Raw genomic sequence first — 129,170 nt, 5'->3', positions numbered from 1 at the left:
CTTTCGAGTCAATTCTAAACATACAGTTTACTGTTATTTTATGTTATGCTGTTCCAACTATTCTTCATCAAATTTGAACCATTAAAGAACCAGAATCATTGAGGAATCGGGCTCAGAACGTCTCTATAGTAACTGTATTTACCACAGTAAACACCAAAGCATATAGTAATTACCTCTTTGACTCATTAGCTGCAAAACTAACATAAAGTAGTGTCTGCACATGTTTTACCAAACTCTTTGCTTTGGATGAGTCTAAACTTAATTGTTACGTTTGAAAGAGACCCAAAAGCGTCGTCTGAATGCTGGAGCTCAACATGCCAACTATGTTGCACACAAGCCAATATTCACCTAAAACCAGCAATTAGTACAGGGATCCACATTCCGCAGGTGTGGGGTAACCGCTTGATTAATGCTGGGAGGAATCAAGACAGATAGTAAATGCTGCAGACAGATGAGGTCTAGTCTGCACTTGTTTTACTCATGTTTGAAACAATGTTTGTTATTTCAAGAATACCAACACCATAGTGATGAAGATTTCTCAAGGCTGAGGTGAGAAATTTGTGAGATCTCAGGGACTAGACGTCGGACAATGCATGTTTTTGTTCTGTTTTCAGAGATGCAATTGTAGTTGCACTGGGAAACAATCACAAATAGATGGAAAACTAAGGATGCCCCAATGTGAACATTTTGGCTGATACCGATAATTCTTTATATGTGAAAGCTGATAACCGATATATTGGCAGATAAATCTAAATTTTTATATAATTTTTGAGAGCCTGATTATAAAAACAAAAGTCTCACCATTAAAAGCCATGTCCCAAGCACACAATTATAATGTTCTCGTTATGATTTTATGCAGCTTATATGACAGACTTGTGCTGCATATGTGACTGTATTTTCCTTTTTTTCCAATCATATTTCAAACAATTCAAAACCATCATGGCGAACAGTGTGAATCTGAAGTGTCTCTGCTGAAGGAAATAATCCATTATTTATTGGCTTTAATATATCGGCCAAATGTTCTTATCAGGCATAACAATAACATTAAAAATGAATATATCGGCCGATATCGTGCATCCCTAGAAACTATCATTCAAAAGTTGTAAAATATTGCAAATTATATCTTATTTTCAATGGTGAAAACAGTTGTGCTGCTTAATTTTTTTGTAGAAAACTACAGTTATCAGGATTTTTTGATGCATAGAAAGTTAAAAGGAAACAATATTTATTAAAAGTCTCTTTTGGTCAAATGCATATGATTTAAGATTTATATATATATATCTTATGGTTATAATAAAATCTAAATTGTAACAATTGAGATCAACCATATTTTTTCCCATTTTAATTACATTAGATAATGCAAATCTATCAGAGGTAATTGTGATGTAATCATTGTTCCATTTTTCAAGTTTTGTGTTTTTAACACATTCAGATATGAAAATCAATTAATATTAGCTATACATCTAACTAGTCTGACAGATACAAAAGATTAGATCCATGACTAGATTAGCATAGAAGAAGAAGATTCTGAAATATATCTGATATCTCCAAAACATTTTTGTCACTTGCGAAGAAATCCTTGTTGAGAATTACAGCATCCAGGCTTTAGCATTGTCTTTGAGGTGTAGTGGTAAAAGTTTGAACCTTGCAAAGGACGACTATCACTTCTGCAAGGTACGTAAACCCAGATGAATTACTTAATCTTTGATTCCTGACATTAAGGGAACTGTAACACCCCAACATTGGAAAAATTCCTTGTTGTTTATAGGAAAATCAAGGATGGACACACATTTCAACAGAAGAGCACAAACACACGCAACAGGACGGGCCTCTCTCCATCAGTTTACCCCCACCCTGAGTGTCAGAGGGTCTAGCCGGTCTGGAGAACAGATGTCAAGTCTCCTTCCATCTCCTTTGCTACCAACACAGCAATGTGCTGCTCCAAGAAAACATCTGTCTAAGCATTGACCATCAGCAAAGGGGCCCCGCGAGCTGGCTCATCGGCCCTTTGAAACCGCAAGACTGTGTGCCACTAACTGCAAAGGTATTCTGAGAACCAACAGTGTGTCCATGACTGTAGATTCCTCTTAGTCCTCTCTAAATGAGCGCATATGTGATCTTGACTAATGAAATTGTTACTGAGATGTGAAGTATAAAATAAAACCACGCAGAGTTCTATGCTTAATCAGAAGGTAGACAGTCCAAACAAACATCTTTCAAGGTTCAACTGAAAACCTGACGCCGCGAACCCCTTTGAACCAACCAATACACAAGAGCTAAAGCATTTGTCGCACTTTTTGATGTGTGCTCTCAGACGACCCATGAAGAACAAACAAATGCAAATCATGGCACACCTCGTCCTCGCATTCCTCAACGTGTGAAATTTGGAGGAGGGAAAGAGACCCTCGTATTGTTACATCGCCTCTCAGCTTAGAATCTATGATAAGATCATTAGCACTATAATCACTCAAACAAAGGAAAGGTCTACATGATTGTACAAACTACAACCCATTAATCACTTTTATAGTGTTTGAAATTAAATCAATCACTCTTAAGGAAGACTTTGAGTCTTGAAGTTTTTATTGATTTTGATTCCAAATAGCTTGCTCAAAATTGTCTTAATTGATTTATTCACAAAAAAAATAAAAATAATTGAATTTTGTATATAGTTTGCATTTTTGTAGGCTATGTATTTAAATATAAAACTTATCAGTTACATAAATTGTCAAAATGATGATAGTTTTGTAGTATTTAATCAAGAAGGTCAAGATCACCACTTTAAAAGAAGATAGACTTTTTTCATTTATGATATGGTTTCACACAAAAAAAATCAGATAGGGTCTCAGAGCAAAAAACAAAGAATTTATCATGTTATATATACGTCTTTTTAGTTCTATATAGTAAGCTATATATGTTACAGAATTCTACTGCAAATATTTCAAATCGATCTATTTTTCCATTACCACTGTATTCACAACAGATCAACACAGGACAGATAAAGGCATGGTGTAAGTGTTCTGCTGATGAGTGCACTGGTGTGATGGGACATGAAGGGTTAATTCGGTGGGGAGGGGAGGTGACAGCAAACCAAAAGAAGAGGGGGATATAAAAACACCAAAGGCTTCGTGGGCACGAGTCTGACTGTGTTTGTGCTGGACTAAAGACTCGAAACGACAGAAGGGAACACACACACACACACACACTATAGTCTTGAGCTGTGGTGTCGTGTTATTTGACAGCGCGCCTTTACGCAGAAGGTGTGTGTGGATACTCTTGCGCAAGAGCGGCTCATACACCCTCTGGAGGACAGAGCTCAGATGAGTTAGTCAGAGGAGGAACTTTGGATCTTGATCACACTGAAGATGGGCTTATAGTGAACTGCGCTTCATCCCCGAGGACACACTGGCGTTTGGAGAGGATGACAGCACGTTGCGCAACGCACCGGAGCGCAACAATGTACCCAAACCACAAGTTTTATATTAGACGTGAAGGACAGACCACGAGAATTTAAATTTGTTTGAGCTGGAGACTTTTGCTATGTTTTATTATTATTATTTCCAAAGATAAGAATGTTGCAGGGTCTCAGACTTGTTCTTGTGCCAATGCTACCTGATTTACCTGCGCACAAGTAAAACTCCAGTTTTTCCTCAATGAAGAAGTAAAACGTCTTCTCTCCACATTTAATTTTTTTCCTTTTGCATTTAATACTAATGTTTAAAAAAAAGTAAATACCTCAATGGAATGGTACACAGCTTTGGAGTTTGTGGGGCTTACTTCTCTGTTTCCTAAAAGTAATTCACGTTCTTTTTGGACATCAGGATTATACCAGTAAGGCGAGGAACTACTCATTGATCTGATCAGTTTTTTCAAACGTGGAGTGGTTGGGATCATTTCTAGCTGGTTACTCTGTTTCCCGTGAGTATTGCTGCTCTGGACCCCGAGGTGGCTCCGCGGTGGTGTTGCGGCTCCTCGTCCGCGGCGGATCCGGAGCTCGGAGTGTCTGCAGCGGCAGGAGGCGGCAGCGGAAGCCCGGCAGCGGTGGCAGCGCAGGGTCTTAAGAGCGCTCGAGTGAAGAGGATGGTGCGGCTGGCGGCGGAGCTGCTGTTGCTGTTGGGACTCCTTCTTCTGACGTTACACATCACGGTGTTGCGGAGCAGCCCGCTGCAGCACGGGAATGACACTGTGAGCTCGGAGCAGGACGCGCGGGTGGCGGAGGTTAGTTTATTATTGTGTAACGCGTGACATGCCCAGGTCACATTTAACTCTAAAATCAAAAGCATTTAGAAAAGTCAGTCTATTTGTGGGACCATTAAGCACTGTTTTGCATTGTTTTTTTTTTTTGTTTTTTTTATTTATCATTCATAATTTCATTATTATTTTCAATCATTATAATTTTGTGTTTGTGTTTATATATATATATATATATATATATATATATATATATATATATATATATATATATATATATATATATATTATTATTATTATTATTATTTTTTTTTTTAAATTTTTACATTTCCAATGAGGATTTGTGGTGGAAATTTAATTAAAGCCACAATGCATAACAATTAAATAAATCAGTAGATAGATCGATAGGTTGATCGATCGATGGATGGATGGATGGATGGATGGATGGATGGATGGATGGATGGATAGATAGATAGATAGATAGATAGATAGATAGATAGATAGATAGATAGATAGATAGATAGATAGATAGATAGATAGATAGATAGATAGATAGATAGATAGATAGATATAATAATATTATTAGTTTGTGATGTTGCACAGATTCATGCATTATTTTGTATATTTCCAGGTAGCTTTCACATAGCATATTCAAATTGAGCCGGGATTGTGCCAGGGTCAGAGATGGTCTCTTTCCCTCCAGTTAACAAACTGCTGGCTATCATTTATCACCACTGGTCCATCAGTGTCACCCAAGCATCCTGTTAATATGTTCTTGCTTCAAACTGTGCATTTGCCAAGATTAAAACAAAACAAAAGTATAGTACAATCTGACCAGGAAAGCCAAATATATTCAACACATTGGTGCACAGGGCCATTAAAAGAGAGCAGGGTGACTTTCAGGGCTACGGAAAACATTCTCAGTTTAGACTGTCCTTTAGTGATGTTAGCCGAGATTAAACCTGGCTTTAATGAGTCTGTGCAGATTTCAGCTAAAAGTGTTCTGCCATCTGTTTACGGAGCAAGTGCAGCGCTCCCAGAGACCAGACCCTGGGGGTCAAGAAGCGTTTGAGATCAACAGGGCTTTGTTGGGTGCATTAAAAACCCTGCGGCTGGCTTTTTGATGTATTTTTAGCATGACACCAAGATGCCTTTGTCAGTCTGCAAACGTTGGCATAACGCCATGATGAATGTGTGTTCATCCACTACGGTGGCTCTCTTGTAGAGGAACAGCAGCAGCAATGTGATTCAGGTGAACCGTTAAATGATGAAACAGAAGCTGAGAGCTAACAGTTTGTATTTCAACAGTCTGTTCAGTCAGTGGCTAAAGGAAGTGAATGAATCCCGGGTGAGTCTTTACAGTTTAGCCCTGGAGGTCAAGTCTGTGGTTTTTGTGCGGAGAGTCTTGGGACAGAACTCACTTTTCTCGGAACACGTTTATGACATGCACGGCTGTTGGAAATATGTCTGGAATGTACATAGAATGTGTCAAACGTAACCAGCAGAGTTGGGGGCAGTAGTGAGGGATGGAGGGAGTAGAGTTTGGTGATGACAAAAACACTTTAATGGCAATAGTCAATGTTATAGTCAGAAATGTAAGAATTTGATAAAGAATGAAGAACATAATTACCAGGAATTAATAAAATGAATAAACATCATACTTTTCCAATTATAAAACGATATACATTTTATAATAAATACTTGAATATTTCTCTCGACTCGGTGAGATCCAGTAAGAGTGACCCATAACTTCCTTAAATCAAGTTAAATCCATTTGTTAAGCAAAATTGTCTAAATATTAGATTTTTTTTAAAGAATCTTAAATATAAATATATTTGCCTTATTTCCATTGTTTATCACTTGTTTATGCTCAAGCAAAAAAAAAAAAAAAAAGACACAAGACTAATTACTGTCGAAAATATGAAAAGAATTCTTTGCTAACCACACAAATTTATCTTGTTGAGTTAAAAAAAAGATATCAAGGATCTGATTTTTTGTAGTGTATTTGAGGGAAACATGTCCCAATTAGTGGTCCTAATATTCACCGGTCACTGCTGGTTTTAAAATGCACAATTTTACATTCTGCTCCCTGCCAAACTTGAATATTTGGTTACGTAATTGTCCAGACTTCAAGAAGTAGTGTATGTTCCTCATAAAGTCAGAAAAGCTCAATATTTTATATAGGTGTTGCATTGAGAAGCCTTTTGCACTTTGTGTTTAGCCTTCATTTCCTGTCCAGTCTCCTGGGAAGACCCCCTGAGAGGTTCCCAATTGAAATGGTGTCATGCTCCTTAAGCAAAGGGAATGAAGAGGAAGCGGGAGGTGGAAGTAGTCCGAAATGTAATGGGGGCGTCTGTATGTCACCCTTGTGTCTGTTTTCATAGTCAGAGGCCCATTCGGTTTGAAGAATGGTGTGTAATGTCTTTGTAGGAACTGTAATAATGTTATGTCACGGGCTACAGTTTTTCACAATATTCAAGGCCTCGATTATTAAGGCATTAAAACATTTCAAGTAATCTAGTATATCCAGGATTTTATTGGAGTCTCTTAAATAATAAAAATTCTGCCAAAACATGATGATGTTACATCAGTAATGCTGACTTTGTCCTTCAAACCACCATGCTATTAGAGCCGCATATTCTTCATTATTTAGCACTCGCATACCAATGTTGTTTTGGGAAGTTCGACTCATTTTAATGAATCGGTTCATCTGAGTGGGCCAGTTAAACGAACCAGTTTGGAAAAGCTGTTCACTGATTATCATTATTGAAGTGTTAGTAGTCTGTAGCTACTTTTTCAAAAGGGTGGCACTTGATTATTTAAGGCGAGACACGGCAGGCAAAAACGTCGTTTTTTTTTCACTGGTCAATTTTGAGATTTTGGGCTATTTGTCTTCAATAACATGTTTTCTTTCAGACTTGTGCTGAAAAAAAGTCCAAAATACACATTTAGGTCTTTATTTTACTACACTTTGTCTATTTGCGTCAGTAGATTTCTCTGAAATTCAACAAAAGTTGCCGTTCTAAATCAACGCGCTGCTCCGCGATCTCTGTGTTCTTCCTTTAATCACGCACACGTCTGAAAAGCTCTCTCTCTTCTGTACAATGCTGTCGGATCCAAATATGGTCATTTCCTTTTAATCAGTAACCAATCGTGAAAGTAAAATGGGCATTTAACCCTAAAAGCGAAATCTCATTGGCTGATGTCAATTTCTGACAACCTGATTGGTTCAGATGCATCACGTGACGCGCTCTGACACTCAGATGTGTGTTTTTGACTGTTTTTCTGCTCAGTTAAAGGCCATAAATGCTGTGTTTATAAGTTTTGATGTGATTTAGGTCGTTTGTATTGTTGTTGCTAATGATTTGATAAGATATTGTGTCAGTAAATAGTTGTTTCCACTAAAAAAGTATGATTTTTTACATTACAAATCTTTAAATGCCTTTTTCTCAAAATGACTTTTCTCTCATACTCCAAGTCCGAAATCTCCTCTTCAGTAGCACCTATACACACCAAACTTTCCAGTCTTGTACCTAGTTATATTATGAAGACAATTACAGAGGGATTTGTAAATATATTATTCCTAGCCTGATTTATATAACATTTTATTCCAAAAAACATGGCGAAAATACATTTTTTAAGGCTATTGACAGTATATTCTGTTTTACAGGATAACAAAAGTAGATATCCATAAATCCCTCTGTAATTTTTTCCCCATCTAATATGTGAACACAATGAAAAAAGAATTTTGAACCTGGCTTTATGCAATTCTGAGATTTCGTTTTTTTAAATATAGACAAATTAGCACATATTTAATTAGATAATGCCTAATTTGCATATTTAAACAATAAATTACAGAAAACTTGTAATACATTTTTTTCTCATCTTAATGTAGGTAATCAACTGGGAAAGTTTCATGGTGATATCTGCTAGTTACAAATATTTCCCTATTCACCTGTAGTGTCTCGCCTTAAAGTAGCTTGGAAAACAACTTTCAGAGTAGCTTCCCTAAAAACGGTTGGACTTTTTTCCCCCCCTTTTACCTGAAGCGAAATTCATTCTACACTGCACTGCTCTCTGCACTTAGGCAGTCTAACAAAATGGCTTGAGTGAAAGAGAGGGAGGAGAGAAAGAGACAAAAGAGTGATGGTGCCCTTTGATCTTATTGTCCAGCTCAGTATGCATGATTACAAGCTACTTATAGCTGTCCAACTGTGGAGTAATTGCCCCCTCTGTGTGTATGTGACAGCGAACACATGCCTTGGCAGTCTTACGGGAAAACAATTACAACCCTCTTTGACAGGGAAAAGAATATTTTTTTTCTGTCAGCCAGCACAACAGTTTTGCAATATGGGCTTGGTTCTATATCTATTTCAGCTGCTCAAGAGTAGAACAGTGCAGCGGGACTCTAGCCAGAAACCCTCTCTTTATCCAAGGAAAGACAGGAGCCAGGCCATCCGCCTTTACGTTTCCAACTCCTTAAAAATGACTAAAGAATATCTTTTTTTACATTTCATAAAAACAGATGGCAGATGGCTGAAACATAATAGCAGTTATTAGGTCAATATTATCTATCTGTGCTTACTAGAATATTGTAATATTTTAAAGAAAGATTAACAGAAAAAAAATAAGATTCTGTCATGGTTTGCTTGTTGTTTTATACACGTATGCTGTTAATTTTAAGGAAAACAAAACAGATTTTTTTTTAAGAATCTTCACATACGTTTGAAAGTTTGGGGTTAGTACGAATCCATAAGATTTTTTTGTTTGTTTGTTTTTTAATTAATACTTTTATTCAGCAAGGACACATTCAAATGGTTTAAAAGTGACGATAAAGACGTTTAACAAATAAAGTATGTTCTTTTGAACTTCATGTTTGTCAAATAATCCTGAAAAATGCATCAGGGGTTTCAAAAAAATATTAAGCAGCACAACTGACCTCAACACTAATAATAATACTAAGAAATGTTTCTTGAACAGCAAATCCAAATATTAGAATAAATTCTGAAGGATCCTGTGACACTGAGGACTGGAGTAATGATGCTGAAAATTCAGCTTTGCCATCACAGGAATAAATTACATTCTAAAATATTTAAATATTGTTTTTATAATACTAATGTTTTTAATATATTTAGTAAAAATGGTAATATTTTACTATATATTTGATCAAATAAATGAAACTCACCAAGGTTGCATGTAAAACATATCATTATAAAATCTTTCTAACCCCAAACAATATATAATTTTTGTGTTTGTGTGTTCCACAGAAAGAAAGAAAAACAACCACCACAAAAATATTGGGAACAGCATTAAAGACAGCAAATAATAATATAAATAATGAAATAATAGATTGTTTTTCCAGTCCCTTTAAGTGATCAGATTAACCCAATTATGTTCAGTAGGCTAATCTTTATTTATGATGCTTTTTGTGAACTGTCCCTCCTGTTGCTTTATGTGATGGGCTATTGTTATAGTACTCTCATAAGATTCACAGAAAGTCTCGAGTGTGTGTGTGTTTATATTATGGGGTGATAAGGAGCAATGTAGCACCTGTGGGTAATTAGGCCATTTGAGGTGAGATTGAGTGAATGGAGCAGCCAATGTCTCTAATCTCCGTCAGTGTAAACAAACAGTGCTGGGCTGAGCTGGATGAAACCAGTATTGTTTCCCTTGATCTCAGTCTTCAAGGTCTCTTTCGTGAACATATGGCTGGCTAAAAGGGTGTTAAAAGACGTCTAGGTTGCAATCGCACATTTCAGGTGGGAAGAAAAAGATGCCCGTGTTCAGGTTGCCATTTTTTAAGCATTTCTGATCATTTATAACAGTTTATGTCATAAAGTCCTCAATTCGCCTGCTTATTAAGTTCCCGCTTAACAGATTCAATGAAAAAAACATGCTGGAGAAACAATTCTAGCTGGTTTGTGACTAGTCCAAGGTGGTCTACCACCAGGTTGACCAGGTCAAAAACCAGCTGATAGTCGATCTTACCAAACATCTAGAGCTGCGAATGACCAAAGATGACCAGCTTGAACTAGCTAGGGAACACTAATCCATATCTCAACCACTGTCAACATAATCTTATGGTGATTTGTAACTATTTTAAGTTTTGGCGAATTGGTGGCTAATTCATATGATCTTGCCCCAATGATGTTTAGGGGAAGGACCATCATGCTTACATTTGTCTAAAAATGTTATATTTTTGTACCATTCACATCATAAGAAATCGCCACTTTGTAAATAGTTCTGTTTTCCCATGAGATTGGGTTGCCACTGTGCACTCCTGCTGACGGTGACCTCTGATTGAGACGTGAATTGACCCCTGCCATTTTAACCAGTGAATTATGAATCTAATGATGTTGAGCACTTTAAACCACTCTCATCTGTATTTATACCAGGGCGCTGCTTTTTTTCCTTGTTGAGAAGTTACACAATGTAAATATACTTCTACGCTGTGTCTAACATCCATTGTAGAACGTCTCCCGAGGTCAGGGTGAAAACAAGCCGATAATTGAGATGAATTTTTGAATGTGTGACAACAAAGAGTCAAGAATTATTTACAGAGGGATGAGTCACGCCGAATGGCTTCCTTTAACATTTGTCTTTTTTTTTTTTCAAAATGATTTAAGTCCTTTAGTGTCTGTGGGCCAACTGGTGGGTCATAAAAAATTGGGTCACAGCCACAGGTTTGTTCTGATAGTGGACAGCAGGAAAAAAACTATACTAAATGCAAACAATAAAATGCAACTAACCATATGTAGTTAGCACAATAAAATAAATAGACTTATTAACTTTTAAAAGGGAGGTGAAAATGATCAACTCTTGGTCCTGAGAAAAAAAACTCATTGAGACCTACTCATCACATATTTCAATGTTTATCTTATCGTTTCATGCAGAATAATGTCAATGCAGATAGCGGCTCCTCCGTTCAGAAGGGGCCGGGTGACAGACAGTCCCGAGTGGCTCATATTCCAGCGTCTCAGCCTTGGGCTCGGAGTCATGGGACAGGGGGCAGCCTACAGAGAGATGGCCCAGGAGCTTTTCTGCTGGACCTGCAGAACTTCCCTGATCTCTCCAAAGCTGAAATAAATGGGCAGAACCCCAACATACAGGTAGGAAGATGCTGAAATTCAATGCGTTTTCCTTAGATTTACCAAATCGCTTGCAGTGACTCATTAGTGTAATTTATATATATATATATATACTGTACATATATGACTTGTGTGAATTTAAAATAAATAAAAATTAAGAAAATAAAATCTATTCTCTTATTTTACACATTTGTGCATCTCAAATAAATGCAACATTTTAAGCAAGTTTATTTGTATTAGACAAAATAACGATTAATACAATGTTTTTGCCGTGCACAAACACAAAGACTTTTAAAGGAGACATGGCCGACCAAGCACATAAAGTGAAATCTTGGCAAAGGGAAAGTGCCAGAAAGCCCTGATGCACATCAGCACTTCTTTTCAAAAATAGAGCCCTTTGGTCCCCCCTGCTTTCTCTCTCTCTTTCTCTCTTTCTCTCTCTCTCTCTCTCTCACTCACACAAACACACAATCTCTAACATTCACCTAGCCGATTCTCAGTAACCACATACACCTGCACAGCACCAGCCGCCAAGTAATCCACCATGGTCCCGATCCACGTCAGAAGCAAAAACATGTGAGTCTTGACCAAGAATGGCAGAAAGGATAAAGTGTATCGATGTCTTAAGATGGCAGTGAATGTGTGTGTGTGAGTCTCAAGGGGGGGTGTGTGGGCATGGGTATCTTTGATCCAAAGCATCATCTGGCTTTCATGGTCTTAAGGAGGCTGAGAGGCCCTTTGAACTTGATGTTTAGGTGGAGAGAGCGAGAGAAAGAGAGGCTAGAGAGGGGAAGCCCACCCCCTTGCCCCAATCTGGGAGGCACATGTGTTACTTGTGGGGTGTTTGGGTGGGATGGGGGGGGGGGGGGGGGGGGGGGGTCACTGCAGAATGGCAGCCTCTCAGAGCGAGTCATGGAGCATGACCATGACCTAAGTCAACGTCCATCTGGACCTCAACATCACACCACCCCTCACTGTTTGATGTTCCACAAAACCTCTCTCCCTACAACAAACACCCTTGATCTGTATGATTATTCTCAACATGTGCAAGTAAACATTAGATTCGCAATAAAAGGGACCGATACAGACTGCAGCGTTTGATTTAGTTTAACAGCACAGCATGAAATTACTGTTTTGAAATGTTTCTTACAAAAGGAAACTGTTGGACTTATGATGGTACTACCATAGTTCTTTGATATGACAATATTTTTTGTTTTAAATCTTTTTAGGTTACCATAGAAGTGGTGGACAGCCTGGAAGGTTCTGAGCAAGACAAGGGAATACGCAAAGAAAACAAGCCTGGCTGGGTGGCTCCTAACTGGAGGAACTGGTGGCAGCGTTCATCTTCCACGTCCTCAGCTTCCACCCCAAAAGGTCCCGATGAACAGGATTACGAGAGCAACACGGAGGACAGCAACTTCCTCAAACCGCTGGGAGACTGGGAGCGAAGAGGGTCTGCCGGCACGGGAAGCAGGACACAGACAGAATACGGTACGTTACAGGCGAGTGTTATGAGTTATTGTCTTAATGAAAGGCTCTGCTAAGCTTAAATATGGCTCTGCCGTGAGGTGATGGAATCTGTAATTTGCACGTCAGATGATTTACGCCGTCGCTATAACAAGGACAGCACTTCTTATGGAGATTGTGATTGTAGATCGCTTCCTGTAACAGACAGAATCCTGCAACAGTCTGTCTCTGTGACAGAACACACTCCTGAACATCAAAGGAGGAAAGAGAGAATCCAGAGCATCTGTTCCTTCAGTCCAATAGCTCTCTTTCTTTCTTTTTTGGTAAAGTGAAGCTAAATGAGTGAAAGTGTGTTACTGTCAGAGACTGCACTTCCTGTCAAATACATTCTTACCCTGTCACCACTGATCAATGGGTTAGGGTAATATCAATCTGAAGCTAAAAATTCTCCATATAAATTTTCCTCATGACACACACGGTCTGTTGAGGCCGTGACTCATTCCTGAGGGTTTGCCATAACTACTGTTGATTGGCTTATTCGTTTCCATTAGCGGTGTGTGTAGGGAACTGTGGCTCATGTGGGTTTCAGACATGTTGTTGCCTGTGAGTTGGCCCGCACTCAACTGTGACCATGCGGTTTGACGGCGCTGAGAGTTATGTTGTCTTTTTAAGACCAAAGCTCTTTGTTTTTCTCTCATCAGGGGGAGTGGATATAGATTGTGGTTGCTTGGTTGGTTTGTGCATGTGTGTGTGACTGTATATATATATATACACACACTACCAGAAAAGTTAGAATTATGTAATGACCAAAAGAAAATGTTAAACAAATCAAAACGTTCTTATAATTTAGCCCTTTTCAAAGCCACTCTTGGCTTGGCTGTTTTTCCTTCAGTTTAGAGTATAAACTTTGATCATTGTTAAATGGTTTTGCATGTAAATACAATGCATTTCTATACAAAACTAACATTAATATTATTATTATTAATTAAATAATGATCAATGTTTATGCTCTAAAATAGCTTTGCATAAATTGTGGCTACACATGAATTTCTTTACAAACCTATAATAATAAACTTAAACACAAATTATTATTAAAATTCCAACTTTGTTTTGGCCTCCTTTTGGGATATGTTAAGGCTCTGTTTAGACTGTCAGTCCAAATCTGATTTTGTGCACATCCAATTGAAATCCGATCAGATTTATCAAGTGTAGACGTCAGCACAGAAAGCTACGCATACAAGCCTCCTACGGTTCAACCGCTGCCTCAAGACGCATTAGTCCAGTGTGGCGGCAACACAGTCATTGTCATGTTGTAAATAACAACATCTGAATTGTAAACCCCTCCATGTTGTAGCTGTTGTATTTGACGTATCCCTTCCAACGCAACGTCATTGCCATAGAAACCAATGCAGATATTCCGGAAAAAGAAAGAGCACCACTGGACACACACATCAGATATGAACAGTTGAGATGCACAATGTGGACAGTCATTAGATCCACAAATCCACAAATAATCGGATTTGTACTGACAGTGTGCACATAGCCATAGTGTCTGACAGACGAACTGCAAACGCCCATTGTGAGGATATAAAAACGGTATTAAAGGCCATAAAATTGCAATGTCCGAAAAAGACATTAGAAAACTCCACCTCGATACTTCAGTAACTGTTTTGGCCGGCCCTCATCACTGAATCAGAAATTTAAGAGTAGTTCTTGTACATTGTTTAAAAAGGAGTTGGAAGTTGGCATAAGTATGCAGACTTGGCTCATTCATTCACCCACTCCCATGTGTATCAGCCAATTAGAGAGGTATGCTAATGGTATAGGCCAGCAGACCGACTTTAAGCGCCTCGGGTATTTGTAACATAAGGTCTGAATCAGATCTACTCAGTGGGACAGGAGTACAGCACAACCTGTGCTTTAAGACATGTCATAACACTCAAGTGCCAGTGAATTTGTGAAATTTGACTGTTTTCTTGCCTCTATTACAGACTACATAGATGGGGAAGGTGACTGGAGCGGTTGGTCTCCATGCAGTGTGTCTTGTGGAAATGGTAACCAGAAGCGAACCAGGTCGTGTGGCTATGCCTGCACGGCCACAGAGTCACGGACATGTGACATGCCCAGTTGCCCCGGTAAGACAGCCCTTCCTTGGACTATCCTTTATTCAAGCAAACTCCTGTACCTAGATTACAAAGTGGCATATGCAGCCAAAGGACAATCTTAAACATTAATGGCACTTTCTTATGTACAGGGATTGAAGATGCTTTCAAGACAGCAGCGACAGAAGTCAGTCTGCTTGCTGGCACTGAAGAGTTTAATGCAACCGAGCTCTTCGGAGTTGGTGAGTTATTTTGTCATTTAACATCACCTGGGTAACCGATCGCTAATAAAACCAATACCCCAAGTGAGCAAAACAAGTCCTAGCTCTTTAATTTTACCTTTCTTTTTTACTTTTACTTTTTATTCAAACAGAGAGATGGCATTTTTATAAATCATTTAAACCTACTAGCTTAACCTACTCCCATAAGTAGGAAAATATGGAAGCTTGTTTCCGCCACAGAACAAAACATTTTAGAAGATAGTTGCGACTTTTTATCTAAGAATTGTGAGTTATAAAGTCAGAATTGCATGATATAAAGTTGCAATTGCATGTAATAAAGTTAGAATTGTGAAATCTAAACTCGCAATTACGTGTTATAAAGTCGGAATTGCGAGAAATAAACGTTCATTTTTTACTTTTTCTCGCAATTGTGTTTATATCAGCAATTCTGACATTTTTTCACATTGTGAGATAGTCTCAATTGCGAGTTCTAGGCTAAAGTCCGATTCTGAGGAAAAAAAAGACTGACTTTCGCAATTCTGACTTTATATTTCCAGATTGCATGTTATAAAGTCAGAAGTCTTCAATTGAGAAAATGTCAGAATTGCACGTTTATTTGTCGCAATTGCGAGTTTTTATATCACAAATCTGACCTTATAACACAAATGCCACTTTATATCATGTAAACAATTGTTATTTTTTATTCTGTGGTGGAATACACTACAAAAAAACCTACAATTAGACTAGCAATAATATTTTTTGAATTAGTAAATGTTGCTTACATACAACATACCCACTACTGAATCCACTGCATGACTAGTGTATTTAATCTGATTCCTGAAACTCTTATGAGTTTGTTATTTTTCGTTAATCAAAACTATACAGTGCAACTAGTGTGATTTGTTCATAGTAGTTCATAATAGTAGTAGTTGCACACTATGGGTTTGATTCACTAAAAATAACCAACTCTTAAAATTGATTCATTCATGAATCAGACCAGTCTTATGAAATTTTGTCTTTTTAGTTAATCAAAACTATACAGTGCAACTGTTGGAGTAAGTTGAAACCCAATACTTACATTTTAAAGTGAAATCCGGCAATTTCTCTCAAAAAAATCTGGGCGTTACCGGCATGCAATGAATTCTGGGATAGGGTAGGCTGTGAAAGATCCATCTGTTTTGTCCTTCATTGCCGGGAAACGAAGGCCGCATTTCGAGGCCACATTTGAAAGAGCCTTTGAAATGGGACAGCCTTTATCGTGCCGCTGTGAGGCAATCGGCCTTCGAATGTGGCCTTCTAAGGATGCATCCATCATTTTCAGCCATCAATAGTAGATATTAGAGATATGAAAAGTGTTAGTCGCCCATTTAAACATTACTTTAACTGTGTGATCCTGATTGTGATGTTGGCCCTCAGATACAGACAGTTGCGAGCGTTGGACGAACTGCAAGAGTGAGTTTCTCAAGAAATACATGAGCAAAGTGGCCAACGACCTACCCAGCTGCCCCTGCTTTTACCCAACCGAAGTGGCCTACAGCACCGCAGACGTCCACGATGCCGCAACGAGGCGCAACTTCCGCTGGAAGGACGCCAGCGGGCCGAAGGAGAAGCTGGAGATCTACAAACCCACTGCTCGCTACTGCATCCGCTCCATGCTCACGCTGGAATCCACCACGCTGGCGGCCCAACACTGCTGCTACGACGACATCATGAAGCTCATCACACGGGGCAAAGGGGCAGGTACGCCCAACCTCATCAGCACGGAGTTCTCCGCTGACCTGCATTACAAAGTGGACATCCTACCATGGATCATCTGCAAGGGCGACTGGAGCCGCTACAACCAGGCTCGTCCTCCCAATAACGGACAGAAATGCGCAGAGAACCCCCAGGATGAGGACTACTACAAACAGTTTGAGGAGGCCAGGGAGTTTTGAGCTGAGAAGCTGCTATGCTCCTTCTAAAACAGAAGCAGAACTCGTGTTGTGTGTTTGAACAGGACTTGCTGTGAGAAACAAACGGCACCGTCTACAACAAGCACAGAAGATCTATATATGTTTGCCCTCTGAACCGCTTTTCTTGTGTTTCCATGGGAAGAATATTACCAAGTAACATTGTTTATCTATATTACTTGGGGTTTCTCAACATATTTGCCATTCTGTCTGAATTTTTATTAGGAGTAAAAGGGAAAAACTAAAGGGAAGTCATATCAGGAATCACCCCACCAATGATCGGTTTTGCATGCTTATTTTATGCCCTACATGCAGTTGGAAAGACTCTCCTCAGGATTCTTGGACAGATTCAAGGATATCGGATACAATATTCAGGTTTCTGTGTAAACATGCATATATTTGTCTAGTTGGATGAACGGAATTCCTATAATGTCCTGTTGCATCACTTTTCATTTTTTGCTAAAAACAAAACAGTCAAAAACCTGCATAATCCTTGCAAAGTATTTATTGAGTCATAGTTATGTGTCAATGGTATGGGTTTGTGCATATAGATGTATGTATACATTTTGAGTGCTAAATAAATAGGCCATGTCACATTAAACATCAGCACCACAAAATGACTCTCAATGTGTTCAATTTGCAGAAGATGAGTCCATAGGAACTGCTGAGGTCGAAGGGTCTTCCAACTTCTGTTACAGTCAAATGAGATCCGTCCTCGGATATTAAACACTTTAAGCCATTCCACAAGACTCCTATTAGCTCCATCCTGAAACAGGCCTAAGCTCCGCTTTTGATGTCTGATGCAAAATACTCTTCCCCCTTTAAAAGGGGCTCAAAGTCTTTTTTTGCAAGCTTGCTCTTATTCTCGAATTCCTCAGTAATTTCTCTGACTATGATCATCCAATCACATGAATAGAAGGCCGCATTCTTCGGGCCAATGCTGAAACCTCAGAGCATCCTTTCAGTTTGTTTTTTGCTAGACCAGTCCAAGGGCAACATTTGACCTCCGCAGTGACATAATGCCAAACAAGTGGATACTTTGCTTTAATTAAAATGGTTTCTTGTAACTTGTAACAGTCTACATGAGTTTCTATGAACAGGACTCAAGATTTTTCACTGGCCAATTTATTTATATATATATATATATATATATAAAGCAAGACATTTTTATATTTGCTAGAAACATTTATATTTTTTCATGAAATGTTACAGGTTTTTTTTGTTACATTAAAAAAAATAAAATGCAATATATATTTTTAAAAACACCGCTTTATAGGTTGGGGTCGGCAAGATTTCATGTTTTTGAAAGAAGTCTCTACGGCTGCTTTTATTTGATCAAAAATACAGTAATTTTGGGTAACACTGTACAATAAGGTTCATTATAGGTAACATTAAATAATGTATGAACTAACATGAACTAACAATGAGCAATACATTTGTTACAGTATTTATTAATCTTTGTTAATGTTAGTTAATACAAATTTATACCATGGTCTGGGTGAATACTCGATTCTGATTGGCTGATTCAGGGTGTCCATTAAAAAGTGATGTAGGACACCTAGAAAAGGAGTTCTAAAACCGTTAGATTTCGATTGTAAAAGGAATTAAAATATAAACTAATGTTTTAAAAATGTGTTATTTGGCAAGTGAACATGGTACAAGCGGGTTAATGCCCTTCGAGGTGTCCATTTTCAGGTATTAATGGACTTCGGCGGAGGCAAACGTCCCGTCCATTAATACCGGACAATGGACACCTGTTCATTGTTTGTTCATGTTAGTTCACATACCAGTAACTAATGTTAACAAATACAACCTTTGATTTTGATAATGTATTAGTAAATGTTGAAATTAATATTTACTAAGATTAATTAATGCTATTGAAGTATTGTTCATTCTTAGTTAACTAATTAACTTTTAATTAACAATTAAGAATTGTTCTAAGGTAGTTAACTAATGTTAACTAATAACCTTATTGTAAAGGGAAGTCACCTTCATTTATATAGCGCTTTTTACAATACAGATTGTATCAAAGCAGCTTCACAGTGATAACAGGAAAATAATACAACAACGTTCGTTTCTAGAAGAAAATTGTGTCATCGTCAACCTTAAGTAAGGTAGATCAATAATATTGTTGAATATTAAATGTCCCCAAGCCAAAAGCCAAGGCTTTACCGTAATATCTAAAGTGTTACCGTAATATATATATGTGTGTGTGTGTGTGTGTGTAATACTGTATGTATACAGTAATATTTTGATATATATTGTTGGAAACATGTTGGAAATCATATGGATATAATGAAACTAAATTCATAAACACTTGGAAAATGATGCAATGTGTCACCACACCTCCCTGCATTTGGTGCCTAGCAGGTGTTGTTGAATGTTGATGCATATTCGCAGTGAGTCAAATGATTGTACATAACATCCCTAACAGGTTAAACTTCACGACAGCAGCCCACATAGCAGGTGACATGGAGCACATGAGGTCCTGAGCTCCACAAGACGAGATCAGCAGGATGTAGATCAAGAACGTCTGCTGTCAGTATCAAGTGAATTCTCCTGGTCTTCTCCCATCTCACCTTCAGAAAAGCACTTCAGAGTGAAGGCTAAGCTTACAGCATGGCGCTGGATAAGCAGCAGTGATCTTTATTGAATCAGACCGTCTGCTTCAGAGGCCCCTCGACATCAAAGCAAACAGCCTGCTTTATTTTAAAACATCAGGCCTGTGTTAGAGCGGTGGCAAATCCTGCCCCATACCAACTCTATCTCTCACACACAATCCACATGTCTTCTGAGAACTCACACCATTTCCATTTACAGCTCCACTGTGCTTCTGACTTACAAACAGCTGTGGATAGTGACAGACTACTGCCTTCACAGAAGGTGTTTACTGGATGCCGTTTCAATATTGAGCCATCTCTTTAATACTATAGCTAACAAATTATAATCATAATTTTAAACACTTAACAACCAAAGACGAAATAATGCACCAGTCATTATTGCTGTATATTAGTCTTTAGTCCCAAACAGTGATGGTTAGATCACTTTACAATTGCAAAGAAAAATGCTTAAAATTCAGGCCTTGTGACCCTCTTGTTTTGGAATTGTCTTTGTAGTTTACCTGAAGCAGAATCCATGTAACAATATTCTGAGAAATGACAAATGATTTTTTTCTTTATATTGACCATGATAATACTGAATAAACATATTTGTAAAAATTCAGACCTAAAATTGGAAACGCACTACAGTAAATTATATTAATCTACTACATTATGTACAAATTAAAGCTCTATTATGATCATATTTACAATGATTTGCAATTGATATATTTACAATGAGTCCGAAAGTTTCCTAAAGGTCATAAAGTTTTAAAAAAGTTAAATAAAATAAAGAAAAAGTATTGTATTCTACACTACAAAATCAAATACAATCTATTACACATTCCGATAATATTTTCCCAGCATACACAGAGCCATGAATAATTGATGAAGTTGCATAAATAAAATGATAATGTTTTATCATATCTGGAGTTTTCTACTCCAAATAAAAAATATCTGATCCGGGTTCAGATCATTCTTTTGTTTTTGGATCTTTTCAATGAATCAACTCGTTCACAAATCAAACTGATTTAGTCTCAACGATCTGGTCACAGTAAACAGTTCACCAAAGGGGAACATTTTGAATATAGACTATAGAGAAACAGAGTCTGTTCATCACACAAAGTTATGCCTTCACTTTTACATTTCATACTTCATACTTTACTTTTAAATTGTTTTTATATTTTTTATTTATTTTTGAAGCTAAAAAGCCAAAAGTAGTTCTATGATTGCAGAGAAATAAAATAAAAAACACAATAAAAAGCTCAGGCCCAAAATTTTGCAATGATGCAGAACCACTATTTGGCTTTAAGAATTCCCACAGTGAAGCTGGCCAACCTTCTTCTCATGTTATTCGCCCTCCTCCGATGAGAGGTGTAGAGTTGTGGTTTCAAGCGAGGCTGTTTTTAGACCAAATCCAATTCGCTTTTGCACTCTTTCTCTCAGCGCTGGCACTTTATGGGTGGTGTAGCACATTTCAGGAAGTGTCTGGCCCGCAATGCCGCAAGGGCTGCGGCTGCTTGGCTGGCTTAATTAGAAGGAAGCCTGTGCTGCGTGGAACCTGGAATAGATGACCTATACTGCCAGGTCACTGTTTGGCGAGCACTAGCTCCAATGCATGGGCTGCAGTGAATGGCGTATTACCTGGCCCGATGCCTGACCTAGAGAGGGCTTGTTGGCACAGGGTGCACAAAAACTGGGGGAGGGGTTGGGAATGAGGGGCACGCAGCTGAACAAACAAGTCAAGTAGCTGACAAACACCATAAAGGGCTCTGGGGCTCAGATTAACCCTTGCAAGGGTTTGTCCATATAAGAACGAATAAAGGTGGCTGAAAATGCACACATGACCTTATGACCTTAGCCGTGAACTTTGCCTTTCACCTCACAACACTCCACGAGTGTGCGACCTTACAGATAACAGGATAGGAATATGGAAAAACAAGTATATTTTTCAGCTTTTGATTTGCTTTTAAAATGACTTTTGGAAGTGTTTTGTCAATGAATCGATTTTTTTTTTTCAATTAATCAATCACTGTAAACAAGTAATTACATACATCAATATTTGTTAAAGTGCCTCAATTATGTTATATTTTTTTAAATATTCCCTTTCATGCATTGTGTAACATCGCTGTTTGTGAATGTAAAAGTTCTGCAAATCAAAGCCAATCAGAGCATAGCAGGCTCTCGGAAAGGAGGGATTTAGAAACACTAAATCATCCGACGAGTCGTTTGAGAATCATTGAAAAATGTAGTGATGTGCAATGTATATTGTGAGAAAATAAAAGTGTTTCCATGAAAGTGTTTTTTGACCTTTGATGCATGTCAGCCTGTTGTAGGAGACCTCCAAAACAAAATGAAGAGCCTTTAAAATAGCATAATAGGGGCACTTTAAGAATAAATACCCAAATAGACCTGAAGATCTGAATAGACAAAAGAGCAGTTCCCTTTCGAACACTGGGTCTTGGATTAACGCTATGGGGAATGGCCTCAAGCATGACTGGTGTTCTGAAGCACGTGTGAAAACAAACCAAATATTATTGGCCGACGACAGTCCATGATGTCATTAGCGGAGCGCCCATGAGTAAGCGGGGGCCTGTTATACACGTCATCAGCCATTTGTAAATAGCGTGTGTGAAGGCGATCTAATGGAGAATCCAGTCAAGTGTTTCAGGAAGAGTGTGCCTGTCCCAGGTTTTTGACACCGGAGGACACACACGACTTGCTTCCACGAATGCTTCCAATGCAAGTTTACAATGCGGATGCTCCGTTGGTGTTTGGTCTTATTCTCGAGGGATATAGGCCAAGCATCTGTGCTTCGCGGCTTGGGTACTGCTGTAACCTTGGCACAACCGAGGCCGTATTCCTCAGTCACAGGCTCGAGCGATCTGTTGGCTCATCTGTTGGCTCGGATCTATCGCTTGCGTCATCTGATCCAGCAGATAGCATGTTGCTGGCACCATCCAGCCAGGAAGAGACGGATGTGGTTAAAGGGGACGAGGATAGTACTGAGCCCTCTCAGCCTGCCAGCCTCGCATACGGGAAGTTATTTGATGGTATGGCCCACTCCACAGCCAGATTGGATCTGGCATGGGGGGTGAGAAACTGGAAATCACTCGCGGCAGACCTGACGAGCGATTCCTGTCAGGCCATAATCGCCCCTCTCACCACGAGCCTTCTGTTTCTTCCAGAACTCCAACGCAGAGGTGGAAGACACCCTATTCAGACGTATTCATCCACTCCATCATGCGAATTATGCAACTGTGGAGGGTTTGAAAGAGCAAGGGTCTGTGAGGACGCTCCCCGTTGAAGAGACGTGAGTTATACTCTTTAGAGGCCATTATAGACCTCCGGCAGGGCATATGTGGCAGCAGGTCAGGCCGGTAGAGTATTGCATACTATGGCCGTTAAGCATGCCTACAAGATGGATCTGCTGAGAGATCTGGATCAGGGGCAAGGATTGTCTCCTGATGATTTCGCCGAACTGCGCCGCACCACATATATTTGACTCAACTTATGCTCTGCCCTTTATGTTGAGCATATTCACTCATAGTAAGGCAGGCAATCCCTCAGCTTGGTGGAGTGGGTATTTGTCCCCCATAGCGTCAATCCAAGACACAGTGTTGAGATCCACTTCGAAAGGGTAAGTCTCAGGTTACGACTGTATCCATGGTTTCCTGAGTATCGGAACGAAACGTTGCGTCTCGTTGCCATGCTTGGGCTTGCCTGCATGTCTCCTTCAGGCAAATAAAGTTGATGACATGTATCATAGGCGCCGTCTTATATCCATGTGCGCTCCGATAATGATGTCATGGACTGTCATCAGCCATATTTGGCGTTTTCACACGTGCTTCAGACACCGGTCACGCTGAGGGTGTTCCCCATAGCGTCAATACAAGACACAGTGTCTCATTCCCCTTCTCAGAAAACCATGGCTACAGTCGTAACCTGACACGGTTCAGAAGTCAATATATCATTAGTTTTCACTGTTTTTAGGTATACAATGTTATATAAAACAGGAAAATGTCATATTAACAGATTCCTCTGTAAAATCCTTCAGAATATAGATAAGAATACAACCAGAAAGTTTGGTTTATGTAAGTGCTACTGACGTGGAGGAGAAAAAAAAACAAATTTTGAGGAAACAGCCTTTAAAGATACAAATTGAAATCTACAGATGCAAATAGATAAAGTGTAATTATGCAATCAACTGGTTATTGTTATAGAAAAGAAATGGCCTAAAATCAAAAAAATTAATATATGTGTGTATCATTTTAATGTGTGTGTGTGTCAGAGGGCTTCATTTAGTGTGATTTAAAAAAATTAAGTTAACACATTGAACTGACAACACTAATTTTGACTTGAAATATACTTTTCACATGTCCACTCTGAAATGAAGTAGACACTGTTCTACCATCATCAACAAAAAAAGTAAACTAGTAAACCATGTTCCTTTACTTCTGTTCTGCACTGAAAGGGCGTCTGTCTGCTATTTCCAGCACAGAATGACCTTGTGTGACATGAGCAGTGGAAGACGACCTGTGAGGCTCTGTGTACGTGACTGTGTCTCTGTACACACATCAGTTCATATACTGTGCAATAAAACAGTTTTTGGTGGTGGTAGAAGTAGCTACCTGTTGTGTGAGCTGGTTTGAGTAGAAAGACAGGCCACATGGCAGAGATTCACTCTGACAGGAGAGCTCAGCATGTGTGGACAGCAGGCCGAGCGGGGCAACGGTTGCAGGCTTTGATCTTCACTCGCATTGCCGTCTGTTCTGCGTTTTAGGGCTGCTGAGCGCGAGGCATCCGATACACCTTGAATGTCCTGTGCCCCTGCCACCTCTTAAAGACCAAGTATCTCTTTTCAAAGCTGAGGGGGCCCTCTGAAACCCCACTGCCACGACCTCACAAATAACATTACGGTGCACGGCATAAAAGTGCCACTGAATTGGAGGACTGAAATGGAAAGTGACACAGGGAATGTGCTTGTGTTAAGGGTCCAAGGTGAGCTGTATTATTTTGTAACGTGTTTGATCATGCTGTGAAGAGCGACAGGTGGAGGACATCTTCTCAAGAGCAAAACACGTCTCCTTTAAGTGTGAGTGACATTTATGTTTGATGATTTATATGCAATGAACAATACAATCAACACCAACTATCAAACACTCCTTAAAGAAAATCGAATTGCCTTTCAGTTCATTTTAAGAAATCAATAATTTTTCAATTTGTGTACATTTGACAGTACATGTCCCACTTTGATGTTTTTCACCCACAATGTCAATTGTTTTTCATGTAATGTTGTCTTTAATTCTATTAATCATAATCCTGAATAATATGCAATTTGAGTTATGAACAAAAAGGAACTGGTTTGGTGAACGGAGCCTTAATGAATACTAAGACAATAAAGTTTTACCTGTTGATTTATATATATATAAACATTTTTTTGCAAACCCTTGTTTGTACATTTTATACATAAAATAAATTTAATTATCATAGATATCTATCTATCTATCTATCTATCTATCTATCTATCTATACACATACATTAAATATATATATATATATATATATATATATATATATATATATATACATTAAATATATAAGTGTGTGTGTGTGTGTGTGTGTGTGTATATATATATATACACACACTTTTTTTAACAACAAATACCCAATTCATCAGAGAGCAAGCGCGGTATATAAAATACCTACAATATTGTTGTAAAAAGTCAATATTGTACCAAACACTCCATTAAGGACAAATGTAATTATTGTCCTTAATGAAAATCGCATGAAGGACTAAATGAGTCTGTTCCAAAAAATTAAAGGAGATGGTGAAAGATGAAAAAGAAAAAGGTGGTGAAAGAAAGCAAACGTCAATGTGGCTCTGACCAAGAACACACATAAATCCACTGACACCATGTAGGACAAATTTCAGGACAACATATAGGATAGCCACAGAATATAGATCTTAAAGGAAAACACTATTAACTTAAACCTTCAAAACACTGTCTACAAAACACCATCATTCTGTAATCTGACATCAAACAAAGACAAAATATTCTCCAGCTTCTCTGGAGAGCTTCTATTTTCACCTCTGGGTTATTGTCAAGTGTGTAATTTATTTCTAGACTATAAATCTTTGGCAGGCCACAGTTAAGATTATAAGATATGTGGGAGTAGAAAAGGCAGGGGGAAGACAAGGATAGAACTTGTGCTGTCTGTTAGAGCCTCAAAAACAAATATGATTCTACAAATAGAGCAGTGTTTTTGTCTGGAACTCCACAAGCGCTCATGGAGACTAAACAAAGGAGTGAGAACAGTAGGCCTCCAGATAAAGATAAAACAACAGACTGTAGACAATACATTTCAATACGACCAAAACAAATAAATCAAATAATGTCCCTTTAACATGAGGGGCATTTAAATGGTTGAGCATCCAATCAATACAGTGACTTGAAAGAGGAACAAAAAGAGATCTCAGTCCACTTCTAATGCAAGAGACAGTGTAAATTCAGCTGATTTTCCACGATCCCTTTTGGTGCATTAACCACAGTTCCGTACCCGTGTTGATGCATTTCCTATTGAAACAGGAAGCTTGGGCGGGACTTACAGAGGTGCTAACCAATAGGCTTGAGTTACGTTACAGTCCTGAACCATGATTTGAAACTCGCTACTCTGCAGCAGGTGGTGTTAGAGACATTTCGTTGGATGATAATTTAGTGGAGGATAAATCATTTATATTGTTGACTGCTTTCTCAGAAGAGAAATGCGTATCTCTGCTAAAATATATTGGCTGCATCTGAAAACACATGCTACAAGTAGGTGAAAAACAGTATGTGACACAATTCATACTTGTGTAGGCAAAAAAATACCTGGAGGACCTACTACTTCCGCCGAGATTCTGAAGTGTGCATACAGTAAGATGGACACTTTTATCCCTTGAGGCCACGGGAGAGGATTTGTGAATGGCAGTAAAGGGAAGCAACTGGTAGGTCACATGACAGTGACAACATGGTGAATGTAGGACGTAGGCTACAGATTATAGTCATACTACCACACACACTCATACTATCTAGAACATACTTTTTTTAGAAGGCTACTCAAAGTGTTTATTTAAAATAAGTAGCGATTTTGGACGCAGCCCTTGAGAGTTATATGTACACTTAATTGATTTGTCTTTCTGGCAAGCGGACTCTCAAAAACTAGGAATTTTTGCCATTTTTCTCTCAAAAACATTTGTAAGTGTTCCTGAAGTTTGTTTGATTTTTTTACTCAAAATGGTAAGAAAAGGCTGGATATGCGATCTCAACATGTCAGCCACAATAATAGGGCAGCCCATGTAGAATAAAAAATGTTTTTTTGATACATTGATACAAACTGTCTATATTGATGCATTAATTATTTTACTTGTTCCTTTTAGTACATATAAAAGGAAACAGTCAATGAATGAATGAATCGACACTTAGAACTGCACGTCATATCTCAGTTTTATTGAGCATTACAATAGCAAGAGGTTAGTACAATCTGCTGTTGAACACGTTCACAGACATTTCATTAAAAAATGCAGGGTCAAGTAGAACTAAAATAAGCATATATATCATACATTTTTATAGTAATGCAAGAATGTTAAGTAAAGAAAAGTTCTCAACTGCAGAACTTGAAATAATAGCCCTGCCAAAAAACCCTCATCAATGTAATAACCGTCAACATATTTGATTCAGTGTCATTTATAAATACATTTTAGAGATCCTCTCATTTTTCCCATTATAAAATACAGACCTAAAATATACTTTGCATTTTCAAAGATGGACTAACAGTCATTTTTTAGCTTGCTTATTTTTTTGGGGGGGGGGGTCTCATCTCCTGAGCACTACACATGGCATTAGAAAACACACAAAGCTGTTGACATGTTAATACAGCTTAATCACAGAAGTGCACTATGCAGCTTTCAAATAAGGTCAAGTGAACTCAAAGTATGCAAAAGAAATGCATACTTGGATTGCGATACATGCACCATGTTCTTAGTACACACGAGCAGTGCAGTTAGTCATAGTGCACTTATTTAGTAAGACGCTGAGCAAAAGTGCGTGTGCATCTAGTCTCATCAGAAGATCTTTCTGTGATCCTACTGCCATCAACTTTGTGGTGAAAGTGTAACGACCACGATTCAACATTTTCAACAGTGCATATCATTAGATTTGAGAATAGTCCCACTCTTTAAAGGAATAGTTCACTTGAAAATAGATTTCTCACATTTACTCGCCCTCATGTCATTCAGATCGACAGTTGGATTTCAGAAGAATACAGATAGCTATTTTCTTTGCTTTTTCAATAAATGGACATAAAAAATATCACGTGACTCGTGCATGAGTTCAGACATTTTTATGATACTTTGAATCTTTTTCTATATTTCGAAGCTTACTAAAAGGAAAACAATGACAAGGATTGTGTTCTGCAGAAGAAAGTAAGCTGTACAGGTTTAGAATGATATGAGAGTGAGTAAACGACAAATTTGATTCTGACCTGCTCTTCCTAGCTTTAAAAAAGTCAAATGAAAAGGCAATTTTTGCAAATTTCAAAAAGGATTTTATCCTGTATTCCACGCTGCGTACGCATTTGCGACTCAACCAGACTCACATCAAGCACACGTGTCAAATATCTCCACTCAGACCAGAAACGTTCAGACCTATAATATGAATTACTAAACTGAACTTTTGCACAAAACAAGCATCTTACCTATATATAAAACATAATAGTAAAAGTAATATTAAACATCAAGTAAGCCGTTTACATTAATGGCCACCCTGTTTCCAACCCTTAGCTTATTTACAACGAAAAGGACGGTGCATATTGTTTAAGAGAGGAATAGAAATGGAGCATCAAGTCTTGTCCAGCACATACTAGAAGCTGAGTTTCTTGGAAGCCCACTAAAACCAGAGCAGTGCACTAGTCCTGAAGTGCACTTGGCATGTCCTTTTCTTAGCAGACGCCTTAGGCAAATTACCCTGCTAACCCTGTGCCCGTCCCCCGCTCTCAAGTGACAGTAAAACAGATGACACTGTCTATGCTATGCCCATGAATGGAACGCAAAAGTAGCATGGTATGTTTGAGAAAAGGAAATTGTGAATAAATGAATAAATGTTTTTATATCTGTGCAACAAAGAAAAGACATATTGCAACCTTTTTGTCCCTTTATAATTGTGTCCTACGATGACACAACATCAAGCTCTTGCTATAAAGATCCCGCTGGCATATTGCTGCAGAAATGGAGGATGATTTCACACCGCTTCAGTCACTCGCGGTCCCAAGTCGACAGACTCCACCTTCGATTGCCAGCGACTGTCCGGCCACCGCCCCAGGAGGAAGTCTGGATATGTGAGTCTGGCAAACAGAGAGAGAGAAAGTTTACAGAGTCAAGTATGAGTGTGGCAGAGAAGCACACAGCTGTTGAATGGTGGGAGTGAGGTGTCCTCATTGCATTCAAAGGCAGCTGCCGCCCACCCGCCCCGGGCACATATCCTGGTCCCGCTCTCTGTCGGGCAGCGCTAAGCGGCCCTCGGGGAGCCACAACCATGTGTGAGGAGAATAGAAGTGAAGGTATCATCCCAGAGCGGCTCGGGCCACCTGTTGGAAGCACTGGTTCATGGCGGGACAACACGCATAGGGTGACAAGTCAGTGGAAAACTGTGACCCCTTTCAGCACATCCATGCGTGTCAGTTATGCTATGATAGTGATCCATATCTCACTCACACAGTGCATGTGACCTCCAGCACAAGCTCAGGCAGATTAGGAGACAGACTAGAAGACAATACCTCAAAACTAACTAAAATAACTCCAACTAAACAATAGAACATCACACAAACACAAGCAAGGATGTCTCAAATTTAGAACATTTTGGATGAATAAATCCAAATAAATCCAGAAAAATTTAAATGGGAAAATAAAATGGAATCCATATTTTTTTTTAAATAAATAAATAAAAACAAGGACCCTAAAATATACATACAATAAATGACCGAAATGGTACTGGACTGTTGATTTATTGTATCATCGGTAAAAAAAAGAAAAAAGTTCTTCAAAGTTAACTTTTTTCCAACAATCTAGTGTACATTGGAGTCCACACGACAACCCCAACTGATTGTGTTTTACAAAAGACATAGCTTGTCGGAGCAATAATACCACAGAACTTTGGGTGATGCGAATTTGAGTCCCAGCTCGTGATTACCCAATAACTTTCCTGTCCAATCAAATAAAGTTAAACAAGCCCCAAAATATCTTAAAAAAAGCTTAGCTTTAAATCTCGATGAGTAACAGGCATAGAACACTAACTTTCTAATATGTTTCTGCTAATCGCTAACACACCCATGTAACAATAAACACATTCTTCAGACATTACTGCAAAGGATTAGGGGAACTAGAATACAAGAATCATAACTTTTCACATTTATCTTGCTACCCCATGGAACGATATTCCAATGTTGTTTCAATATAGAGATAAAGCCTTCCTTTATACATGCCCATTACATTCATTTGTGCAATAACACGGCCTAAATATTCTGGCCATTTGAGTTCTGCAAGAGTTTTTTGTGAGATGCAAGGGGGGGTTGCAACAGGGAGATGCCAATGTCTTCAGAGTGGTTTTTAGCACTATGCTATGTGGTGACCAGGGTGTTCTGGGTGGTTGCTTATTGGCCCAAGTCTCCATGATATTGTGGTCCTTAACTAAATGGCTCAGATCCCCCTTTCTATAGAAGGCTATGTATTTTTTCCCTTGTTTTATCATCGAAAATAATTCACTGTAACTTAGAAAAGTAATTGCACACACATCTTCGCAAAAGCCTGTAGCATAATCGTCTAGAGTGAGATACACTTAACAAGCAACTAATTATGTTATTTTTTTTAGAAAAAGCTCCACCACAGAATAAAATAATTTAAAAGATCATTTAGACTTTTTGTCTAGCAATTCTGACTTTTTTTTCCTGACTCACAATTGTTTATATCTTTTTTTCCGAGATATAAACATGCAATTGCGAGATAAACAATTGCAAAAAATAAAGTCAGAATTGCAAGATATAAACTCACAATTCGAGAGGTGAATTACATAGTTTCTTTCAACTTATGTCCAACTTTTATGTAGCATAATTTTAGTAGGATTTCTAGTCTTTTTTAATAATTTGTTTATTTTTTTGTTATTGTGTTTATTTTAAACATAAATTGTAGTTCATTTTAAGTTTTATCATTAATTTAAAATTATGAGTAATAATTACATTTACTTTGATTTTTAATTGATCTGATTTTTCTTGTGTTCTGCTATCTACCGGTAGTTATTTAATGGAAGTTTGTTTCCACCACTGAATAAAAAATAAAAAGGTAATTGCGACTTTTTCATCGTACAATTCTGACTTTTTTCTCTCACAATTGTGAGTTTATAACTCGCAATTCTGACTTGGAAATGTAATTCCCCTCCTCTGATCTTCAAGTGTAAATTGGACTTATTCTTATAAATGACAATAGTGTTTTGAAGTTGAACACATTTCAATCTATTTGATGGTGTTTTATCTGGAATGGTCCACATGTGGTTGGGATTACCACTGCTGGAAATAATCATGAAGTTTTAAAGCAACCTGAAGATTAGACTCAATTCTGTGTGGCAAACCAGAGATTCACTGACTGAGATGGACATCTAGACTCAAGCCAAACATTGAAGCAGTTGGATATAATCAGAAAACTGCTTTGTTTGAGAGACCAAAAGTATGCCATTAAAATTCTTTCTTAATTGCCATGTAAAAAAGTGTGTATGATGTGTTAAAGAGCTGAAAACCAGAATGTCCAAACCAGAAGTGGGGCCGCAGTGTAAAAACAGATATATGACAATGGCCATGCTTCAGCTGTGGTCTCCACATATTTTGTTCTCAGCCACAATGTGCCATCCCTTGTTTCGAGGGGCTAAATGGAAAAATAGAAGAGTGAGCAGTGTAACCAATTAATCAGCAACCAAGGATGCGTTTCCCGAAAGCATTGTTAGCCAACTATGGTCGCAAGTTCCGACGTTAACATTTTCACCGAAAATTTAGCTGTTTCCTGAAACCATAGTTCGGACAAACATTCACAAACAGCATCGCAAACTTGCCTGGTTTATAAACAGTTTATTGTTCAATGACATGTAGACTTAAATAGATCATGCTCTTGGGCATAACAAGCAAGCTAACATTCAGTAAATTCTATATGTTTCATTCTATTTAAATATTGTGGCGGAAGGAGCAACGAGATGCACAGTGGGTGTCTAGGCCGCCGTTTCCACCGCAGGAACTTTCCACAGGACCTAGGGACTTTGGGGTGGTACTCGGCGTGCTAAATAAAGTTCCAGGTAAGTATTTCCCCCTCCGAAAGTCCCTACTTGCGAGGTAGTACTTTTTCAAAGTTCAGGAACTTTCAGGGGTGGGACTTGGGTGCTGAACATGCTGATTGGTTGAGTCCATGCCACATGTTTTGATTAGTTGACTCCACGCAGCATTTTACAGTTGAAACTCGAAAAATTTGAATATCGTGCAAAAGTTCATTTATTTTGCCGCATTGAGGCAGTAATTCATGCAAAAGGGGCCCAAACCAAGTACTGAGCACATATGCATGATTATACTTTTCAGAGGGCCGACATTTTTGTTTAAAATCCTTTTTTTTTTTAATTGATTCATGTAATATTCTAATTGTCTGAGATTTTCATAAGCTGTAAGCCATAATCATCAAAAGTATAACAGAAAAGGGTTGTAATATCTCACTTTGCAAAATGAATAAAGCAAAATGACATGCAACAAAAACAGTGAAATAGTTATCATTGCCACCATTTGTTACAGCAGCATTTTGGAGATCTCAAATAGATAAATTAGCAGAAAAGTATTAATCCACCTGCATGTGACGTCAATTACGACAGTCCTATATTGTTGAACCAATGTAGTTTAAATGACAGCGGTGCAAAAGAGTTACTACGGCTTTGGAAAACCATCATGACTAGTTGGTAAGTTTCCTCCACAATGCACTGTACTATGGTAGTTAATCAGCAAGGTACATCGCTGTACAGGAAACTCATCCCAGAGCAAGGAGAGGACATGAGAAAACCAGCTCTTCTCCAACAGCAATGATGCGTGTGGATTTGGGAATTGAGCTGGAAGGTTTGAAATCTTGCCAGAAAAAAAGAAAACATGCAATCTACATTCCAGACTATATATCGGACAACATGGATGTCAGTGCACCAAACACAGAGGCTCATCCATATCCTATGTGTACAGTTTCATGACCACAAATATCCTGTATACATAGGTATAATTTTATGCTGTGCAAAGTATACATCATGCAATTCTTTTAAATGTATGGATTTTATAAAAAATTTTTTTTTTTAAATTAAAGCTAAATTAAATATGAGCTAACATTGCAACTGTGCTAACAGATATACAAACTGAACAGGTTCTGGAGCTAAAGAGGCTTGTTAAATGTAAGAGATTCATCAGTGCCAGGCATGAAAGCCAAAGGGCTTGAAGCAACAGAGAGGGTCCGCTTCCAGCCAATCTGCACTGACAATAGACCGGATAAAGAGTGCACTGGCTTCTGCAAGAACTGACTAGAGCCCCTGTTCAGAGCACAAACCCAACAAAGGACTATTCTAAAATGGGTCAATGCACACTTCCAGACACGCTCTGAGCTACTAGCGTGAATAGAAACGGTTAAAACGGCACACACTCCTAGAGCTCTGGACTGTGTTCTATCTTGCTGAGCTGCCAATCAGCTCTGGGCTTTCATCTCATCAAACACACACACATACACAGCAGCACAATGCATGAAGGAATGGGAGGAATGTTTCTGGAATGGTACAGGAATGAGTTGGTGTCTTATGCTGCTGCAGTCGTCGGAGGAAAGACCCGTCACAATTCAGCAGGATTGTTCATTTTGAACAGCTTCATTTTATGAGTACCTGCTGCCAATTACATACCAGAAACTTATGGACTGATGCTAAAAATATAAGAAGTTTATTTGAGCATGTTGCCATGCTTTTATCACTTTTCGGGCATTAGGACATGACTGCCAAGAGCCAAAGCTAAATCAAAAGGAGTTTTGGCAATACTTTATTAATTTTGAATAACACTAACGAACCTTAATTGTGATGACTGCAAAGACAAGTATCGCTATTACTATTGCTCACACTTGAACAAACCCCACAGTTTAATGGTCAACAGTGTAACGATGTATGAAGCACAGCTCGCAGTCAAGTCACTTTCAAACCAAGCATCTTTCTGTGAGTCAAATCTGTGAATTTACTTGACCAACTTGAACATGATATGAGGTAAAATCTTTCGCTACATCACACGGTTCCAAACTGACTTACAATTCACCGATGGAAATGCGGATTTCACTCATGAAAATTTGAGAAAGGTGTGCTATTACTATTATAACTGATTCTAAAAATGTTTTTGCCATGCTAATGACTAAATTGAAGCAGGGACTCAAGCCATATCTAGGAACCAGAAAATCATAGAGACTAACATAGATTGAAGAGGCTCTGATGAGGGTGTTCTGATGTAGGAACTTCTTACCCTGGGTTTACTGTCCTGGGCGGACATGTATCCCACACACATGCTCTCTGTAGTATGGCTCCATAGAAACTCCACTGTGAATAAAAGAAAGACACAATAACTACAATATAGCTACTAAAAAGTCCTTAGAAGATTACACATTCTATAAACCTGGAAGAGAATTAGCATCTTGAGGAGTTTCAAATGGATTATTAGAATAGCTTTATTTTATTAATGAGGATCGTGAGGTGCCTAAAGATTCCCACCCCTAATATTTTACTCATAAATGGAAAACCGCTATTCTAAAAACCCATTACAACTTCCAAAATGAACCCATGGAGAATTAGCCTTCTGAGTTAGCCTTAAATTGCCTTAAGATTGAACGGTTAATGAACACAACAGACAAATATATTGAAAAGGTGAGTTTCATATCAGTCTCAAATGTGTTCTTCCATTGAGTGTTGTCAGCCCTAATCATAACAATGCCTCTATTCTCCCGACCACACTCCTAGACCACACTTTGAGACCTGTTTATTCTGCTATTTGTGAATTCAGGGAGCTGCCATGTTTATCCCTGAATGTTTAAACAAAGACGCCTGGAAAAATAGTCTGCATCTTTAGACAAGAATGTGAGGGAGGCATCAGAAAGGAAGAATGGGGGGGTTCGGACAACATTACGAATGACATTCAGGGAATCTTCAGTGACCCAGATGTTCTTCAAAAATCCTCCATAACAGCATCTTTTTATGTAACACTTTCAGCAGTTCAAAAAAGTGACAGTAGATATCTATAGTAGATTTATGATGTTACAAAAGATCTCTATATTAAATAAAATCTGTTCTTTTCATCAAAGAATCCTGAAAAAAAAATTGTTACGTTTTGAACATCGATAATAAGAAATGTTTCTTAATTTGAATGGTAGTAAATAAAATGTGCTTAATAGCAGGGGTCCAAAAACAGGTCCTGGAGGGCCAGTGATCCTGAAGACCTTGATTAGCTTGCTCGGGTGTGTTTGATCAGGGTTTGAGCTAAACTCTGCAGGGCAAGAGTTGAGGAACCATGCTTTATGGTATATGTCTCAAGATCCCTGCACTCTGTTCCAAACCATTCCGTTTTGATGTTTTTGAATGCACAATCATCACAGTTTTGGACCTCATGTGTAATGAGTTTAAGCTGAAGCAGGACAGAGGAGCACGTACCCAGCAGAGCCTGGATGTCTTCAGAGCGTTGGGCTTCTCCACATGTGCAGCACCTCAGAACAATCACCCCACCCAGAACACAGTCCTCGCCAGCCAGGAACGGCGAACCTTAAACACAAACAAGCCAACTGCATTTCAACCGTGACCTTCTTTCCACTACAATCAGTCTATTTAGATGTAAAATCAAAATGAAAGCACGTTGGAGACATCTAAGAAAAGCCAGCGATTCGGTCAATGATTTATTAGTTATGCTCTGTTCTGAGAAGTTAATGAAATGAGCGGAAAAGCCGTACATTTCCGTACTTTCCCCTGCCAACCTAAACGACTGAAAACAATTATTCTTTCCAAAGCTTTTGTTTTATTAACCAAATGAGAAAAATTGGGAGCAGAGCCACTTTTCGCTCTTTAATAGGTTAATGATGGAATGAGTTATTTCTGTAACCCCTCACGGAGCTCTGATAAAGGGACTGTTGAAAAAGCAGGCAAATACAAAAAAACTGAAAGAGTTTGCGCTGCAAAACGGGCTTCAAGCCCACTCAAATGATTACATCTCAAAACCAAAGGAGTGCTGGACACAGACTAGGTTTGAAGCACTCAAGCATAACATCAGTCCACAGGAGGGAAGAGTTTTAAGTTTCACCTCAGATAGGTGCTCGCTTTCATTAATGCCATATTGATTTTGCACATCATGTTGTGTTCAGCTTGTTTACACTGAACACGGCTCTTTTTATAACACCTCTCAATTAAACTCTTAATTAAAACCTGGACAGCCTTCAAAAACACAGCATATGTCTTAACACCACAATTCAAAAGACATATTAAAACAGATCTTAATCCAACATTCCATTAAAAACGGCTTTTATTCGCCTCATTCTGTTTCATCAAAGCATCTTCATGGTTTAATCAAATTACACAGCTTTGAGAAACACTTGATTCTTATTGGTCAATCACAGCATTCTGCAGTCAAATATTTTAGTAGAAATAGTGGCACTCCAGAGTCTCTCTTCTCACATTAAATTAGAGATCAATATTTCATGTATACCGGTTTAATTATTTGGTAAATAATTGTAATCAAAGTGCTAACATGCCGTCATCTGATCATTTTCACAAAATAAAGCCCTTAAAGTAAGGGTAGGCAGTTTTCAGAGAGGCTAGCAATAGCAAGCTAGCTTTAAAAGCATGATCCCACCCTCCCTTCAGAGCTTCTCCAAATCCACGCCTGTCATTTTTGTTTTGTTTATTTTAATATTATTGAGGAAAACACGCAGCACACCTCGGCGTCAGGATGTTCGTTAACAGTACCGGTATATCGCTGCAAATGTATTTCCAACTTTTTTACTTCTAAGCAAAGAACAAAAAGAACCTTGCTGTGAGTATATCGGAGCATTGAATCACATTCAGACTCTTGTACATTACGTGTGCGAGCTGCAGTACAGTTAATGGCCACCGGTGTCGCTAATAACAAGGGTTTCTCAATTATACCTATAGGCCCTTTAACACAAGATAAAAGGTCATTTCCATGTTAATTAGAGACAACAATATGCATCAATGATTATCTCATGTGCTTGTGAGTTTTGCACAATATTTTAGTTTGATTTGAGTTTGGATATCATATATACCAACTTAAATATAGCCACGAAAAATGTGACAATGGATAATTTGTCTCAGATCTTGAAAACAAATGAAAGGTATTAGTCACTAAATATTTTAAATAATGTTAAAATGGTTTAACTTTCATTAATTTGATTAAATACTGATCCATTTTGTTGCAAGTGTGAGACAGCTGTGCACTGCACTTGCAGAGAGAGCCTATCCACACGCTCTTCTGATTGGCTGTGATTTGTGATTTATTTGGTCGCATCACGTTGCGTTTTGGGTGTTTATGTTGATTTATGAGGGTCAATATAATGTTGACTAACCAAGCTTTGCAGGAACACATAAAACTAACATTAAATAAATAAATAATAATAATCAAGAAAGAAGATTTCCGTGCAACAAAACTATAAAGGTCACAGGCCAAAACCAGCAAATATTCCCACATGTACTTTGTGTTACATTCAACATAAAATCCAAGCAGTTTCACAAACCCAATTTCACAAGCCCAGAATGGGAACCAAACGAGCAAAGCTTCTGAACATGAAAGGCGGCGACATCTTCAAATGCACTGTCAACAGAGTATTTATGGCATCTGAAAATAACTGTGGCCACACAAATATGATTTAACCAAAAACTTGTGGAGCCCATTCTAAAGAATGTTATTGATCCACAAATCCAAAGATACAGAAAAAAAAAAAAAACACGTTGCGGCTGCCGAATTTTTGTAGCGCTCATTTCCAGTCAAGCAAGTTGTTAATGATTTTGTTGTTCAGTTTTAGCTCAGAGCTGCTCTTACTCACATATACTGTGGTGAAGAGATGCTAGCCTACTGAAAGAGAGAGAAACATGAAAACAGGATAACAGGGAGGGAAAGAGTCTCTCTGAGAGTCACTCACTGATGAATTTATTTTGCATAGCCTCCAGTAGGGCCTGGTGTGCGTTTTCAGTCTGCATGGAGGTAGAGCACTCTCTGGCCAACATGGTGCGAATCAGGTGCTCTCCAGAGCCTGCAACAGTACAGACAAGACCCACATTCAATCATTTAATATAATAAAATCAGATAAAAACTTATTTATTATGTATATTGTACAACAGCGTGTAAATGTTTGGAACTGTCAGTTCCAGTTCTGGTTTTCTGTGTTCATGGAGTTCATGTTATTTTCATACTGAATTGCAATTTGTCTGTGCATTTGCATTTTGAATTTAGGGCTGCCCCCTAATAGTCAAATGAACATTAGTGAACGTGAAGAGGCTTAGTGAACCAAATTTTAATTAGTCGGTTATAAAAAATAAATAAATAAAAACTCCACATGACGAACAGATTGTTAACACGCTGGTCTATGTGGTAATTATGTCAAGCAAGACATCCAAAAGTTCACCTACTATCATTCATCGACCTCAAACATGGCTCATCATTTGAAACATGCAAGTAGTAATGTTAGCCACTTAACATGGTCACCCGCTCGAACGTTAAAGCTTTATCCAAGCACTTGAGCGATTAATTCGTATTTTAAATGCTCATTATTACGGTTTAGTTTTCTCCATAATATAGAAAAATGTTACATATATTATTCTTTCTCAGCCATGAAACTTAAACCATTTTCCGATGCCACTTCCCAACCCCAAGTATATATTTAAGTTTACGTCATTATGCGTCAGAAATCTCACGCTCCAGACGGCCAAGAACGCACTCCGAACTGTTTGCTGACGCTGTGGATTACAGGTAATAATGTCGTAAATAATGTTCAGTTTCTTGCACAGGCCGATCGTTTTGCTTCATAAGACCTCAATGAATCGTCAGGAGCCATGGGTTTTAATTTCGTTTTGTCTATGTTTTTTTTTTACTCTCAAAGTGACCATTGACTTGCATTATATGAATCACCAAGGACTTTACATTTACAATTTTCATTTTTTGGTGAACGGTCCCTTTAATGCATTCTTGCTGAATAAAACTGTACTGACCTCAGGATTGTGAATGGTAGTAGATACATTTGTATAGCGTTTATAGTTCATTAGTAAACGGATTTGACAAGACTAATAAAAATACGGTTCAGTTTGTAACAACCTTAAACAACTTGTGAATCGGACACTGGTAAGAACAAACCAATACCTATAAGACTGGCTTTGAAAAGATAAATTAAACAATGAAACATTCTGAAATGAAAGAGGTTTTTATTTTTATATAAACTATGATATTTACATTAAATTAAATTATATATATATATATATATAGTACATAAACATCTAAAACATTATTCTAAATAAAATATATACGTGTGTGTGTTTTAATATATTTTTAAATATAAATGTTTAAATGTAAACCATCTGTTTGGCAAGTCAGGTGTCCCCACAGGAACTAAGTTAAAAGAACATGTAAAATATAAAAATAGTAAATCTCACTGTTCTGACACTAAAGACAGTCAAAGTCATTTGCCTCTCAAAGGCAAACGTGTACAGCAGCCAGTTTTCAAAAGGGAGGGAGTGTAAAGCAATGCGTAAACACAAAATGTCTGGCAGCCTCTCAAGCCTAAGAAACCATAAAGCCTTAAGAAAATAGCCGTGTTGTTTCTGTAAACACAAACGTGGGCCCCGTAAAATATCAGGTAACTACAACAAATCTCTGTGCGGGTTTGTTGCCATGACAATTAGATGCTAATTTCTTTTCTTTTCTTCTTTTTTGTTGTTTTAACAAAAGAATGAACAAACGACTGGCTCCACCGTTGGCTCACTATTTTCAAGTTACCGTAAACCCTCTCATTCTCTCTTGAGAAATGGATGTTACTGGCAACAATATCACAAGTTAACAGTTAATTTAACAAGCAAACAGTGCCATGATAGTGCAAACTCAATTTCCAGTGGAAAGTAAATAAAACACAACAAACCAGAGATGGCATAAAACGGGCAAACGTGGCAAAAGGAATCAACACTGACTTGCCTTTCGCCCTCAGCGAAACCACAGCGAGCGCTGCTGAGACTAACAGGGTTGACCTGGGAGAAAACGAGCTCTTTGTGTCAGTATGAAGCCAGAATGATTGTTTTTCTCCTCCTTTTGATAGGAACGCCTTTTAAGTTGGGAAATGAAAAGCAGGTGCACCGCTGGAGCGCACACTCGAACGGCCTGTCCTCACCGCCATGAGTTTTCAATTTTGAGGAGGATGAAAGAGAAATGCATGCTGAAACAGCCATGGGGGGAGAAGGTGATAAAATGTGTGATTCTGCTTTTGTTTTCAGAATGGCGGACGATCAAAAACAAAGAGGCACAAAACACAATGTAGGTTCCGTGCCTGTTGCACATGCGTTTGTGTGATTATGAAGTAAAAATGTCAATAGGGAGCGCACGTGTAAAACAGTGCTCGTAATATTTCAGACCTGTTGAATCAAGCAATAGGGCATATCTCACAAAATCTATCAAGAACATGTCTGAGTAATATTTCCCATCTAAATCAAGAAACAAAATATAGAAATTGCATATTGCATAATGAAAAAAGCCTGTTTTAATACCATTAAGATTTATTGCATAAAGGTTTCTATTTTATCCCACCATATTCTCATTACATCAATTAAAAAATAAACATTATTTAAAAAATGTATTTACCACAGTAAATTTAAAATTGTCATCAAGAGTAATACATGCCCTACGCCCAAAATGGTTTTGTTCTTTCTATTTCTATTATTTTATTTTTTTCGCTTTCTTTCTTATATATATATATATACACATACACTTTTTTCTCTTTTTTCATGGTGAGATGGAAAAAAAAAACACTAAACTGCAATCGACTTTTTGTTAACCAGAGGAAATCATACATGCTGCACCCCTGTGCAACATGCCATGCTTGAATGAATCCCAGTCTCTCTCCAATAGGCCAGGTGTGTGTTCCCTGCAGGGCTCAGGCCAGGGCAAAGGTGCTTTCACACAAGGGTGCCGCAGAACAAAGGATGAAGGAAAAGAAAAGAAATATGGCCTTCATCTTAATTTAACACTCTTTGGAAGTTGTGTAAGTGATTATGGCATGGGGAAGCATATTAACAGAGGCTACAGTTCGACAATTCAAAGCCAAGTAGAGCTTTTTACAAGGTGTCTGGTTGTTAAAGCAATGTCACTGCCTCGTGAAATATTATAATAAAGTTACAGGTGCAGTTATGCACCGTGTCGTGGTTGTTAAAGTATGTGTAAATTTACTGCACCGGATAGGGGAGACGGGATAAATGAAATGATTAATAAATGTAACATCAACGTAATGCACAATGCACTAACTATGGCCATTTCAGTTAAAGAAAATCTTCCTGCATCACCCTTAACGTTCACTCCTTCCCAATTAGCAAAGAAGCCAAAGCATATACTGTACATACTGTACATGAAAGGAAGTGATGTGTTGTGATGCGACTTATACACCCAAAGAGAGATTTCATCTTTTCTTTTATCTTGACCTAAAGACAATAGCTCCTATAGCATCAATTCCAACATAATCGTCTTGTCCTTGTCCACGTCTACCCATGAAAAACAATCTGTCTTTCATCATTACTGCTTTAAGAAATCCAGACATCCTCTATGGGCACAATGGATTTGCTTGTGTGTATGTGTTGTATGGAGATGTGAATCATGTCTGTGGACTATTGACTTGGGCACAGGCAATAAAAGGAATAAAAGCTTGTTTTATTCATGTGACAGAAAGCATTAGTTTAAAACGTGAAGTGTACGGCCTTGGGCCCCGCTCACGGCAGGAATAAAGTAAAGCAGAAATTTTTGCTCTTGAAATATGTCCCTACTAAGACACTGGCTAATGACAATAAGATGTCGGAGGAACAGATTGACATCCATATCAGATTTTTTACTACAAAACAATAGAAATTAAGATATTTTTATCGACTGTAATTGTGCACAAATTTCTTAAAAAATGACTGAAAAGTGACCGACTGAACCCTTGCAAAACCTGTCAAAAAGCAGTGAATGTACAGTAATGTCACACTAATATGACTCCGGTGTGTTTGATACCTGAGGTACTCACAGCTGTAGAGTAAAGGCTGACGTCTCGAGCGTTTTCAGCCCAGCAGCCACACCCATAGTGAGCAGCCTGAGACACAGAAAGATATGAAGAAAAACATGTCGGATGCAGAGAAATTAAAACATTTTATGATTACATATCTAACCTGTTAATAAAGCACTTATAACCTACACTGTGAAAATATCTAATTTCAGTGCAAATATTTGCAACATATGATACTGTGAAGAAAAGTTTGGGGACAGTAAGATTTTTTTTTTTTTTTTTTTTTTAAGTATTATACAGTATCACTAGGTCTTTCTATTAAACCAAAAATCCTGAAAAAAATTATCATGCTTTCCACAAAAGTATTAAGAAACTGTTTTCAAATTGATACAAAACCATTACTGAAAGCATTAAATCAGCATTTTACAATATTAAGCTTAATTTAAATGTAATATTTCACAATATTACTCTTTTTCCTGTATGTTTGATCAAATAAATGCAGTCTTTAAGATAAGATCATGAGCCAACTTTTGACCGGTAATGTAATGAAGCATCATGTTGTGCTAAAAAAATTGTGCTCAGTGTGAATAGGCCTTAATTATGAAAAGTCCCCTATAAATAAAGAGCTTAAAATATGCTACATCCCCGGAATGCTATTTTATTTAAGCATTATGGTCAAATAGAATATGGTCAGACTCCGGATAAAACCAAAGGTCACCTGTCCAACCCGACCCGGGTGTTTCATGGCCAGACCTCCGCTGGATACCGCAGCCGCCACATTCCCTTCCCGATCCACTACGACCGCACCAACTGTATCCAGACAGGCTGAGTTATTCTCCTCACCTTCCACCATGATGTCTCCTACTGGCTCCAAGCAGCCTAAATCGTTCTCCTGCGCAAACAATTGCCATTCCATTAGAATTTCCTATCGCACACAGATAATAAACAGCACTATTCAGCAGTCGAACATCCTGAGTTCATTAATACAGTGAAATCAAAAATAAAATGTAAGTGTCAATGTATCTTCATGCAAAACCGTGGGCCAAAAAAGAGGAACAAAGAGGCTGTGGTTACTGGCAACTTCAAAAAACGCACATTTCCAAAGCCCAGAATAATACTAGATTGAAACGTTACTGAACATAGCTTCTCTTGCAATGTTTTTTCTTTTTTCTTTCTTGTCTATGAAGTAGGCTTTCAGACCCAGCTGGCTACCATAACCAAACTTGAACTTTGTCAAACTGGGGAACTGAAATACACATAGCTATCTAGCTTGAGCAAATAAAGTCCAATTACATATCAGCATCTGAAAAATGATCCTCATGCTCTCATTTATAATGAGTAAAGTGGTCATTTTAAAAGGACTGTTTTCATTTGCTGATTGCTGTGTACTTTGGAAAGAAAGTTGATGTGGACTGAAAGAGTCATGGAGCCGTTTGACAAATTGGCCGATCCTGGGAAACTGCGGAAGGGGACGTGATGACTTATTTATAATTTCATCTTACCAAGAACAGAGTGTCATTACTAGGCCATGGATCTTCAGAACTTTCTAAAATATGAGTGAACAGGCTAAAATAGGATGTTATTATTATTGATCTCACAATCAGCGATAAATCTGACAGAATCAACTTCAGAACAACATCTGCTCTCACAGACCTTTCCAAAGAGGAGCATACATTTTTCTCTCCTTGAGTAGCTGTTTGTATAACCTTCATGTCTTAAAATAATATTCCGTCTCTATTTTGGTGTGTCATTGGTGAAATGTACAGGTAGGTGGAACACCTGCTAGGCATTGCTGTCGGTCGCACCTCCTCCGGTGCCCACGGGTCAGCTGCAGGGTCATCATCCATGAAACCACCATTCACCAACGTTTCACTCCTTTAATCCTGGAACGTCTCCTGGTGGCGGAGCAGAGACAGGGACGTCTCCCTGTCACCCCCTGCAGTTGATAGGTGTTACCCTCTGTGGCTGTAATCGGGGTTAGTTGTTCTTTCCCCAGCTCTTGTCTTTCCTCCTCAGCCAGAGCCAAAAGCTCCCCTTCTCAGCTCCTCCGCTAGCTCTTTGGTTGCCTTCTTTAGGTTCCCTCCGGTCACTCCTACCTCCCTCAGAAGGCGTGTGGTCTTCCAGCCCTACGTAGCCTCGGCATCCAACCTCCACTGGATAGATTGTGGTCTTCCAGCCAGCCTCCCGGCACTCAGAAGTCAGCTCTGGGTACTTGGCCTTCTTACGTTCGTAGGCAGTCTCCATCCCCTCCTCCGCTGGTATTGTGAGCTCAATGAGGAGCACGGATTTTGCCTTGGTAGACCACACCACTATGTCGGGGCGGAGAGATATAGCAGTAATCTTGACCGGGAAACGGAGCTGCCTGTCGAGATAAACTCTCATATTGCACTACTGGTCAGGGGAAAACGGCCTAGATGTTTCTCTTGGCCAGAGGTTTCTTATTCCCCCATCTTCCGTGACAAAGGTGATGTGGTTGTGGTTCTCTGCTGGTGGTACCCCTTTGCTGCCCTGTCGACACCCCTCCATCACCTCGGCTAGCTTTCTCAGGACCTGGACGTGGCGCCATCTATAGCTTCCCTGGGAGAGCGCAACCTTACAGCTTGACAAGATGTGCTGGAGGCTTGCGTTAGGGGTATTGCAGAGTGTGTAGCCTTCCTCACTCCCGAACCACTGGTGAAGGTTCCAAGGACAGGGAAGCACGACGTAGGTTGCACGGATAAGGAAGCTGAGCCTTACCTGCAGAATTTTCCACAGGTCTGCCCAGGTGATGTTTCGGTTGACAACTCCCTCCACGGGTTGTCCACCATCCCTGTCAGCCCTGCAACACGGCCTTGATCTTGTAGCGCTCCTTCTCCATTCCTGTCACCTCCGCCACCACCATCTCCTTCCTCTCTTTGTGGTTGGCCTTGGACCAGAACCGTGGCGCTTCTCCTCACCCTGGCCCTGATCTTCCTGCCTGGACTCTGCCGACAATCTCTTGATTTTGCAAACGACTGACGGCTTGGTCGACCTCAGTTTGGGTGTTTCACTTTCAGCCTAACCTTAGGGTTCGCATTCCTTACAGCCTGGTCAGCGGACTCTCTCAACTCGAGAACCTTTCATCAAAGCAAGTTGGTAAAACTATTTAACTAACTTAATGTTTCTAATCTTTTTTTGTAAAAAAAATTGTCAGGTTTTTTGTTATACTTTTTGACCAATGAATTCACAGTCCCTCTATTTTATGGTGACTTTTCAGGCAGATTTGAAAGCATACATCAGGTACCTTTTTTTGAAGAGATACATTTAAAAAAACATATATTGTTGATTGTTTAACTATTCTTATTTTTTATAGTAGTAAAAAAAAATGAAGACCTCACTTAATTCAGACAAGTATCTCACTTAGATACTTGAAAACTGTAATGATATAAAACAAAATAAGATTCCCTAATATTCCCAAGTTTCCCACAACTGTGGGAAACCTTCAATTCTGAAGTCATATTTCTATAAAGCACAAGTGGACCCATTCACTCACATAAAAGAAGTTTCAGACACATCTTAATTATGAGAAGTATGCATTAACATTGAGCGAGAACCCCTAGACCCCAGGCCATCCATGCTATACAAATGCATTACATCCCCAGTAAAACAATAAATATGGCACTTATAAAATCAAACAAACCACAGGCCACTTGAGAGGAGACTGGGAGATGTGTTGTTATCTTAATGACCATTTAATGCATCGCTTTGGAGAAAAGTTTTAACTGAACTGAAGAAAGACCATGTGGCATCCCAGAGGCACAGTTCATTCATGCAGAAAGAGCCAACAGCGATCACTCACTTCAAACTGATGCTATCTTTAAAACAAACCGTACAAGGTTCGAACTCCGAACACAAATACCACATATACCGAACCAAGTTAGACTGCAACGTATTTGTCTTTCATGTCAAATAACATTTCGCCCACATTCAGACACTGTAATTTGCAACTAATGACCCAGGAGTGACCCAGGAGTTTCGCTTTCTCATTGCGACCACACAAGCGTCACATCACGGTTGGATCTGTGCTGGAAGCCATTTTCCCTCGCCACCTGCATTCCATGTGTACCTGTCAAATCACTTCCTTGAAAATTCACCAAAAAAGTAGGAGAGATGCTAACATGTTCAAGCACATTACGGGAAATAATTCGGTCAAATAACTTCAAGATGTTGGCGTGGGAAATTGGGCGGCAGGGTGGTGCTGAAGCACGAATGTCTCATAGGCCTCAATCACAAACACAGAAATGTATTGATTTTTTTCCCTTAAAAATAAGGCCTAAATGGTCAACAAAATAAATTATGCATTTGAAACTGCTCTGACATAAATGGGTAAAAAGATAAAAGTTAACATATTCATGTCTACCTGTTCTGGTGAACTCATGCTTTTCAGGTCAGTGACAAGAAGCTACAAAAGAGCATCAGAGAACTGTGTCACCCAAGTTAAATTCCTTGTGTGCAGTGCCATGTCAGCAGTGTAGTAAGTATCCGTATGTGTGTTTCCTGTGATTGTGAGTAATTGAGGTCTCCACACCCCCCTTTAAGGTCGTCATTACCCTATGGGTTTCCTCCTCTGGGTATATGCGGTGGTTTTGAATTAGAGGACTGAACAGATGCAGATCCTGTTATCAGTCGAGTAATAATGTCAGAGCAAATGCCTCCGCTGCACTGTGTTTAGGCCTAATTAAATGTGTTGCACTGAATGGGAGGGTGGAAACCTATAGATCATGGAGCATTTATAGGAGAAACTTGCATATTTAGTTCAGTCTTTTTTTAATCAGAGTTTAAAGAGCGCATATGTCAAAAATCAAGAGCATATCCTGAATGTTAAAGTGTTCCCTTTTATTACAAAAAAAATAAACTCCTAAAATCAAGTCTGATCCAGACCGACAAAGGACATGACATTTTGACGGCAGCTTGGTTTCTAATTCTGAAGGCTGGGTAGCCCCGCCTATATTTAAATGTCATTGGTCCACTCCACATAACAGTATATTAAATCTAAAATATGGACATGGTTGATTCATGTCATGCAGCGGTTTTGCATTCAGTGTGTAAAGAACGCTACCTGATTTAAAAATACTGTTAAACTCGGGGTCAAAAATAAATATTTTTTGTCCGTATGACAATTGCATTATTTATTCCAGGTAAAGATAATTATTAAATTAACATATTATTATATAAAATATTGTATTATTTATATACTAATAGCAAAAAGGAGTATTAAAGTATTTCCTTGTTAATATAATTAAATTAAATATACAAGTGATACTCGAAAAAATTTAATATCGTGCAAAAGTTCATTTATTTCAGTAATTCAACTTAAAAGGTGAAACTAATATATTATATAGACTCATTACATGAGCTATTTCAAGCCTTTATTTGTTATAATTTTGATGATTATGGCTTACAGCTATGAAAACCTTTTCACAATATCCTAATTTTGAATTTGGGGTTTTCATAAGCTGTAAGCCAAAACCATAACCATCAAAATTATAACAAATAAAGGCTTGAAATATCTCACTTTGCATGTAATGAGTCTATATAATATATTAGTTTCCCCTTTTAAGTTAAATTACTGAAATAAATTAACTTTTGCACGATATTAAACATTTTCGAGTTTCTCCTGTATTGATAATTAAAAAGGTATAATATATTTTGGTTAATAATAATATAATTATGATTATTTACAGTTACAATTATTCAACCCCCATTGCTAATCAGGTTTATTGGCAAAATGTACAGACTTTCAGCTGTTTGCAATTAACAAATCAAACAAAAGTAATTGAAATAGCTCAACGGCAAATATTTCAAGTGGTTTCCCCAAATTCAACTGAAAATTAAACATTTTAAGAGTTCTGCATTCTCAAAATTATTCAACCCCTTCATGGCATGCATCTTTAGTACTTAGTAGAACATAATTTTGCTTTTATGACCTGCTGCAAACGAGATGTATAATCAGACACCAGCTTTTGGCAGCGTTTCTGAGGAATCTTAGCCCATTCATAATGAGCAATGGCTTCCAGTTCATTAATATTCGTGGGTTTGCGTGCTGCAACCGCCTCCTTCAAATTCCCATCAGAGATTTTCCATGGTGTTCAAGTCACGTGACTGTGATCACCACTGTAGAATCTTCCAGGACTGCTTCTGCAAGCAAGCCTTGGTGGAATTTTAGGTATGCTTGGGATTCTTGTCCTGTTGGAAGGTCCAACGACACCCAAGCTTCAGCTTCCTCACTGTAGGCACAACGTTTTCTCCTAGGATTTCCTGATATACAAAAATTAATCAATCTTGCCTTCCACATGCTGCAGGTTTCCAGTGCCAGAGGATGCAAAGCACCACCGAAAGTCTGTAAATTTAGCCAATAAACCAGATATGCAATGGGGGTTGAATAATTTAGATTACAACTGTAATTTATTATTATTAATTTTATAAATAGTTTGGTGTTGAGCATTCATTTTAGACCCTGGTTGGATGGGATGTCATTGTATGTATAACATGAGCACAAAAATGAGAGAAGTGATCATTTTGCACGTTCACTCACATGTCCACACGAATGTCTTCTCCTCTTCGTCTCAACCTGCTCTGCCAGCTCCATCTTCCTCTTGTTCCTCTTGTAACCTGACAAACTGAACTCTGTTGAGTGTTGAAAAAGGCATGCCAGTCAATAATAGATTTTACTCCACTGCTTTGACTTCTAATCCAAAAAAACTTTGTCTGTGTTATGAGTCATGAGACCTACGAAATGCTGACAAATGTTTTGCTCCTGTGGCCTTATTGCTTAGATTATTAGTTTTATTATTCATGATTATATATTGCAGCAAGGGTGTGTGTTTGGCGGGGGAGCCTTTACTCAAACAATAAATCAGTCTATTGGTGGAAATGTGGTTGAAATCCTCAAAGTCTCCCTAAATAATGGGACATGTGTTGGAATGAGGTCATGGTTTTGGCATCAGATCATTTCCAACGCTGACAACACTCACTCTATCGCTGTCTGACACACACTGGGAGTCGGCATGGGGCCCTCTATTAAAGTATAGAAGCCATTGTTTACCAAATACTGCATTCCACTCTGGTGAAAATCTCTTAATCAAAAAAAAAATCAATGAAAAGGGCACAATTGAGTCATTTTCCAGAATTGGATGGAAAGCAAATAGGGCTGGTAAAAACAACGCTGAGTCAATGGCTTAAAAATATGAATCAACTAAAAATACTCCAACAGATGAGATCCCATGTCATCTTGCCAATCATTATTCAATGAAATTATTACATGCAACTGTCAAGACTTACAACTGAGATAAAAGGCAGTGGTTTTGGTAAAAACATCAACAACTGATTCCACATATAGTATACTTCATTAAAACTGTAACGTGGGAATTTAGTTAAAGGACAATATCAGAAATGGATTCCCTTAAAGAAATACAAGAGCTTTCAAGGCACTGCTGAAATAAAATGCTGCATCAGAGCTTCAAGTGGGAGGTGTTTGCGGTCGGTTTCACTCAATCAACATGTAGCTAAATGGTTATATATTTACAATGAATATAAACAATCACAATTCAGTATCCAAACTAGAGTCTGAAAGAAAACTAATTGCACGTGAGCATGCAAATTTTACGATTACATTATTGCTGCCAGTAACAATTTGTATGCTGAACAATTACGTCAATGGTAAACTTTTTCCACTTTAATCTTATACTTTAAGTATAAGTATAAAATGAGAAGCCAGTTTCAGCCTAAAACTATTTCTATTAGGGATGCACCGAAATGAAAATTCTGAACCGGAAACCGAAAATTTCTAGATGCACTTGGCCGAAAACCAAAAATTATTATTTTTTTTTCTTTTTATTTTTTTTGTATAATTTTTTTTTTCTTTACTGAATATATAAGAGCCTTTTAACATTTGTACCTCCTGTTTTCCCCTAATTGTGGAAAATAATGGTATTTAAACTCACTTTACAATTTCTACATGAACTTTTTAGCTTCTTTCACCAATAAGAGTGATTAAGTAGTTCACAATATTCAGTAATCCAAAGACGCGTCCTGATCTGTATTATTAATACATACAAATCTAATAAAAAGACTGCAGTCAAAGCAGCTGAAAGAAGAGTCTGGGTGGTCTGATACTCACTGGTGGTCATCTTCTCTGTAGGGCATGCTGGGATCCCATGGCTGATGGCCCACTGTTCTGCTCCTTTGCCCACTAAAAAACTGACAAAGTAGAGATGTGATTTACATAAAAGGAGCAATTTCATCACACTTTCTACGTTCTACTTCAAAACGTTCTACTTCTATACTGGAGGTTTAATGTTTTTATTTTGAACTCAGCAAAAGATAAGTTAGATCGGAAGATAGATCGGCTGCATTTATTTGATCCAAAATACGGCAAAAACAATAATAAAGAAAGCTTTTGTAACATATAAATGTCTTTACCGTCACTTTTGATCAATTAAATTCATCCTTGCTGAATAATATATTTATTGACCCAAAACTATTGAATGGTAGTGTACAATGTTACAAAAGCTTTCCATTTCAGATAAATGCTGTTCTTTTGAACTTTCTATTCATCAAAGAATCCTGAAAACAAATTGTGCATAACTGTCGGATCAGTTGTTATTATTTTTATTAAAACAGAATTAAATAATTTACATTTGACCGTTTTATTGTATTTTTGATGTAGACTTCTTTCAAAAACATTAAAATAATCTAACCAAACCCAAACTTTTGAATGGTAGTGTATGTATGGTATTATAATTTAAAACCAAACCAATATGAAAATGTTTGTTTGACTTAGTTATCAAAGGAATCTGGCACAAGTAAACACTTTTTGGGGCCACTGCGATCTACAGAATATGTCTTAATCTATGACTGGCACCTATTTCCTATAGCTAAGAAAATAAACTTGCTACATTTGTCACAACAAGATGCATGCATTTAGTCCAAGCATGTTTTGTCTTGCTCAAAGTTAGTACTTGTTTGTGTATTCTGTGCATACTGCGATTTAAATGCTGCTGTTTTCCACTAGAGTATTTGCCCTGAGGCATCAATGAAGTATGTCAGTCTGTGTATATGTCTAAGTTGATAGCCAGAAAGCCAACATCAGAGAGCTTGGCTCACCAGGGAGGGATCCTGCCAGCTGATAACTTCCCCTTCTGAGTTTCACTTAATAATCTTCTGGCTACCAGCACTGGGTTCTTGATTCCTGATAGAAAGAGCTGCATTAGTATCACTTTTGCTCAAGAAAGCTTTCAATATGGTAGATGAAACCTGCATTTGGCTTCCTCGAGCAGTTTTGCTGAAGATTTTTTTGGAGTTCATTGCACCCAAAAAAATAATAAGAAGAAAAATAACGTTTCACTAATATCAGTGTTAAACTAAATAAACTTCCTTTATATTGACACTGCATGTCAAATCAAGTTTTTTTAGTTTTAACCAACGTGGCAACAGGTTGATGGGGTCAAATCGGTCCTGTTTTGTGCCTCAATTAGTTTAGAGTGAAAAGAAGTAGCGTATATGCTTAATTATGTATAGCATTTACATTTATTTTCTAAATAAACAAATGAAAAAAAAACATATTTTAGTCTTGCATTTTAGCATTCTTGCACGAACAAATGCAATTAGCCAGTTTCTTATAAAAGGCTAAAGACGTTGCAAGTTGGCCTTTATTTGATTTTCTTGAAATTCAAATAGCACCTTTAATCACATGACAAAAAGCTAAAACCAGCACCCACCACTCAAGGCTCCAACAGCTCCATAGTTTAAAGACTTCCCATCCATGATGCTGGCATCACACTCAATCTCACCCGAGAGGTTCAGGTTGGAACCGGTACCCGCATTGGTGAACGGGGAGTCCTAAAAATAAACATCAACCTCAAAGTTAATTTCTTTCTCTTCTAAAATTATAAGAAACAAGCAGCGTGGACAGTAACAAACTATTCCTACTTTATTAACGTACTTAAGTACATTTATTAAGTATCTGAACTTTATCTGAGTATTTTTATTTAGGGAAACTTTTACTTCCATTATGCTACATTCCTATGCACAATATAGTACTTTTTAATACGCTACATGTCATGAAAACATTTCGTCCTCGTTATTTTGAAGAGAAGTTCATTTTATTAATTCATTTTTTTTATACAAATTGGTTGTTAACACCACAGTTTTGTTGACCATGTGGTGCATATAATCATGTGGCTCCTTAAGATGGCTCCTGGTTAAGCATTGTCAAATTGGCATTGAGAAAGGTCAGATGTGACCGAAACATTTACCATTAAAAAAAGTGGTTTTATCTCGCAATTCTTGTCCTTCTTTTCATTGATGGAGTATGCAGCCTTTTTTTATAATTTCCCTAGGATTTATTATTGTAAATGAAAACTATATTTAGGTCATGACTGTCAATTGTTTGTGAACTACATCTGCTGTAAAAGGGTGAACCGTTTAAGCATAAAATACTTTAATGAGGACATGTCCACATTTGTCTATTACGTCTGAACGGGGTAGGTTTTAGGTAAATAAACTAAAAATAATGTTAAAATAACACAAATGAATGCCTATGCATCTTCCCCTCTGCCGTAGCAGTTTTAAATTATGTGAAACTATTATGTTTCCATAGCGTTCTTAAAATGTTAACACATTTTGCCCTACGTGATGTGTTTTTGTATACTGTATGTTTATATTTGTCAACATGCATTCATTTTTCTATATAATATATTTTGTTATTTTTACTTGTTTGCACACTTGCATTTTCAGTTATTATCAGACTAGTTATCAGTATATGACAAGTTTTGACAATATAAGACAAGGTAAAAAAAATATTTATTTGCAGACCAATACATATTGTCTACTAGTGCTGGCTACTTTATAACAATTCAAAATTCATAATAACTCAATGTCAGACTGAGCTGGCATTCACCAATCAGTACTTTTTACTTTTAAAGTACATTACTCCAGTATATTAAAAATCAAGTACTTTTACTCAAGTAAAATTAAAAAGGAGTACTTAATACTTTTGCTGGAGTAATATTTGATTAGGGTATCTGTACTTTTACTCAGTGGAAACTTTTACCACCACTGGAAACTATACATAGAAAAATCCCTAAATTTGCCACATTTTAGTTTTAAAATATGTTTATGCTAAATGTTATGTTTTCCTAGCCTGGCTAACGCCAGACCCAATTCTCGTTGAGACTTGGGTCTGGGAACCACATGTTCATTTTCTCGTATTTGAGGCGTGGTTTACGAATGCGCCGGCGCCGTTTATTGGGTGCTAAGAATGTCTATCAAATGCGCATAGCCAATCGTTTCCATTATACCAGATGACGTATGTAGAGAAATGGTTTAACGCCAAACGCTGCTCTTTTTTCTAAATAAAATTGCGATCTAAACTACTTGGAACAATATCTAAGGCTGCATCAAAAGGTAGCTTCGCGTCTGCTGCCATGTTGACTCCATAGATATAAACAAACTGCTTAGTTGTGTCGAAAAGATGTCGTCATCGTCTTGCTGCTCCCTCCCCGTTCTGTGATTGGTTCCCTAAACGAGGCGAAAATAAGGTCCATGGTTTCCAGACTGCCTTTCAGCGAGAATAAAATCGCGCTGCGCAAAGGCAGTCTGGGGAAACCCAGGCTAATGTTTTCCTATCCTCCTGGCTTAATATGCAGACACAACTATAAGCAAGTCATTCATAGGTTGCTGTCCCTGAAAACGCTGCGGCACTTTCAAAGCACTGCCCTGTTTGAGTGGTCTGACATGTCAGCTAATGGCATGTTAGTGCCAAAAAACACTGAAGAAATTTGTGGAAATGCGTGTAGACTTTCTGTCTGTCATAGACCTTAGTCAGGGTAGACGGAACATTGAATTTTACGCAGATGGATACGAGACTATGAGGATACACTTACAGTCTTTACAATGGCATTCATTGTATAAAGGTAATAGATCCCAAGTCATTTTTACAATTCACACTTTTAAACACTTTTATAGGGTTTTTTTGTATACTGAAAGCTTTTTGGAAAGATATTTCTTCAGCTAAATTGGCCTTTTTTTAAGCAACAGTAGAATCCCTTCAGTGTTATTGTAAAATAAAACTAAAAAAATGTTTAGGTCATTGAAATAAAATATATTATATATATATATATATATATATATATATATATATATATATATATATATATATATATATATATATATATATATAAAATTAGAAATGCTGGCTTGGTCACTAACTGGAATTAGAACTAAAACTACTACAATGAAAATAAATTAAAACTATAAAGAAATATTTTTTAAAATGAGTAAAAATTACAAAAATGACTGAAATTGTACAAATAAAAGCTAGTTCAAAATATAGATTGTTGTATTTGACTTGCTTGTCATCCCTTGACAATTGCTTGCATATTTATCTGAAATGTTTACTAACTATTTTTGTTCTATCCATTTTCTTTGTGAGTTGTTGTGATCCACTATCACCTCTAGCTCTATAAGAGCTGCTGTCACTGCCTCCAGTGCCAATCCTCCAGCTCTGAGCCTGTCCACAGCCTGAAACACATTAAATCACAACTGATGACAGCAACCTCATGTCTGCCAGTGCCGAAAACCAACTCAGTGAGTGCTCTGCTCTACTTCGGGATTCTAGAGCTTCATGCAGAAAAGATCACACTAAAATAATCTAGACAAAACATTCAAAATGTGATAATCCAATACCAAGAGCTTAAAAAGCAAATAAAGCTGCAGTGTTTTCCACTTGACAAGCTTCTAGCAGAGAGCGTGGAATGGTATATTAAGCCGGGCAGCAGTTCGCGGGTCGCTGCTGGTGTCATGTTATCAACACATAACTCAAATTCCCTGGCACAGGTGTTTTACTCAAGCCTGATCCCTTCTTTTCATTCTTTACACGGAACCGTGGACTGGGAAAAGGATTGCACTGCAACTTGCCAACCAATGCATTACTGTTCGCTGCTAAAACATCCATTACAATTTTGTCAGCATATCTTAGATTTTGTATATTGACAATGTAATAACATTGTGCAAATGCAAGCAAGAAGGAATTCATCTTTGTGTTAAAAATGTTACACAACACGTATCAGAAATCATGCAAACTGAGCTGGGAATGAAAGTTGACTATATCACTGAACTGACATCTTGTTGACGTGACCTCTGGCAGAGCTATCCAAATGTGTGAGGGCACAGCAGAAATGCAGAGGTACCTTAAGGCATCAAGTTTTGAATAAAGAATCACATGCAACTCACTCTCTGGCAAGCTCTCTTGCACACATGTTTGTATTCCTTGGCTTTGGATTCTGAATGATACCCTGCCCCTGTGGAGATAAAATCATCAAAAATAAGACAGACATTTCTTACAAGTGAGGTTCTTCAGCTGTTAACATTTTGTAGTTGCTTATATGACATTGCTTGTCATTTGAGTTTTTTTTTTTTTTTTTTTTAGAAGTCTTGCGAATAAAGTAAGTTTCATACATGAAAAGTCTTTATGATCCTAAACATTAAAGGGATAGTTCACCCAAAAATGTTAATTGTGTCATTTATTACTCACCCTCATGTTGTCCCTAAAGTTTCTTTCTTCTGTTGATCACAAAATAAGATATTTTAAAGAATGTTGGTAATCAAACAGTTCATGGGCCCTATTGACTTACATAGCAGGGAAGAAAATACTATGGAAGTCAATGGCTACAGACAACTGTATGGTTACCAACATTCTTTAAAATATCTTATTTTGTGTTCAACAGAAGAAAGAACCTCATACAGGTTTGAAACAACTTGAGGGTGAGTAAATTACAAACTTTTTATTTTTGGGTGAACTATCTCTTTAAAGAAACCGTTTGCCGAAAAAGTTGAATGCCCTAGTCACCTTCATGCCTATCCAAAACAATTTGTTATTTATTCCATTATTTTCCACACAATGTTCATAGTGACAATCTGTCAAGTTGTCGAAAAGACAAAAAAACAAAAAAGCAGCATACACGTAGTCCTTATATTTCAAGTCTTCAGAAGCTATACAAAATATTAGACTGTTATCGACAGATAATATTGAATATAATATTCAAAGCTCTCAAATCCCATTCACCGGCCATTATTTCAAGAGCAATGCTGGTTTTAATATGCAGAATTGAGAATGACATTTGAGAGCAGCAGCAAATGGGGAAATCATCAGTAAGTACAAACTTCAAATAATAACCATTTAGGCTTTTGTATGTCTTAAGAAGAAGTGGAATACAGTCATATTGACTTCTTTCATTGTGCTTATAGTGTGTTTTATGACAGACTAACCATTATAAGGTGTTAACCTTTCCTTTTGTGTTCCAAGGACAAAAATAACAACATACTAGTTTGGAAAGACATAAGGGTGAGAAAAGAATGACACTTTATAAAATTTCAGGGACCTATTCCTTTTAGGGAATCTTCACAATTACTCATTGCACATGTAACATCTAAACTTGTGCAGAAGCATGTTTATGCATAAATGTCTTGAATCGTAGTCTAAATCCCCAAAGGGACCCAAATTCACCTGCATGCACCAGCACAAACCCCATAGCTTCATGACGGGGGGCGGTGCTGTTCAGTACAGACCCTGAATTGTTTAGTGGAGACACAGTCTCCTTGCAATCTGTCGAGTTTTCTAGTTTTTCCATGACCCGTAATTAATGTAGCTTGCATTTTGACCCATCATTCACTCAGAATTCCAATTCAATTCTTCAAGTCCTGAAAGAAAAGAGAGCAAGATATCATACCTTCAGAATTCAACGTATATATAAAGTAATATTGGCTATTAGATTATATCTATATTTATCTAATTAAGTTAAGTTAACTTAGTAATAATGACATACACATTACCAATTACAACATTGACTAATTGAATGCATCCCTTCAAATGAAGTCTATTACTTTGTCATTTTCATATAAAACATGCATTGAGGAACACAAACGAAATAACTTACTGTTTGCTCACAAATTTATATTACATTCGCTCAGCTAAGAATCTTTTTTTTATACTGTACATCAACTACTGCCAATTTCAGTCCTACAAAACAGAATGAAAGAATGAAGACTGCAAAACTCACTCGCATGAAGACTTCAGGTGCATGACGGCAGAAGAGCGCTAGCCATACGCATTGTTCAGCGTCTCTACTGACAACATACAGATTATTACACTAAATTATGAGTGTGGTTGTATGTCTGCTGCATGATTGTGATGATGTGATGATGAGCGGCGCATGTGCTCTCGTCACACCAAAATACTTCCTGGTTCAGTGACACACGTGACCATATGACTACAGCAGCGCCCCCCTGCGGCAGAGTCATCAACTGCATTGCATCAAACAGAACCAGGAACCAGGACAACAGCGTTTTTACACAGAAAATGAAACTTTTTGGAGAATTTGTTTAACGTAAAGGTTACTTTAATTACTATTAGTATAATAATGTTTAACAAAAATATATAATAGAAAAGTATATCTGCTTGTGGAACTATAGGGAATACAATACAGTAGGCTAACGTTAGCCTATATGAAATGTAGGCCTACTTTAAAGAAAAAATAGTACTGTACATACCTTTTACGAAGCATATGCCATTTTACAGAGTGTGTTTAATCAGTTATCTCAAACATTTCTGTTGCTGCTCAAAATGTCTTCCATTATTATTGACACTGTAAGTGTTGTGTCACCCAAGCCATTATAGTCTTAAAAAACAGTGCCTAATCTATTAATGGTAAATATGTCAATAGATAAATAGGAATTGCACTAACAAAATAATGAAATTTAAACATATGCAACAAAAAAATATACTGTATATTAAATCTGTACATAAATGTATTCAATCTTATTGTCTGGTTTCAAATCAGAATGCAAAGAAGAATCAATAGCAGATAACATGGACATCCACATATCCTCACATATGTGAGGATTTATGAGCACAGTTTGGTGTTATTTATTCTAAACAGATGCTCTTCCTGTCATGTCAAGTAAACCAGCATTGGCAGTGGAATTGAAAACACTCCTCTTGGGACTATTTGCTTACATAAACGTCCTCTGACTGAAGTCAAGTACGGATGACTCCACAGTTTGAAAAACAGACTTTTTTTTAGAAAATCTAAAAATTATATCAGCAAGAAGTTAATTCAAGGTTATTGTTGTTACTCCCATTGGTGTCTCTGTGGAGAACGGACAGCAGTCTATGAGGCACAACATCCAATATTAGGTTTCAATAGATTTCTTATTAAAAAGCCTTTCATTAAACAGATAAACTCACAATCGACCAAATTGCATTAAGTTGCAGCTAGAAGAGTGTGTCTCAAAGTGTAGATTGCAGTAGGCTACTGTAATCTTACATCTTTAATTGTAATCTCCATTTTACAATTTGGTATCACATCGATCCATAAGTTCCTCTTCTAACATCCTAATCAACTAAAATACACCATGTAAATACCAAGAGCTGCTCGATTAACTGATTAATTGACACAATATTAATATTATTGTATCATCCAGACTTTGCACCTTTCGGTTCAGATTTAATTGTATAATTTATTCTGTGATCAAGTTCATACATCACACATCTTTTTAAGCTACAAACCACTGGCCTGTCAGAGCTAAAGCAAATGTATTCTGTGTTTATTATTTCCTTTCTAGTGTATTGTGATGGATTTCACTCTTGCTGTTTCTTTGTTCAATGATATGGCATTTATTGGTGCTGAGATAATTGTCTTTGCTCGAATGATTGTTCTTAATATATCAGCATTATAGACTTGTTTGCCATTCAGCTCTATGCTTTTTACAAGGCTGTCAGGAACACAATATTCTAAAATACGTAATTTAAATGACTTAAAGAATGGCAAGTGCTTTACAAGTGATGAAACAAAACCGAGACTTAATAAATGTGTAACTGACACTGTAACGTGCTCCAAGAACCAGGTTACAGTCAGGCAGATAAAAAAATTATGTTTAATGGCTCAAAACAGTAATTCATGGCTTGAGCGTAGAACACATGAGAGAGTAGAGCTTCACCATAACAATGAATCCATGAGGGCACGTTCTCACGAACATTTGAACAAACTAACATTCAGACAATAATCCGTGCAGGTAAGAAAGAAGACCATGGTTAAATAAGATAACTAATTATATAACACAACTGAGTCTAATTAGCAAGAACAAAAGAACTACAAAGGGAACATGAACTCAAATGACAATTTTCCAAATAAAAGATATGACAAAGCACAGGTTCCTTACAGTCACAATAATAACATCTAAAATGGTACAAAGTAGTTTAAATCAACATTTTCTTATAGCAATTTACGTTTTGGCAAATTTGTGGCTAATTCGAGTGAATTTGTATGTTTTGTACGATCTGCTTATACGCCCCACTGACGGTTAGGGTTAGGGTTAGGGGTCGGGTGGAGTTTCACGAGTTCCTTTGGCCACACAATCTTTAAGCTAATAAGGTTAAGCGTATATAGCTGTCTGCAGTGGAGGGGCTCAATGAAGCAGCTTCCTTCAACTTGAGATATACCCCCCACCCCCCAGTGGGACTGCTAATGATTGGATGATGAGTATGATAGCAAGATGTTTCAATTATGTTGGTGGAGTTGGGGAGGAGGGATGCCAAAACGGGTGATGCCAGAGCAAGGTGAGCGGCTGCTTATGCTGGAGTTCATTGAATTCAAAATTATCAGAACTGTTTTTTTTTTAAATAAAAAATAATATTTAGAAACACGTATATTAACATACTCTCAATGCTTATAAAGGGAAGGGTTTCTACATTTTCTTCCAAGTATTGCATCCAGATGGTTATACATTTGCCAGCTAACAGGCCTCCTTTCTTTTAATCATCTGTTCTCTTAATGATATTTGAGTTGGCTAACACCACAGTTCAATTAGTGCAGTAGTGTATATAAGGCTGGAGACATTATGTTCAACTTATGAAAGAGAGAAGAAAATAATACGAGCTGCTTTAAGTTTGGAGTAAGTGAGTTGATGGTAAGCTTGTTTGTTCTGGCAGCACTTGATACAGTAAAAAAGGGAATAACTAAATGCTTTTTTGCCAACCTAATTTGCATGATTAAGTTTAAGATATTTTTATTGTTTTCTTTGTTTGCTGTTTTATAACTATATAACTATTATAACTATTATAACTATATAACTATTTATAACTAGTTATAACTATAGTATGTTTACACTCTCAAATGAAAACAAAACCATTTACATTTCAGTTTAGATGGTAAAAGTCTTCTGCTTCCAACTTCAGATGAATGAAAAGAACATAGGTTACATACATTTTCAGTTGAGACAATTAACAGACTGGCAATCTTGTCTTTCTCGCTAGCTGGGATCTTGTGTGAAAATCTTTCTTTGACATCAGACACTGGTGTCTCAAGTCATTGGTGTCAGTCTCCATGCAGTTATTAACTTTACAGACTATTGAATTAGTCCAGACCTTATGTCAATCTCCAATCTCTCATCCAGCTTGAAGTGTTCAAACATTCCTCAACCAGAACAGATATCTGTGACTATTCTCAGGACCTCTGGACCGTCAGGGGAGGACAATCAGGAATGTGTCTTCAGAATTGTGATGAAAGAGGCCTGAAAAACACATCTTTCCACAAATGGATGGGACATCCATAAAAACAACCCTGGGCCCCATGAATTCAATTTGGCGGCCTTGTCTCTTGAAGTTTTTCTAAAAAAATGTTTTGGCAATAATACCTGAATACCTGATACCTGAAATCATGCCTTGCTAAAGCAGCAGATTGTACTTCATGGTCTGGAGCTTCTCTGAGTGGCTGCGAGGAACTATTTCCGCTGTGATCTGATGTGGTGGGAAAAGCAGAGGAAATGCTTCATCTGACACTAGGAAGAAGGAGAGTCTGTGCACCATGTGATCAGTGACGGACAACTTCCTTCCCTTTTATTCTTCTGTGATGATTGGAGAAGAAAGTATAAATCAAGAAAGAAAGAAAGATCTAAGGATAAAGAAAGCATCCCCAACAAGGCCGTGTCTCTCAAACAAACCAGAAGGCCTGCGTCAATGTGACATGTGTTGCGAATACAAAATAGGATAGATATTGGACCTACACACTGATCTCTGCCAATAGGCACACTCACAAACTGCCAAATCACATTCATATGACAGGCTCCTCAACATCCCTCTGGTAGACAGATAAAAAAAAATGATAAAGCAAATTTAACAAAAATATGATTTGTTAGTGAGTGATCTTTTATAAACTTTCATAAACATTAATTAAGATTAATATCTATGAAATGAGAAATCATGGTTAGCAGCAGTGTGTGAAACAGATAGGCCTGTAGCTCTCATCATGCAATGTCATCCAAGTAGTTGGTAGGATATTGCAGTTGTCATATGTTGTCTTTTATTATGCTTTTGTGTGTGTGTGTGCTTGTGTGTGTGTGTGTGTGTGCGTGTGTGTGTGTGTGTGTGTGTGCGTGTGTGTGTGTGTGTGTGTGTGTGTGTGCGTGTGTGTGTGTGTGTGTGTGTGTGTGTGTGTGTGTGTGTGTGTGTGTGTGTGTGTGTGTGTGTGTGTGTGTGTGTGTGTACAAACGAGACGGGTTGTGAGCTGAAGTTTAATACTCAGCATTAGCAGTCTGTTCAAATCCCTGACTCTGAATATGAGCAATATTCATATTGACACTTGCCTTGCCTTCACATAGACCGAGATACTAATATGTACTGTGGTCCAAGTTGGCCAACTTTTTATTTTCACGGCTTGATATGGTTCTCAGATTGATGTGACATCCACTGAAGAAACACTACATTATATATTCACTTTATCAGGTGGACATTCGCAGAACTCATTAAAGGAACATTTAATTACTGCCATTTGTTGTTCCTGTCCATCCCATTTTATTATCTGAAGTATTTCACACCTATCCAAGGCAAAAAAAAAAAAGAAAGAATGTGTTGCAATCACAACACTGCAATTAAACGGTTGTTATTGATAATTAAAGGGTGGATTTTAATAAACATTGAAAGTGATAAAGAAGCGAAAGGAAGAAAAATGAATTCAGAGAAATAGGAAGGGTGGGAGGAGGACAGAAAGACATTTAAGTTAATATATAAATAAATACTCTTTCAGAGCCTCAAGATGAGAATAAGTGCTTGTGTTATTGTGTGTGTGTGTGTGTGTGTGTGTGTGTGTGTATTAATGAATATGATATGTTAATGAATAATAAAATAAACAGTAAAGAAAATACGAGATAGGGTATAATTAGACCACAGGTTTTGCTGGTTTGCAAGTACCGGGCATGTGCCTTCCTATTATAACCGGAGAAAGACTGCCATCTACAGGACATGAACTTCACCTGTTTAAACCACCGAAACAAAAGAGATAATATTGAAGTGTCGTTCAATAATAAAAGCTAGAAACAAATTTCACCATGTTAACTTAACATACAACTGTAACCCTAACGAAACTGATACACTCAGTACATAGACGTGAACAGGTAAATGAGGGGCCCTTTTTCTGAATAAAATGGTACAGTCCAATTTCGTACTAGATTGTATCCGGAAATGCTGCAATCACCTGTTATTTCCAAGGCTCAGGTAGCTACTGCAGGTAAACCGGTATTAATCATTGTAGTGGTTCTACAATGATTATAAATTCTGGCATTTTTGGGGGATTATTTTTTGTGTGCCCAACACAGATGTAATTGAAAGTCATCACATTTATTACAACGGTTTTGAACTGCACACACACCATGTACCGCCTCTTAATATTCATGAGCCAATCCTGCTTCAGTGATAGGTTTTCAAAATACTTGACAGAATTCATCAGCCAATCGTTGGGCTTTTAGCGCCATTACATAATTCATATTCATTAAGAAAGTATTTGCCATTGGTTACCAAACAATGTTAATATTTGTCAATATATTTATAATCATGAGATAAATTCTCACTGAACTTGTTAGGTTGCCAGCAGCAAACCTATTTTGCTTAGAGTTTATTTTCTTATCTCTGGTAGATATGCTACGTTATGTTGTGGAGAGAAATACAGTGAGTAACTTTACAGTCGAACTCTAGTAATTAGGCTATGTGCTTTACCTGCCTGCGCTAACAGGTAGATAGGCTACTAGGTGTCTATGGAAGCGCATGCATTACAGTTATGATATGATATATAATACTCCTCGTGAAGCAGGTGAAGTGTCCTGTCATGACCCATGGCGTCTGTGCGTGTGGCGGTGCGGGTCCGTCCGTTGAGCCAAAGGTTAGTCCTGTCCGAATGCTCAGAATCAACATAAGCTAAGTAACTTATCAAACATAAGTACACAATAATGTATTAGATAACATTATAAACGTTGGTCTGGTATCTACAGATTTGATTTACTGGCAATTTGGCACAACATGGCAACTGGCAAATAATCATGATCAATTTTCTAAGACGATTAAACGCGTCTGACAAAACTGCACAATATGTCTATTTAATAAATATTTCTCACTAAACTGTTTTCCATAAGAGCATGTCTCACTTTATTATTATTTGATACAAGTCCGTGGCAGTTTATCATGGTTTGCTGTTTTGACAATAATATTTTTATTTGTCTATCTATCTGTCTGTCTATCCGTCTGTTTATCTTCCTCTCTCAGGGAGAAGGACCTTTCAGCTAAAGTCATTATACATGTGAATGGACATAAAACCTCTGTCCTTAACACAAAGGTATTTAATACATTGTTTATGTGCATTGGTTACGAAATTAACCAGTGTCAAAAATCAATCTCGACTTTTTATACCTTTAAAAAAGAATAATAATCTTCTACTCTAGTCCTATAATTATGGTTGATCTATTCTAGAGATTATTATTAATTTAATTGGCATAAATGAACAACACAATGTATGTGTTAGAAATGCCCTAATTAGGGTCAAATTAATTGTAATGTCCAAGTATCACTTTTTATCGACACTATTGCCGCAGGTCAGCAAGTGTTTTATGCTTTGTAGGAGACTGGAGAACCGTTTGGAGAGAGAGGGAAGTCTTTCTCATATGATTTCTCTTATGATTCAATGAACAGCACGAGTCCAAACTTTGTGACTCAGGAAAAGGTACAAACTCCACTGCAGTTGTCATGTGACCAGTTGGTAATAATGATAGTTGTTCCAGCGCCCATAGAACTAGCTGTTCTTATGAGTTGTTTACTGTATACAGTATGCCAAGGTCTGTTTTTCAGTGTCATTCATTTCAAGTGGAAGCACAAACAATATAAATGCCTAACTTTGATAATGTTTTTGATAATATCTGATCTGCCATTGTACATATATTAGCTGAGCTGTAACCACAGGCTTTGAAACCAGTAAGATCTCGTCAGTAAATAAAAATCCAAAATTATATATATTTATATATATATTTTTTACAGCAGATAAAGATTCCAAGAATAGCCTAAGTGCTAAAAATAGTAACTCTCTAGCTCATTTGTCATTTCAGATCTTCAAAGATCTTGGTACAGATGTCCTGCAAGCTGCTTTTGAGGGCTACAATGCATGCGTTTTTGCTTACGGTCAGACAGGCTCAGGAAAGTCCTACACCATGATGGGCAACGCTGTAAGCTTCGCATCTCATTACTGTCTCCATCTCAAGTGTAATTTCAAAACCTACAAATCACAGCTAATAACACACTCTCACTCTTCATAAGATGGCAGATGCACACACTACTCCAGTGACTGCAGAGCCTCTATTTCACTGCATGCTTCTCATGAGTAATAATCAGAAAATGTGAAAAGGGCAGCATATGAAGAACACATAATTATAACGGGTATCGGTCTGTCGTCCGAGAGACTCATTCAGATTTGTACTGATGATAATTATTCTATTCTGTCTGATATCCCCTCTTTGTCGTGGGTAGTAATTAAAAGCCGCCTTTGCAGATCAGAGGGGAAAATAGTGTGGAGACTTTATGGAGTTCTTATTTATTCAGAGTGCTGGTGAAAAGTGTGAAATCAAACTGTCTCAAGTGTGTGGCTCAAGTGCGTCTGAAGGGCAAAAGCATCAATTCTTTGTCCTAAAATGTGTGCTATGCTATAATTTTAGTAAAAAAAAAAAAACTTTTTAAAGATTGATGTGGGAATTATTTCACCTATACTAGCTTAAAGGTAGGGTAGGTAGGATTTATATAAAAACTTTTTACCAAATTTGATTAAACTTTCTATATATATCAATGCATAATTAAAATGTAAGTACTCTGATAAAAAGAGTATAAAAATCGAGTGACTCTAGACCGTTTAATCTTCATTAAACACAGCTCATTATTTCCATTCGGGACGAATCACAGGATTGGCTTGCGCGACTGTCACTCTCCGTCGCCATGACTACCGCCGTTATTACTGGCTCTGCCCACGTGCGCGCAGTCGCGCACCCGTTTTTAGGTGGGAGTGAATGGAATTAATGAGCTGTGTTTAATGAAGATTAAACGGTCTAGAGTCACTCGATTTTTATACTCTTTTTATCAGAGTACTTACATTTTAATTATGCATTGGTATATAAAGACAGTTTAAACAAATTTGAATAAAAGTTCTTTTTAGACAATTCTGACCTACCCTACCTTTAATGTACAAAACTGTAGACAATAAGTTACATTGATGCCACATAAATCACATGCGCACATTCGTAATTGCATGTCCTTCTTAAATGGTACTACACGTCTAATGTAAATTCTACAGTGTCTTGATTGATCAAATAGTTTTCCAAAACATGTAAATTGTCATCATTTACTGTCTCTCATATGCCATTCTAGACCTCTATGGCTTTCTTCCCTCTGTGGAACTCAAAAGAAGATATTTTAAAAAATGGCTCTAATTTTCTTTGTCCATACAATGAAAGTCACTGGAGGTCCAAAATGCATGGAATGGACAAATCTGTTAAAACATTCTTCAAAATATTTTTGTCAACGATCATAACACATGGGTTATCTCTTATTGGGTTCAAACCTGCGATCTTTCAGTCTAGTTCCTCAACCACCTGACTACATTTAACAGCTAAGTGAGCTGAATTTTCTAATTTCCTTCTTTCAGGGTGATTATGGACTGATTCCACGGATCTGTGAGGGGCTGTTCCACCACATCAGTGGAGTGTTGCAAAGAGATAAGGCATCATTTCACATGGAGGTCAGGTATGAGCGCAATATTTCTTGGTAATGGCATAACCACTGCTGCGGGAAAAGTGCCAAAGAAATGAGTAACATAAGTAATTCTGACGTGTCCAGAGAGCTACATACATGACCACAGTTGTCAACGACCATCATTTGCTCCATGGGGGTTTATTGTAGGATAATGAACCCATCAAAATCCCAGGGAGAAGGACAGACAGATTACAGTGTGTCCATTCTGGCAGCTTGTCCTTTCTTATGGGCATTGTAAGATAGCAGGACTCTAATTACGACCAGATGATCAGGAAGGTCAGTGTTCAGCTTCCGTCTGCTTCCGCCTCAAGCGGTTATCGCAGTGTCTTCTTGATAACAGCCCATGCGGTAGATTAGATGAGAGAGATGAGAGAGACAGAAAGTGAGACCAGGGGTGTTACATCACCTTGTTGTCACGCGTCGATTAACCGGTGGGAAAATTTCCTCAACGTCACATCCATAGACTAGACATGTTATTTTAAACATAGATATACCGGCTGTCACAGTTCAATTACACACTGAACATGTTTATTCACTACTGTTCAAAAATGTGGGGTTGGTAAGGTTAATTTAAATGCACAAACAGTAAATAAATACAGTAAAAACAGTAATATTGTGAAATATTATATTACAATATTGGTAACACTTTAGTTTAGGGTCCAATTCTCACTATTATCTAGTTGCTTATTAGCATGCATATTACTAGAATATTGGCTGTTTATTAATACTTATAAAGCACATATTAATGCCTTATACTGCATGACGATATTCTACATCTCTTAATCCTACACAATACCTAAACTCAACAACTAACTTACTAACTATTAATAAGCAGTAATTCAAAGTTTTTTGGGGCAAAGTTTGTAGTTAAGAGTTAGTTAATAGTGAGAATTGGACCCTAATCTAAAATTTACCACAATATATATTTTTTAAAATTAAAATCACTTTTCTATTTTAATTCTATTTTAAAATGGAATTTTCAGCAGCCACATTTCAGTCTTCAGTGTCACATGATCCATCAGAAATGATTCTGAAATGCTGATTTGGTGCTCAAGGAACATTTCTTATTATTATCAATGTTGATTACTGTACTTAATTTTGATAAACTGTTGCGAATCATCAGACTCAGTGATCATTTGCAGCTTTTATTAAGAATAGTCAAACAGGTAGGATAATCAACAGCAGAAAGGGCAATGGAGACAATGCAGAGACAAACCAGAATGACAGGCAGAGGTCGAGGCAGGCGGCAAGAAGCAAGGTCCAAGTCGGGGCAGGCAGAGAACAATCAGAAACGAGATAAACAGTCCAAGATCAGAGTAAAAGAAAATCACGGGAAATAACGGTCAGAAATGATGGCCAGGGCAAATCAAGACTTCGCAGAGGTGTGGAAGTGGCTTTTGTGTGTGTGTGTGTGTGGTGTGTGTGTGTGTGTGTGTGTGTGTGTGTGTGTGTGTGTGTGTGTGTGTGTGTGTGTGTGTGTGTGTGTGTGAATGAGGTGCAGGTGTGTTGCGCAATCAGTCCCAGGTGAGAGGCATGATGGGAATTAGAGTTCGGTAAGGATGATTAATATTCCGGAGACCGATCCCTCCGGTGGTGCGGAGGCGGTACGGGAGCCTCCTCTGTAACAAAAACGTGAAACTTCTTTTCAGAATTTTTTGGTGAATAAGAAGTTCAAAAGGACAGCATTTATTTGAAATAGAAATCATTTGTAAAATGTTCATTTCTTGATTGATAAAAGTGTTAATAAAAATAAAAAAAAGACAAAATGTTCAGACCCTAAACTATTAAACAGCAGTGTAGGTCTGTTAAATTGACAGTAGGTTAGTATGTTTGACAAAAGAGCTAATAAAGTCCATAATGAAATGTATTCAGCTATGTAGTATCCCAGAGGCCTTGATTAACAACAATATTGTTCGAAAATATATTTTCTGTTGCATGTTGCAAAATATTGACTGTTTGCATTGCATCTACAGTACATTTCAATGCAAGTTCTTTGCTTGTGCAGACTTCTGGATGTGTAATAAAGGAAGCTACCGAGTCATGTCTTTTGCCTGTGGTATGAGGTCTTAAATTACAGTTTCTGTGTAGTAAATCGATTGCCATTGCAGTTAGGATTGCTGCAGCAGAAAAAAACAATAAAAAAATATTGGTGACTAAAACCCAATCACACCCCTGAGTGAGACCTGTCTTTATCAATTGAAAAAAAAACCCTGGTTGATACTTACCCATGGCTTCTCTTGCATGCGACTGTAGTGTCTAAATGCCTGCAAGAGGTTTTTGTAGTTTAACTACCTGGATTCCCTCCTTTAAACAGTGCTCATTCACAGGGGACAGTTCTAGCAGTAGAGGCATTCAAAATGTCTGACTGTCACATTTTAATTAGTTCACTGTTGGTTTGTACTGAGCTCGAACTGATACTGTCTCTCCCTCTCTCCCTCCAGCTTCATTAGGAGATGAAGAGGGACCAATCTGTCTTTCATTTCAGGAGCCTGTTTAAACATTCATATTTCTCAGACAGCTCGAAATAGGTTTATCGTCTTGTGGGATTTTATTTCTTTTCTGACTGGCGAGACTTTCTCCCCCTCACTCACACGATTGCTGTAATACGCAGCAGTATAGAACAACAGAGCTTATTCAGATTTAGGGAAAATGTGTAGCCTCTAATTCCTTGTCAAGTCGCTGTGTTCCATCAAGCCAGCATTTTCGATAATTTTATTCATGTACAATGAGATTCAAACAGCGTCAGGTAATTGATTTGAGTTTTCCAGGCAATTGCTTCACGAGCGATTTAGTCAAAACAAAGAAAATGTAATAAGCTAGCAAATGAGCTATTAAACCAAAATATAAACTAAACCAGTGGTATTTAGCAAAATTGCTGGAATGTGGCTCATTTAAAACCAGACTTATCGAGACTGAGTCACTGTTGAAGTTTTTGTGGCGGCAACATTTCATCCCATTATATCCTAAAATAGGAGCTAATGTTTCAAGAGCAAACTATCACTGCTTTGTTCTTGTCTTTGATGCTTTGTGCTTCCAGCTACTTTGAAATCTACAATGAGCGAGTTCGAGACCTCCTTCCCAGCACAGAGACACAGGGCTGTGAGCTGAGAGTAAGAGAACATCCTAAAGATGGAGCATATGTGGAGGGTAAAATGTCTACAGAAACAACACCTCACATCGTGATGATTGAAAACTTGCTCACTTTTTAATGATACTTTACTGATCGCTTAAACAACGTTATCAGAAATCCAATAAAAACAGTTGTTTACTGTATGTTTCTCTTATATCCTGTATGTCAAGCCCTCTCCAAACACCATGTGCAGAGCTATACTGAGGTTGGCCAGCTAATGCACGAGGGCAACAGGAGGCGTGCCACTGCCAGCACAGGCATGAACCATGTCAGCAGCCGATCCCACGCTATCTTCACCATTCGCTTCATCAAGGTCACAAGTCCATTTACCCTCTGCTGAATGCCATCTGTCTCTTTGTTTGTACATTTGTTCAGATAGCTTTCGCAGCTTGAAGTTATCATCTCCCTGTTAGTATTATCCACTGCTTTCTCCATTTTCTGTGTATGTTGGGGATGTTTGGGTAATGATACACAGATGTTAATGTGTCAATGGCTATGTTTTGGAATACTAGATTACTGCTTTTTGGACAGTATTTCATATATTAAAAAATAGATGGCTATTTATAACCAGGAAAAAGTTCATCAGTAGGCATTATTCCACAAGAAATCATCTTATTTGATGTTTTGAGTGGCTTCCAAGTGATCTGAAAATAGATATTTTTATTTTTATTCTGTTTTTATTTAAACAGATAAGATTTATATTCCTTATAGTTTATCTATCACACTGGATATAGAGTATAGTATGCTGCCCCAAACATTGCAGTTTGTTTCCAGTTTTTTCTCTCTATGTTTTGTCAATATTCTGTGTCTTCTTAGTTTTTCCATGTTATGAGACTAATATTTTAAACTCAACAGGGTTCTGTGGTTATAAATTGGCTCTGTTGGTTATAATCCAGCTCTTTTAATAAATTCATAATAATTTTAGTCAGAAACTTCAGGGGATATGATGTCATTCAGCATTAAGCATTTCCAATCTTACTTTCTTGTGTTTCAATCAAGTGTTTTTGCTTGTTTCTTTTCCCTGTTGCATTATGCATTATGAATTTCGGATTGAGAAATCTCTGACTGTATTGTCTACCATGATATGTCCTTATAGGCCATGTTTGATGCAGAGTTACCGTGTGAGACGGTGAGTAAGGTACACCTGGTTGACCTAGCAGGAAGTGAAAGAGCTGATGCCACACAGGCTACTGGCATTAGGTTGAAGGAAGGCGCCAACATCAATAGATCTCTGGTTACTCTGGGCATCGTCATTTCCACTTTAGGTAAACTAACAATCAAAAAATACGTATCAACTTAAGGTTTCAAGCACTTTGACTGACATGGTTATGAGGTTGTTCAGTGGATATTCTTTGTTATTTCTGTTGTCATAGCTGATCTGTCCATTGGTGGTGGAATAAAAAGGAAACAAAACTTTGTTCCATATCGAGACTCTGCGCTTACCTGGCTCCTAAAGGACAGTCTTGGTGGGAACTCCAAAACCATCATGATAGCCAGTACGTCAGAGGTCACGCGTATCACTGTGGTCATAGTTCTAAGCACCATCAAGCTTCTCCAAACACACAAGATTTTGTTACACAATTTATTTTGCGAAACGTTCATGCTGCTCTTTTCCATACAACACAAGGGAAGTTTGGGCTGTCAAGCTCTAAAAAGCCACGAAAATTAGAAAAAGTGGCAGATTGAAATTAACATTCATTTGCAAGGAGATTTGAGCTAATATCACCTTGATTATGTATTAAGGATTCATTTCCTTTTATCTTTTTTGTCACTCAAGCCATCTCACCTGCTGACGTGAACTACAGCGAAACTCTGAACACTCTTCGTTATGCCAGCCGTGCCAAGAACATTTTAAACAAGCCCACTGTGAATGAGGACAGCAATGTAAAGATTATCAGAGAGCTGCAAGCTGAGATTGCCCGCCTGAAAGCGCTGCTGTCTGCGGGAAATCAGGTGATTTAAGTTCGACTTCATCCTCCTCAGACATCACAGGCTGAATTTCAATTTGTATATTATCAGTATTAAATGGTATGCCAGGATTAGCTTAAAGAAATGAAAATCGCAAATGAGATCTCTTCAATATCTCTGTTTCTCTTAGACCGCAACGAGATGGAGTCTCCAGCTTCACATATCTCTCATAAGACAGAGTAGGGTCTTAGTCTCTTCTTGAGTTTGGCTCAACGATGGCTCAAACTTTACTCAGATTTTGACAAAAGTTGAATTTATCAACGTGCAATTGTTTTTGTGTGTATTTTTCTTTATCCTAAGCAATTTTAAGAGATCAATTTTACCTAATTAACACATAACTAATTCTCCTGAGCTACGAAAGCAACCTTTAAGCAATATCTTTAGTGCGTCCCAAATCATATCACTGAAATTATAATGTCTAAATGGCCCGGACAAAGTCTGCATGCTTTTTGGGATGATATTGCCCACAGCCTTTTAATGGTATGGAAAGTTGTACAGATGTTTTATGCTGTATTAAAATCTAATCCTGGCATATACACATAAGTACCTACTTTTCTACAGCTTTTGTTTTGTTTCTCAGTGGTCACATGACTTAAATACTTCAGTCTCCCTCCTCACAGATGGTGTCATTTGAGCAGCCTTTAGGGTCGAGTGTGGAAGAGAGGCTTCATCAGGATGAAGCCAGAGTAAGTGTCTCAATTTCACTGCACATCCTCAGACTACTTGAGCAGATCTTCTGGTGATTAAAAGTTGGGTAAAACCGAGCACAGCAGCCGATCACTCCTTGATTTCCCCACCGCTCATGGCTGTTTAAGTATGATCATGCTGATTTAGGGAGATAATTAAAGCCTTTGTGCTAGAGGAGGTCAGCAGCAGCATTGTTGTTTTTATTGTAATTTTATGTTATGCTGCACTTTAGTCTTCCTCTTAGGTTTGGATGTAAATATGCATGACTTGCAACTGGGATTTTAGAGTGCTTTATTTATCCCAACACTCAGAATGCTGTTTTCTGTCCCATTTATTGTGATGAAAGAATGTGGCAGCTTTACATCCACAATCCAGTAGAAGCATTTTTTTTCTTTTCTGTATCCGTATTTTCTCTTATAGAAATAATCCAAAGCATCTCTCTTTTCTTTCTCAGGTTCAGGAGCTGACAAAACAGTGGGCTAGTCGTTGGAAAGAAATCCATAATATTCTTAGGGTTGGTAACTTGCATACACTTATGACTTACTTAATACACCTTTACATTTTCCTTTCAAACATGAATTTCAGGAAATGGTGGTGAAATTTATTGTCATATCCTAGTGAGTGTCGGGGTTATCAGGATTGTTCACCCAAATTATTTATTATTCTAATTATGTTGATTTTAAAATGTCATTATTTACTCACCTTCTTGTATGCTGCATTTTTTTTATGTGCATATACACCATAACAATATAAAATATATACCTACAGTCGAAGAGGTGTTACAATTTGATGTTACTCAGCTCTCACAGCTTGTTTGCTTCTTGCTCAGAATCCCCTGTAGTTGCAAGAGCACAGCATCAATTCTACCTCTATATCTAATTTGTTCATCCACAGTGATCTGAGAAAGATTGCAGTGAATCCAGTCTGCTCTTCTCTGCACCCTTCTGTGTAAACGGTGGCAGTCAGTGAAGTAGTCTTCTTGTGAGGAGGAAAAACAATATCACTTTAGCTCTGTGCGTCACTCTAGCTCCATGTGCTGCTAAATAGAGAGGAAGACATTGCTGGTTAGTCACCTAAATAACCTCCTACTCTGCCACACACATAGATTTCTATTTCCTGATAGCAGAGTTTTGATCTTTTACCTTTGTCTTTTCAACTGTGCAGTGAAAGTGAATATGGGTCAAATAGTCTGTAATTCCTTGGCTTATTTGACATTTAAATATTCTGCTGCTGGTTTGAGCTTGTAGCACATTTAAGAGAGGTAGTGCTCCTACAGGGATGTAGGCTTTCAGTCAGGGAAATGTCATCTCTAGTTCTTAGAACTCAGTCTGGGTAGATGAGCTATTTAATATGATGTGAATGACAATATAGAAGTTTAGCCTATTTAATGTTGTATTGTTCAGTCGTATACATTGATGTCGTTCAGCTTCTCCTTGAACTATGGAGTTAACCCTCTGGGGTCTAAGGTGTTTTTGGGGTCCTTTTGACATCCCCTGACATTTGTGCTTTTTTTTTTTTTTTTTTTTACTTAGGACCATAGTGTCTTATCTATAAAAAAAATTGCTTTATATATACTGTATATACAGTGGCAAGAATTAGTTTTTGAACCCTTTCAAAATATTTAGATTTTCTGCATTAATTCCTCCATAAAATCTGATATGATCTTTATTCAGCTCACAATTATAGCTAAACATAATCTGACTAAACTAATGACACTCTTTAGTTTAAGTGTAAAAAATTGTTTTTATACTTTTATTTAATAAACTGAGTAATCATTCACAGTGCGGGCTGGAAAAGTAGATTCTCCTTTAGCATGCATGCATATAATATTGCCATAAGCAGTTACATAAGCAGTAATTAAACCATTTCACCTTTGTACACCTAAACAAATCATGTGCCACTGATCTGTTTTTTTCCTCTTATAAAATAGTGTTTCGATGATGATGTGATATTGTGGTTTGGGAAGGTTTTATGTTATTAAGTTATTACCACCGTGCCCTTGAACAAAGCACTTAACCCCAGGTTGCTCCAGTGGGATTGTCTTGTAATAGATTTATGGCGCTGTATATGTCAAAAGTTGTGGAAACGCAACTGGCCCTGGTTGTGTGGAAATAAACAGTTTGATTCTTCTAAAAAAGAACACACTTCACAGCAGCTGATAGATTTCCCTCCGACAGGTGGCAGTGTTGCGCTTGAGAAGCGCAGTGGTTTTGCAACGTCTTTGCCTTTGGCCGGTCGTGTTTGATGGTGCTCTGCGTAGCAGCCTGTGGTGTTGTAAATGGAGGTTTTCAGACTGTAGCTGGAGTCTGGGGTCAATGTCAGGCCACAAGCTGGAACTGTCAGAATGCCACAGCATAAGCTCATTGGTATGAGAGACGATTACCTCGGTCTTGCTCCTGCACGTAAATGTTTGTGAAAGCGGATAGGGAAATGGAGAAATAGTCTGTGATGAAGGAGGCAAGATATGTTTTCGTTTTTTCTCTCTTATTTTTTTTGCGTCACATCACCTCCCTCCCTGTCTCATTTACACACATACACACCCAAATCTATGAAGCGGAGAGCAAAACAGAGATGGCAGATGGTCACGCATACTCTCTGAGCTTTTAGCTGCTCATCTGCTCCAGTCCAGGCAGAAAGACATGAGCCGCAAAGGGCCAAATAGCCCAGACCTCTATTTAGCTATTACTCACTTCCTGCCATGCCAGCATGCCCAACTGCCTCTCTGACCATCCTGCTTTCATCCAATCGAATTCAGTGTGCACGTGTTGGGGGTGACAGAAAGTTGAGGAAATATCTAGGAACCAATTTGTCGTCAGCTTCTGTACATTTCTGCTCTGTGGGGATGAGCCGTTGATGCATCAGCTGAATTTAATTGCAGATAATTACTTCAAATAGCACTTCGCCAGGGCTGTTTTCTCAAAACCACACCATAATGAGCGTCTTTGCCTCTCAACTGCTTATTCTTCGCCACCTTTTTCAAGTGCTTTGGCATCTTTTTTGATGGGAAAGTGTTGTAGTGAGAAAGAGACAGCCCACAAAGAGAAGAACAAAGGCACAAGTCTCAAAGCTCATTTTTATTTTGGTCCGCCTCTGAGGTTGACTGAGAAACAGAAGATTTAACAATGCAACGCGGTTTTGCGAATCCCAAATGGCAGATGATGGCTGTTTTTATGGCTGTTATTTTTTTCCTGGCAATGGCAAGAGATTGCATATTAAGCATCTGTTGTCTTGTGCGAATATCGTATTATATTAGTGGCAGACAATAAAACACAAGTAAATGAACAATACATAATATTAAAGTATCAAGATCAAGATTCAAATAGAATTTTTGATAACACTTTAGGTTCCAATTCCACTATTAACTAGTCGCTTATTAGCATGCATATTACTGGGATAGTGGCTGTTTATTGTTACTTATAAAGCACGTATTAATGCCTTATTCTGCATGACCATCATATTCTACATCTCTTAATCCTACACAATACCTAAACTTAACAACTAACTTACTAACTATTAATAAGCAGTAATTAGGAGTTTGAGGCAAAAGTCATAGTTAATGGTGAGTTTTTTAAACCCTAAACTATATTTATATTTACATTTATTAAATTAAATGTGAGTTTGTTTGTTTGTTTGTTTGTTTGTTTGTTTATATAGCACAGTTTAATACAAGTCACGTTGTCCAAAGTGCTTCACAATCACAAACTAAAAAACACAAAAAGATAGCAGAAATAAACATTACCACATCACATACAGTAAACACACATAGACAATAACCCATTAAGTTTAAAAGATATTGTTTTAACATAGCTTTGAACATGTGTAAAGATTTGGAGATAGTTTCTCTTATCCATTCAAAAATTAATTCAAGAAAAGTTGCGTTAGGTGTTCCGATTGTTTTGAACGTGTGGTCATTTCTGGTCCCTCCCTTCTTTAGGGCAAGTGTGTTTCTTTAGAGAAAATGTTTTTCATTTTACATGTCATTCATTTGAATCAGTTCAGTGTCTTTTTGCACATGCAGGGTGAAAAGGTTGAACCAAAAGATGGCACTGTAGCACTTTGACATTTCTTGTTCCTCCACATGGACTTGAAGCTATGAAATAAACAAAAGAAAGTCTACCCGTGGTTTATATTTAATTTTCAAGCTATTTAGATTACTATGTCATCCAGTCACCATAAAAACTGCTTTAATGATGTTGAAGTCAACATGTGGCAGAGTGAAGGGAGGGGGTTTGTGCAGCAGATGATTAAAATGGCTTCTCTTGGTGAAGAAATATTAACAGAGATTATGCATCCCGTGCTTTGCGGTTTCTCTTCCTCAATCACTCTAATGTCTGCAGTGGCCACCCAGCGTGTGTATATGCACAGTTGGAACAATGGCCGTACATGATGGTTAAATGTTCTCATAGTGATGGACATGGAGATACGACAATATAATACGGTTCCTTTTTGTGAACGAAATGCCTTAAGTGGATTTGTGGGTATTTTTTTGTTATTAGGGGATAGGGTGGCCACTGACTAAATATATTGTAGTATGCCAAATTTGTATCTAAAAAAGGAGGCTATAACTAAGCTTAAATTAAACACAGATATTCAGTTTAGCTGCTAACTGAATTCATGTACAGTAGATTTAAAAGGGACAGTTCACTCAATATTAAAGTGTTTTTCCATCCAAACCTGTATGTTTGAAGAAGATCTTTTGAAGAACATTAGCGTCAAAACAACATTTAACCTCATTGACTTCCATTCTATGGACAAAATACAAAAACAAAAAACACTGAGTAATTTTTCATGGTATGTTCTAAAAATATTAATTGAATATTCATTGTTTGATGAACTGTCCCTTTAAGTTGATTGTGTCTCATGGGGGGTCCAACTACAAAAAAAATAAGTTCAGTTTACACCATATAACTAACTCTGTGTTGTGTTTACAAAATGACTTTAATCTCCTAAAGCTCTCAGTCAATCAAATTGTTGTTCATGTTGATAGTGACCCTGACCAGGGAGGGCTAAGTAGAAAGGAAAGCTGCCGGTCTGTCTCTAGTGAGTGCAAGACCTCTGAACACATGCCAAAGGTTGATGAAGTGTTTCAGAGCATGTTGCCTTATAGTACATGAAATCAATAGAAAAGCTGGCCGAATTGAGAACTCCTTTGCGTCAGGGTTACTATAGTTATTAGAACTAAAACAAATTATATATAAAAAAATTGTAGCTGAAATAAAATGTAAAAAAAAAACTTGAACCTTTTTTATTTCAGCAGTAAGTAATCTTAACTTGATGTACTAAAACCGGAAAAAAATAACTGAAAAAAGCTAAATGAATTTCAACAAAATTAAAAATTGATTTTAAAAAAGTGTATCTCAATACTAGAGCAAATCAGGGGTATATAACAAGTTAATTCAAGAAGCCCAGACCATCGAGGCTCATTGCGAGACAATGCTACGGTCCTTAATTAAGAGATTTTGATTAGTCACATATGGCGGGATTAATCTCAGAGCATCCAGTGATCTAATTAATATGGCCGTGTTGTAATTCTTTTCTTCGCTGTTCGGTTGGGGTTCCAGTTGCTAGCTTGCTAACAGCACATGGCGTGGTCTCAGTGAGAGATGAACGGAATGAACAGAATGCTAACAGACATGCAAACAAGTGATGTGTGTCCACAAGATGGATACTTGTCTCTATGTGACAAACGAACAGCAAGGAACACAAGATGTGCAAGCAGTCTGGACCTCTGAATGTGTTTAATGAACTGGCTAAAGCTATTCCACTTGTCTTTTGATGAGCGTAATTGCTTCTTGAAGACATTTGATGAATAAAAAGGCATCACATTTCAAAGACATCTTTTTGATCAAACTTTTATCCCTTCGAAATGAACCATTAAGAGTTATTTGAGAATAAAAGGCCAGCTGTTAAGATCCCTTACTTGGCCAGAAGTGAGACTTTCTTCAGAAAGGTCACCACTAAGGATAGTTTTACATCAGCTTATATGTTACAGCTTGGACAGAGAGCAGATGTATACGATGATCTATCAGTATAGATAGATAGACTATCTATTCATCTTGAGATTTTATATATGGTACTAGATGGTAGTTTTATTTGAACTCATAAAATCTCTTTTCTGACTCCTATTTCAGTGTTCACTCTCTTTCAGCAAGCTCAGGGTTAACTCGGTTGATGCGAGTTGATTCGCTGCTTCGCAGGAGTAAATTGATGCTTTTAGAGAGTGACGGCAATTCTCTGGCTCTGGAACGTAAACAGAATCTTAATTCGCTTTTTGAGGCAGATTTGGAATGCAAAGTTATGCAGCTGCGCCATTGTAGATTGGTTACAGGGGTGGGTGGGGAGGGGACAGCGGTTAATAAGGAGATGTGGTTGAATAGTGGACTTTCAGAGAGAAAGAAAGTGAGTGTGAGGGAGGGAATTGTCTTCTGTCCAGTGGCTGTCCCAGTCTTCGGCAGCTGGCGAGGTGATGTGCCCTCGTCCCATTTGTTAATTTAGGAGTGCTCATACAGAACTGAAGGGAATAGGAGGATTGATGACAGATATAGCAGCCTAACCGGAGCAGTTTATCTTCCAGTCGATTGTGCCATTTGTTTTCATTTTGAAAAAAAGATGCATCAAGTCCCTGGAGAGAGAGAGAGAGAGAGAGAGAGACACACACACACACACACACACACACACACACACACACACACACACACACACACACACACACACACACACATAACACAAGCACTTATTCTAATCTTGAGGCTCTGAAAGAGTATTTATTTATATATTAACTTAAATGTCTTTCTGTCCTCCTCCCACCCTTCCTATTTCTCTGAATTCATTTTTCTTCTTTTCGCTTCTTTATCACTTTCAATGTTTATTAAAATCCACCCTTTAATTATCAATAACAACCGTTTAATTGCAGTGTTGTGATTGCAACACATTCTTTCTTTTTTTTTTCAGCCTTGGATAGGTGTGAAATACCTTCAGATAATAAAATGGGATGGACAGGAACAACAAATGGCAGTAATTAAATGTTCCTTTAATGAGTTCTGCGAATGTCCACCTGATAAAGTGAATATATAATGTAGTGTTTCTTCAGTGGATGTCACATCAATCTGAGAACCATATCAAGCCGTGAAAATAAAAAGTAACATAAGCTTTCATTGTTAAATCCGCAGTTGGCCAACTTGGACCACAGTACATATTAGTATCTCGGTCTATGTGAAGGCAAGGCAAGTGTCAATATGAATATTGCTCATATTCAGAGTCAGGGATTTGAACAGACTGCTAATGCTGAGTATTAAACTTCAGCTCACAACCCGTCTCGTTTGTGATGAATACATAAATGATACCCCAGATCATGTGGCTTGTTGAACAGAGTTGTGCTGTTACTTTTCTAAGCGAACAGATTATAAAACTAAAAGTGGGAAAATCTCAGATTTGAAGGGATCTGAGTCATATTTAGGGACCAAAATATCACACAGATTTGTGAAAAGACTTGGCTACAATCTAAATTCCACCCAGGACATCAATCGCAACAACTTAGCTACCTGCTAAAACTTATTTCGTAGCAGCTGCACCTCAGTATCCTAGCATCATGACAGCAAGTTTTGCATGGGTTAACATTATTCATGCAAGTTATTCATTGTTATTGTCCTTGTGTGTAGCCCTTATACACCAGAGAAACAAGTGCGCAGCCATATTTAGAATTTTGTGTTTAAATGTCTGTTTTTGCGGTTGCTCAGTATTTTTCTATGACGTCGCTGTCGAAGAGTAATTAGCTGGTGAAGTGGATTAACTTATTGTAGTTAACAAAAGATATCATGGACATTGTAATGTTTGAAGCGGATGTCATAATAAATGTCAGTAGACTGTAGTGTTGTCACGATACTGGAATTTCTAGATTCGATACGATACCTTGAAAAATATCGATATTCGATACCATTTTCGATGCCACAAGGAAAACTGCCATATATTTTGCTATACAGATAATTTATTATCTCATAATTTTTTGATAATTTATCATTTAACTTTTAATAATTTTGTTGTAATAGCTTACACACAGCACAGGGAAGCTTTATTTGAATCGTTGAACTGCATATGCAAAAAAAGGATAAAAATAAAAACAAATAAACAACAGTGTCTAACAGTATATTCAGGTAAGAAAAAATACTACAGAAATGAAAAGGAATCAAATGGAAAATAACACTGGATAGTTTTCATTGTAAAAAATGCTCACAATTAAAGTTCTAAAAGTTATTCAGTCAAGAGCAGTGAGTGCCTTTCTCTTTGACTTTTGTTCTCTGATGACAGACAGTGGCAGGTTTATTAGGCTGCTGTCGCTTTGAGAGCTCATGCACGGATCCAATATACTGTTACACAACATGCATTTTCTCTTAACTATAACCGTTTCAGGTATTTTAGTATTGATATAGCGAAATATCTATATTTTTGACAACACTAGTAGACTGGGAAGATTTTGAAAAGAGCGGTTCATTCATAAATCCGTAAGATCTTGCCTTTATGTTGTGGAAATACAAACCGGAAGACAGAACACAATGAGCACAGTGCTGAAAACGGGCGGGGTGTCTATTTAAGATGTCTTCTATCATTTCACCAAAACATACCACCTCCTGCTTTTTCCTGCACTCTCACTCTCTCTGTCGTTTTTATAGTCGGTGCACCATTTTGCAGTTCTTATCCTCTCTTGATCTCTCAACCCATATATTTTAAGAGCTCTTTTTAATCTTCACCCAGTGCATCTGCCTTGTTTTCAGACCACATTGCCTCAAATTGAAGTCTTGGGCACCGAAACCACCCTTAATTTGCCAAGAGAGTGAAATAAATTAGCGGTTTTATGATCTCAGCCAGATCTCATTTGCTGCAGAAGTTTAGAGTGCATGTAATTTTACAACCAACACACACACACACCATGTTTTAAAAAGTTCTCGGGGGCAGAAGGTACCTTGCTCCCAGGCTATCTCTCTCTCTCTCTCTCTCTCTCTCTCTCTCTCTCTCTCTCTCTCTCTCTCTCTCTCTCTCTCTCTCTCTCTCTCTCTATCTAATGAAGTCTTGGAAGAATTCATTTAATTAAGTGTGGAGAGAAGACCCTCCACACAATCGATGCTTCTCCCTCTTCGTTAGGAGAAAAGGATTTCGCTCCATTCGCTGCTGTCAATGAGGTGGAAATAGACGCATTGCTCTCTAGCCTGAAGAGGCAGAGAATGAGAGGAATGGAAGATGAGGGGGAAGAAGGCCACATTTGTTAAAAACACGGTGCTGGTAAGGTTATTGTCACTCGGGGTGGTTGTATAAATGCAAGAAGAAGATGAATGCAATAAGGTAATATTTAATAAATCCGACGGGTAATTCGAACAGCAACAGAGCAACAACACTTCCACAATAGTTGACACCTGACACCGAACTGAAACAGAACTGAACATATATACAGGTGATAATTATGGTGATTGATGAGTGCACAGCTGAACATAATTAGTGTCCGTGAAAACAAATGAGTGACGGAGGCAGACGATGACGAGTCAAAACTAACGTGATTGTGACAGTTATTTGATCGTTGCAAGGTGTCTAATAGAAACAGTTCACCCAAAAATTTCAATTCTGACATTGTTTTTGAGAGAAATGGATCCAATTTTAAGTCATTAATCTTATTGATAATCTGCCCTTACTCATTCATGAGAGGAGTTGGAAAGTCAAATTTGTGAACAAATCCTTCTTTTGAGTCAGTTCTTTTTCACAAATTGTACTTTGGATTCTCGGGTTGACTGGTGTGATCTTGTCAGAAGACTTGGAATTTAGCATTAAAGTATAGCCGTATACAACTTTTATGGTGCTTTTGCATACCATTTGAAGCTTAAGGGCCTTGACACCAAGCCGACGGTCGCGAAACGACAACACAGTCGGCTTCTGTTGCCGCTAGTTCTTTGATGTCGGCTGGGTGTGTCACGGCCTTAAGAACTCCAGTTCCTATTCATAATTCTGCATTGGAAAAAGTGACACATTATTCGAAATTTCCACTTTTGTGTTCCTTGAAAAGTAAATGAGTAAACAAGTTTGAAACGATATGACCGTGAGTTAAATCACTTGCACATACACCGGGAGAAGTTTAAAAGCAGTTACTTTTGTGCAATACAGAGTTCCTCAGAGAATGAAAGACATTTGAGTCATCAGGTCAGTGAGCACAGTGAACCAAAGCACATTTACTTTCCTTCTGAAGAGAGAACCTTTGGTGCTCCAGTCTCCAAATCTCTGAATTAATACCAACACTCTGCCCAAGTCAATGACTCCTTTCAAGACGTCCTCTGGCTCTCTCCTATTTTAAATGCGTCCTCACGGACAGATTGGTATGCAAGTGTTTTTCTTTTTGTTGTGCTGCTTCAGTATGCGCAGGGCATCCGAAGGTCTTTTCTCATTGTTCAGTCAGGTGGATTGTTGTCATTATTTCTTTTCTCATATTGGAAACAGACGCGTGTTCCCTGGTGAAAGCACACATTATTCAAAGCAGAGTACTTATTTGATGAGGCATGACACTTTCTACCATTTTAGTGATGTTTGCATACGATGTGGATGGCATAGAAATTTTTCAAAATAAGATAGACCATGAGAAAATATTGGAATACACAAAATTAATTTTTTGAGGTTATACAATAACTTGAAGTGTATACATTCCTAAAATGCACTATAATACTTGAATCACGTCCAACCCATTACCACCCTTTTCCTTAAAAGCTGAATTGTTTGGTATCCCTGCAGAAAAACAACAACTTGGATGCTGACATGTTGGTCACAAGGTTACTTAACTATAGCCTAACCAGCAAGACTTCCTAGTGGACTGATTTGTACCTAGTTACTGACTTGAACCAACTAGACCCGAACCAAACCAAACCAAAAAAAAAAACAGCCTGGAAATTCATACTGCTCTAAGCTGGTCTTTTCAGCAAGGATTTTCACGAATGTAGTACGTCTAGGATTTGCATCCTGAAAATGAACATGCTAAATCCTGCATGCCGAATTTATTTAATATGTGCCTCGCCAATGCGATAATCGCTCCCTTGGAACCAACATTCTCAAAGTAGCAAATGCATTAATCTTTATACACTATCTGCCTGCACCATCATGGATGTCTCTTGGCCTTTGAAGAATATGTGTGCTTTGATGGCACTCATGAACATGGAAGTGCCTCCCATCTCTGTGGAGAATGAAATAAGAGGAGTAGCATGGACACGTGCTACCACATTTAAGAATAAAAAGACGCCCCGCACAGCAGAATAATTTTTCTGCTTCTCATTACCGTTCTGTGAAGGGCTGTTCAAATGCCATTAAATACATATTTATATGTGTCCCCCCTCTCTCCAATCCAACTCCAATGGATTTTCCCTGTGAATATTGATTTAACTGTGACTTTTAATGTTTATGATAGGGAATGTTGGTGTTGGACTGTAATGATTTTTAATTAAAACATCAACTCTGTGTTATATCACAGCATTAATCATAAGCCATGCATAGAATAGTGACAATTTCAACATTATTCACATGGATCTATGAATTCCTCGTCTTTAGTGGGCAAGGCCTGCATTCAAAACATATTTTGTAGCCTGATATGTCAAAAAGATAGTCTTTTTATTTATTCTGTATAGAATTATTTTTAGTCTAATATGCATTTTTCTCTCAGCTTACTGGATTGTTGTTGCTAAGGATGCACCCCCCAAGTCTTTATACATTAGTAGTGTCACACCTCAAATACCAAGCGTCTTTTAGTAGTCTTATTTTCTGAACATGTAATGTATTGGTTGTTGTAATGTGTCCTTGTTTTAACAGGGTTTCTGAGATGGGGTTTGGTTGAATTTCCTTTTTACAAACTTTGAGAGGTTGAGACGGACCCATAGTGATCTTAAAGATTTATGGTGTTTTCTTCTTATTTTCACATCGCTCCCTCTCTCCCAGCATCCCCATTCCCCCAACCTTTCGACATATAGCCAAAGCCAGATATTATTCTGCTTGGCCTTGGGGCATGAAGACAAAGTCATAAACAACACACACACTGTTTCCTCTGCTCGGATGCTTTACAATTAAATGTCATTTCAGTTTTATGCATTGGTCCCGCTTCTTTAAACATATTTTAGAGGGTTTTTTTTCTCTGAAATGTTTAGCTCATCATCTTTCTTGCCAACCCCCATCCATCTCATCTCATCTCATCTCGTCTCTTTTGCTGTTTTCTTTTATGATTCTTATCTAGGAAGATACAGTAGCTCTCAGAAAAGAGGGTATTGGTGTAGTTCTTGATTCCCAAATGCCCTATTTAATCTGCATTGATGAAGATCTACTCAGCACAGGGGTTGTTCTCTATCATTTAAAGGTAGGCAGCACCTCTTCATAACGTAGGGCAAACATGTACAGTTGAACTCGTCTCCAATTGATGTAATGGTGCTTGTCAGTTTTGCTCAAGTAAATTTTTTTTTGTCAAATTGATTGAATCAATATTTGCTGTTATGGGGTTTTCTAAACATCCCCTGTTCTGCGATTTAGGAAGGTAAAACTTCAGCTGGGACTGGAGGAACCGAGCCAGAGCAGGATATAGGTTTGTATTCTGTCCGCATCGATTTTGTTCCTGACAGGAAGCTGTCGGCAATGTCAGACCCTTTTTCATTTTGAGCTTTCTCTGTTTTGCAGTTCTCCACGGTGAAGCTCTTCAGAGGGAACACTGTGTGTTTGAGAACCAGAGAGGAGCGGTCACACTCGTGCCGTTACCAGGAGCCAGATGTGCAATCAATGGGGTGGAGGTGACCCAGCCATACCTTCTGACCCAGGGTAATAAACTGTTAAGTCTCATTTTTGTAGGATCTGGGAAAAACTATTGCAGTTCATTATTCATTTTCAAATGCTTTACTTTTTACTAGTTAAAAGGGTGTTGTTAGGCATAATATTATCGTTCCGTATTATCAATTTTTTCCGTTTAAACTGAATTTTTTGTTTTGTTTTGAAAGATGCTTATGCTCACAAAGATTTATTTGAACAAAATATACTGTAAATTAAGGTCGAAATTAAGTCACAATCTCGATCATCGAATTAAAAAATGGAATCGTCGATGCTGCCACGCCCCCATGTTACGTTCGGTCGGCTTGTCAAGCGGAAAAAAACACGTGTGCTGAAATGCTGCGAGTCAACCTCCTCTGGGGGCCGCACACCCAACGAGAAGCGCCGCTTCTATGACAACTCGAGGTATCGCACACACCGGACGTGAAGCGCCGCGTCTATGACAACTCGAGGTATCGCACACACCGGACAAGAAGCGGCGCGTCTTTGACAACTCGAGGTATCGCACACACCGGACGAGAAGCGCCGCGTCTATGACAACTCGAGGTATCGCACACACCGGACGAGAAGCGGCGCGTCTTTGACAACTCGAGGTATCGCACACACCGGACGAGAAGCGCCGCGTCGCGTCCATGACAACTCGAGGTATCGCACACCGGACGCTCTGTGGCGCGGCAGGATTAATTTAACAAAGGTCCTGAGCCGTTGCTGGGCGCCGTAGACAGACGCCGAATGGCGCCGCCGGTGTGTGTGTGTGTACACTCAGAGAATAAAGTGTTAGAATGTTAAAGACGTGGCTCTGCGTGACGCTTAGATTTATCTGTTAAACTGTTTGTTTGTTTGTTTGTTTGTTTGTTTTTTTTGTTGTGAACTTGAATGTCATCTTCTGTGAAGAAGATCTGCAGTTACAAAAGAGAAACTAGATCGCAAGTTATTTTGCTTAAGTTTTCAATTGACTGAAGATATAAGTTATTGTTACATTATGTTCTTAATAAATGTTTTAAATTTGACAATGTAGTGTGGTACATTGCGAACAAAGGTCAGATATATTATGCATAAAAGTCTGGTCTAAAAATGGCATAGCAACCTGTGCTTTAAAAAAAAAAAAAAAGTAACCGAGAATCAAATCGAACTGTGACCTTAGAATCGAAAATGTAATCGAATCGAGGATTTGGAGAATCGTGACACCCCTACTGTAAATTTTCAGCAGTCATTACTCAAGTCTTTAGAGTCATAATTTTTAATATGCTGATTTGTTGCTCAATAAACATTTCTTAGTCAAGTCACCTTTATTTATACAAGTGGTTTATAAGTGGTTTCAAAGCAGCTTTTCAGTTATAACAGGAAAAGGATGCATTTTGGCTGTTGTTCAGCTGAAGTCAGTTCAGTGTTGATTCAGTTCCATTGTAAAGATCATCAATTATTAAATTAGTTAATTTCATATATAAAGCAGTTCTGCAAAAAAATATGTCATCGTCCAGCTCAGTTCAGTTCTCATACAACAGATCAATAGATCAATTGATTAATATCAATAATATTGTTGAATATTAGGCGTCCCCAACTAAGTAAGCCAGTAATAAAAAGTAATAATGTACATAACAGTATGAGTTTTTACTGTCACTAATGATCATTTTAATGCATTCTTTTTGACATTTTTATATAACAATAACTGCCAAGTAATACAGTAGTATACCCTGGCTGTAGGCTGGTTATGTACACCATGCGAGTCAAAGACAAAACACAGTGGCTTATTAATATAAAATTCAGTACATGCAGTATATGGATACAGATTTGTCTATTAGCTATTTACAGCAGCTTTGAATTGGAGTCATCCAATCAGATTTGTTGTCATACCTTAACTGTACAATTAAACCCATTTTGAAACGAATATAGAAAATATGAATCATGTCAAACTCTGGTTTTAACTGGAATTCAAAGAAGCTCTTTGAGTATGTCTGCGTCTTGCCACTTCAGATCTCCTCTCTACATTCCTAGGCCCGTGGAGTGCAACAGTCCCGCCCTACTGCTTCTATCCTTGTACATGTCCACCAGCGTGACTCTCATCTCACACTGAGACTCGTGGCACTTCCAGAACAGCCTAACATGGCTGAGGTTAAGACTCTGGCGGACAAAGCACCCGACCCGCAGTTAATTGGCAGATGAAACCGATAGAGTGCAGAGGGGTTTTGAAGTGCATGTGTGGGATTAACCTTTCAAAGAGGGTAAAACCTCCAGAATTCAGACAAAACAGGCTAGATCTATTCTGGGTGTAAGATTTAAAAAAAAAAAAAAAAAAGAGAGAGAAAGAGAGAGAAGCTAACTAAAAAGGAGGAGACTCACAAGAGAGTGGGAGAACCATGCTAGTCTCCTTTTCACAAATTTCAATTTGCCAATGTTCCCCTCTTTAGACACGGTGGCATCTGAAGCCATTTCCTTTGAACAAATGATAGTAATTTCCACAGCAACCATGGCCCAAATCCATCTGATGCAGGCCTTTCAAGGGCTTTGTCACCCCTTGGATGTCATTAATAGAGGCAAGATTAGTTTTTTTCACTCCAGAAAAAGGGAGGAGAGAAAGAGAGAAATGGGCATCTGCTCGGAAAACCCATCGTTCTCACAATCTCCAGAGAAAGTTGTGTTTCAGTAACGTTATGCATAAAGTGTTTACTAGAAAAGGAAAGGGACAGGTCGGCCACATGTTCAGGATTGTCTATATTCCCGTCTATCTATCATCATTTGTTTTTACCAGATTGCCTATATTTAGTTTTTATTGTAAATGTATACAGTTATATATCATATAAGAGTGAAATAGTATTGTTGGGTAAATTGTGTCGGTATATTGTTTAAGAGATATTGCTTATTGCTGCATTTTTCACCATTAATGTTTATATTTCTGTTTGTCAGGTGTGAACATACAACTTGGAAAGGCCACCATGTTCCATTTCAACCATCCTCAAGAAGCAGCCCAACTCCGGGAGAAACGCAAGGTGGGGGGATATAATTCTCTTTTGAAGCTATTTGTGAAAAATTATGTATTAAAGCACTGCTGGATGAAGCGTGAGCACTGTTACCAACTTATGTTAAAAAATGCAAGTCATCAGAAACGGCTCTCAGTTGTAATTGCTATGCCAGTTGGCTGTGTGCTTCTCCATGCAAGGTAGAACAGGAGCTTTCTTCTTCAAAGAGGCACATATACACTTCCCTCAAGCTAAAATTATGAATCCCTCTTGGTATGTCTGCAAAGTACCAGTTCTCTTTTTTCTTTTTATCTTTTACACCTTTTTTCTTCATTTCCTCAGAGAGGTAAAGTAATTGTGCACCTCAGTGTCTTCTGATAAGAGCCGAACACGTCTCTGTTGTTGGTGTGCGAGTATGCACCTTCTCCTCCTCTGTCTTACTTTCTCCTCAGCCTCTGACACTCTCTCTAACTTTCCCTCCCTCTCTCTGTCTCTCACTGCTGTGACAGGTAATTAAATATTTCCTGACTGTTAAGTCTCTCATTGTAAAGTTAGACAGCAGCTGTTTCCTCTTCTGTGCACGGAGATTACAGCGCCTTCTCTCTGCGTGAACTATTCTTACGCTCACAAACAACTGTTAACTTGCCTTACGGAGCTCTCAGCGGCATCATTCAGTCATTTTTGTTGTGCGAAACTTAGTTTTTACTCAAACTGCTCATTTCCATATTACACAATGGCACATAATAGTTTGAAGATTGCTTGCATAAACTAAATTCATCTGAGTGTGGTTTCCATTGATATTTTGTGCCCAGAAGAATCTTATGACTTAAATTTTATGTTAATATGATGTAAAACTTACCATTTTTATCAATTTGAAATGATTATTTATCAGTGTAAAATATCAAGCGCCACGATACAAGTTTTTCTCAATTTTAGAGGAAATACCACCTTACATGTCCAATATTCTGATCAGAGAGTGATATTTAAGACAATTGATTTTAAATGATTTAAAATATATCTTTATTAATCTTTTGAAAACAAAGTTGCACAATTAATGTAGATAAGGTGTTTCTTAGAACATATTAGACCGATTCAGATGTCTAAACTTAATCATTCGTCATTTCTGAACCAGTATGACTTTCTTTCTTGAGTAGAACCCAAAAGTAGTTTATTTGTAGAATGCTTCAGATGCTCTTATCCATACAGTGAAAGTGAACCATAACCACAGAATGATTTTCAAGGAAAGATTTTTGTGAATGTCTTCATGCATGGCTTCTTTTTTCCCCCGGTCACCTTCCATTTTCATTGTATGGAAAAGAGCAGCTCAGTCATTCTGCTAAACATCTCCTTTTGTGTTCTATGGCAGAAAGAAAGTCACACGGGTTTGGAACAACATGACGGCGAATAACTGATGACCAAAAAAAAAAAAATGTTTTGTGTGATCTACTGTATCTCTTTAAACTTTCATTAGAACAAAGACAGTTTGCTATAAAAGGTGTTTTATTTCCATGCTCATTGAGGCACATTGCAATCATGTTTACTAGTCTCCTTGCATTCGACTCTCTCATTTCGATCTGAATGATGGTGATTTGCAGTGTTTCCTAATAGCATGTTTGCTTTAATTAGTGTGCTGTAATTGCGGTGTGTTAGAAACAGCTGTCTTTCCGTTGTGCGAGTGGTTCTTACCACAGTGATGTGTGTCTATGGATGCTCAACCATCCATTTGTGTGTGTGTGTGTGTGTGTGTGTGTGTGTGTGTGTGTTCTCTCCAGTCTGGGCTCTTCGTGTCAAGTGACTCCACTGCGTTCTCCGTGGACACTTTCAGTCATTTCAGGTGAGTACACCTGCTGTGAGACAGACTGTGCTGTATCCCCATCCATCCTCTGATTCATTATGTTATATAACGTTTAGTCAGCACTGTAGCTTTATCTTCTTCCACAAGACATTTCGCACACCACTTATCCTGGAAAAATTAACTTTTATTGCTTCACTTATTACTTTTTATATACCTAGACTAGTGGATATAAATTGTCACATTTAGGACACTTTTAGTTTCTTCTAGGATGGATTTGAGATCTGTTCACATCTAACAACATGGAAGTATAAAATATATTGTTTTAAATTGCAACTTCACATGGTGCTGAATTTTTTCATTCTCTGAAGATGTGAATTGTTCATCATTCAACCAAATTTTTTTACCTTGCCTCAAAAATAGCAAAATCCTCTCAAAATTCAAGTTTTTCAGTAAGTTTTTGTCCTAGGACTGTTAATGTAAGTGACAGTTCAGGTTTGTGTAAAAAAACAGAACAAAAAACTATTTTTTGTCACTCTTTTTAACTGATCCCTAGCTAACATTTTCATTCTATTTCAGTTCTGTTTTGAGTTGACACATGTCTTTCTTGTCTGTTTTTTAAATCAGTTTCTTGGCATCTGCATTTGAATTCATTCCACACACTAGACTAATTTCTTTTTTTGGCTCTTACTTGCAGTGTATTGCTGATACAGTGCTATATGTACAATAGCAATTGTAGAAAAAAAATTACATTACGATATCCAGAAATCAGTTTCAATAGTACATTGAGAACTCATGTTTAATGTGACAGTTTCATTCTTACATGTACTATATCTATAATACAATATATTGTTAGTCCCGAGATTCTTCTTCACATTAGTGAATAAATGCATAGATCCACAATTATCATTCGGTTTACCTAGTGGTGGTAAAACTTTTTAGTAGAGCGTGTCAGAGGTTCCGGGTTCTAATCCGCCCTTGTATTGCTTTTTTTCCTCATTCAAATCAAAGATGTTCATCAGTGATTGTATAGCAAGAGCAGGGACACATTTGTGTGCATTTTGTTTTGTGATTTCACCAGAAAGAATAGAGTCTCCGCAACGGCATTAAGAGATAGATTGACACGCTCGCCTGTGTGAAGACTGAGAACGTTCCGCCACTGATAACAGCTGCGAAGAAACCTCAGCATAATTTCATAAACAACACGCTCCAGATCGCCTCTTATTTAACACAAATAAACGTCAACTGGATGATTTATTTGAAATGGGTATCCATGCAGTGAGATGTTTCATAAAAGTGGTAGGGACATGTCCCACCCGTCCCGTCTGCAAATTACACCTATGGTAACTACTAGTCATGTTAGTCAAGGGGTGTCCAGCATCCCTGCAGAGTTTAACTCCATCCCCCGTTAAATACACCTGAGCCAGTAATCAACATCTTCAGGATTGCTGGAAAATTCCGGCAGGTGTATTAGAACAGGTTGAAGCCTAACTCTGCTGGACATTGACCCTCCAGGAGCAGGATGGACACCCTCGTGTTAGTCTGTGTAAGAATTACCACACACATAAGAAAGTTTGATGAGAAAGAGAATAAGACATGTGGACAGCTAGAGAGGTTCAGGCTGTTCTGTGTCTTGTGTGTCGACAACTATGACAACAAAGAAAGCTCCCAGTGTCCCAACTCCCAGCTGGGAGAGTTCTTTCTGACGTTCCACTGTTTGCAGCTGGAGCCTGGAGACGTCATGCATCATCTGTGAACCTCCGGGCTCTTCACATGTACACACAGTCTATGTGTGGCGCTTTAGACGCCTTCGGCAATGTTCTGCACGCTGTTCCCCCTAATTGTTCCTTTGTCGGTGTTTACAAAATGTTTTGTTTGTTTGGTCGTCTTTGGCTTTGTTGTTCAAAGCTTTCTATAGATAATGGATTTGTGTGTTTGAAGTGAGCACTGCAAGCCTAGCAGATTGCTAATTTATTTTGTTCTGGCTTTCATGTGATAGACTGTGGATTTGGTTTCTGCAAAAGCATCAGAATGGAAATCCAATAGGATTTGATGCAAGCATCAAACATGGCTAAATACCAGCAGAGCAAAAAAGGAAACCATTACACTATCCAAAAATGCTTTAATTTATAAGTCAGTTTTGTACTATATATTTATATCCTGCTCTGTACAGATTTGCTGGGTAAGACAAAATAAAAATACTAATTTTGTTGGTCTCCATTGGCCTGGATTCATGTGTTTGTCATTTTGCAGTTTTACAATTTTACTAAGGAAAGCTTACAAACATAATCAATAGCTTTAACACTACAGCAACAAGAACATTACATCTACTTTGATTACAACTGATTCAGGAACCTTTTTAAGACAAAAAGTACTTTTGTCGCTTCATAATATTAAGGTTGAACCACTGTAGTCACATGGACTATTTTAATAATGTCTTTACTACAATTCTGGGCCTTGAAAGTTGCAATGACGTTGCTGCCTGTGGCTGGTTCAGAAACCGGAATCAGATTTCATAAAAAATATCTTAATTTGTGTTCCGAAGATGAATGAAGGTCTTACGGGTTTGGAACGACATGAGGGGGAGTAATTAATGACAGAAATTTTATTTTTGGGTGAACTAACCTTTTAAAGTAAGTAAATGTAAAAGTTACATTTTTACACTTGCAAAAAATATGCTGCTATTAAACCATTACATTTGCTCAAGCTTTATATGTAAGGATGAGTGTGTTTATCTTTCCCACATTCACCTCTGCTTCCTCTCAGTTTGCAAACAGAAGGTGTGCTACTGCAAAAGTTTAATAATAGTGAAACAGATGCTTCTCACCTGTTCTGTCACTTCGCTGAAACCTGTTTCTTTCTTTTTGGGGTTTTTTGATGATGTACATTCACAATTTAATTAAATGTTCTGGATATTATGTAGAATAACAACATATGAATCGTTCAGGCTCTAACAGATTTCCTTAAAAAGATGTTTTATCCCCACCCAATCCCCTTCTCTTCCTTTGCAAACAGAAGATGCGCCCAGTGCTTAAAGGGGTCATTAATTGAAAATCAAATTTCCCTTGATCTTTTAACATGTAAGAGGTTATTGTACTATTAACAACTTCCTGTAAGTTTCAGAACTCACAACTTCCTCGTTAATCCAAAAACAGCTTTTATTGAAACCAAGCTCTGAAAACGACTCGTTTCAGATTTTGTCACATTATGACAAAAAACCGCCCCCGCAGAATCAAATCAATCCCTACGTTTACGTCGTCACGTCTTTGGCCCTGCCCAGTGACGCGTTAGTGAGATGAGAAGGAGTGAAGAGAGATACAGCATCACTGGACTAAAAGTAACATTACCTTCCAAAGGATCCTATAATGCTAGGAATGTGTTTATTTATTTTCACAGTGTTTCAGTAGAGCATTATTTGTTTCACATTTTACTGTGGATTCTAAGTCGCAATTTCGCGCTGACGTTTATAGCAATACTATATGGTCCGGACAGTAATGCCACTGCATGTAAGTAACTGTTAATTCTGTGATCACTGCTTTCTGATATGTAATGATTAATGTCAGACAGTCAGACTTTCTTTGTCTCAAAATGTTTATTGCTGTCAATGCTTCAGTAAATCAAGCCAGTGACTAAACAGTCAACTACACATTGTTTCTCTTAGTAGCGTGAAAATTGTGATAAAATGATATACAGAAAGCGATCAAAGAACCCTCACTTTACAGTATAACCATTGGAGCTGTCTATCACACAGTGCAAGTTTATCAGTGACTGAGTTCTGGACTCTCGCCTAAACTCCCGTTATCTAAACTTTAGACTTACGCTGTCTAAACTGCACAATGATTCTCTTATTTACATGTTTACACTGATAAAAGTGAAAGCTTTTCATTGCAATGAAGGTGACAATGCTTATTGCTGCAACCTTTGATACTGTAGTAAAAGATTTCGAGAGAGTTCCAGATATAATAGTTTTCATATGCAAATATCTTAGCCAATCATAGCAGTGGACGTTTACAGTACATTGAAGTCTTCCAACAGAGTGTTCAAATCAGAGGGCTAAAATTAGGGCAGAAAATTAGCTTTTATTTCTAAATGAAGACAATTTTTTATGTAAAAATCATACTAACATTTATAAGTGCACCTCAGGAAACAAAAAATTAAAATGCTGTTCATCACCCCTTTAAATATCTGGAATGTTAATTGAAAGGTTAACTTTGCAAGGACTGAGGAGTAAAAAATTAAATAAAATTAAGTGTTTTGGATTCATTGATCAAGTAGTATAGTATGAAGCGACTCACAAGCCCATTCTTATTTGCCATTTCAGGTTAAAAATGCCAAATGTTGGTAATGGCGAGGCTAGGTTAACGGTAATGTGGTTTTCATTCACACTGATTAGTATATGGAAAATAGCATGCTTATTTGTGGAACAACAATCAAACAACAATATCAAAAACTGCTGGAAGCCAGTCACCAAGAATGCAACTGAGGTGACAGAAAGACAGCAGAGACCTTGGGAGGGAAAAGATCACAGACAGGGCATGGTGATGTATAGAGACTAGAGATGTAAATATACAAGAGACAGTCCAAAAGAGCCACACTGCTTGGGTAGAAACTAGTCAAGGTTCAGAATTTCAATCTCCTATCTAATGCTGTGCATTGTGCCTGTAGTCTGGAGCCTATCTGACCTATACTTATGACAACCATGTTTATTGAATGCACTACTAAATGCTGTAAAATCAGTACTAATTTTGTTCTTACTAATTTTGTTCTACAATTCCTTAGTAAAATTATGCATGGCATTTTTGAAAAATGTATGCTTCACCTTTTTACATCCCTACCCAAGAAACGCTCTGTGAAATTGCCTTTGTGACCTGCATTGTAAATCATGTTGTGTTTACCTTTGTGTCTGAAATGCTCTCAATAGATGCTCTGCTGTTCAAAAACCCAAGCTCGGGTATAAGATCAGTACTCTGTTGTTGTTTTCTACTGGGGGCGTTTCTGACATTTTACAGGGTTTTGACTTGTACATGCTCTGCTATCCGACAAGTTGTGTACGAGAGGATCCATTAAATTTTTGGCTTTCTGTCCAAAATCCTGTTGAGCTTGACGGAAAGTCGTCTTCGTTTCCCACCAAGCTCCTTTTCCATCCCCGTGCGAACAGTCTGAGGATGAAGTGCTTGTATGTAAATCCTCAAATCTACATGCGCACATTCTATTTAATTTCACAGCTAGCTGAGTGGCCCTAATCACATCCAGACATTTGGGTCCTTTGCTATTCAAATCTAATAGACTCTTTTGGAGATGTGGGACATTGTGCAGTTTAGTCTTTTTGCCATCCCGTCTGTTGGAGGTCTCTTGTGTCATAACCGTAGCAAAAATAATTAAAATCACTCTTCAAAACAAAGACTACAGCATCGTGATTTTGAATATAAACCTAATTGCTTTGCTCTTTTGTGGCCATGCTTAAGTGTAAGAGGAAATATGCTTTCCCCCTCTCTAATCCTTGTAATATAAATACAAATGTTGAATTTCTATCTTGTTGAATCATCCATCTAAAATGAAGAATGTTTTCCCTTACAGTTCCAGAAAGGTTTCTGACCAACCTGAAGGTGACGCAGAAGACCGTTGTTTCTCAGGAGAGAATCACAGGGTAAGCATGTGTTGTTAGCCTCCACTTGGTGCTTTATTACTAGATCTGTTTTACTTCTGGATGAATTGCATGGAATTATTTTCTTCTATACTTTAGGTCTAAGAGAAAAATCAGAGGTGCTAACTTTTGTTTGTGGCTGACTGGGCAGTAGCTTGATTTTTTTAAGAACTTTTGTATGGAGACAGGCAATGTAAGAATACACTGTTTATAAAAACAAGCATAGATGGAGTTGACCATTGCCTGAAGGCAGTGCCGCTGCATCAGGGACCTAGTGGGAGCCAGAGCTGTTTTTATGTTTGCACTTGAAAATTTAAAAATGTTGAAATTGTCAATCAGAGGCTTCTGATTGAGCTGTGAACATACTGTCCTATTCTTGTCAAGTTGTTTGATTTCAGCCCATAAGGAGGTCATTATTTTGTTCAATTAACTCAGTGACTGTATGAATATTAGCCACACAGTGTCTATTATAATTAATTAGACCCTAATTAATACAACTACTTTCTCAGTTTTTAAATAAATCAAGGGCATCAAAAGTGTAATGTTGATCTACTGTAATACCACTGATCATTTAGATTAAACTTTTATTAGAGGTATTTTGATTACTGACAGTGATTATTGGGGTTGTTTCTTATTACCACAGAAACATGCTGTTCTTTTTGTTGCCAATATGGACTGACCCCCTTAAGCATTATTTGCTTTCCATGGAAATAATTAAAATGCCAAATAATTCAAGTATAAAGGCCCCTTTTCCCACTCCTAGCTAGCATTGATTTTGATGTATACATTTTTTACCTATTACATGTGTTTTACATGGCTTTATGGCTACCCCCTGGTAAGAGAGTGCATCAAAGCAATGGCTTAATCATATTTTCATCTGTGGAAATGCAGCTAATACAAATAGCATGCAGAGCCTTTCTAACAAATATAAAGGTTCATAGAGTAAGTGTTTCCAACCAATTACTTCTCAGTGCTTTTACTCCTGGCTCTTCCATTTATATTGGGTGAAGTGTTTAGTCCACTTAAACAGAGATAAACAGATGCAGGATTAACAGAAGTAAGCAGAAATGAGAAGTTATTTTCACAGCCTTTAAAGCCCAGTTCTGTGAGATGCCAGACAAGGTAACTATAATAAAAGAGTCTCAAAAACATTTGCATAAAACATTGATACATTTATTGAAATATATTAGAAAATTTAGTGACCTGAATAACTAAACTCTATTGACACTATTATTATTTTTTCTCCTTACAGATATTTTCCTCATCTCTTGCTCCTACAAACTTCCTCTTTCCTAAAAACAAGACAGACAGTAGTTTCAGCGGACCTTCCGAGTGTCAGCACGTTCCTGAGACACACAGGGCACTTACAGAACACTGTGTCACTAACATCCCTGCAGGAGATGCCAAAAGTCTAGGAAAGTCGCTTCAGACAAGTCTCAACATCCGGTGGGAGAAGCAGCAGTCAGCCCCTCATAAATCAGAAACTGAAGCTCCGTCAGTGGACGTGACACATAAGGAAACGAAGGGGGAGGAAAAAGGGGTGAATGGAGGGCTCTGGGATACTACAATAATTCAAGAGTGCCGTAACGGGACCTCTGGGCTTCTAGATGTCGAGAAGCAGTATCTCTGTCACCCGACCGTGGGCTCAGAAGGGAGCTTGTTAGCTGAAGAGTCCCATATACAGAGCATGCACTCCGCCACGGGAGGAGGAGTAGCCTTTGTGCCCAACTTGACTCGCTTGAAGCACTTTTCACAGAGGCATAGCCCACTTACCATGGAGGGCCAATTTAGCGAGCAGATTTTATCCAGAATGTCTGTTGAGAGTCAAGAAGCCAAAGTCGATCCAGAAGGAAGTGGGCTCAGCTCTAGCCTGGGGAGCCTTGCTAGTAGAGTGTCCTGGATGCTGGCGGACGCAGGGCGTGTGCTTACAAACTCTTTGAAGGAACAAACCGGTGGTAGAGAAAGTAGTTGGTACAATCAAATGTGCTCAATGGTAAAGGATCTACCATTTGTACACCATGTACAGTTAGAATTGACTCTAAGACCACAGGCAAAACCAACTCTGGAGGCAACCCAGTTTCGACGCAATCTGTCTCATAGTGAGATATTGTCAGTAAGTAAACAGAGTGTAGCGTTGCCTACCATGCAAGATCTGTCAAGATCCAGAACAGATGAATGGAAGAGCCCTTTAATGGCTTTGGAGACAACTCGGACAAGGGGTTCGGTGACCACCCAGATAAATGAAGGACTGAAGGTATGCTGCCAAAGACTACACTCTGTACCTGAACCCTTGCTCCATCTCCAGAACCTTCCACCTCAGCAGCTTCTCTCCTGCCTGCACAATGTCATCCCTGCCCACTTGCTAATGGAAGAGCGGGTGTTAGCTTTATACTGGCTCAGTGTCGCCACCTGTTCTCAACCAGATCCACAGCCTGCAGTTATTGTCCTTTTCCAGACTAAGCTTTTGGTGGTCACCTTTGATCCTTTGACTGATTTTTCCAGCCCCACACACTCTTTAAATGTTTTCTATGAATTATCTTTTCAGGAAATGCAGGAGATCCACATTGGTTTTGCTGGGCAGACTGTCAGACTGACGGGCATCACAGAGAACAGCATACTTACCTTGCACACTTGCAATGCAGTCTTAAGTCAAGATCTGTCCCGAACTTTACTTGAGGCTATTTGCCCTTTCGAGAGTGGTGCACTGGACCATCCGCTACTGTCAAGTGACATAGTATCTTTGTCCTTAGACTGGGACTCCCATATTAAGGATTTGCTTCTACCCTCTGGTGGGCGCCTTACATGCTCTTTCCAGAAAACTCTGGCTAAGGTGGTCTTCCTGTTACATGGTAACATGCAGGGTGAACGTCCGGCACTTGCGCATGTACAAATACTTCTTTACACGACTGTCAGATTTCAGCGATCAAGTCTCGAGCTGCATACTGACGCCATTTTACCTGTTTCACCGGTGGCACCAATAGAATCTGAGCTTGTCCAGCTTGTCCTGACTGACAAACACCTGTGTCTCTTACGTGAGAATGCTGTTTATCACCCACCTCCTCGTTCAGTAGCTATAGTGGCACCTCAGGCCCAGTTCAGGGTAATAGACCTGCGACAACGTTTGGACGTCCGTTGCGTGCTGGTCAGAGACGGTTACGGCAGTATGTGTCTGGATGTGGTTTTGGCTCATGTCTACCGGAAATCCGGTGGTGATGGAGGTCACCCTCAACCTCCAGAGGTCTGCAGTGCTGATGGGGCAGCTGCCCAATCTCCTACCAACTCTGATTCATCTCCCCGGAATGAAGTGTGGAAATTAACTTTCAGCAACTCCGCTGAGGCCACCTTCCTGATTAATAACTTGTCAAACATTTGATCAAGGACCTTCCAGCAAAATAATTAACAGCCCAGTGAGGAGAATTCGACAGGCGACTACAAATAGGCTGAGTGCACCGAAAACATGACATGAGTCTGTGGCGCTAAGATTTGAGAAATATTTTGTAATTGTTCTGTTATTCTGTTACTTTTCCATGAAGTTTTATGACTAGCATTGTGATAAACTTGTCTGACATAGGAATGAGTAAAGGCTACACACCAAAAACCGATAACTGTAACAATAACTATAGTGTCCAAACTAACGCACAATATTGTTCTGTTTATTCTAAGCATGCGCTGCAGTTATGCAGATGTCTGCCTTTAAATTATTGATCTATTTAAATCTGGTTGGATTCTGATTGGCTGTTTTCAGCAGAAAAAAAAACTTGTGAAAGTGATTCCAGCTATTTTTTCCCCTCTGTGCCGTTATCATTACAGTTGTGGTGTGGATTCTGTTATTCTTTTATGTTTAGAACGATTTTTAGAACTATATTTTTATCAATATATAGTTATCATCCTCAGTGTGAATGGGTCTTAGTCATTGGAAGTAGTGCCCATGATTAGGTTAATAAATTCATATGGCTGGTTGAGACCATTGACATACTGTACAGTAGTAGTAATGGTGTTTGTTGGGCAATATTATATGGGCAGATAAAACATTATTGTTGATTCAGAGTACTGTATAATGGATCTATAAAAATGTATAATAGGATTAAAGAATCAGTACTCAACCTACATTTTCATGTTTATTTTATTATGTGTCAATTATAGAATCTAAAGTAAAAGATTGCTTCAAATTCACATTTGTCATGTTAATCCCTGTGCGTCACCAGTATGCTTTTATAGTGTAGTTCATTATCTCAGATTGCAGAGTTAAAGTTCCACCCAAAGATGTACCACCCAAGCATAAAAATAAATAAAATAAAACTGTATAAAAAAACAGCTTCTCTCTCTCTTCAAATTTCACACTCTTCCCTACCCTGTCTTTGACTCATATGGCCTTGCTTCACACAAAAAAAATCATGTTGCATGTCTGCAGCTTCCAGCAGCTATCAGTATGCATCTCTCCACTCGTCATGGTGTGGGGAGATTCCAAGGTCAAGGTGAGATTCTTTTTTTCTTTCTGAAGGGTCACTTAAGTTCTCTGCATCACATTGCTAGCTAATATCTTCATGGCCCCTTTTGTTTCAGACCCTGCTGTGTAAAATATTAGTTATGGTTCTATCGTGCCTCCTTTTTGCCATGCAGCCATGCTCCCTGTTGTTAACTTTATGCCACTGAAGAAGAGGAGCAGGAAGAAGACATTCTTCCTCCCTACCTTGTCTAAAAAATGTACTGTGTAGAAAATGATGGGCGCATGTACAGTGCAATCAACAAGTGCTTTTCTTTGACAATGCCAGCAAGAGAGGGGGAGAGTGCCTTTTAATAAAAGTACATCATGTGCCTTCTCAGAAAATCAGAGCTTTTCACCTTTTCAGACTTGAAATACTGTGTAAGTGAAAAGATCCTGTCCTAAGGACAGATTTTTCCAGAATAGTTTTTTTTTTATGGCAGACTGCAAGTAATATCAGCTGAGCTGTTGTGTCATGTTTTTATAGCAAAAAAGAATAGGTGGTCATATAATAGGTCATATGTGTTTTATGCAGGCTTAAATGTGCATGCATTGTTCTACTGTGCTTCATTCATGTTTACATTTACATCCATATAACGTTAAAGATGCGCTTAAAAAAATTCCCCGCTAAAAATGAATGGTAATCATTTTAAAGAACTAAAAGTACTAAAATAATTAGTTTCAAAATTACGTAAACTCACATGAGATGAAGAGTCATTATATAAATGGCTTAATAAAAGCGGTATTATTTAACATGGAGGGGATACAATTTAGACACAGAAAAAAAGAACATTCTGTTATCATGAATATTGCTGCCATTCTTGATCTTTGTGAGCTAAAGTGAAATCTGCAGAGAGAGAAAACTCGCTCCCTATTATCAGCTTTACTGAAAGAGTGTTACCTTCTTGCTTGCTATATGTATCAGAGACTCTATAATTTCATGTAGGCCCTATACTCCTAACCAGCACAGTCCTCATAAAAGTGGATTGATAATTCTCCCTTATCCCTTTGATGATTAGTTTTTGCCCATTTTGGCTGGTTTTTGGTTTAACAAAGATTGTGGCTCTAACATCTACTATCTAAATAAGCACTCTTAAAAAACCTTAATGGGCAATTATCACCAGCTCATTTAATTGCATATGAAACATCAGTGATCAAGTAAAGACAAGCAGACAGCAAGCCATTTAGCACAAGAAGTGGAATTGTGGATTTCTTTATGTTTGATGAAAACTTGTAATGATTTAATGATGACATCTGCTTTACTGGTGCTTGTCTTGAACAGGATTTATGAATCAATTACTTTCACAAAATGGTTAAGTCAAAAAGATTCATAAAAGTTTATCGAAATTGAGGTGTGCTGGCAGTTTGAATCACATTCACTTAGTGAGTTCTAAATCCCTCACTGAACTACGAGTCACTTTTCGGTTACAGCTGATCTAAATGAATCGGGAACCAGTACCGTGTATATTTTCGGTTCGTAAGACAAGTCGTGTAATTAAAGATTCATATTCAATACATTATAGTCAGTTAATAATGGTACTCTACAAACATTTAAAAAATGTGCTACAATTTATTGGTGACAGTTTAGCATTTGAGGTTTAACTGTGAGGTTGTTTGACAGTGAGGCCATTCACAAAGTTTAGAGCTACAAAAACTCATGCATCATTAAACTAATAAAATACATTACAGTGTGAATATTTTACATGTGTATTGTGCAGATACAGAGAATGCATCCATCTCTGTGATGAGAGAAAAGCTTGTTTTATTTGATTTAGATTCATCACATAAAAAGCCTCCCTAACAAATAACCGTTATTGCAGGACGAGAGCTGTGTGATGCGGTGTGACCATTATTCAACCCAACAGAGACCCCAAAATTTGCTAGCTACCATGATAACAATAGTAGACGATGTATTGCTGTCATGCTAGTCAATCAATTGTGCAGGCCAGAGGGCTCTGTGCCACTGTTGTCTCCTTATGGATGCTTTTTGAATGCTTTATCCATCACATTAGAAGCAAGCCTGTTTGAAATATAACAAATAAAGGCAAGATGACAGCGCGAATAGAAAGGCACCCTCTTCCCGCTCAGCACCGCTGATCAGGTCAAGCGGACAAAAGCCAGGGAATGATGTGTGGGGCTTTTTCTGAGAAAGTGTGTGCGTACGAGCGGAGCTTCTCGCCTGGACCAGCGAGACCTCTTATCTCGCCTTCGCAGGCCCTGTGAGGTGGGATGCGTCCTCTTTCATTAATATACTTCACACCTCCTCTGCTTTAATGGCTTTAGGTGCGCCCAGTGCCTGATGGGAGAAACAGGTGGGGCCTCTTGGTGAGCTCGACAGCTCCTGAGAAAATTTCTCATTTTAGCTACCTCGTTGCTTCACTTTCTCTTTTTCTAAGAGAGCCATCAATCATGCATGTATGCCTTTGTTTGTAACCTTAGCTGCTTGATCCCAGAAGATCCATCAAGTTAGAGTACAGTACATTAAGTTAAACAGTAATGACATTGAAATATCGTGCTGCTTCTTTCGAATAAGGCCTCTTAAAGGAAAGCCATATTTCGTAAGCACAAATGTAGAGGAAATTATTTGAGCGAGAGTTAATACACGTCACAAAAACACAATACCTCAGATGGAGGTTTATAGGTTTGTTTCTGGGTAACATTAATGAAACTATGGAGGACCATTTTAATGAGGAAAATGCCCTTTTTGTGTTCAGTACAATTTAACCATATAAATTATACTTTAATGTTGAGAGTAATGCTGTTGTGTTTTATGCAATGTTAATTAGTGCCATTTTCCATTTTGTAAGAAAACAGTGGTTTTCAATTATTTATTTTTGTTAAAAAAGAACTTAATTTATTAACAAATGTTAACCAAAAAAAAAAAACGAATTTAAATGTTTTTTTTTAATACCAAAAACTTAATTTACTTGTTTTATTCATTATGTTTTTGTTGACTTAACTGGCATAAATGAGCTGCCAGCAAAGGTTTTATTGCACAAAACATGTTATGTCACTTTTTCCCGCATGTGTTCTTTTGGTTTTCATTGTTTTGTTGATAATGAAAAGTTACTCTCTTTATTGCAATGCAAAACAAACTTTTTGCCACATTGATTATTTTCTGTAAACTTTCTGTTGCAAAAACACATAAAACATATTATTGAAAATTACTTTTAATGCATTAAAAAATAAAGGAATAAATGAAAATGCGACACTGCTACGCAGGAACGATATTAAAAGCATAGTTCACTCCAAAATTAAAATTCTGTCATCATTTACTCACCCTCATGTCATTCCAAACCCATGTTTTTTTCCCCCATCTGTGAAACGCAAAAAGAGATGGATGAGGGATGTGAGGATGGTGGTTGTAACTGTCAGGCTCCAAAAAGCACATAAAAGTACCATTAAAGTATCATTAGTCCATACGACTCGCAAGCTATAATACAAGCGTTGAGTGAGAATTAGAACAAATTTTAAGTCGTTATTCACTGTAATGATGCACGTGTAAATGCATTTTTACGTAAGTGTAGAGTGCAAGTGAGGGAAGAAAGAAACTGTCCACGTACTTTATCTGCTCCCAACATGGCTTTGAATCTTTGGAAGTGAAGATTCTTTGACTTTGAGGATCACTGTCTTACAAAAAAACGATTTTTGTTAATTTAATGAGTCTGATGGTCTGTGATGTTCCTGTTCTAGCGGTGAGGAAACTTTTCTTAGTTCTATAGTGTCTTTCCAGTGAGCAATAGCAGCGAAGCTCCAGTGATTCCTTGTACGTTAATTCATGTTAGCGAAACGCTGGTCTTCTCCTTTAACCTCCGGATTCCTCTCCTCATTATTGCGACTCGGTCTGTTGTAGTCAGGCTAGTCTCTGCATCGGGCACTCTGATGGAATTTGGCAAGTAAGGGGAGCCTCATAGGACACACACACATACACACACACTTATTATGCCAACCCTGAATGTCATCCGGCTCTTTGAGCCGCGGCTCATTTGTGAATGTCTGTCCTCTGGCCAAACGTATTTCTCTGCCCTTTAGAAAGATGATGTTGTCATCTGATGTCATTTTTTAAATTGGAACACTCTATCCCATCACCCCCCTCCTCACTTACTTTCCCCCCTCCCTGTTTCTGGACTCTGCACGAGTCACATTAGCATTTTGCAAAAACCGTGAGACATTTTGCCACTTCGGCTTTGTGACAGATTTCACAGGCTCAATTTTAACCGTTGCCCTGGGGGGCAGAGGCACAGTTTCCATCTGTTGATAGTGTAGCTGAAGCCAGCAGGTCGTTTAAGAAAACTTCCTATGGCTGCCAGCTGCACTCCAAACTCTAGATACGGAGTGTTCATTTGAGGCGCTTGTGGTGTTGGGCTGTCATTTCACTCACCACTTTGAACACTCACTTGCATGAAGATGTGAGAATTGGAGCTTCAGTAAATGCAAATGAAACCAATATATAGATATCAGAGACAGGTCTCTGTTCCGCATGTCTTGTTCAGCTTTAATATGTTTTAATTCTGCTAAATAAAAAAAATTAAAACACTTTGCAGAACTCTTGTAGGTCAAAACATTTATGTGGATTTTATTATTGGTTGTGAGAAATATTAAAGTATTTTCTTATTTAAAATGAATCTATTTCATTAATTTCCTTTTGTTTTTTGTGAAGTCCACTCAGGTAAACGTAAAGCATTACTCTTTAAAGGGGTCATCGGATGCAAAATTCACTTTTATATGGTGTTTGCATTAAATGTGTCTTTGCAGTGTGTGGACACAACCACAATACAATGAAAAAAAATCCATTCACTCCTTTTCTTTTCATCCTCAAAAAGCCTAAACACTCTCAATGATGTCATATTGCTCATGCTCCGCCCACGGCCGCTGACGGACTGTTCCGTATTAGCATATTTCCTCCCTCAGCCATTTATATTCTGTCCACCAAGGCAGGTTGCCAAAGCAGGACCTGTCTTGTGTTGACACGACCCACGGAAGAGAGGGGTGGGGTGAGCAGTTGCTCATTATCATTTAAAGAGACATGCACCGAAACGGGTCGCTGTGAACAGAGCTGTTTTTAAGGAGGTTAAAGGGTGTTGTTTTACACAACCATTGAGGAATTTTAACCAAAGTATGTTACAAACTTTACATGAAGACCCTAAAGAATCATACCAACTGTGGAAAATGGGCATCCGATGACCCCTTTAAAGCTCAGGTGTCTAGTATCCCAGTGTGTGTATCACTAGTATCACAGTATCACAAGGGGGCTGTTGAAAAGACACATTTCTATAAGGGTCTATGTTTTTGGTCTTAATTTCAAACTGCCTATTGTGGGTCTGTAACTCTGATGAATCACTGCGAGGCAATAGCCTCTGAATGTTATGGTTTTACAGCAGTATTGCAACATTTCTTGTCAGTTTTGCAGCTCCTTAAAAGACTCCAGAAATCAGATCTACCTTGAGAGATTACTTCTTTTTACGGCAGTGTTCATCCTTTCGAGAGCTTTAAAGAGTGAATTAGTAATGTTCTACACTAAAATGATAAAAAGATTTACTGTATTGATGCTGGCAGGCTGTTTCTGAAGTGATTAGACTTGTAATTTATGCAATGAAAGCTCTGCAGTGAATTTAATTCATTCAGATGCTTCTTAAATTCAGTATGTGATTTGAAATATTAAATTCTTTCAATCTGGTCTCTATGTATATAATAATAATAATCCTAATGTAGCTAACGCAATAGCTATTATGAACAATTAGGTTTTTACTAAATCCTGTTAACAAAGATAAGTAAATGCTCATTGTTAGTTCATTGTGCATTCAAAACTAACTTTGGATTTAAAACATTTTTTTTTAGTAAATGTTGCCGTTATAAATCATTAATATTGGTCAGCATGTACATTTGTCTGTGGGTTATGCAGATATTTAACCAATGAAAAGTAAATAAAAAAGGCTTGTGACTAAACCACATATCTCCATTGGATCCTCAAACTGTCGGTTAAACCTCATAACTCTACTGCGCATTAGTCTTCTTGATTGAAGTGCTACATGCATTTTGGACCGTCTCTGCTTGTTTGCAATGGTAAATACACTCTCAGAAAAAAGGTACAAAAGCACGGCCGGTACCTTTTCAGAAGGTACACTTTTGTTCCTTTTAGGTACTAATATGTACCATTAAGGTACCAATATGCACCCTTTAAGTACAAAAGTGAACCTTATCAAGAGGTACCGCCCCAGTGACAGCTTTTGGGTTTACAGTAGATTAAACAGGATTAGGCCTTAGTTAAATTAGGGCATTTGAATAGCTTTTATAAACATGCTTTAGAAATTTTTTTTTACTGTGCATCTTGAGACAAAACAATGGCGCTGACATATTTTAGGATATGTCAGTGCAAGTGTATTTTAGTTAAAACATATCAAACATTCATTTTAGTCAGACTATATGTGGCTATAGTATATATAAGGCTAATTTTTTATTTATTTGAGGAGCATTTTTAAGCTTTGGATGTGTTGAACACTTCATGCACTCAACTCTCGCAGTTTTAATAGGGTATATGTCGAACGTCGCATGACGAAACCGGAAACCTGGTCTCATCGCATCCGCTTGTCATAGAAAGTGTTAACAGCCGTATGAACTGACGCCGATATCTATGGAATTTTAAGGTAATCAGCTAACCTACCTATCTCACTTTGTTATTGGCGTTTTATTCTATTTAAATATCTTAACGTTAGTGTGAAGATTTTTTTTTTTTTTTACTTTTAAATATCGATCTTCACATGCGAGGGACATTGGTTATGATCATTTTTGCTCGCTCCTTTTAAGTTATCTTGAGTAAAACAGTAAAAAAATGCATGAAGCACATACAAAAGACCTGAACCGGAAGCGATGCGTTCTGTTTTCCGGTTTCGTAATGCGACGTTCGACATATACCCTATTATGTAGCGGAGGGGGAGGGGTGATCAAACTCCAATGTTGAATAACAAAATAAACGTATAGACTTTATACACCACACGGTTGAATACATAGTCAATGAGTACATAGTGTATACGTGCATAGTGTATAGTGTGTAATTTGGGACACAACTAAATTCTTTTCATGAGTGTTGTCGCAAGTCACTCTCTCGCTGATATACCTGATGATTTTGGACGAAACTACTTAAAATTAAATTTATCGTGCAAAAAACTAAACAAAAGAGAAAGCACAAGCTTTTGTGTCAGGATATGTTGTTGTAATGCTAAATATAATGGTATAATTGTGTGTATAACCACCCGTCTGGACCCAATGTGAGATCCACCCATCTGAGAGGTTCCCGAATCTCAATAGATTTTTGATTTGTTGATATGAATTGATGAGAATATCTTGTTTTTTCCGGGGGTGCTCGGGGGATCGACGCCCGTGGATCACAGTGTTTTTTCAATTTCCTGAAAAGTAGCATTGTTGGAAATACGAGGTTTCTGCCTGAAAGCGACAATATTAGCCACAGTCCAACATATCTTTTACTGGCCTTTATGACCCGCCCTTTTGCTTCCTGCAGCATCAAAGGCATCAGCCACTGTGTATGGTGTAGTGAATCTTAAATCATAAATACTGCTGTGTTTGCCCAGTGAAAATGAACTCTACCTAACTTCTGTCCACTCCCCTCCCTCTGAGCCTTGGCACACTCATACTATTTACTCTGCCCTCGAGCACACTCACAAACAAGACAAGGTTGTTTTCTGAAACCTGCTATGCTTTCCTTTTCGTGGCCTCTGGGTTTGGAAGGACTCACCATCAGAATGCTGATGTCAGGGAAGTTTCTCTCTCTGTCTCCTGGTCTCTCTCACTGTCATTTCTTTTTGACTATGGTCTGTACCTCCAATGTCAAGTCATTAATCACATTGTAGAAGTTAAGTGCGACTGCAGGCTGCACACTGTTATAAATTGCACAAGCAAGAGACGCCGTAATTAGTTTCCAACAAACTTGATTCATAGGCCATGTTGTATAACTTCTTTATTAGAGCTTTTTTCCCCACAGAAAATTAGCCTGTAATATTTGAAACAAACAATGATGCTGGTACTACCAAGCAAACCTTGGTGATGAGTATAATGTTATATACATTGTAAAAAAATATTTTCAAGATTGGTTATCACAACTTTTTATCTTTTGTCAAATCAACTTCGATAACTAATGTGTGAAGATAACATACTATTTTGAGTTTCTGTTTATTAAACCATTCTTCTTCATTGTATTAACTCAAATTTTTAATTACAACGAACTCAAAATTTTCAGGCAACTTGCTTTTTTAAGTTAAACCAACATTTTTGTTTTACAGTGTAGGAAAATTATGTAAAAAATCCTCAATGTGTTGTACAGGTAAATGCCATTTTGTCTTTACAGGGAACGTCGATGGAAGAACAATCATTAATTACAATTTTTAACAATTTGAATTTAAAACCGCTCTTGCAAAATGTGTTCATCCAGACTTTTAATAACTTTTCAGCCTTGTTGACCTTTATTCACAATTAGCCTTATATATGAAGCAAACAAACAAAAAACTCGACAGACCAAAAATTCGGTACACTACTTTATTTTTATAAAATACTACTGACAAAGTGCATGTTTATTTACATAAACAGCCATTCAGTGTGTAAACTGATTTCAGTCTCAGTTATAGTAGTTGAAAGATCTACGTTTTTGATTTGATTATAAGAACCGGTTCATGAGAGTCATTAGTTTGGGAATCAGATTACACTGGTTGCAGTTTTTGTTTCTGACTCACTGAAAAGAACCCATTCATAAAAGTCCATGAGAATCATTCGTCCAGGTATCACACTACACCCTGGCTGCGCTGAATGTTTTTGGCTCACTAAAAAGAACTGGTTCAGGAGCATTCATTAGAGTCGCTGTCTGTTTCGTGTTGTAGACGCGTGCGGTGTTGCGGTGACATTGAAGAACTGCAGAAAAATCTATCAGAGTACAATACCATTCCACGATTGCTAATTTTTGATCTAGTGCATGGCCATATTTCTTCAGACTTGTCCTTAAATGTGCTTTAAGTGGGAAAATGTTATACACTGATAAAAATCACACAAAGTTTAAACACAAACAAATATGTTTATTTACACAAATATCATATGTACACTTTTTTTTTTACATTTTGGATATGGAATGAATTGACCAGTATTGAAGGGGTTTCATAATGGAAACTGTTAAATTGCTTTTGTGTGATGTTGCATCCACACCGATCCCAGACAGCAACATAGTGTCAGCCCAGATCCGGGCCACATCTGGTCCACGTGGATTCCACACGGCCCAGATGTTGCTGTCTGGGATGTCAGCAATAACCACAGGCCAAAGTTGTATCACCTTGCAAAAATAAATAAATACATATTACTTCATGCACCTTAAGTCATCCAAAAAAAATCTCCAGCAAAACAATTTTATAACACAAGGTCAACACGTGACCTTTATCTTTAAAAAAAAAAAAAAAAAATCTTATTTTGGAGGATTTGTTTTTTCTTTGAACACCATATCTTCTGCAAGGTACCTTTTTATCTTAGACCTCAGCCCAGCTCGGTTACCTTTTGATTTCTAATACAGTAAAAACTTCAGTCTATAACCTCCAGGCCATCGTTTGCTCCAGGACTCACAGTTTTTCTTTCCCAGATGCACAAGCGCTTCTGTTTATTCCTGACTGCTGAGATATTCAACACCACATGAAGTAGATTAATACCTCCTTTGAGACAAGCAGTTCTTGTCTCGGCTGTTGGAGGTTACCGTGTTAAATATGAAAGAGAAGTAGGCCTGTTTGAATGATTGATGCATTGCCTGTCATCTGCGTTTATTGAAGTGACAGCTCGTGCTGGAATATATTGCAACTGCCATGCATCGGGAGATAATGTGATCTTATTGCAGTTAAGAGCTTTATTTTCTCTGTATTAACGCCATGCTAAGGTCAACAGAAGAGGAGACAAAAATAAAGATGGGCCAAATTCACAAGTATATTCAGAGAGGATTTATATGGCTGCTCATATATACAGTCATTGGAAAACTGTATAATGTGTCTATTTAAATGCGTGAACATATAGCACATGCATGTCAGGTGACTTCGTCCTGGTGGATTTGTCAACACTATAATTTCACATACATTTATAATCACAACACCTGCAGCTGATGCAGAAAATGAAGAATTTGCACATTTCTGTTTTAATTATCAGGAGTTTCAAAACAAGCCCAGTGAAACAGAGAGACAAAGAACTTCTTCAGCCAAAAAACACATTGTATCAACCCAGATGAGAAATGTCCACCGCCGCACTTGACAGCTCTCCAGACGGCAGAATAACACTGCCAAGTTTACACAATGGATTAAAAGTTCCCAGCGTGCACCAAGTTTCTCTGTTTAGACTATAAGTGATTGCTTTAAGGCGGTAGGGAAAGAAGTTCCCCTAAAATGTAATCAAAATTCAGAAATGGCTTTATGTGCAAAAAATCTATACTATAACTATACTTGCCTCACTTCAGTATTGTAGCAAATAAAAGTGCACATGTCATCACCAAGCACTATCTCTCTGTTCAGTCAGTTAACATGGTACGCTTTGATCGATGAGAATATGTTTAATATAGTGGAAGTAAAGGGTTATCAATTAACAATTTAGTTTGGATGCATTTTAATAAACATTATCTGGACAGACTTGTGCAACCAAAGCTGTGGCAGCACAAGGATGATCAGAAGGCACAGGTAATTCATCAGTTATATACCTAATGTGTGTCATTTCTCTTCATTTTGTTAGTGCTAAAAACGTACTGTCTTTCGTCGAGAAGTGAAAAGAGAAATATGAAATTGTCCACTCGAGTTATTTTTATTCAGACCAAAATCCCTACAACACACATCATGATGTAACTTCGATTTCACATCTAGCAAATTTAAGTATCCCAGGGGGACTTCAATGCAGCATAATTGCATTGGAAAAAGCACCTGTTGTGTTCTGGACATTGGGCTTTCAATCAATGCATTTCTCCACTTGGAAGCCCGCCTTTTCTATAGCACCCGTCTACTCTAAAGATGGTTGGTGGAGCTCCCAAATGGACGGGACAGTGGCTACGTTTACATGCACAACTTTTTGTTTCAATCGGACTGAGTTCTATCCGATTGATTAATCCGAACGTAGTGTTTACATGAACGCTAAACATGTGATCGGGTTTGATGTGCGCGTTTATACGTCACAAGCTTCAAATCGGAATATACAGAGTTTCTCGCTGTTTGCGCATAATAAATATTCTCCTACATTGGTTCTTTATTTGTTTTAAACAGCAGACTTATTATTTATCCATTTATTATCATAATTTGGAGACAATGAGCAAATGAACCGTTGTGCCGTGCTGCTTATATTTATCACGCAGTACAAATGCCCCTTGCCGCGCTCAAAACCAGTCGTGGATGAGAATCAGAAACAAGGACTGATTGGACGTTCTTCTGCTCCGCTTCACAGACGCTGAGTGAAAGGAGAATTTTAGGATGACGGGACACTAATTCATATGACACCTTTATTCAACAGGAAGAAAAGCTTGTTCTACGCGTCATACGTCATTATGCTATTTCCACATCATTGCAAATGCGCAGTCCTTTCAGTTTTGGTTTTCAATCCAATCGGAATAGAAAAGGAATAAACCACCCCTTTCAATCGGATTGAAATCTCATTCAGATTAAGGTGTTTACATGAAGGCTTTTCATTACAATTGAGCCGTCAATCAGATTACTAACGGATATTTGGTTGCAAGTAAATGTAGCCAGTGATATACTGACAAATCACTTGAAATTTAAGTATACCACTGTGTGTTAGACATAACATTTGGAATTTGACAACAAATTAAGTATGACATCTACATGTCACCTTCACATGCTATTGGAATTATCAAAAATAAGAATTTTCTAGTCGAAAATTGGACACAAACAGCATCTCAAATAGAGATGATTTTGATACTTGTGTTTTCAATTTGAGCTGGCCATAAACTTTAAGCATGGCAGAGGATAGAACCATTGTTGTAGTGACTTAATTTTTATTCATATTCAGTCTGATGGGTCCTTAACTCAATCTGCTTGCAATCATATCATTCTCTACAGGGCACAGCTGATTGGTTCCTGCGGTATCAGTAGCCAATTAGCTAGCTGCGCAACCTTCAAATACTGGTCAGCATTTGTCAAGTTATCAGATTTCTGTTTCAGCTCTGCCCAAACTTGAAAAAGCATTCAAAGTCAGTTGCATCTTCGAAGCTTGAATTTGAGCTGAATGTGTGAAAGTACTTTATTTGTCAATGAAGAGACCTTCTCCAAACCTTTCCACCTAAATGTGCTCTTGATACACCACTATATTGTTCCCACCTGGAAACACAACCTATCAGGTTCCAGCTTAGCCACCACACTGCACTGCCGTCCTCATGGAATTTCTTAACATGGAGGAACTTGAAGTGAATACACATTCTTTCTTGAAGCTACACCTCCCACTTGACATCCTGGTTCATTCCAATCACCTTGTTATAACTTTACCTTTGTCTTTGCTCTTGTTCTTCTACAGGAAGTAAAACAATCAGTCGTCTCGTCTGATGACCCATGAAGGATTGTAGCAGGAATTTTAGTTGACAATTTCTTAACTTTATCTCTTTGGATAGGCTTCACAGTTGAGATTGGGTACCTGGGGTAGGTTCTCACATTTACATCTCTTACAATGTCCTCCTTATCAGTGTTGACACTAAGGACTCTGGTAAGCCTATACTGACCCCTCAATGTGTTCTGGACAGCTAGCCAGACAACGTCTCCTATAGCCACATTAGCTGTTTTGTGTGCCATTTACTCCTCATAAATAGGTTAGGTCCAGCCAATTTACTCCGGTTCACTTCAGCTTCAATGACACTTAAACTTTTGTAAACCCTCAAACTCAAAATCTTTAGGTCTGGTTCCGAGCAGGAGAGAATTTGGCCTAATATAGTCCACACAGTCTTCCCGGCTCTGAGTTCTGGCATCAATGGGCCTTTCAATAGCGAGGCTGGCTGCCATGTATAGAAATGTTTGGAACTCACTCCATGTGAAGACTCCGTCTCTTCCCAGGTTATGCAAGGCCCGTTTCACAGTACGATCTGCAGCTTCTGGAGGTTCGTTCCTTTGGGGCGAGTGTGCTGAATGGATTTTCCAACATTCTGTTCCAAGTTAGGAAACCTCATTCTCGAGTTCTGACCTCTGGGACAGGTCCAGGAACAAGTAGAGTTCCTTCAGTAGAAGTGCAGCACTCTTTCAGAAACCCTCCACCTTCCCCAGCTCCACCTGTATAAATCTGCTACGGGTAATTCATGTATGCTATATTGTACAACAGCAGCATGTCTTGCTCACAGAAGTGTGTCATGTACGTATGTATTGACAGTAGCGAGTCCCATGCTTGCTCAGCAGCAGCAGCAGCAGCAGCAGCATAGCAGATCTATTCCACCAATAGCAAACATCAATATTGATATTTCCATTACCATGCCAAACACTCAGAGTTGTCATGTGAGAAGTATATTTATTTATATAAAGAACTATTTGACTCTATTTGAACTATTTTATATATTTACAATAATGAAACTGTCGGCCTTCATGATTTCTGTTCTCTGTGGCAACAAAGCAAGCGCATGCAACAAACTCATAATTATGACTTCAGAGGTGGGGAGGAGGACATTTTCAATAGCACATGAAGGCAAAATTTAGTTTCAAGAACTCATACCATTTGTTAATATTCTAAATCTAAAGTTCTGAGCTTGGTCAGTTATTTTCTTTAAAAACTTCCACTGTTTAGTACTAGCTTGAGATGCATCTTTAAGTTCAATGCCGCTGGTTTCCCATCCCTCAGGGTCAGACTCAACCTCTCTGACCCCTGTCAGGGTCACCTAATCTGAATCGGTGATGATCCACAATCTTTGCACAAACTGTGTAGTTGTCACTTCAGTAACCCACAGTTCTCTCCACCTCTCTCTCCAGGTGCCAAGCTTCGTCTCTGAACTGTGTAAATTGAGCCAGTGAGTTCCCCAGGCGCCCTCCCTCTGGTGGAGACCTGCCACAGCGGTGGTGCAATTTGTCCAACCTGAATGCTCTCGGTGCCTCGGGGGACTCTCTCTAAGTGCTAAATGACCCGACTGAACCCAATAGTAATCCAACACTGGAAGTTATTCCAATTGGGATTGCCTGCATTTAGACCGTGTGTATCTCCATCTGAAGATAGTTTATGCTAATTCAAGGTGATCTGATTTCCCCCTCACTGCTTAGTAGAGCCATCTCTCTCAGCCTCCCCGGAGAGGCCTGCAGTCACTCCTGCTTGCTCACCTTCCTCACACTGACAGTATAGTTTCTCCTAAATGAAGTGTATAGTTGCAAATGGTGCGTATAAAATGTTTGGTGCGGCCATAGTGTATAATATGATTTCTCTGTCTTTAAACGTGTTTAAATACCTGAATGTTCAAGCTGCATGTGTCCTCATACAGTGATAAACTGATATGCACTACGGCGGTCAGATGGGGGCAGTAGCACACTGCAGTTCTCCCATTGCTATCGCTTTCTGTCTTTCTCTTATAAATGAAATTGTGCCCTCCAGACATCTGGTTGCTGAAAAAGACAGTGAGTATAAATTTTAAAAAATGGCACATTGACGCTGGGAGGATATATCTGCTTTTTCATGTGTTTATGGTGATTGTCAGCATTAATCTACTAAACTATTGTTTTCATCCGGGGTGTTTTATTACAAAGAGAAGCCAGCCTTGTGAACTTTAACAGTCTTTAAAAAAAGAGGAAGTGGTCCGGAGATGAGAGAAAACAAGCAGAGAAGTGGAACAAGAAGAAGAAAAACAGGAAGAAGGCGAGAGGGACTGTGACAGTGGGAGTGAGGAGCATTAATTAATATAGCGCCCAGTGTGAAGGGAATCGATTCCTCTCCTGACACACGCTCGAGTGGGCAGACGGGCGGCTGGGAGCTCGGGTGAAGAGAGAGTGGCAGGGGTGGGAGCATCTGTGCCAGCAGCTTCACCTCAATTTTCATCACACTTCTAATTGTGCCTCATGTCACCTGGTAAACGGCACATCACCACTGGTCAAAAACAAAACTAGACTTTCGTTATCATCCATTATAATTAAACATATATTCAAATGTATATTAGAGTGTTTGTGTTGATGGATGTATCATAGAAAATGTTTGAAACGAATATGCTGTTAAGATAACTTGATGCCAAATTAAATCGAACCAGACCATTTATGGAAACTTAAAGGCAAAAGTGGATAATTCATCAAATAAAATATTTGTATATTAAAAAACATATTTAATTAACTTTAAATAATAGATTTTCTTGTAATATTTAGAATGTATGGAAGTCCGATTTGCCACAGTTGATTAAAAAAAAAGATAATAATAAGAAGAAGAATGAGAAATTCATTAATCTCATTATATTGAGAAAATTTCTCATAATAATGGCTAAGGATCTCATAATAACAAGAAACATTACCCTAATTATTTCTTGGTATCTTATAATAATGAGAAATTTTCTCATATTTATTTTAAGACATCGTAAAATAGAAGAAAAATTAATAATCGGTTAACACTTTAGCTTTAATTTAATGCATTAATTATACCTTGTAATGCACTTATAATACATAATATAGTCTAATGAATAATTGTAACCATGGCTATAATACATTATAATAATTATCTATTCGTTGAACAACTTAAAAAACATAAAAAAGAACGCATGACAAACAACCAACTTGAGACGCAACAAGGAATCTGCAAATATTATAGTGCACTTTAACTTCAGTAACAATTGTTTATGAAAAATACAATATATTATGATGCATTATAAATAAAGGCTTTAAGTAAAGTGGTGCCAAAAATCTAATTATGAAACTTTCTCATAATGACTAATGAAAAATAACTCAATATTATGACTTACAGAATCATATTTTCACTAATTATCAGAAATAGGCTTCTATTATAATGAGATGCTTTTATATTTTCAATGCTAAAATAAACTGTAAACATTTTAAGTTTAATAAAGTAGTGCTTGTCAATAAGAACTCCATTAATGATACTACACTTCTGCAAAAGAGTGAGAGCAGAACAGCATATACCCATAGTGCATTGCAGCCAATTGAAACTTTTTACCAAGAATGCTGGGACATATCATTTTAAACTGCCACACATTTAAATATAAATGCCTATTCAGCTGCTTGGTCTGCCACGACAACTAAAGTTACTTCAGAATTACTTCAAAGGTGTAGAATATATCTCGATAATTTGTATAATCACATAGCTCGGCTTGGCTGGTTTTCTATCTAGAGTTGTCATGAATAGGCATGACTGGGGCGTCAGGGTCTGTCAGAAGAATGACAGCTGGCCAGCAGCATGAGGTGTTGGGCACCAGCAGCATCACGTGCTGGAGCGTGTCCACCAGCAGGGAGAAGACTTTGGCTCGGATCCCCCACCACCATGCGCTGCATATGGGTCCGACCAGCCGTGGCGGCCCCCCTCCCGACCTCCCCAATTACACCAACAGCCAGCTGAGTCTGAGGCCTCAGTCTCACCCCACTAACAGCACATCATCTTCCCTACCATCTCAAGCCACCAAATATCACTTTCTGTCTGAGCCTTACTCCACACTGCTAGCAAAATGCTTTTAAAGGCTGTGAGGAAAAGCCGAAAGCCTAAAATGCTCTTAAAACTTCAAGGACAAATTTGTCTTGATACGTCAATTTTTATTTTTCATTTTTTTTTACATAGTGTCTCTGGTTCTTTTAACCTCATATGGTAGCAGGGACTTTAAGGTTTGTAGCAAACATGAACTTTAAAAAATATATAAATGATTGATAGAATCTTTTCAAGAATTTGTATAATGTTCTTATGTTTATCTTGATGTTTTAAATCTCCAAGTTCAGTTCTGCGTTTGAAGATATAATTGACTCAAAACTTAAAATGATGTCATCATCTACTCACCCTCACATGGTTTCAAACTTATTTTACTTCAAGAAACACACGCAGCAGAGAAATTTGGAGAAATCAATGGGGACGGAGGCTTTCAAGCTTCAAAAATGACAGAAAAGCACTATACAAAATATCATAAAAAGGATGGAGGCGGAGACGGGGCATGACGGAGCCAGATGGACCAGAGGGCGCAGGCGGAACGACGTCTGACCAAGACGGAGCCGGTGGGACGAGGGAGCCCAGTGGAGTCGTAAGGATGATGGTTTCCTGCGGAGCCGAGGGAGGGAGGAGCCGACAGGTTGACAGGCCACAGTGGAGAGGATTTAGAGGCTGAAGGTGGATCCAGGGGATCATTTTACTGGGCAGAGCTGGTGACTTGAGGCTCTGAAGCAGATCCTCACATGGTGTTGGAGATGCAGAGGGGCTGAATGAAACCGGAGGAGGCGGGGCTGAGGAACTGGCTGTTAGAGGAGGGAGTGAGAGAAAGGGATCAGGAGATTCAGGTCTGGGCAGAACCAGCCGAGAAACAGGAGAGTCAGGGCTGGACAGAACAGGAGAAACGGGAATAACCTCCTCAAACACATCCAATAATCTAATAACCGTTCCAGTGACCATAGCGATCACATCCACCATGGTGGGGTTGTGGGCGGGGCTTTCCTCCCAGCCCTCGAACTCCACTAACACTCCCTCATCAATACACAATATTTGCCGGCTCACACACCTGGTCAGACGATCCGAGGGGCTCAGGGGCGATGTCCTTTCCCATCCTCTCTTCAGGCTTGGGCTCGTCAATCGTGGCAGGCCACTCTCCCTTGTCTGCAGTGCTCACGAACATGGCCTCTGGATGTGGAGTGGGGCTGGTGTCGTCCTCTGCCGGGCCGATGGTGAATGGTGAGTTGTTGTTCACCAGCACCTACTCCACGGATTCTGCGAAATCTTTTCAGGGACAGCCCGCTGGAATGCATGCCTTGGACCACTCGCTCAGGCTGGCGTAGAAAAATGAACAAAGCGAGCGGTCCGGGTAGTGCGTAAGGCACGCCAGATGGAGGAAGTCCCATGTGTGCTCTTCCAGCGGACGGTCTCCCTGCTCCGGGCGGAGAAGTTGGATGGCTGGTCCATAGAGGGGGAAAACTAAAACACACTAAAGGGAAAAACGCAGAAAAAAATATTACAAATAAATCACTGTTAGGTCTGTTCTTCTGTCAGGGGTTGGTTGTGTTAAAAGCACAACGACGAAGGAGAATAAATTAAACAGTCTTTAATGATAAGCACAACGTTACATCAACGAGAACGGACAGAGAATGAGGGAGAACACAGGGCATAAATACATGAAGCAAACAAAAGGAACTAATGAGAAAAAAGGTGAACATAATGACTAATAAAAAACAACTCAGGAAAACTAGGTCACAGGGAAACACAATGAAACAGAATATAACTCTGACACCAATTCTGTCAAATGGATCAACTATTCGTTGATACGATCCGCCTCCACTTCTTTGTCAACTCATGAATGTACCAAGGACAGCCAGGAAATAACTTATGTATTAGTCTGTTTCTCATGCAAGGCTGTTGTGTTGCTTCAGAAAACTTAGTGCACAAGTAATATTAGACTACTTTTATGATGTATTATTTTTATTTTTTTGGAGCTTTACAGAGTCAATACTCATTTACTTTCATTACATGGGAAAAAAACCTGGCAGAATATACTTTAAATGCAGAAGTCAATTCATCTAGTCATACAGCTTTGGAATGACGTGACATTGAGTAAATGAAAGAATTTCGTTTAAAATCAAGTCCTGGATGATTTTAATCCCCCACACTTGTTTTATGTATTTATTTATTTTTCAGCCACTATTTGTGACTGTTTCTGCCTTTAACTCAAATGATCACAGGCACTAAATAAATGACCTTTCAGAGTCATCTATACTAATCTCAGGCCCGATTGCACCCTAACAGCCTTTCGGGAATTCATCGGAAGTCTCATTTGGCAAATCTCGAGTATTTATATTCCATTTTAGCACCAAGTGTGAAGTCACTGAGATTGAACACAAAATGAAACCTAACTCAGAGGAAGTGGCTTTCCAGGTGTTCCCAAACCCTCAGCACTAAGCGTGACAGGATCCAGGCCGAGCCGTATACCATTGATCATCAATTTCGTTATATAATGGTGCAGGTTCAGGGTTCAGCAGAGGGAATGCTGTCTCTAGATAATGAAACGTCTGCATGGTCTCAAAGCCTGGGGCACGGCAGCCTGTGGTGCATGCACAAATGCCATTGACTTGGTCCCTGACATCCTGCTTGTGTATGGATCGCATGTAGTCTGTTATTTCTTGGATGCCAGATACTAATATTCCCCTGCCAGAAATTCCCATTAAGAAACCTCTGACCTTTGAGCCCTTGTTTCATTGTCATTTGAGACACGAATTCCATCACCTTTTGGTTTCAATCACCAATTCATGAATCACATGCTTGACATACAATCTCTATTCGATATAATCTCTATTGGATTTGAAGAAGATAATGAGAAAAGTCAAGCACTTAGTGTCTTTGTGTGTAATCCACACTTAAAAATATATTTGGCTGAACTTTATTTAGTTGTGGACTATGATTTCATATATATATATATATATATATATATATATATATATATATATATATATATATATATATATATATATATATATATATATAAAATCTTAACATTAAAATGCAAACTCAACTCAAACATTTTAAATAGCAGAAACCCGTCACACTACTTCAAGTAGAATCTCAAATGAACAAGCCATATCATGTTAAATGTAACTTGCAATTCGTTGTGATGGACGCTTGAAACAATGAATCCCAAAGCTTTGAAACCTTTCTGAATGTTTTCAGAGCTTGTATCAAACTAACCAAGCAATAACAATTCAGCAAGCGAGGCATAGTTACGTCATAATGTTTTGAAATGTCAGTGGTTTGACTCTAGGAGAGTTGATCTCAAGTGAACCAGGCTGAAACTGATCTCAAGTTAGTTTGATAACTTAAAGGAATACTTCAGCATTTAGCATTAAGATTTGTTGTATCAGTAGAAAACCTGTAGTATTTTCGAATTACCATGCTTCCCTCCCTCATGTCCCCCTGAGACGAGAGATTTATGTATTTTTTGTCTGGAAAAAATCCTCTGATGACGCAAAAATCTTTATTTTGCGTCATCGGAGGATTTTTTTTGCCAGAGGCTTGAGACTACAGCCAGTAGGAGCTAGTTCTGCATGTTTTCAACTTGCCCATAGTGGGTGGGATCTCACTCACAGAATGTACAAATAGTGCCAGCCATCTTTTTTTGGAAGCTAAGCTAACAGGCTTTTGTTCTGTGGAGAAAGCTGAGTAGTAGGGGTGACCATACATCATTTTTCCCGGACATGTCCGGCCGTCGAGATTGTCCAATATGTCCGGGCATCGGCTTTTGCTTTCTACAGTTGCCATTCATTGTTTACATGCACACCTTTTGTTTCAATCTAACTGAATTCATTCTGATTGGTGAATCTGAATGTAGTGTTTACTTGAACGCTAAACAAGTGATCGGTTGATGTGTGTTTTAGCATTGCTAAGAAAATTCCTGCTCCTCCCTGAGAGATAGCCTACGAGACCGGTGTGTCTCACAGGTGCCGCTCATCAGTAATCACGCCACCGGCCTCGCGTCGTTCTCCCTCGGCCCTCAGCCTCGTCCTGCTCGCCACAGTAAACATAATGAATGTCGACTGTAGAACGCAGAAGCCGAATCCCGGACATTTTGGGCCAATTCCGGGCAATCCATGGGCAGACTTGTCACGGACACTCGCAATAAAACGGCGTCTTTTAAATTTTGAGTCAACTAGTAGCCTAGCCTTGTTGTTTAACTGCGCTCTTATCGGTAGGCGTGGCTTGGGAGTGGCCTCGTAGGGCAGCGAAGCAAGTGCATTCTGGGAGTTGTTGTCTTTCATCCACATGAGCCAAAAATACATTTTCTGGCTTTTCTCAGTCTAGAAGGATCCAAATTCAAAAATAATTTCACATTTCTACAACTTAAATGACCCATTTTAAATACACATTCATCTTTCAAGGGGTGAAGTATCCATTTAAGTTCAAAGCAGTTAAATATGAAGTTTTCTATAAAGTTAAACATATTACACTAATAGTTATACACTATATTTATTTAATGGTATTCACTAATAGTATTGAGCAGATAACACTAATGAAAATCTGTGCAGTTCTGAAAATAAATACGTATAATATTTAGCTCTTGTAGAAATGGACCCCCATCCAGTTTCAGCGATGCTACTGAACATTAACACGTGCGCGCACACACACACACACGTTTACTTAGCTATTTCAATGGGGACATGCCATCGACATAATGGTTTAATAATAATAATTTATACTGTAAAAACTGTATATTCTACCCACCTACACTAAACCTACCAATCACACAACATTTTCTGCATAAAAAAAAAAACCTTTAATTACTTTATTTTTATACTAGATGTACAAATGAACATCCCTAAAGGGGTATTTTGGAGATTTTGGAGACAAATTTGTCCCCAAAAATATAGTTAAGTAGGCACGCACACACACACACACACACACACACACACACACACACACACACACACACACACACACACACACACACACACACACACACACACACACACACACACACACACACACACACACACACACACACACACACACACACACACACACACACACACACACACACACACACACACACACACACACACACACACACACACACAAACACACACACACACACACACACACACACACACACTCTGAACTTATATTTTGCAAATGCAGTTTAATACCATCCATCTGTGATTTGTTGGGTCACTATCACATGGACTAGACAGTTTGCTCCCATCACTCTTCTGGCAGGTGGTCAGTACTCACTCTGCTACCACTAAACACAGACTAATTCCTCAGTTCTTGTGCTCTCCTCCATCTTTAGATGATCAATCATGCCAGCAGCTCCGACTGGACAGAAGGCGGCCCGTCTCTCTTCAGGAGACTGACAAGTGAATGCTTTGTGTCAGGCAATCTGACGTCCTCTGCTGGGATCCATGGCAGGGGCCCCGGGGACGAACCCCTCTCTCTGTCTGACACACACCTGGAGATAGGACGTGTTTGAGACTCTTTAGAATGGTGCCAATTGATTTCTCCTTTCACTTCCTCACTCTGACACATTCTTTCTGTCGCTCTCCCCTTTCTTATTTTCTTCTGCGGGATATGGGGAATAGACATATGGAGCATGAAGTTTATAGCGGAGTGACAGCGCCCTGACAGATATTCAAAAGCAGCATTATCGAGGGCTGATGGAAGTCTTGAGTATAGTGGTTAGGATCTATATTGGTTTCGGGAGAAATGATGGCCTTGTATCAGAAAAAAAAGGATCTTAAACGAGGTGTGTAAGATGAATGGAGAGCTGGCCAAATGATGTTCAGATTAAAATGAAAGATGGCAGAGAAAGAGAAGCTATAGATGAGCAGGTTTTTACATAAGTTTTACTCTCGTTTTGTCACACCTGTGGTGAATATGCCATCAGTTGTTTTACTATATATGATAATACAGGCAGAATATGAGATGGAAACTTTTTTTTTTTTTTTTACAAGTCTCAAGTGAGCATAATGCACTTATCAGGAAAAGACAGCACAAGAAATATTACTTGATTCATAGAAATTGTTCAGGTTTTTTGCAGAGATAGTAATTTAGGAATCAAGCGCACCTCTCACAAAGTAATTGAGTCCTCGAGTAATGACTGAGCGATCCAGCCTGTAATTTGAGACTATTAGAGGGGTGAAGCACTGCTGTTCTTGATGACGGGAATAAAATGGAAAGGAAAAACATAATTGTGATCTTGATTCTCATCAGCTTTATGCCAGAGCCACTGACTTAACCAGAGGTGGGTTTGTTCGTAATGACAGCAAGCTTTTAACTCCAGAACAGAAAATGAGGAGAAAAGTCTGCACTGCTGTCAGCACTCATGTTGTCTCGCTGTCTGTAAACCACACCCCGGATCTACTGTACCTGCCGCTTTAAACAACGTCTGAATAATCACAGGAGCCGGAGAGAGGTCTCTTACGAGAACAAATCACCCCCAAATTAATATTCTGTCACGATTTACTCATGATTTAATCTGTCGTGATTTTTTTTTATATATATATATTTTTTGGTGTGTTTCACGCAATTTTCATTCTTGCGTGAACTATCGTTTTACTTAGTTTCACAGACTTTTCATGCAGTATGAACTGTATTTCCCCTTATGCTATGTTCCCTATAGTGCTCATTACACTGGTGTTTCCACAGTAAGCAGAAGCTTTTTTTATATCACATTGTAATGCTTGTTATGTGTTTAGAAGAAACATTATAGTGTGATAAAACACTTACTTACTGTAGGTATAAATAAAAAAATGCTTTATTACATACAATATTGCCATACTAATAACAAAACAATTGTTTTAAAATAAGGAGTAATATAACAAGATGAACAATATACACATGTATCATTTACTCTCTCTCACCCCCATTGGATTCTGTTCCCCCATGTTTCTTATACAAAGACACTCTAATATTGATCAAACTGATCCTGATTGAAATCCACTCATTTCACTATAGTTTTAAAGGGATAGTTCACCCTAAAATGAAAATTAGCTCATGATTTACTCACCCTCAAGTCATCCTAGGTGTATATGACATTCTTCTTTCAGACGAATACAATCGGAGTTATATTATAAAATATGATGGCTCCTCCAAACTTTATAATGGCAGTGAATTGCTGTGTCTGTTTTGAAGCCCAGAAAAGTGCATCTATCCGTCATAAACGAACTCCACACGGCTCTGGCGGGTTAATAAAGGCCTTCTGAAGTGAAGTGATGCATTTAAAAATATCCATATTTAAAACGTTATAAAGTAAAATAACTCCTTCCGGCCAAAGAAAGTGAATAAAATATTTTGAAGAATATGGGTAACCAAACAGTTGATGGGACCCCATTGACTTTCATAGAATGGAGGAAAAAATACTATGGAATTCAATGAGATCCATCAACTGATTGGTTACTGACATTCTTTTGCATCCATCTGATTTGTGGACAAATGAATCAAACACATACAGCTTGACATGTAAGATTGATGTAAGATGGCACCAAATACAAGTTTAAATTATCCCATAAAATTTTAAATTATTACAATAGTAGACATAAAAAAAGGACAAATTGGAAATATGTTAAAGGTCAACAATCCTGAATAACAGATTATTTAGATGCTGTATGGCTACAGTATGCATGATCTAGCAAGACCGTACAGAACAACATTGTTCTGTGTTCTAACACCTCCCAGAACTACACACTGTCAAAACCAATAAAACATCAGAAATGCTGCTTGGAATCAGAGGCGATACATTATGCACCAGCCGAAGAGACTCATATGAGCTGCATATCTCCTTCGCTTTCTTTCTGTTGTTCTTTTTCTCGCTGCATTGCTCTGTTCCTCATCGCATGCAGCACAGCTGAGCTACGGGTCCAGTGCGAATGTCCTGCTGGGCTGCCAGGGTTCTTTTATTCATCCTACCTAGATGGGGAATTTGTTATGGAAATATATGGTGTGTTAGTGGTAGCAGCGGGGAACCAGGGAGCAAAAGAACGACTCGTGCTGAGAAGCCACAGATCTGGCCCATTTTATCTATGAATTGTAATGCATATTCCCCACCATCCACAACCTGGATCTTTTGATAGCTTTCTCACAAACATGTTATTAATGGATACATTTAAAGTGATGTTTTTGTTTTGCATGTTCAAATCCACCATGTTACGTTCTCTAATTTAGCACCTTTCAATTTCTCTCTAGCAAGTGATCGTTAAAAGTCAACCGGCCTTGTGGATCCAACAGCATCCTGGTGATTCAGTGTCCTCTCGCTGAGGAGAAAAGCAAAGTGACACAAATCATTTACTGTGTGTGTGTGTGTGTGTGTAATAATTCATAGTAACAGCCCTGGGGACAAGTTATCAGCAAAGTAATTACTGCAAACCACAATGAGAACCTTGTGAACAGGCTCCATGTGTCTCTCTGTGCCTGTGGTGGAGGTCGGTCTGCTGAAAGATATTGATAAGGTAAATGTGTTTACCTGTGACATACATTTAAGGGCTGTTGTCCTTATTGTATAGAGTAGCACAGGTGAGAGTTAGTTTGACAGGCGCCATCAGTTTTAATACATCCGAAATTAGCTACTGGGATTCAAAAACAAGTGTAAAATACACTTGTTGAGCAGATATTAAAATTACTTGAAAAGAGAAAAATGTTTTAAGTTATTTTAAATGTTTAATTTTGGCGATGAACATTGCATGATTCCTTTTCATTTATTCAGGCCGTCTCGAATACGCTCCAGGCCTCCACAGGTTGTGGGATCTCTCTGGAGAGGAACTGTGGCCGTCGTAACACACAACAGTTCATCTCCTAAAAGGGATCACAAGACTTCTTACAGGTGACTCTCGAGTTTAGTGACTTTGATTTATATGTGAAAAACACTGTTGTGAGATTGAGTTTGAGATTAGAAAACTCTAACTTGGGTTAGGGTTGTAGCACAATAACAAAATGGTTTTGATTTTATTTAAATTTTTCTTATAACTTAGGCCCCTTGCACAAGGATATTAGTTAAAGGTGTGAAATTATCAGTTCGAGGAAGACATTTTGGCATCAGTAATTTAAGTTAGTTATATGTTCCTCACTACATGCAATAGACACTTTAAGGATGTCATTTTGCAGTGAATGATCATGTGACCCTAGCTGACTCATCCTTGACATTATTGTGAAAACCTACAGAAAATTAAATCTTAGCTGGGATTTTGAACTCCAAAGGTGCTCCTGCACTGTAAGCTGAACATTTGTATTTATTTAAATATATTAACATTTAGTATACAAGCTGAAACTGAATTAAAGATATAATTGAAAACTAACAAAATTCCATATTAGTTAATTCAACCAAAAATGTTAATGTTGTCATTACTTACCCTGAAGTTGTTCCAAACCTGTATCGGTTTCTTTCTTGTGCTGAACACAAAAGATGATATTTTAAAGATTGTTGGTTACGAGACAGTTGACGGCACCCATTGAACCATTGACTTTTTAGAAGTCAGTGGGTGCCGTCAACTGTCTCGTAACCAACAATCTTTAAAATATCATCTTTTGTGTTCAGCACAAGAAAGAAACTCATACAGGTTTGGAACAACTTCAGGGTGAGTAAGTAATGGCAACATTTTTCATTTTTGGGTGAACTGTCCCTTTAAGTTTTCAATCACAAAACAGATATTTTCCATCAAGTGTTTTGGATAAGCTGAAAAGCGAATGCTGAAGGAACATTTAATTATTATAATAGAGTGGTATTTGTGCAGGCCTGGAAACAAGTTAGCAATTCAGCACTTCTGGTTCCACTGTCCTGAAGTCAATTTGCTTTTTGAATGGGTTTTTGGTTAAATGCCTGAAATAATGTCTGTGGTCAACACAATATCAAGATATTTTCATGTTTTATTCTACAATATAAAATACATCAGTATTACCCCGTTGTGTTTTTTTTAAGCTTTTATTTGTCTTGTAAAAGGTGGTTGCTAAAGTTGCTAAATGGGACTACAGAGGTTCTCGGGGACATTGAACATCATCAGTCGAATCGGTAAACTCATCTCCTCACTTTCACATCCTCATTGTGTTTATGATCACGCTCCTGCAAACTATTAAAACTCCAACTTTCAGAGAAAATGTTTTTTTAAAGACTAAAAGAGTTGCTAGAAGCTTATTGACGGTAACAAGTCACGTGATTGGTGTAGTTTAGCTTTTGACTTCTGACGATTGTATTCATGCTTCAAAATTCATAAAAGTTATGCTCAATTGTGAAGATTATTACGATGAACAAAACGTGTAAGAATCATAAGCGTTTGTTCATCACAGAAAATCAAAAGCCACTGGAAAAATCCTATTGGGTTTTTGTCAAAGGAACACACAGACACATCATGCCCAGGGAAACAACTTTATAACTTTATTCATAGTTGTTTATAGCAAAGCAAACATCAAAGGATGAAGGCATAAGTTCATCTGATATACAGTATGGCACCACTTAAAGGAGTAAATTAACCTTTTGAATACACTTTTTAATCATCAACCAAAAAATATCATATGCAAGAAAACCAAACAACCAAATTAAAACCCAAACAAAAAGACAGAAAAACATTTTTTATTCGTTTAAAAGAAATGCATCACTCATCATCTTAATTAGCATTTAATTCATTCAAAGCCACACACTTACTATTTGCTTGTTATTTTTTTTGCCATCACCATTTTGTGATTATGTACTACCTATCTCATGAAATAAGGCAGATTTTTGAAAATGCAGAGACAATCTGGTAAAAATATTGAGAGCTTGCAACTGATATCTGTTTATGCATGTGACAGGGAGGGAGACCGATAGAGAGAGAGGGACTGTAAATAAAACATTTCAAACAAGGCTGGCATGCATCTAGATACACTTGAGGGAATAGATTTGTTAGCGCACTCATCAAAAACGACCACGTCAGTCTGACACAACAGAGGTTTTCCTTTTTTTAACAGGCAATCGCAGTAGACGGAGCAGCTTTGAAGATGAAACATGATCAATGCTCGTTTGAGAGATTAAAGGGAGGCTCTGCGAGCGTCGTGTCGTTTCAACGCCTCTGTTATATAGCGTGCAGTAGGGAGGAATGTCACCACTCCATCGGAGATTACAAGCGATGTTCTCCTCGTTTGACCTGACTTGGTTCTGAAGCTCAAACACGAAGCGAAAGCCTCTTTAAAGTGACATCATCGGTATATACACACACACTCGTGCGCAAACGGCACATTTACAGCCATTTTAGTGTTTTTCACCTAAAAGAAATCTTAATCGATGGACAGGGCTGTGAAACCGAATCATGTTTGGTCTGAATCTTACATTACCGTGCTCTGCAGGAAGGAAAATTCAGCCTTCATCTACTGTATAGTATTGCAATTTTGCAAATATGCTTGTAACTAAAAGTGTCAGGGTGATTTTGGGATGTGTTTTGACCAATCTACCTAATTTAAACCAGTTCAAATCCAGCACCAGGATGCCATATTTAAAAACAACAACAACTATTGATCAAGCAGCATGTCAAGTGAGGTATAGCAGCCCTCCTCCAGCTCCACAATCCCTGCACTCTCTCGGATTCAAACTCTCATTTGTTCCTTTTTATATAGCTATATATTTGATTTATTATCAGTATGAAGAAGTGGAAAGGAAATACAGGTTGAATAGAAGGAAAGATGGTGAATTGAAGTGGGGGTCAACTCTTTTCCCAGTGCTTGTGGGCGACTCCCTGGCGTGGGACAAAATTGGTGTGATGTTTGCCTTCACACAGTTTGCCGGCACTCGTTCCTATGAGGCTGATTGTCGTCTCATTCCTGTGCGCTCTCATCGCCTTGGCCGTCTAGGAGAAAGCAAACATGGAAGCAGAATGAAGAATTACATGTTAGCAAACAAACAACTAACCTGGACTAATGCAGAACACTGAAAGAATCGTTTCAACATGAAACCAACATTGAGCCTATTTACAAACCACCCACTACAAACCATATATGTACGTACACACACACACGCGATTATATCATTATCATATTTCAACATGACATACAAATATTTTATCAAAAGGAATATTTTTAAAATGTATTAGGCTCTCTCTCTCTTTTGTGTTCTGTTAGCTTGACGCTTCATCAGGCATGTGATCAGCTAGAGAAAAAAGAAGGACCCCCTCCCCCCACACACACAATTATTATTATTCAAAATATTCAACATTTCTTACATATTCATACACAATCGTACTATTGCAATACATACTATTGTACAGTAAATTCATAATATAATATAATAAATAATCATAATTTGGAATAATAGGAATAATATATTATAATACAATATATGTTATAATAAAAGTATTAACAGAATTGTCATTAGTATTATTGGCATTATTATTATTAACCACAATAATTAGTATTATATTATATTATTGTTTTATTTTATTTTTCAGAACAACAGTACAATTACAATACTAACATTTATAGTTGTCTTAATTTCTTTGCTATCAAAAGTTAATCCACAGAGCTTTTATTTTGTCGTAAACCGCAGGGAGACCTTAAACCTTCTCTTTGTTGACTACGAATTTGGAAAGATGGTAGGGACACATTTTATTCTCAAATGCAAATTATAAGCGACTCAAACTCTCAGCACCTGCAGAGTAGCATTACTGTAAATGGAACATGAACACAGTGCTGTGCTGAAACATGCAGCGCATCAGACTATATATTCATATGATTGTTTTGAGCCATATCACATTCTTACAACCTTGCACTGGCATAAAAAAGTTACTGGGCAACAGGTTAGTAACACAGTTCCACAGTTTTGAACCCTGGCTTACATGCTAAGGGTGTCCTGCGGCGGCGTCAGAAGCAATCCGTGCACGAAATAAATGTATTAGAAAACGTAACATTTTGCAGCTTATTTAGTAATTGTTTGAGGCCTTTTTGCGATTTCAATCATAACCCCAACTAAAAAATGTTTTCAGATCTATGCAATTCACGTGGGTCACACT

The 129,170-nt window shown here is 38.1% G+C and overlaps 4 protein-coding genes across 7 annotated transcripts in view; 2 read left to right on the top strand and 2 right to left on the bottom strand.

Moving 5' to 3' along the window:
- Positions 1-3,133: 3,133 nt before the first annotated feature.
- Positions 3,134-17,621, top strand: ism1 (isthmin 1). Its single transcript, XM_079635052.1, has 6 exons — positions 3,134-4,215; positions 11,082-11,297; positions 12,506-12,767; positions 14,735-14,878; positions 14,998-15,087; positions 16,483-17,621. Exons 1-6 carry the CDS (start codon positions 4,078-4,080, stop codon positions 16,998-17,000), a joined length of 1,368 nt encoding a protein of 455 aa, XP_079491178.1. The 5' UTR covers positions 3,134-4,077; the 3' UTR covers positions 17,001-17,621.
- Positions 17,622-27,082: 9,461 nt separating this feature from the next.
- On the bottom strand, positions 27,083-57,222 carry tasp1 (taspase, threonine aspartase, 1). 2 transcript variants are annotated; one of them, XM_079634965.1, is made up of 15 exons: positions 57,032-57,222; positions 56,479-56,672; positions 55,206-55,273; positions 54,426-54,494; positions 51,692-51,812; positions 51,078-51,162; positions 50,092-50,171; positions 48,508-48,599; positions 46,333-46,374; positions 42,673-42,846; positions 41,963-42,041; positions 37,866-37,976; positions 35,374-35,481; positions 34,196-34,269; positions 27,083-28,993 (listed from the first exon to the last, which is right to left on the bottom strand). In XM_079634965.1, exons 2-15 carry the CDS (start codon positions 56,600-56,602, stop codon positions 28,901-28,903), a joined length of 1,320 nt encoding a protein of 439 aa, XP_079491091.1. In that variant the 5' UTR covers positions 56,603-56,672; positions 57,032-57,222; the 3' UTR covers positions 27,083-28,900. The 2 variants fall into 2 exon arrangements, with proteins under 2 accessions (XP_079491091.1, XP_079491092.1); XM_079634966.1 differs by lacking the exon at positions 46,333-46,374.
- Positions 57,223-62,834: 5,612 nt separating this feature from the next.
- Positions 62,835-99,372, top strand: kif16bb (kinesin family member 16Bb). Of its 3 annotated transcripts, none has more exons than XM_079634415.1 (19): positions 62,835-63,181; positions 63,562-63,631; positions 63,914-64,015; positions 64,395-64,511; positions 65,978-66,075; positions 69,122-69,231; positions 69,385-69,527; positions 70,311-70,479; positions 70,588-70,710; positions 70,992-71,167; positions 71,788-71,868; positions 72,324-72,383; positions 84,114-84,233; positions 84,404-84,455; positions 84,548-84,685; positions 87,596-87,678; positions 89,421-89,482; positions 95,018-95,087; positions 96,337-99,372. In XM_079634415.1, exons 1-19 carry the CDS (start codon positions 63,135-63,137, stop codon positions 98,455-98,457), a joined length of 3,942 nt encoding a protein of 1,313 aa, XP_079490541.1. In that variant the 5' UTR covers positions 62,835-63,134; the 3' UTR covers positions 98,458-99,372. The 3 variants fall into 3 exon arrangements, with proteins under 3 accessions (XP_079490541.1, XP_079490542.1, XP_079490543.1); XM_079634416.1 differs by having other exon boundaries at positions 71,803-71,868; positions 96,337-99,371; XM_079634417.1 differs by lacking the exons at positions 95,018-95,087; positions 96,337-99,372 and adding an exon at positions 90,522-91,613.
- Positions 99,373-127,071: 27,699 nt separating this feature from the next.
- macrod2 (mono-ADP ribosylhydrolase 2) overlaps positions 127,072-129,170 on the bottom strand; it is a 531,158-nt gene continuing 529,059 nt past the window's right edge. Inside the window, exon 19 of the mRNA XM_079635368.1 lies at positions 127,072-128,012. Within this exon, the coding sequence (XP_079491494.1) occupies positions 127,981-128,012 (32 nt within the window). The 3' untranslated portion in view covers positions 127,072-127,980. The remainder of the gene's footprint in view (positions 128,013-129,170) is intronic.

Source organism: Phoxinus phoxinus (assembly GCF_949152265.1).
Source record: "Phoxinus phoxinus genome assembly, chromosome: 14".
NCBI lineage: Eukaryota > Metazoa > Chordata > Actinopteri > Cypriniformes > Leuciscidae > Phoxinus > Phoxinus phoxinus.
Note: the sequence above shows the minus strand (reverse complement) of the source record. Positions and strands in the feature narration are given on the sequence as shown.

Coding starts and splice junctions, on each gene's coding strand:
- ism1 (XM_079635052.1), top strand. CDS start 4,078: ATGGTGCGGCTGGCGGCGGAGCTGCTGTTGCTGTTGGGACTCCTTCTT. Junction 11,298..12,505: donor GGCAGAACCCCAACATACAG/GTAGGAAGATGC, acceptor AAATCTTTTTAG/GTTACCATAGAAGTGGTGGA. Junction 14,879..14,997: donor TGACATGCCCAGTTGCCCCG/GTAAGACAGCCC, acceptor TCTTATGTACAG/GGATTGAAGATGCTTTCAAG.
- kif16bb (XM_079634415.1), top strand. CDS start 63,135: ATGGCGTCTGTGCGTGTGGCGGTGCGGGTCCGTCCGTTGAGCCAAAG. Junction 70,711..70,991: donor CAAAACCATCATGATAGCCA/GTACGTCAGAGG, acceptor TTGTCACTCAAG/CCATCTCACCTGCTGACGTG. Junction 89,483..95,017: donor GACACTTTCAGTCATTTCAG/GTGAGTACACCT, acceptor TTTCCCTTACAG/TTCCAGAAAGGTTTCTGACC.
- tasp1 (XM_079634965.1), bottom strand. CDS start 56,602: ATGGAAAAACTAGAAAACTCGACAGATTGCAAGGAGACTGTGTCTCCA. Junction 55,274..56,478: donor GTTTGTGCTGGTGCATGCAG/GTGAATTTGGGT, acceptor TTATCTCCACAG/GGGCAGGGTATCATTCAGAA. Junction 42,042..42,672: donor ACCCGGGTCGGGTTGGACAG/GTGACCTTTGGT, acceptor TCTGTGTCTCAG/GCTGCTCACTATGGGTGTGG.